This window comes from Excalfactoria chinensis, chromosome 3 (assembly GCF_039878825.1).
Source record: "Excalfactoria chinensis isolate bCotChi1 chromosome 3, bCotChi1.hap2, whole genome shotgun sequence".
NCBI classification, from domain to species: domain Eukaryota; kingdom Metazoa; phylum Chordata; class Aves; order Galliformes; family Phasianidae; genus Excalfactoria; species Excalfactoria chinensis.
The window spans coordinates 15146407-15290585 of NC_092827.1; positions in this window are offsets into that span (position 1 = coordinate 15146407).

Genomic DNA, 144179 nt, shown 5'->3' on the forward strand with positions numbered 1-144179 from the left:
TTGTGAAATGTCTGTGAAACGATTCTGCATGTCCCCATGCTTCACTGTCTTCTACATATAAAAGCTGGAAATAAAGTTGAACTGATTTTTAGAATTAGAACCGCCACATAGGGGCTGCTTATTTACATATTTTTTCTTTTTAAAGACTTTGTAGTAATGACAGAGAGTTGCTCACAATGATCCTACAGGAGCCTGACAGAAAGCCAATTTATTTTTTCCATGTGACCTGCCCTGTCTCTGCATGTCAACCATGTGATCTGACAGCGAAAAAGAGCAGCTGGAGGCTTAGCAACATCTGAGGGATGGGGAAAAACACATTTAACAAACAACGCCTTTCAACGTGTCTCTAACTTCTGTAAAAGATCACTTATTCCAGAAATGCAATTGCTCTCTGGTATTTGCCAGCAAATCTTCTGTGTAAAAAGAAGCTAATTTATAATCCCATCAGACACAGAGACCTGTTAGCAAATTGTTTGCAGTGCAGGAAGATAGTTAGCAAGATTTCTGAAAGCCTGGCTTTCCTCCTGGGGGTTATGAGAGGAATAAGAAAGGGAAACATGTTCCTGATTGGGACAACCTCCTCATGTCAGTATATTAGAAATGAATGAGGACCAATGGAGAAGCTACTGGGTAGTAAAGTGCCAGTAGTTACAGTCAGTCCATACTGCCTTCTGTCGCTGACATCCTGCCAAGCTAATGGTGACACTGTGGGTGCTCTTTACCGTAAAGAATGAATCTGTTGCAAAAAGGTGTACTTTTCGCCAAGGAAAATGCACAGGACACTTGATACACTATAAATGTTCTTTATTTCTTTGTGTTCTACATACCTTTTTTAGTTGATTTTGTTTGTTTGTTTGTTTGTTTGTTGGTTTCTTTTTTTTTACACTGGTAAGTTGTGCCATATTTATCTCAAAGTTTGCTTTCCTTTGGCAAATCATGTTGGGAAGGAAAAGCAAAACTCACTGAGTTGGTACATCTTTGGCACAAGAACTCCTGATGCACTTTTATTCCCAATACCTTGTCCTACCCTCTCTACGTTTAATGAGAATATTGCCCTTTCTTTTCCCCATCGAGCTCCTACATTTTTGAAGGCTATTTGTACTTACTTCCACAGTATCGTTAAGCTTGTTTATTCTTGAGTTCTATAAGTTTCTCCAAGAAACAATTGTAGCTTTATAACAAGACTGAAACACAGGGAGAGAGGTGAAGAAGAAAATCAAAAGATGCAGTGAGACTGAATTAATCAGGAAGGCAAATGATATGGAGTCACATTTTGTTTTCCTTTTCATCTGATACCATCAAAGACAGTAAATGAGAATATGCTTTGCAAACACAGAAGATAAAACCAGAAAAAGACAAATTAAAACGTAAGAGTTGAAGAATGAAAAAAAATCAAACTATGAAAAATGAGAAATACTCAGTTTAGATTCTAATTTTTATTATTAATTAATTAATTAATTATTTTCAGGCAGGTAAAATAGAAGATAAGATAAAAAGTCTTGTTTCAGTGAGAGTCTATAGGAAGGGTTTAATTTTGCTCCCATAATTATTTCAGTCCATCATTTTCTTTTTCTTGCATCTACATCTACATTTGTTTACAATTATTTTTGATTTCTCATAATGTGTTGCTTTTTTTATCTTGATCTTGGAGAACAGTAATTTTCTTCCCTGATTTTCTCCATTTAACGAATGTACTTTTGTTATCTGTTTCCTAAGACAAAGTTCTCCATTCGCTTCAGTTGGGGCAAACAGACACACTGGTGAGTGGCAACAGGGATTGATCTATGATGGAAGCTTGAAGCTGTGTGAATGGCTTGGACCTGTAAGATACATTTTGTATTTGTTGTCCTTTTAGGTTTGAAGAGAAGGAAGCCAGCCCCCATATCTTCTTCCTTTTCTTGTAGCTTGTTTAAAAAAAAAAAAAAAAAAAAAAAAAAAAAAAAAGTGTTTAACTTGGCATAGTAGAAGCATAGATAGAAGAGCCTGGTTATCAGAGGAGGGAAAAGAAACAGAACTAGTGAAGAGATTAAGGCCAGGGCAGCTTTCAAGGCTGGTGCAGTCATGTTGGTGAGCAATAGTGGTGTGGGTTATATCCTTCATTAAAGGAAATCAAGTAAACCTGAAACACGATTCTAGATTGAGGTGGTGAAATGAGCTGGGTTGGATTTTGCTGGGTAGCCAACCAGCTCCGTCTGGCTGCACCGCCTCTTTGTAGCACTGAGTAACAGATGGTGCAGAACGCTGCAAGAAGAAAAGAGCCTTCCCCCAGCAGTGTGCTTGCTGCTGAAGGATCGATTCCTTGGCGTGAGCACTGGGGGGGCTAATAAAGACTCCAGCCCTGGGAACAGGAGTGATTTACAATTGAACTTAATCTATCTGAAAAATTCTAGCAACCACATTAAAAAAAACCCAAATCTCATCACGCACCACCTGAATTTCCTCAGTGCCATCTGTCTGATGCATTAAACAAAGCCCCTGAGACCCTGAGAGAGAGAGGCAGAGCTTTAATGATTAACCTAACCTGGCTGTCAGAATGGATAGCTTGATATATAGGGCCTTGTCTGGCAGTTTCTGCATTCCCTATCGCTAATGTTGCAGAGATTTAAGCCAGCAGGAATTCCCTTTTGGTACGTAAAGCAGAGCGTGTTCTCTGAGGATGCAAAGCAGAATTGCCCTGGTGCTTGCTGGCTTCAGAAGAACTGGCCACAGCTTGTATCTGTGCTGCCATGCACAACTGCTGACCAGCTATCAGTGGTGCAGGGAATTCACCTGCACCCAGGAATGCCATTTCTTCATGCACCCAGCCCCCAGCGTGATTGCTGCGGAAGTATCTATATGGGTTTGCTGAGCAACGTGAAATTGCCAGCTTCAATCTCACATCTTGCGGTGAGATTTGTTTGAGATTTTTATGAAGATTTGGGATTAGACATGGCATTTTGATAATTTCTGTTTGATCAAGAGAAACAGTACTACTATCCTAGGCATCAGCCTCCAAATTGGATTTATAGGAGATGTCAGAAGTGAAATTTTGCAATTTGATGTGAGCAGTATTGTTTTAATTTCTCAATAAACATTCTTCTTCTGAATAGAAAAGGCTGTTTTACACAATCAAAATAATTCAAAATTATCTATGTTGCTTTTCACTCAACCAGACTTTTCATGTTGATGTAGTCGAATTATTTAAATTAAAATGTTCTGCTGCTGTGGATTTGTGGAGAGGATCTAAACAATGCATCTTTCCCATTAGAAACGATTTAAGAATCATCAAGAGATTTGTAGATATTATTTGGTGAATAATAGTACCTTCATTTATAGTAAAATTAATGGTTCCACTTTCCAGGTACAGAAAATGAAACCTAACTCATCATTTTACAATAGACTTTACCGAAGCTACTAATTTACATGTTTGCAAGGTGAATACAAATGGTATCAACATATTCATACATAACATATGCCTGAAGGCATAAGGGATGAAAAGCTGTTTGGAAGGGATAAATAACAAATAAACCAGTATACTAATTCATAATTAAAATAAGAGTTCCCCAAATCTAGGAAACTCTGATATTCATCTAGATGCTTGTATGCAATCACCATTACCTAAATGCTCACTGCTTGGCTCCTCCAGTCCTCCCTGGATAGAAAGAACCTTCTAGAAAAGAAATAATAAAATCCTTATATCTTTAAAAAGTATGTCAATTCTGTGTAGATAATGAAAAGAAATAATGTAGTTATCTCTTATTTCCGTTATTAGCAAGAATGATTTTCCTTAATTAAAACTCCACCCTGATGAGAATTAATTTTCTAAAATACAAAATTCTTTGGTGCCTCCTTGAAGCCAGAGCTTGACCTCTGTGCTCAGGGACGGGGGACCTGATCTCCCTGTAATTACCAGGTCCAGACATACAGCCAGAGCAGGGAGCAGAGCCCACATCTCTGATGTTAGTGCAATCTTTCATTATGCAGGTTATATACATTTCTCATAGTTGGCCCAGCTCTATCAATCCTTCTGAAATATGAGAATCCCGTTGAGGTCCGTTTAGTCTTTCTCCTTTCTGTGGTTAATGAATATGACAAAACAAGATAGATAGTAGCACCAGAAGATCCAGGCAGCCCATCAGCCCTCCTTCTTCCCATTCAATACATGACTATCATTAAGCAGTACACCTATGACTGCTCAAAGGTGTACTTCACATCCAAGTGGCAGGTTTCAATCCATGCTAATCTGAAATAATTCTGGATACAAATTTTCACGAGTGTTTGTTGCCAATAAAATATATATATATATATATATATATAATTTATATATATATATTTATTTATATAACATTTTATAAGTCTCTCTTTGCAGGTAACAACAATGAATAAAAATTAAAAACAAAACAAAACAAAACAAACAAACAAACAAACAAAAGCCCAAAACAGATTTCTGTCCTACTAACTCAAACATCTTCCTGCAATCAGTTCTCAAGTCCTTTGGCTGTTTCAAGAGGATGCCCACTGCACCCTGCTGAAACAAACAGCATGTTTCGTCTTGGTCATTGCTGTATCTGAAGGATGGGCAGCATAACGTTTGTGCATCTTTTGGAGTAGATCATCAGGCATGCTGAGAAAATACTATAGCAGCAGGAAAAGTAGATTTCTGACACTTTGTCACAACCTTGTCCTCAGGAAGTTTTAAAATTTGTTCTGCTGTGACAGTGCTGTTATGCTGAGGGAAGATGCAGGAGTAGCACATGCTCTGCGTCTATCGTCCATGTGTTGGTCATAATATGCTACAACAGAAGGGAAATTGAACTGCTGAAAAAAAATGGTTTTTATTTCTTAGTGTAGCTCATCGCTTGTTTTCTACTTCTGTTTAATTCAAGGAGTATTATAAATATGATAGTCTCTTCTAATGAAAGTAACCATTCAGTGGGTGGCAGCAGTGACAAGTAGGACTGACTGTCTCATTTTAAATTTTGAATTTTAAAAGTCAGAAAGCTGTGGAGGAGCTGATACCCAGCAATGAGGAAATGGTGACATGAACTCAGATCAACCTCTAGAAACTCCAGAGATGGGAAATTGCCCTGAGGACTCCTTTTGGCCTCTTCTTTTGATATCCAATCAGTCTATCTCAGTGGGATCCTTCATGTGCTCTCATCTCCCCTGCTCCCAGACCTCTCTGACAGTGGCAGCAAAGCTGGATCTGTACTGCTATGTGGTGCTCCAAGAGGTGCAAAGTTATTAAATCTAGTTGTGAAAAAAACACACACTTCAGATCATGCTAGTCAAAACTGAGATAAAGCCAGCCATAAAGCTACTTCTTTCTCTTCTCTTGCTTTGAAAAACCTCTCATTTACAAACTGCTCTCAGAGCTGCTCAGCTCAAATGATGGCTTATTGAACAATATAGATGAATGGTCTGCAAACTGAGTTGTTTATGAATTTTTCCTTACTACTAGATATTAGTCATGTAGATGTTTACCTACCACACAAGATAAATTGATATTGTCCTCTGAGCCAGATGACTAAAGAGCAAACTAAAAATAATGTAATTCCAGTAGGAATTTTTGGGACTTATCTTCATACCTGAAATGGATGAGATTCATAATACAGAATGCTTCCTGTGCAGAGGTTTGAATGCCAATGAGCAACAAAAAAATGGTGTTGTGTGTCCGAGCTTCTACAGTGTAGTATTGTTATTCACAAAATATATGTTCAGATGATTTTTTGGGTGTTCATCATCTAACTCCATCTCCAAATGCATCCTGTATCTCTTCTCTTTGGTGACTGTTTCTTTAATACACTTCTATGCTTGGAAATTCCTGATTTTAAATGTGTTTTGTTGTTGTTGTTGTTGTTTTCTTTCTATTGGTGTGATCATTACAGCTCTTGTTTGAAATAATTTGGAATGGACTAATTTTCATCTAATTTTCTGGCTTCACATAAAAGCCATATCTCTGTCCTTGTCACACAGCCTTATCTTAGTGAACTTATTCCTCCTTTTTTTGTGCCACTAAATTATTATTTTTTGTTTGTTTGTAGAGTTTTCAAAATTATATTTTTCCTCTTCACTTGTCAGAAGTTTTAATGTTTCATTTTGTATCTAATGGCTAAAAAATCCCATATTTTATTTTCCCTTAGTTCCATTTTCCTCTCTTTAACTGTATGCTAATAAAGAGCATACTGAGAAAAAAAGGGCTATGCCATTTAGAAGAAACGCTTCTCATTGACCTCTTCCTATCCTTGCATTTTCCATACACTCTTTGGGTTGCTCTTCTGTGTTAAAAGCTGCTTAAGGAGCTTTGAATGCTGACTCTACAGTATTAAGTCTTATCAGATGGATACTACTGGAAAAGGATATGTTCAGAGTAATGAATTATATTCTTATTTTTGCTCTCAGCTGAATAGCACTCTTCTTTGAAACCAACATTGACACAGTTTTAAATGAAAAATAACTACATTTAAACATCCTTGTACAAGGGATTGTTTTCAACATAGTGAATCTTTTGAACTTGCAACATCATCTTTTCTGGTCTTAAGTGTGTGTAATAGAATCACAGCATATCCTGAGTTGGAAGGAACCCACAAGGATCACAGATTTCACCTCCTGACTTCACACAAGACCACTCAAAATCCAGACACTATGTCTGAGTGTACCGTCCAAATGCTTCTTGAACTACATCAGGATCGACCACTGCCCTGGGGAGCCTGCTTCAGTGCAGGTCTTTGTTTTGGTTAAACAGAATGTTGCCACTGATCTAAGAGGTATAAGTTTGAGGTGTTTTATTTTTGATTCTGTTTGTTTGTTTGTTTGTTTGTTTTCTGCCCCCCAAAACAAGCTAGAGATTTAGAACCTGAACATAAACTTATTTATAAAATATGAGTGCAGTTCTTCTGAGTAGAAAAAATTATCTGTATTCCATGTCTGAGATGGCTATCTATATTCCCTTTGCAATCAGTGGAAAGAAAGAGGTACTCTTAGGGTGCAAGCCATCTCACCCTGAATCAGCTGACTGAAGTCAGATTGGTGACTCATTTCCTACCCTACCAGTGCTTATTTTTCTCCATTGACTACAAAGAGAACCTAAAGCATTTAGCTCACATACATGATCTACCTACAAACACATGGATTCAAGTGATATGAAGCCCATTCAGTATTCAGGATTCAGAGTATGGTAAGCCATACCTTCAGCTCTACTTCTTTCCTTTCCTTTTCCCTTTCCCTTTCCCCTTCTTTTTTCCCTTTCCTGGGTGATCAGACTCTCAGATCAGAATTGTGGCTTATGCATATTGCTCCAGCATTCCTCCTCCTCCTGCAGCTCTGGTCTCCAGTTGTCCTCTTCCCTGGTATTTGGGTACAAAAACAAAAGAGCAAAGGTTTGGAAAGAAAATGTCTTAATCGGGCAGAGTTCACTCAGAACAACGAAAGCTAAACTACAATACTGACCTTGATTTGATAGGTGTTGCTCAACCAAGCAAACTCCTGCTGCCTCTGCCTGGACAATCCTCATCCTCTTTATATTTTCCATGAAAAAACTGTTATGGAAAAAGCTATTCAAATGTTTTTATTATTATTATTATTATTATTTTTCACATTAAAAATAAGAAGCCTGTTTTTTCAGCTGGAAAATCCTTTCAATACTGACAACTTTTGATATTTTCTTTAATTCGCTAACAAAGCTGTATTCACCACCACTAAAATCTCTCCAGCAAACTAGTTAGAGATTCCCAAAGAATTCATCATTCATAGATCTACAGAGACAGGTGATTTGTCTAGGAGAGTGAGCAGTCTTTCAACGGAAGTAGTCACAAACAGTGTTTTAGGTAATTAACTGAGTCACCTCAGCCCAAATGTTATTGGCAGTTTCATGGAAAGCTACTTTGCCCTGTGAAGTTATTCTGTTCAGGAAGATTAAAGAACTCACCTAAGAAAAATGCTCATATCACAAAATTAACCGTGACATACTATTTCGTCCAACACAGAATGATGCTTACTGGGATACAGTTTGGCATGCATAGTGGTGATGGGTTGACAGTTGGACTAGATCTTTTCCAACCTTAATGATTCTGTGATTATACACTTAGGATCGATCTCCAAAGGGAAACTATTATTAAATAAGCCAACATATGAATTTAAAGTGCAATAGCTATTCACTGCTAATTTCCAGTGCTACTCTTCACTTAGAAATGTACTATATCTTGGCACCTGAGCTGAAGCTGTCCACCTCAGTGCTAGGTCACTGAGTACTCCCTAGACACCCTTAGAAGGCAAACCATGGCCTATGTTTGACCTTCAGTATCAGCACAGACATAGCCTTGTCATAAAACAGAATTATCCCTGCAGGGCCATTTTTCTTTTTTAATAACTGTTCTAGATTACTCTTTCATGTCAACAAGTCCTTGGAAAAAGAAGTTATGTAAAGCATATCAGAGTGACACCTGGTAACTCCAGTCAGAACTTTGTTCATCATTTCTTGCCAGAGAAGCTAATTTTATTAGTGAAGAGGTTGGAATTGTCACTCAGCAAGTTTATTAATTCTCAAATACCAAGAGTGAAAAACACTGGTTGTGTTGATAATCACTGAACATGTACAAACAAGTCTCATGCTTAGCTAATCTTAAGACTGATGTGAACTACATGTCTTGAGCTTTTAAAATACTATTCAGTAGACCAAATTGTTCCTGTATGTAACACGGGTATGAAAGTGCTTCAGGCGCCAAATCTGGTGTTATGCAGGTGAGCATCTTGCCTTTCCACAGACTAAGGAATTTTGGGCTCCTTATGTGACATTCAGATACATGACTAGATACAAAACTCCCACTATTTGTGTGTTTCTGAATAGGAGGACCTCTTGAGCATGGCGGTGTTTTGGGTTCAGGGGTAGGGGTATGCATCAGTGCTTATGCCAGGCAGCTCTGTGTCTCGCCTATATACAGTGAAAGGAGGCTTACCATGGCTGGAAAGTTGTCTTACTGCACAGTAGATATATTACTGCCTTGTATAGCTTCCAGTTAATTTTAATTCTGTAAGTTATCGGGATAGCACAGGAGCAGTAAGTCAGGGTAATCTGTGCTAGACATACAGTGAGCAGCAGCTCTAAGTGGCATTTTGAGCGTGGTTGTTGGCACTCAAACCAAGGATGGGACTGTTAATGGGAAAGTACCATTAACTGCAAGAAAAACATGCAAGAAAAACATGCACTGAATTGTTTTGCTGGAGCAAGGAAGCGCTTTTGTGACCAGCAGTGATACAAATGGTAACTTTTGCTTCGAATTCAGCCGGGACACACAACTATGTGCTATTTGCAGTGATCTCCTTCCAGTTGTCGTATGTAGCTAGACACATGGAGCTGCCTGCATGCACAGCCGTGTGCAGTGCAGTGTGTAATGCTATTAATAATTACTTGGCTCCTCCATGCTCAGTGATTTCCAGTAATCCCTCCTTTTTCTCCCTTGTTAGATTTAGCTGTATCAAAGGATCTTTGCCTGTAGCAAGGCCACAGTGAAAGAAGCATCTTTCTTTTCTCACCATTGCTCCACCATCAGTAGCTTTGCTCGGGTTTGTCAAACTTGCTGCTGGATAAAACCATCAGGATTTTTAGCATGCAAGCGTCCAGCAGCAGGACACCATCTCATTAACTCTTATAGCTCCATTTTCTGAATACTGCTGTGCACCTCATCTATATTCATGTTTTCTTCCTCCTGCTGTTCAGAGCATACAAGGAACGAGAGCCCTCACAAGGGATGTTTGCATTAAAGCAGCACATTAGTTTCCAATGCCCTGAGGATCCTTTATGTTTCAAGGTAGATACAGCATTTTGTCTTTTACAAAGGTTCTGCTTGAAAGGTTCAGGGTGGGAAAGCTGGCTTTGTCCAGGGTCTGACAGATGTACTAGCCAATTTAACAAAAATATTAGCTGCCAAAGGCTTAGCAAAATGCATGGAGTATCCCAGCTTGATTAAGAAAAAATAGGATATCCATTGCTCATCTGAGGAAAGCTTGTTAGTGAGGGCTGGTTGGAAGAGTTGAGACAAAATGTCATTTTGTCAAAACATTCCGCTCCACCAAAGCCAAAGTGTATTGCAGAGAACAGTTCTGATGAATTTTTCACCTGGAAGGTTTCTTTATGAATCCCTATTTTTCTGGCTACTTCTGAAAAGACAGACGTGTGAGGGTAAAGGGCAGAGGACAGTGGAATGATTTTAACAAATCTGAACACAGATTGTCTCAACACAAACCTGTTTTTTACATAACTGTCAAAAAAGCCTTATTTTGTGAAGCAGAAATTGAAACCTCACAAGTCCTTACCAAAAGGCACAACCATCATTTAGTGAGCTGTGATGCTAACAACACGCATTACTTTACCTGGAACACCACTCAGACAAAGAGACAGGTTTTCAAATATACGTCTGGAAGCTGTTCAGGATCTCCATGCATTTCAGTGGCACTAAAATCAATAACATAATAGGCAGAAGATTGGTAACTGGTGAACTCATCCCACCTGAGGTATGCAAGCGTGGCAGTTGAGGAAGAGAAAGACTTCACAGTCTGAGCAGTCAGCCGCAGCACCTGTTCCCCCTCCTTCTATTAGCACCATCTGAATTGCTCTGCTAGCAGTAGTTTTATGAGAAAATTTTATACTGATCTGCTTCTGTGTACTATTCTGTGCAGTGGATCTAATAGGAATGTACAGTTTGTATTCACTGTATTTCCATATATTGTCTCCTTAATATTTCATTAGAGTTCTTTTTATAAAACAAACTAGTATATACTGCAGTGCACCTGACACACAGAAAATAATAAACTTCAATATCAAGGCAGAATATAGTAACAATGAGAGAGGAAAAAAAAAAAAAAAGAAAAAAAGAATAAATGTTGTAAGAAAACACCTAAGAAGTGAACAGGAACATGAACTTGGCTTTGTCAGTGGTGCACATGGCCTAAATCCAGAGCCAGTTCATCATAATAACACATAAACATGTTCCAGATATTGTTACAAGTCAGAATGGTCTATAAAACCCTCTTCTCAAACATCAATCTTTTGCCTTCAAAACTGCTTGTTAACTGAGCTGAGAAATACATCAAATATGCTAATAACGTAGTAACCAGCAGCTAAGGAAAGAAAAAAAAAAAAATACACCAAATGTTCATTTACATTAGGATCACAACAGCAACAGCATACTGATAATTTAACCCCCTCTGCTCTGGATAACAACCTCAATGTGACATTAACCACAGACATTATAGGGAATGCTGTAATTGAATGACCTCATTGTCAGTTTTAAACAATTAATGATATTGAGATAATTCAAAAGGACAAGTGGAAGCCTGTTTGCTTCATCAAAGACTACTTAATAATCAGTTTTATGCACTGAGATAATGAGACATATTAGCCCCAGAGTCGAGGGGGGAGGGCCAGTGAAATATCTCAAACTCTCTTTGAGCATAAGGTCAGAAAGAACACATGGCTTTCCATGCTTACATGGAGCGATATCACACTGGAAGAAAATTAAAACAAATAAATAAATAAATAAATAAAAATAAAAAGCAAACAAAAGAAAACACAATAAAACAAATGAAGGCAATGATTTGAATGCCTGTAATCAAAGGAAATGACAGTGGATTTTTTTCCATTCGCAGTTGACATTTTCTAAAAGTCTGGTGGTCATTCATAAACAAATGCTTTGACATCTCGCTGCATACCAGGTTTGCCAACACCTACTGTGCACTGCTCTCTTCTAGATTTTTCTTCATTCACCGCATGAGCATGCATGCGTAATTTCAAAATCTTTATTATCAACACAAACAGCTGCTCATTACAACAAGATTATTGTTTTGAGATACATACTGCATTTGTGCTGAAGAAGCGAGTTAACCCCCTCTGTACATGAGGGTATGCGAATGTATCACTGGAGAGCAGCTCTGGGAAACAGGCTGTGCATGTGACTGCAGGTTTAGTTGTACAGCCTCAGCCCTGTGTAAACTTATTTTTAATCTTCAGTGCAGGATCACACCTCAGACAACCAGCCTCCTCTCCCAAACTTCCCAGTTTTTCATTGCTATAAAGAAAATATGAATGCCTTCTATCAATCTATGTATACCTGTTAGTGTTGGCTGAGTAACAAGAGAAGGACTTGTGGATTTAATCACTGTAGTCTCAGTTTATGTAAAATTGTAGCAAAACAATTGAATATTTATACAGAAAGCATACTGTTAAATTATCAAAATCTTAGACATTTCTGAACAGAAAACTTTCGTTTTTATCTATTCATCTATTTCATCTATTTTTGCATCTATTTTTACATATGTAAGAAATTTACAGAAAACTTATGTATAATATACAGCATTCAGAGCTCTGCAAGTAGCATGGGAGAGGTCCCTGCTACTTCCACATTTTCATTTGCACTGCAGGCATTTATGACATACTTAAGTCTTGGTAGCAGTGGGATGTACCTTAGTAGGTACAGATGTGCACAGCTAATTAAACTCAAGGTCGACCAAATTAAACTGTAGAGCTACTTTTCTTTTAAAAAGAAAACACATCATACCTATTTTGTTGTGCAGTTTGGGCCAAATTACTGTTCCCATCATGGGTTGATGGTTGGACTAGATGATCTTATTGATTCTATGATACTCTTTAAAAAAGCTTCTGTCTGCCACAGTGTAGGTGTCAAACCTCATCATCAGTGCTAAGCCAGCTGATTATATCCCTTGTTGAAGAGGAAAAGTATTATTTTGTCTACTTTAAATGCTTTAAATGACAGGCATTTTAGGGATCATTACTAGATAACTGTGAAATCTTCCTGACAACTCTGGGGAAGGAATAAACGTAATTATCATTGTTTTGGAGAAGAATGCAGGGAGACAGTCATTGCCAGAACTTACATGATGGTTGGACTAGATGTTTTTATTGGTTTTCCCTACCTTAATGATTCTGTGATTCCATGATGGATACATCAGGAGCAGAGTAGGGTCTGATTCATCACGCAAAGTGCCATGGGCTCTTCCTAAATGCTCTCTTCACACCCAGATTCTTCATACCAAACCAAAATGTATTAAATAAATGGGCTTCTACAGAGGGTTAATGAGAAACAAGTATTTCTGAAGAAGAGTGCTAGGATTTGAGCAGGAGTGAGGCTGAACACATGACAGAAATGAAGAAAGCAATACTCTCGAACTCCTGACACGTTACAGTGTGAAACCAGCTCCTCCAGGGTATTTGGCGTTGGCTTTAATTTTGAAAGTGCCTCACTGCTCTGAATTATGACAGATCGTTATGGAGTCCATATCTGCCTTCCTCTCACGCTTTCATCCAACCAAGCAAGATGTTACAGTGTGGCAGAGCTCCAGAACATTGACATCTATTTTTTTGGCAAATAATTAATTTCAAAGTATTTCCTCAAATACATGTAGGCTTTTCGTCAATGAAAATATGAGTTTGCCACTTATTCATACCATCTGTCTTTATTTTTTAAATGATAATTGTGCAATATGTCCATTTTCTAGGATTATTACTTCATTTTTTTATGAAGATTACTTTTAGGTAGCAAATGGTTTCATCTGAAATTAAAAATATATACATGGTTTATGCAAAAATACTTAATTCAAACTAAAAAGTAAAACTGCTTTCCCAACAGAGGAAAAAACAACACCCAGACACAACAACACTGCAGTACACAAATGGCATGGCTTACAAACTGTAGTTAAGCAATAAGTTAGGTTTACAATCTTGATTGTGTATTATGGCCTTGAAAGAAATCCATGAAAATATGTTAAAATTGAAAGATGCTCACAGTCAATACCTGATTTATATTAAAATATCCTTAAAATTTTCCTCTGGGATTATACATGGTGTTGATACACCTAGCGAGTGGCAGACGTCATACCTTCTATATTCAACTTATTAAAATGTATATTCTATATTAAATTTTAATAATTTATTGCTTTTTAAGGTAGAAGCTAATTTGAGAAAGGCATAAAATAATGAGCCCTAAGACCCCTGGAACAGATCTGGAAAAACACGTCTTTCAAATGATTTACCATTAATGCGATCTTTTCTTACTGAATACAAGACAAACTGACTTTTGAATGTGAGCTGGTGATTTCTGAATGCAAGGCTAAATGTTCAGCTTATGGTACAGCTGGGCCATTCTCACCATGATGCCAAAAAAAATCGGCTGAAAGACTTCTTTTCAGACATCAAAAAAAAAAAAAAAATGAAAATAGAATCATTATTTTTCCTCCCTAAGCTAAAACAAATACAGCAAACATACATTTTGAGTCAAGGTTTTTACTGAATACATTATCATCATTTTTTACACCAATGAAATGCAAAGTATTTAGATTTAAATTGAAATATTTAACTTTTCTTTTTTGTGATCATCCAATTTGTGCTTTTCAGACTACGATAGTTGGTTGTCAAGCTGAACTGGTAAAAAAATCTCAGCAAGAACAGTCAAATAGAAGAAGTGCACTGACAGGAGAAAATCCAAAGACTTGTTTCAGTATCTGCTTAATGACAGAACCAAACAAGCTACGAATAGTATGTTTTCTGGGAGAAACTGATGATTCACAGGAAAATGTGTTGGTTTTTTTTTGTTTTTTGTTGTTGTTGTTGTTTCTGTTTGGTTTTTTGTTTTGTTTTGTTTCAGTAGCATGTCAAATTCAGCAGTATATTTTTCATGCAATTATTGAATTATTTAATCTTGATAAGGTCTAATACAAAACATTTCATTCTTTCTTTACAGTTTAGACTTTTGCATTAGTAGTCAAAACAATCAAATCAAAGTGATCTGTTAACATGATGAAAATGAGACTTACTTCCTTAGCAAAAAAGAAGGGTTGTGGAATACTTATTTTAATTTCAGGAAAGAAAAATAAAATAAAATAAAATAAAATAAAATAAAATAAAAAATAAAATAAAATAAAAATAAAAACCACCAGACATCCTTATCAAAACCTTATTTTTTTTTACATACCATAAATTCAGCTTGAAGGATGGCTTGTCATGCACTGAGTTCCCTCTACTGACCCACAGATCATTCAGCCAAGACTTACATGACTGAAGAATCACAAATCTGCTGCCCAGCCTCAACAAACTGCATACAGGGTAGGTGGAACACCCTTGCTCAGCTCATGAGCCCCCTCGGCCCTTGTTCTTGGTTGATGGGCATGCTGAGGTGTGCCTGTGGTGATGTGCTGTGCTTGCACATGGGTTTAGACTTAAGGCCATTCCTTGGAACCACCAGAGAGAGGCAGCATGGAGAGCACAAATGGCAGCCGAGCCAAAGTATGATGAAGGAAACCAGTGCACTCTGGAAGAATGAGGCCTGGTTTCCAGGCCTTTCGCATCTTCACAATCAGAATTTCAAGTTTTTGCGTCTCTTTTGAATCAAGAAAACATTCAATTTAGTACATAGCAGAAGCCCTCAGATGTCAAGATTACCTGGCAAGCTTGTAGCACATAAAGTCCATTTAAAAGACTAAGGATCTGGATTTGTGAAGAACAAGTGGAAATGTGTGAAATAACAGATTCTTTTATATCTAGGAGCTTTGCCTGCTCTCCCACTCACCCAGCAAAGCAGCATGATGCACTCTGTACTCAGCACTGGTGAAGCCACACCTTGAGCACTATGCTCAGTTTTGGACCCCACACAACAAGAAAGCCATCAGGGGCACGTCCAGAGAAGAGCAAAAAAGCTGTGGAGTGTCTGGAACACAAGTCTTCTGAGGAATGGTTGAAAGATCTAGGATTATTTAGTCTGGAGAAGAGGAGGATACCTTATTGCCTTCTACAGCTTCCTGAAATGAGGTCATAGTGAGATTTGAGGCAGCCACTTCTCTCAGGTAACAAATATAAGAAGAGAGGAAATGCTCTTAAGCTGCACCAGCGGAATGTTCTGTTAGAATACTGGGAAAGATTTATTCTCAGAAAGAGTGGTGAGGCACTGGAATGGGCTTCCTGTAGAAATAATCGAGTCACCATCCCCTGAGGTATTCAAGAAAATGGTAGACGTTGAATTGAGGGGCATGGTCCAGAACTGCCACAGACATGGACTGACGGTTGGACTCAATAATCTTAATGGTGTTTCCAACCTTAATGATTCTATGATGCTACGTACTTGGCTCTGCATCTCGGGCCTAAGTGCTTTGTTGAGGTGGCTGCAGGGAGTTCTATCTGCTGTAAGTGCTGCAGAGAGAAAGCCTGGGATGGGACATCTTTTCTACTTGCTGGAGTTTATAAACTCATTTTTGGCTCTTAAAATACCAGCTTTTGTATACCATTTGCACCTCCAGGCAGTGAAAATCAGCTTAACTATGATGAAATTAATTTGCATAAGCTGTGTCCTGCTATAAAAATCAGATTCCCTTGGAGTTCAGCTTATCAGAAAGCAGTCTGTATTTGTACACATACCTGGCATTGATACGCATAAATCATCAAGTATTAAGTATTACATACGCATACAGCTGCATGCACAGATGCAGATTATTGTATAAGCAACTAATAATTAATCAAATTGCCAAAAAAACAGAAGGAAGGAGAAAAATCTCAAAAACCCAAGGTTTCAAATTGTTGAGAGACTTGGGATTTTCTGAAGTTTCTCTAGAGAGATGGGACTTAAGGCTGCTATGAGTCAGACAAAATAGCACAGAAGGAATAAAAGTCATCTCCTCCCCATGTGGGCTTCACTACCCTTTGTGAGGCTCTGTGCATAGGTCTGTAGTCCTTCCCTGGCATGTATTAGAGAAATGTGAGTGCACTAGCCTACAGCCAGGGTGTAGTAGGGGATCAGAGCTTGAGAGCATTATATTGTGCGTGGCACGTATTCTACATGGCAGATTGTCATGCAAGCAAATGCTGACAGATTCACTTTATACTCCCTCCCAGCTTCTTTATTCCCCTCTAGAGTCTGAGCCAGATGTGTTGGCAGTGCTTATGGGAGAGAGAAGCCTGAGATGCTTCATGCTGGTGCTGTCTGTGGGTTTGGGGCCTGCCTTTCCCATGAATCTTAATAAAAGCTCCAGAATGCTTCATTTGCAGGAGTGTGACGGGCTAGTGCCAGTCCAGAAGCAATGGGGGAGCTTGCTGTGCATACTCACATGCAGCAACCCTGCTGAGTTTTCACTCTTAATTGTCCTCTTATGTGCCTTCTTATTCTACAGGGGAAAACAATCATCTCTCTATACTTAAGAGAGACGCCTTGGATGAAGTTGAGTTGGCACTGTTCTCTGCAAAGATTTGATTCTGCAGTTTCTCTGCTTTGAGAAAATGAGAATATTAGACATATTCAGTATGCTGGAAATCACCTGGCAGACACCACTAATTTCTGCAGTTGCTGACTGACAGGAACTGGTCTGTCACCATCATCCATTTCTTATCTCTTTGATCATTTTGTGTATATGTTGCTTGTGCTGCAGCAGAAATGCTGTTTCCTTCTGTGCCATGCTCTGATCATTTGGACCATGATGCTCCCCTCACGTGTTCTGCTTTGGTGCATCACTGGCATTGTACTGGTGTTGATGGGATTTAAAGATGCTTCTTGCTTCCACTTAATTGACCTGTCAGCTCTGGCTGCACTCACAGCAGCTATTTGCAGAGTGATTTGTAGGAGATGTTGCTTCTGTAATTGCTGACTCAGCCTGGGCACAATAGAATACCAGAAAAAAAAAAAAAAAAAAAAGTCATTTGGTTTGATGGGTGTTAATAAAAGTAGCTTAAATACTGTTACACAAACAACCCCACCTTCCAAAGACAAAACGAGCAAACAAACAAAACCAAAAAAACAAGCAAACAAAAAACACAAAAAGAACATCAACCAAAATGCCTAATCAAACAGAGGACTGGCATACTGGTGCACCATTCTAACCTCTCTTTGGAGCTACCTCAGCTCTCCTGGACAGCACACTGAATCACTGTTCTAAGACCTTAAAAAACAGTCAGAAAATCAAAACCATCTCCTGTTTTACATGACTTAGCTCTTTTTCTTGTAGAAAAAAAAAATACTCATTAGAAAACACATTTCCAAATATCACATAACATGTTAGTTGCAAAAGCATAAATTTTTCGGTTCTTCTATACCAGAAATAGAGGCAACCAAAACATGTATTGACCTCAGTACTGGGATTTCAAATACTTTTTCACTAAGTAGAAGAATTTCAGTCTTTGAAGTCATATTATGAAAAATACTTGACAGTTTCAAGGTAGGAGCCTGATCTTCCCTTCTGCTACAGTCTGTGAAAAGGGAGACAATCCTGGCACATCTATTGGGAAAACTGTGGGTCCAGGCCATTCTTTCCTTTCAGTGTTCTTGTTAGAATAAAATTGACATGTTCATAAATGCTGCAAAGAAATGTAGAAAAATTATTATTTCCATGGCCATACGCTTCCTTTTCAAATAAAATATGGATTATGAAATCTGAGAAAAAAATAAATATCTTTTCTTGACCAATAAACCCCCTCAGGAAGCAATCTGGGCATGGGGCCCAATAAAAAGTTAGCTCTGAATGAACCAGACTGACAGTGGAAACAAGATGATTAGTTTGGCATCTGGCCTTTTAAAAAAATTAGTTATTGAAGGTAATTTGAGAATACGTAATGGAAATAAAACTGTATTTGTTGTGTTCTATAATAGTGGTTTGGATTTTGTCATTGCAAGTGGTAAAAAATCTGTGCTAGGCACTCGAAGTTAAAGTGTGCCTTCACTAGGTGTTTCTTTGTGGTAAGGATGGCAGTGTATTAGAAGTTGAGGCTGGTACTATAAATGGATTTACTTAGTGATATGTTGTGGACTACCTTGAGTGTCCTCATTGTGTTTGGATAGATAAACTGCACAGAACAGGATAGTCATGACTGAGTTTTGCAGTCAGTGAATAGTGTGGAGAATTACTTAGAGTGCAGAGTTCTTGTGTGGTTCCTTCCTGCCATGTTTGTTGCATAGGTTGTGGCAGTGGTTGCACAGGGATAAAGGTGTGCACTGAGTGCAAGAAGAGAAGGAGAGGCAGCAGTAGATCTTTGGGGAGCTAGGTAGAAATTTTGTATCTGTTGCCACTGGACGCTACAGACCTTTCCAAACAAATCACCACACAGTCTAATTGTGAAACAAGGCAGGTTTGCAGAGGCCAGAGATTCACTGAACTGTTGGTCACTATTAAACCTGTGGCGGCAATGATGCATTCATGAAGACTGTCATTTAAATGGTGTGTTGTATGGAGGATCTCTTTTAGGTGCACAGGCACAAAGAAGTAGAGGTATCTGAGAAGTGGCTATAAAAACACTTCATCACTGGATTTGTTCCCTTATTCTTTCAGACCATAATGAAGGTTTATATTGAGCTTGAATTACTAAATTAAGAAGTGCAAGAGCAGGTCGGTATCTACTGTGTTCCTGATTATATGATAGAAATGTGTTTCTCTAAATCACATTATATTGTTTCAGAGGTGGAGAGCAGGAAAGTGGAGAGTTGAACTTTGACAAAAGAGTCTCCACAGCTACTATAAATTTTAGGCTTGTTGCCAAAGCTAACTAAAAGGGTTACAAACAAGAAATGCCAAGGATTATATGTCTAGCTTCCCGTTACCCTGGTCTTGTTTGTATGAGAGAAGTAGCAATGCTGTATTGAAATAAATTTACAATACTTCTGCTTTACAACTTTGATCACATTTTTGTTGAAATCATGGGCTTTTGCCATTACAGAAATTTAAGAATTGTTGTAATAAAATTGATACAGCATCCTTTAACTCTTTTCTTTTTTCTTTAAAGATCATATAAGAACATCAGAAGTGCTATACTAAATAAAACCCATGTTATGATGTTACCAGGTTACTAGAGCTGCACGCTTCAGAGCAGGAGAAAATCACGTCACTGGTCAGTTATGATAGAATCTGCTCACAGGGTCTCAGTCTGTCTTCATGATTTGTTGCAAGGTCATTTAGGGATCCATGGTGACCTAAAATTGGAAAAAAAATATAGGTACTTATAGCCACAAACAGATGTTTTAATCCTGGCCCTCCTTTTTGATATTCTAGCAAAGACATAGTTTAAAAAGTGAAGTGTTCACATAACTGGTTGCAGGTTGTGATGAGCTGAGACCAGGTTGGACACACCTTGAGCTGGCTTGGTGTGTCTGTACCCCAGCTTTGAACTGCACACACAAAAACATCACCGGGCCTTTTTATAACCTTACTGAAACAACTGTGAAATAGGCAAAACTTCTTAAATCTTGTTTGGACAAATTCACATAATGGCTTAAAAATATATTTGCTCGTGCTCTGTACTCCCTGCAGAATGACTACTTTTCTCCAGGTTTGCTTTAGGTCAAGCAGCTCTCAAGGACTTTCTGGTTTGAAACAAATTCCACACCATCTCTCCTGCATCCCAGGAGAGTCCTTCTGTCCATTCTTTGAAGTCTGGCCATTTGTGCCTGCTTTAAATTCTCCTAGGGTGCACAGCTTATTAAGGGGACTGAGCCAATCTGACAAATGCCCCTCTTTGTCCTCCCAGTTTTCTTTGTTTTGGCGCTTACCACAGCCAATGGTAAGAAGTCGATCCAATGAGATAAAACAGCAAAAAATTGACCCAACAGCAGGAAAGGCTTTTTTTTTTTTTTTTTTCTCCAGCAAGTTTAGCTTGCTGATTGAAGCCCGCTGAAGGTCAGGCAGATGCCATTGCCATCTGAAAAGATATCTGGAGCACTTGTGGAGGAGGAATGCCCATCCTCCAGGATTTCACCAGCTGGAGACTGGCTGGCCACTGCCTGTCCTTGCCTATACATCAGAGCATCCCTCACACAGGATCCTGAGGTCTTCAGCCTTGCCCTCAGCCCAGCAGCCAGATGTGCCTAAATAGCAGCTATCCTCCTGGTTCCTGAGCACAAAAAAACAGGTTTGTCATCCATCAGAGGAGCATCTCTCCACTATGCTATAACCTCTCCCATACATCAGCACCATTCACTGCAGGCAGCAAACAGCATGATAGCACTGTGTGTATGGGAGTGCTACATTAGAAGTCATAACAACAAAATGCAATCTACAGTCAACTCTAGCCGTGGTCTGTGCATTCCCAATGTCCTTTCTTCCCTATCTTTGTTTTTGAATGTTTAACCACAATCCTTAGCAATTAATGCAAAATTCTGCTAAGGAAAAAAGCTGTTTCATGTAAAAGTCTTCTTTCAGTGAATTACTATTATGTTGCAGACAGCAGTAATAGCAAGTAAACGATTCTGTATTGTAATGCTGATGATTACTGCTCATTTTAGCTCACCAAAACAAAGGAAATCAAAAAATTGCCTGCTGTCTTCAATCCCTCCTCAGATCAAATCCCCTGGGCTTAGCTCCCAACCTGCACCTGCCTTACATCAGTGCAGGCCATTGATTTCACTGAGGCAATATTCCATTTACACCAGTGCTTGGGACTGGAGAAGCAGGTTCTGGCTTTAGATGAGGTTCGGCATACTGTCTTGAAACCAGACAAAATTAGCCAGAATTTGTGAATTGGTTATTCTTTGCCTGCTGAAACGAGGCAACGTCTGTATGCACTGCTTTGAGAATCTGTTCTTTTTGTTTTGGAACAGATGTCTGGGAGGGATTTTGGCAGGGCCCACTCTGTCAAACAGTCCGGCTTTGACAGTTACTTGCTTGAGGGATGGCTGAAATGCAAAGCATTTCTGATCAGAATATCATATTCATCTGGAAGTTAATTACTGTGTCTGCCTTGGTATAAATAATTAATTATGCAAAACCCACACAGCTGTGGCTGGACAGAGTTAAGTGACTTGCTGTCAGTGTCTCATGGTTCTAGAAAGGATGAAGGGATTTAGAAAATAAGCTCTTTAACTCTTGGGCCACATTGTTGAGGTAGCCCTTCACAGTCAGATGAGAATATGATTTCCACTGTGCATTTTTTTTATTTTTTTTTTTTTTCACAAAAGGACATTTCCTAATTTAGCTTCGTTGGGCCTCCAATAGTAATCTCTTCTCAATGCTGTTGCCATGTCAAGCTAAGAACCCAAACACACCAGGTTGTTTTAGGGAAATGCATTTGCAAAGCCACTTTGACTGCACAGTCACGTTCAGAGCAATCGTCAACCAAAACACAATGTCTGCATTCGAGTGTGTGCATGCATGAGAGTGAGCAAAGAGTGAAGTCACATGGGTGTAATTATCAACCTGTCTCATTTTATTTCCAACAGAGGTAAGAAAAAGGCCAAATTTATAGGAATTTTGAATATTATTGACAGCAGTAGCTCATATTCTGATCTGACAGACAATGGATTGGCTCATGGGTTCAGTCATTGTCAAATAAAGAACATGTCAGGAAGGCGAAGGGAGGGAGATGCGAAATGTTAACTGTCCCCAACCTACTGGGTTGTCTCCAGTAGATTATGGATTTTAAAAGTACAACTAGAAGCACCACCTCAGGCTCATTTGTGATAAGTGGTTTCCTGCATGTAAGTCTAATTTTCCAAAATATTTTTGCCTGTAGCATTAGAAAAAAAAGAAAACTTGGTAAATTTGTCTAATATCTCAGTGTAGGCAAACACTGCTGAGCTTACTGCAGTGAAATAAACTGCTACAACATAGAGAACATATTTTTTACCTACAAATGATCAAATGACATTGTAATTCATCAGGATGAGTATAGATCTCAATTCATATCTATCGTTTCTGTTAAGTAATGGAAAGCTCTGTAAGCATCTATCTACCCAAATGAGCAGGGAGAAAAAGTCTGTGAAAGCATTAGTGTAGAAAATACTTACCTTTAAATCCTTCCTGGCCTTTGACTGTGAATCACCTGCACTGAACCTTGGTCTCCTTGTTTTCTAATCGCATTGTAAAAATGAATTGAGTTTTCTATAGAATCTTTCATATTCTGAAGTGGTGAATAGAAGAGTTGAGAGTGTAAGCAAATGCGGAAGCAATTATGTACCTAGCCATATTTCACATTTAACCTTGGACACTGTAACATATGCAAAGAAACAGATAGTAGAAGAATGTCTTATGCTTTTAACTGTGAGTGTTCCAGACCTACTACCTACCACTTGCCAGGACAGACAGGACTAGATGTTGGCTCCAATGAAGAAAACTACTTTTTTAAGTTTGTTGTTTGCCTTTAGGTTGAATACAGTATAATTCATAAACATTCAGTCCATAGTGAACTGTGAACAAGGATAATATCAAATGAATGGCAGTAATATTTGGACTGTTCTTCCAGCAGGAAGCCAGGCTCCTGCTGACAATCCACACATTGGCTTGTGATCAGTCCCCTTACCTTGTTATTGTTAACATGCACCCTGGTGCAGCCTTGTCGCTGCCAAATGATGCTCTTCCAGTTCAGTTAATTACACAGGGCAAAGGCTTTTCATAACAGGGAGTACTCATGAAGTCACCTACACTTTTTATAAAGATGGCTGTCTAGTTGTGTGGTATTTATTTTCAGGGCAGAGGATGAGCTAGGCTTGGGACCCACCAGTGGAAGTTCAGACACTGACTTTTAACGTAAGATTGGGCATCTATCAATAAGTTCAATCACTTAACCCAAATGCTTTTATATACATTGCCTTCAGCTCAAAAACTCAAATACAGGAAATATCAAAAACTGTGATAGAGCTCAGCAGAGACATGTCACTTCTGCCAAAGGTCACAAGCCTGAAGAAAAAGAGTTAGTATTACTTCAATGTTGCCAAAAGTGGCACTTTAAAAACACACACTATTTTACATTGAAGATCCCTCTTTCTGAGCAAACTTGATGTGTCTGTTTGCTGTCATTTCTGACAATGGCAACACTTCATATCCCTGGAAGTATTGTTCAGTAGTCATCTCCTAATTTATTTTGAACATCACTGGAAATTACTAGTAAGAGGACAGGAAAACAACAAAAAGATGAAGTTTTAGGATCCTAAAATACAGTTATGTAAAGTTTCTTCTGGTTTCCAGAATTCCTGGGGGAGAAGAAAGGAAAAACAAAAGAAAAAAAAAGAAGGGGTAGACTGGAGGGAATCCTTTAATTATCCAAAAAAATATGACAAGAAACCTTGTTGGTCTCAGTATGGCACTGAAGATGAGCACTGCTAACAAGGGATCTCAGTGCAAGGTTATCTTAGAAAGGAATTTTTACCTACAAATGTATTGAATCCCAGTATCCTCATTCTTACTGGCACGTTTGAGATTAGTATCATAGTATCATAGTATCATAGTATTGTGCGAGTTGGAAGGGACCTTAGAGATCATCGAGTCCAACTCCCAGGATTCGAGCCCTCTGTGTAGCAGAGCGGCACTTCTACCCCCTGCTCCACAGGGGGGATTCGAACCCGGGCCCCCTGGTGTTGCAAACGGGAATTCTACCGCTGCGCCACATTCTCATCCTCTAGGCAGATTCTGCTAAGTTTTGTCACCCTAAACTGCAGTATATTACCAGGACATCCAACTTTGCTGGCACCACTCAGCCCACTCATCCTTCTTCCTCTTACCCATGCAGTCTGTTCACATCTTTCTTAGCCTGTGTGCTAGTACTCATTTATCTTCCATCATCCATCTGTATTCAGAGCTCTCCCATCATTCTTTCATCTTGGGGCAGCTCCTTAGCACAGTTTTCGTGTCCTGTCATCCTCCAGCTCAGCTCTTCCTCTTTGGCAGGCCAGTCTTAAACACATAACATCACCCATCATCCATGTGCATTCTGCAATGTTAGAACTTCCTTGATATTTAAATCACAGCATCCTGATATCTTCCTAAATGGGTCATCACTTGACCCCTGCTCCCAGATCTCATCCAGCTGTATTTGTGACAAAGACTACATATTACAAATACAGATATAAAGACTGTGGAATTGTGGAATAATATAAAGGATTATGGCTGTAGGTACTGCTGTGGGCTTTATTTGTTCTCAGATGACATTGTTTGAGTAAACATAAAGTATATTTTCATATTCAATTTATCTACCTATAAATTCATATATGTAAGTAGGGAGATGTCTATACACATATCAAATAAATATATATACATAGATTTATATGTAGGTTTTCAGGGCATTTATGTAGTCTACAATGGGTCTTTCTGTTTTAGTTATTTAAAGAATGTTAAAAAATACATTGAGAAATTAGACTGTTGGGAGTCTTATGTTTCTGATGAGTTGGCATTTCAGCAGTTTTCAGCTTCAGCACTTAAATCCTCCCCATCTCATAAAGCAGATATCTTAGGTGTTTTGTGGAACTGAGCTTTAATTTCACATTTTCCATTTAGACATGATTTAAATAATGTGGTTGTGAGGCCAAACTAATTCTTGTAACTAACTGAAGTGCAATGGAAACAAGCCCATGTAAACACTTAGCTAAATGAACAGGCAATAGACAGGCAATGCAGTTTTTATATCTTCTCCAGAATGGGGTATGATTTTAGCAGCTTATCTAGAACAATTTATTCATTTCTCAAGCCACATCCCATTTTAATCCTTCCTTTCTGCTGTGCATCTTGGTGTAAGGTCAAATTGTGTTATCATTGTCTAGGAACAAAGCTCAATAGGCTCTCAGGGCATAACTGAAAGCTTTACTGAAGCAACAGATTTGTCTTACTGCTTAGTGTGGTCTCCATTTGCTTATGTAACTGCATGAAAACATTGCTAGTTTCCTACAGGACTTGGGTTGAGGATGGATTCTCCCTATGCATTTTAAACGCATACATGTTTCCTAGGGTACTCTTGTGTCCTTTGGGATAAGAAAGTATAACAATTTCTCCATTATGTTCCTGTTCTTCCCTCAGGCCTTAGCTGGTTGAGAATTTTACTTCACCTACCTCTGGCTCTAAGTGAGGTGTTCTTAAATTCACAGCCATTCTCTGTCATAGTTCAATAAATCAGTAGGGTCACTGGAATTGCATTTGCTATTTGTGCAGGCAGATGTACACTAGAGACAAGTATATTCCCTAAAAAGGCATGAGGGATGAGTCTGCCTCAGTGTCCTCAAAAATGATCCCTTCCATATCCTTTGGGCCTGGCCACCTTACCCTAACAGAGTACCTAAACCTCACATGTAGCATTGCAAAATCTCACCAAGAACTACCTATTTCATTGATATTACCAGGAGCATCTGATAAAATGACTTCAGCATGTAATACATTATTAACAGGAAAGAAACACTGTGCCTTCCCATTATAAACCTCTACTCCCAGCTCTCAGCAGGAGCAAAGCAGGTCACTAAGCTACTATTAACCAATAGCTGACAGCTAATTGATTTTACACGTGTGTATCAGTGCTTGCAAACCATAATTTAAAAGCTAATTTGCTTCGTACTTTTAATATCATGGCAGTCTTGTATCCTATCTTACAAAGTGTGAGCTCATCACAGTCCATCATTTTTACTGCTGCTGGCCCCAAAACTGGTCTTTTGTGAATCTGTACTCTATAACACTCTTATCTCATAACCCAAATGCAAGAAAGAGCCCTCCAGCACCAGTTGTCCCACGGAGACATCAATGGAGAGTTTTCGAAACTGAAGCCACTTTAGGGTAGTTTTAATGAGGTAGCATTTGCTAAAGCATGACTGACAGAAATAATAAGTTAGCACTTACAAGGGAACCCTCAGAAATTGAACTACAGCAGGCAAAGAGCCAGTAGAAATTGTTGTGCTGTTGAAAAATCTCCTAAAATATCTCTCGTAGCTCTGTCTAATGCAATTAAAGTTACTGATGTACATAATAGGAAAACTGGGAGCTCTTCCTGTTAATAACCACTATGTAACTGAGGTAATCCATTTCATTAATTTAATATACACTTTCATATCCCTTGATAATAGATGTATAATTAAAGCGATAGGGTTTGCATTCCAAAATGAAAGTTTGCAAAGGATAGTTTGATAAAAACAAGACAATTTGCTTAATTATTTCTCATGTTTATTTTGGTTTGCACTTTAATTTTAACAAAATAACAGTAGTGAAATTCAGAACAAATTGATATTTGTGTTGATAAGTTGTATCAGTAAATAATCATGTCACCCATTTTCAAGAAAAGAGCAACTGATTGTGGGAGGAGTTACTGCTGTTGATAAAGATGCACACTGCAGTTGGAAAAGGTCCATATGTGATGTGTCATTTAAAACTATGTTGATTTGAATTCCCTAATAAGACTGAAACACCTTTGTTTCAGAATTATAAAATTGTGGTGAGATATCTAAGATCATAAAATAAAATGAAAGCCAAGAAGGCAGAATTCAGGTAGAGATATGAAAAATATCTAAAGAAACACTGAAGCTGAAGGGATTATAGATAAGATTTCAGGGGATAGAAGCTGATGAGAAAAATGAAAAGAGTGAGAGTATGGTTGAGGTTTGGGAAAAGAGGAAAGCTACAACAGTGGCTACATGTTTTTATGTATGTTCATATGTAATTTACAGAGGGATACAGAACTTGCAAAATAGCATGGAAAAGGCAAAGAAAAATATGAAGATGCTGACAGATGAATACGACCACAGAACATCACATTTGTAATTGTCATGAAAATAAAAGGGAAAAAAATGACTTTTAACAAAGCTAAATATTTATCAAACCAAATGAGTCAGTTAATTGCTAGAAAAGAAGTAGATATGCCACCAGTTCAGAAACTGTGGTAATGCTGGACTGTCTGGTTTTTGTCTTGTGGTGATATGACATAGTAATATGAAGTGATATGAAGTGTCAACATCTTATGTTGCTCGTGAAGTAATACTCCTTTCTAAACACAAGTGTGTCTGAAAGTTGAGCTCTTTCCTTCACCATTTTTACAAATGAATGAAAACTCCTATATATATAAACATGCAAACATACACACAAATGGAGTTTTGAAAACTGTATTATAAAATAAAAATACATTTAATTCTCTGTGGTTGTACACTAGCAATGAATCTTATCAGAAACTTCTGAATAGTTTTGTGGAAAGACCATTGGGAAATACAGGCATTAGTGAAAATATTAAGGTGTGTAAAATGTTAAAAGGTAAACTGATATGAATTTTCTAGTAGTACCAATCATTTAACGATCCAGAAGGGTGAAAATCCCTCAGTGTTTATAGCCTTCTTTTTTTGTGTTCATTGTACTGGCAAAGAAACCTCTACAACCTGAGGCCAACTCTGATTACTCTGTACTTACATATATCACCTCACCTGAGGGCTAAATTAGATGCTTTTTCACCCCTTCTTCCTCCTTCATGGAATCATAGAATCATAGAATCATAGAATCATAGAATCATAGAATCATAGAATCATAGAATCATAGAATCATAGAATGGCCTGGGTTGAAAAGGACCACAGGATCATCTAGTATCAACTCTTCCTGCTATGTCCAGGGTCACCAACACTAGACCAGGCTGCCCAGAGCCACATCCAGCCTGGCCTTGGATGCCTCCAGGGATGGGGCATCCACAACCTCCTTGGGCAACCTGTTCCAGTGCGTCACCACACTGAGTAAATAAGTTCTTCTTAATATCTAACCTAAACCTCTCTGAAGAAGGAATGTGTGATGCCCTAAGGAAAGGGGAGCTGCAGTGTGGCTGGTGTTGGCAGGCGTAGGGAAGCACCCCATGGGAGAGTGATCTTACTCAGTCTCCCAGCTTCTCATTTCAAGTGTTTTGACATCTTCAAAATCAAGATTCAATTTGGGTTCTTAGAAAAACTTTTTACCTTTGCCAATTAGTGCACAGCAAAGTAAAAAAAAAAAAAAAAATCTATGAGGTGGAGCTAGATCTGTACTCAGTCAGCTCATTATCTAAGATCATTGTTTAATTAATACAGGAATCATTAAAAATATATTGGATGTAAATATCTTACAATCTGTATTCAGTTGGCTAATATATACTTTAAGCCATCAGTTCCTTCAATGACTGCTAATAATTTTATGCACAATTGTTACTTTCATGGACACAGATTTGGCACAATAATTAAAGATATGTAAAGTACATAAAGGCAGAAGTGTAGAAATGAGAAGCTAAGGCACTAGATAAGAATATATATTTATATATATATATAAGAATAGCTGTCTCTTAGAGAAGCAACAAGTCCTCCTGGTCCCCAGGGTTGCTCAGAGGATGGCAAATTGCTCGTTGAATTGAACTTCTAGAAGAGAGTGACTTTGTTCCAGGCTCCTTTATGTTCATAGCACAATCTAAAGGGATATCGCCTCCTTATTATTTTAGTCTGTATTAAAAATAAGATAAAATAAAATAAAAATTAAAAATTAAAATAGGTTTAAAAAGTAAGAAAATATTAAAAAAACAAAAGTGGAAAATCTGAAAAAGCAAAGGAGAGAACCTTCACATATGGTGAAAAAAAGAAACATCTGGAATGACCCCAAGCACAAGCACTCAGAATTTGACCTACTTATTTAAATACAGGTTGTATTTCATATTTTATATGGGTAAAATAGATCATTGCATTATTTTATGCAGCTGGCCATCTTTCACTTCTGCTGGCAGAGAGCAGTCCCAACTTGCCCATGTGTAGATCTCTTTGCAACTCCTGAACAGTGTTGTTACTGTGAATCCAAATTATTATGTTTCATTTGAATGAAAATAATTCACTTCCGCAAGATTTTTCCATTATGGTTGCTGTAAAGGACACGTGCTGTTTGACTGTCAGGTGTTGTTTTTCCACACAGTGGTGCTTTCTGTGTAGCATGAAGCAGATGCAGTCTTCAGGGTGGACAAACTGACAGTACACATGGGAACTTACTCATGTGGTAATTAAAAGTACAAAGAGCTGTATTTTGCATGTCCAAGTAAGGAAACAATAAAACGACTGCTTGAGCGCTCTGCAGTTACAACAGATGGAGATAAAGATCAGAAAAAGTTTCTGAAAACTGTATTTTAGTTATTTTAGCAAAGTTAAAGCCTGATTTTCCAACCTTGTGTTGCTCAGATGTGAACTTTTCCTATAGTGACGTGAGATGATACATCAGTTAGCTGCACCTAGGATATTGCTAGATTTAACAGTATTAAAAGAAATATTGCTACTTTAACTGTAAGAGCTGTCGTAGGTTAAGATATGGCTTTTAACTGCCAGTTGCTCTGTGCATAGGAACAACATTTTGGGTCAGACCTTGAAGTGATCAGTGATAAACAGCAGAGGAATCCTGCAGCTCCAAAATATAAAGCAATTCTCTTTTAGCTTTTCCTCCTTCCTCCTGAATAACTACATAATGACTCAAATTTTGAATCAGGAATTTTTTTCTTTTGGAAGACGTATATACGAATCTCCTATTTCATTTCTCTGTTGTCCTAGGTTCTTTATTTCAATAATTTCCTTGAGTTCAAATTGTTTAATTACCTGATGATAATTAGAGATGATTTCTGATATGAAGTTATGGAAATGCAATAAAAAGTACACACAAGTAGATATAGAAAAAAAAAAAAAAAAAAGCCAGAAATTCCCTACAATTTATCAAAGAGAATAATAGATCAGGCCTGATTCATTGCATTTATTATCAAACTATGAAAAGTAAATCCCAGTCCCAAGCAATGATGAGTTCACTTATTTTTAAGTCTGTCCAAAATGGCTTTAGGTATTACGTGTCACAGATATTCCATACATGGAAAACATGGTTATCTGATCAGCTGAGTTGTTGTGCTGGAGTCAAACATTAATTAGAGCCTCTGCAGCCATAGCTCAGAAGCAAGTCCAGTCACTGCAAGAAGATCAACCTGAAGCAACCTGGTCTAGTGGGAAGTGTCCCTGCCTATGGCAGGAGGAGTTGGAACTGGATGATCTAAAAGATCCCCTCCAACTCAAATCTTTCTATATTTTTGTGATTCTATGATCAAGGATTTATTCTCAGAAGAGCTTCTGAGTAAGAAGGGGCAAGGCCATCCACACCAAAAACAGGGCAATGCTGGCTAACAAAAGAATTACACAGAATTTCTGTGGAGGTAGGCAGATGTACCTGACTTATTTGAGCAATACAGAACCAAGTCTAATTGGCAGCATCTGTCTCTTTATTTCAGTAAATTCATGGACAGTGTTATAAGAGGCAGTCAGATTCGGAATAATCACCATGAAGTCTCATAGAATAGAAACAGCAAGTCCATTCCTACAATATTCTCTGTTAGCTCCTGCTCTGCATAATTAAGCAAGGTTCTCTCATTACCTAATTAGACAGTCTGGAAGTGGTGAAGAACCTCTTTTCCCCACCTTATGTCAAGCGACTGTTCCTAACTCTGATGGGGTTCTGCAAATCAGGGCTTTAAGATGGATTTGTCCTATCTTCCTTGAAGTCCACGCAGAAGGGACTTGAGTTTATATCTGAACAAAAACTAGGATAAAATGAGAAAACTTAAAGCTTGTCAGAATAGACAAGAATGAATTTGTGAACTAAGCATCCCCTCCCTCACTGTGTCCTGAGCAGAGTAGTGTAAGAACAAGCACATCCCTCTAGACAAGCCTGAAGAGTCTGACCCATAGTCCTGCAACCTCCCTAAGATTCTATGAGTTGTAACAAATCTGAGTGGTCCCTGCAGCCCTAAGAGGCTCCATCAGCCATCTCCTCTGGGGTCTGCATGTATGTCTGACCTCATCTACCTCACCTCTGTCAATCTGTCAGCTTCCTGATTATTGCCACCTCCCACTCCATTTCACCCAGGAAAATGCTCCCTGTTGTGCATGTTGGGTTATCTTCAGGGAAGGCACAAAGTACCCTCCTTCAGGATGGTTTCTTCTATCTCAGGGAGTGAAAAAGGGACAAGTCACAGCCCAGTCACAGCCTTTAGAAACAGAGAAAGAGTATGAACTGGACAGACCTGATGGTCTGCCACACAAATGGGCTTTTTGTGACAAATTGCCACTTTGATATCATGCTCTAGTGAGCCACCTGGCATGAGCACGGAGCTTCAATCCATTTCCGAACATTAGCACTACTTTATTTACAGAGACAGAGGTAGACAGAGTGATCACTGATACAGAAGAGTGGAAGAAGAGGAGAATAAATTAGTTATGTGGACTGGTGTCAGAGCTTGCTTTTGGGATCCGTGGCAAGTACGTAAAAGGAGAAAGGAAATGGGGGAACTAGTGTCTTAAGGAGGTCTGGTGTACGGTTTAGATCTCCTCTTTATCTAAGTAGAATAAATAGGAGAAGGCAGGAGAGCTACAGCACTCAGATGAGGAGTGGAGTTAGCTCCTGAGTGTCAGGACAGTTCAAATTGTCTGTCTTATTTTGTCTTTTCCTGTCTAGGTTTGCTTTGTTTCTAATAAAAGCATTTCATCTAAATCATGCATGGCTCAACAGTCAGAATTTGTGATCAGAACTTATACCTGGAAACTCTTTCAACTTTTGAAACGGATATGAGAGTCTCTAGCATTTCAGAGAAATCATCAGCTCAGCTGCTGCCAAAAAAGGCAATGCTATGAAGGTAACATCAGGTTGGGTATTGAGAATAAGTTTTGAGCTATTACCTCACACTGAATAGCATGTAACAAAGGAAGATTAAGTTATACACTGATATTTTGTATACAAAGTCCTGTACCAGGGGAGAAATAATTTCATTTACCAGTAAGCACTAAGTTCTGACTAGATGGAAGGAAGTTCTACGGGGAACAACTACAGCTGCCTTGGGGCCCTGGTGAACAAAAAACTAACCATGAGCCAGCAATGTGCCCTCACAGCAGAGGAAGCCAATAGTGTTCTGAGCTGCACTGAGTAGAGCATTTTCAGGAGGTCGGAGAAGACAGTGACAGAATAAGGGGAAATGGCTTTAAACTAAAAGAGGAAAGATTTAAATTAGATATTAAGAGGATATTTTTCACTCAGAGGGCTATGAGACCTTGGTATAGGCTGCCCACAGAAGCTGTGGATGCCCCATCCCTGGTAGTATCCAAGACCAGATTGGATGGGCCCTGGGCAACCTGGTGGGGTGGGTGGCAACCAGCCAGCAGCAGGGTTTTGGACCTAAAAGGGATTTAAGGTCCGAGCTATTATATGATTCCCCTCTACTTAGCACTGGTGAGGCTACACCTGGAATGTTGTTTCCATTTCTGGACTCACCTGTACCAAAGTGACATGAAGGCACTGGAAGGCTACCAAGATAATCAGGGAATAGAAGGCACCTTTCCTATGAGGAAAGGCTGAGAGAGGTGGGACTGCTTTGCCTGGAAAAGGGGAGGCCCAGTGGAGGTTGTGTGTAAATATCAAGTGGGAGGGAATTAACGTGAGGAAGCCAGACTTTTCTCAGCAGTTCCCGCTGACAGGACAAGAGGCAATGAACACAAACCAAAACACAAGATATTCTACGTGAACACAAGAAAACATTTATTTTTGTGTTTTTGTTGCTGTTGTTGTTTGTTTGTTTTTTGTTTGTTTGCTGTGAGGTTGGTAAAATACTGGAACAAGCTATCTAGAGAAGTTTCAGAGTCTCCATCCATGGATATATCTCAAAATCTGACTGGACATAGTCCTGGGCAGCCAGCTCCAGGTGGCTCAGCTTGAGTACATAAAGTTAGACGCATCTCCAGACATTGCTTCCAACCTCAGTCATTTTGTGTTTATATGACTGTATTTCAATTATGTCTTTTCTTCAGCCTATTCTGTATTTACTCATTTTGGATTTTATTTATTTCCTTTGTAAGTGTAAGAGAAACTTCAAGACTTAAGTGAAAACTAGACAGGAATGTGCTTATGGAAAAGAGTGGGACTGCAACTACCCTATCAGTAAGAAATAGTAAACTTCATAAAGTAGCCTTGGTCCTGTAACTGGGTAAGTGGTTGATCTGTTCACTTCATAATTCATGGCAAAAAAGTTCATAGTCAGATGATACTCAAATGTTGTTCTCTCTGCTTTTCCAGGTGGTGCTTGTGGTAAGCCTATCTATCTTCGCACACACCCTGATGCATATAGAAAAGGATGGATGACAGAAAAATGAAGTTCAAATGACTCTTGTTGCAGAACTGTAGCAGTATTCTAATTCAATATGAAAAAGAATTATGGATTCCCAGCAGATGGATTGTTCTAGTCACATCTGATCACTAGGGAATCAATTGCATAATCAAAGGCCCTATTCATTTTCTCTGGCTCTTAACCAAAGCCATCCACTGGACTCACCCTAAGAAAATCATCAGGAAATACACAGGAAATATATTACTGATATATGTGCCCATATATCTCCAATGTTTCAGCCTCTTCTAAGAGCAAGTTTCTCAAATACATTTTAATTAAAAATGTAAGAATCAATATCTGGAGTTTTACACATTATGATATCTTATTCTGGTTTTCAAAGGGTTCTGGTTCATAAGGGGAAAAAACTCAGAATTAGCTATAGTTAATCCTCTCCTCAGCTGTCTGCCCTACTTCTCTCCTGGAGGTCTGTGCTCACATGCCAAACAGTTAGTTCCTGAATCATCAATTCTGAATTTCCATTGTTTTCAGACTGGAATATTAAATTAAATGGGCAACACAGTTTTTTGTTTTTTGTTTTTGTTTTTTTTTTAAATTATTCAGCTTGTTGAAATTACAATTTCATGGCTGTTATGCAGGCAGCCAAGCTATAGGGGAAATGTGGTGGGCAGCTGGAAATAGGATATGCTAGGTTCTTCCCAAGGTATTACAATCACTGCTTATAAATCAGAGAGGGAAGTCAATGCTGAACGAAAGCTAGAAGGAGGGCAGAATGAACAGCATGTCAAAAAATGTCAAGCTTTACTCTGAATAAATAGATATATTTGTAGTTGGGCTGCAGTAGGAGACATCATGTTTTGGGAAAGTTAGGTGCCTGTTTGTTAGAAATAGGTGTTGTGTCAAAACACACTCTATAATGAGCCAAAAGGATGAGCAGAGTGAAAACAAAAGCTTTATCATACTTCTGTTAATTGGAGGAGATGAACTTGGAAGAATTTGCTGATTCTTTTTCTACCTAGGCAAAGCTTATTACTGTTTGCAGTCACTTAATAATGGATTCTGCTTTCCGTTGTCATTTCAAGAAATGTTTTGATATGATGCATGCTTGCATGATTTAAACCCTGGACTGTGTCAGGCTATGATAAAAGCTGCCATCACCTCACCAGGAATTTCCTGCAATGTATAAACACTTGACTTCATGCTAACCTTCCCTTCTGCCTCTCCCACATCCTTGCATGCATATCAATGACTGCTGAAAAGGGCACTGCTGTGTACCAAGGCCTAGTCAACAGCCTGAATTGATCAGGGCCCAAGGATTACTGCAGCACTGACTGCTAATCAATAGATATCGAATGCAATCCCCTACTCTAAATTCAACAGGGTTAATAAGTGTCTACAGAAAACAATGGTCTGAAACACAATCTCCCATTCAGTGAGGGAGGGGAGGTAGAAATGTTTGCTTCAGCAGCTGTAGATAAAACCTGTGGGAGGTAAAGCTTTAGCTTTTACCCAAATTTGGCCTGAAGCATTCTTGATTTGCTAAGTGTGCTGTGCATTAGAGACAGCTTTGCTGCTGACAAGAGAAATACCACATACGATGACATGTTTCTGAGCTCCTGAAAATCTTTGTTTGATCTCTTTTGCTCAGAGATGGCATGTTAAGTTCGTTATGGTCCCACCTATTAGACCTTTGGTTTTGTCTTTTATGTTTCGCATGCAAGACTAAGCACATGCAGGATGGAGGAAAGGAATTCAATTTAATAGCTGGCCAAATGCCCTTTCTCTTTAAATAGGGAATGATGCTATCTTGGGATGAAAGGTGAGACTCAAACAGAGAGGCAACACTGCTTGTAAAAGGTCTGAATTTCTAATAACTTTGCTTGATGGCAAAAAGCAAAACCAATCCCATCCCCCAGTTTTACATGATTTACAAAGGGAACTTTTAGTGCAATTTGAAAGTGAAAAACCTAGTGCTGAGAGATAGTTTGCCAAACTCTCTGACTAAGCCAGGATAGTCAGCCAAGTGCAGTATCTTCTAGCTGATGATGAATGGTGACGTCTCAGTGCTTGCTCAACATCTGTCTGCCTACTTCATTTCTAATTGCACACCCATGAATAACTGGTAAGAGGGGCACACTAGATTCCACTGGAATAACATAACATAGCCTACATATGAGTGTGAAGGATTAGGTACGTGTGCCTGTGCAATGTATTTTAAAAAATCTTCAACAGATGTCTGCTTTACTGCAGGTGGGCATCCCTTTTTCAGGATCATTGTCTGTCTAAACTTCTTTGAGGTAATACAGGAGGATATGCTTTGCTCATCACTGTGGTTTCACTGAGATGGTGGGAGGAGTCCACAGAAATGCTGCTTCTTATCAAACAGAAGAGCTGCACTTGCTAAAGATTATGGAATATGAAGATAGGAGCACTATGACATGCCTTCCATAGCCAACTCTCTTCCATGAATTAAGACAAATATATCATGCTATCTGCTGTGAGTAACTGTCACCCAACACTTGAAAGCAGGGAAACAACTTTTTTGTCTGTCATTTTCCTTTTTTGTTATTTTGCCTTTCCCTTGTAATTTTTACAGGAATTCAATTACTGCACTATTTAAATGATAACTTCCATATTACCTACCTCACTTCAAAAGTAATCCCTCCTGTTTTTACCTCATTCCCTTCTATCGGCCTAAAAGGGGAGCACTCAGTACCTGTTTCCTTATTTCTGCTGAGCCACACTGTGCCATATAGTAGCATCAACAGACTCAAAATAAGCAAGCAAAATATGTAATATGACATGCTTTTGCTAAAACAAGATCCTCTGTTATTTCTTACAGAATCATAGGAGATGGTAAAGGGGCTTGAAGAGGTCATTTAATCCCCTCTCTGCCTCTTCTGCCCTTCATCGTGTCCCTTTCCTTCAGCCTTCTAACTCTTCCATTGTTAACCTCTTCCTTTCTTTTCTTTGCATGTTCTTCTGTGTGTCTTACTTAAATGTAGGGCTGTGTGTATTAAAATAAGCACACAAGAAATTCTGACTCACAATGATAGCTCCTCTTACTGCAGGGTAGCAGGCAAGCATGTCTCCAGCTTGTGAATTAACAGGGAGACAGACTCCATCTATGTTTTCTTCCATATGCATAATTGCTAGCTGTGGAGTAATAGCAACATGGAATAACAATAATAGAATTATAACTGATAATAGCAGTTTTAAGACTTTTAGTTTGCCATTGTAACTCTGAGTCTCCAAGAAAGCTGTTTTGAGCTACAGGGAATCTGTGCCTTTGTATCCCAAGACAAATGACTTCCAAATTGGAATACAGCTATGGACTCAGGCTCCATTGTGAGGGTTAATTTTGTTTCACTCAGAAATAATTATTGCTGGCTTATCTAGAGTAGCAGAAGCTTGGAAGAGGAGAGTACTTCACTCCTCCTGGCACAAAGACAGTTGTGATAGTGTAAGTTATATGAAAGGTGCCAAGCTAAAGAAGGGAGGGAAATAAAACCATCAACAGAACAGTGACTTCAGCCACCTTTCCACTGTCCAGATTACTTTTTCTAATTTATTACATTTACATCTTGCTATTCTTACCAGTAGCTTGCAGGAAGTCTTACCCGACAGCTTCCCACCATAGAGGGAACCAGTGATCCAAAAACATGGTATGTTTTTTATGACACCTATTAAAACTGTTTGTATTGTGTTAGTCCTTGAACAGCAGAAATGGCCTACAGCAAAGAATCCTCTTTCAGGGAACTCTGCCCAAAAGCTAACATCCAGCATTAACAGAGATTCTTCCCTCTTGCCCTAGAAAGTCCCTGCTTAAAGTCACATGAAAATACCACAGCTCAGAAAGGCAAATGGTTGTCAATGTGCTGAGGAATGAATGAGTGAGTTCCAGACAGACAATATTGAACAGTATGGCAAACCAGCCAGGAGATGAAAGATAATAACATTGTCTTTCCTAACCAGCTTTACCTCAGTCACTTCACAAAACACCTGCTACCAAATCAATTAATCAATGGCTACTCCTCAAAACAAACAAACAAGCAAATTAAAAAAAAAAAAAAAACAACCCAAGCCAACTCAATCTCTTGAGGTTTGGTCTATCTTTTCACTTTGGGTGGACTAGAAGCTATTGTGTGGATCATCAGATTTCTGTTCTGCACTGAAGCATTGGGTTTGAATAGTTATCTCTAGTATTTGTTTTTCTTTGTTTAGCCCCTTTACTACCTTTCTGATACACCTGTGCTGACAAATCTTGGGTTTTGTAGTTCTACCAGGTGGTGGCAGTGATGAACTGATGTTACCCAGCTCTACAAACCATGTTAATATAACAATAATAATCAAGAATGTAGGCAAACAGGTTAGTCCTTAAGGGCTCAATTTTTAAAGCTCCATCTAGGAATTTAGTATGATATTAATTGGAGCTGCTCGGTCAAATCCTTCAGCAATGCTTTGACAATTTATCCTGGACTAGTGACTCTAGTCCTGAACTTTGCATAATTTTTTATAGGGTTTAGAAAAAGAAGATTGGAATATACTCTGAATTTATTATGACTATTTAGTAGTCACAGTGAAAGCTGCCCTTGTGCATTCCTCAGTCATTTCCCTCATGATGTGAAAACAGTTTCAAAAGAAGGAAACATTATACCAACTGTGTAAATGAACAATTTGGTGTATGTTCTGCATATACAATGCTGATATTGTAATTACTTATATAATATTTTGCCATTATTTTCATTCCAGAAATTAATTTCTCTACTCAGCTGGAGAATAATAGCTCTATTTAAATAATGGGTTTCTGTAATTGCAACCAAGGTACAAAATTTGTATAACAGTAGTATAAGTGTAGAAGATGAGGTTCACGTCTACTTAGTATATTATACTCTTCTGAATTTACAGATAATTTTAAACCTTTGGTTTTATTTTTAATTATCAATAAGGGTGTTTCATTAACCACAGAAGTTCTCACTTCATGAAATGCTGGTGACACGCTACTGTGACTGTCTCACCTTGACAAATCACTCACAGAGTTGTGTGAAGCAAATGAGAATCATCCTACTCATATAAAACCAAGATTACTGTCTTGCAGAGACAGATATTAGATGTTTAGTGGGGCGAGATCAGCACACAACCCTCAGTAGGGCAGCTTGTTTGGCTGCCAGCATCCCTCCTTCCAGCTGCCAGAGTCCTGTCCCTCAGCAGGTCTGCCAGTGTAGAGAACTGCAGTGCTGAAGGCTTTTTTGTATAATTTAATGGGAAAGATGTGAAAAATAATTTCAGTCTTCAACTGTGAGAGGGAAGTTGCAAGGTGTTCTTGTTACTGCTACCTCCAATCCAACCTAGATGTCCTTCTCAGCGCAGCAACTTATGCTGTGGGCTAAAATCCTGCTTGCAGTTCTCTTAAAGCTGCACTAGTAAATGTGAAAAGGCCTAACTCTCCCATATCAGCATGTGGGTGACTACCAGAGAGACACTTCCCTTAGAGTACAGAAGGAAGATGTGTCCAAGCCACTAGAAAACCACAGAGTCTTTGGACAGGCCTTGACAAATAGAGCTTGGAGCACAAATGAATTTCCCCCTGAAAAATATCAATTATTTTCAGTCTTTTTTTACTCATTTGATTTTAACTGGGTATTTTTCCTAAAATAAAATGAAACAAATCCAAACCCCTCACTAAACACCAGCAAGATTTAAGGAGGTGTAGATCCACACCACATTGTTCGGCATAGACTTGTAGCTTTTATCTTTCTGACACCCAGGCAGAGCAACATTTCCCTTTTTATTTATTTCCAGCAGAGCAAATCACTGACAGAAACAAAGTGCAAGGTGACTTAAAAGATTAAATGCTTGTCTTCCTCTCCACCCCCTCATTTTGGTAGTAGTTGACTAACTGGTAGTATAACCACTATAATCACACTGTCGTTTGCACAGTTCTGTTCAGATAGAATATTGCTGGACTTTGAGCAAAGCATTGATTTTAACATCTCCAGAGATCTCAAGTATTTAATACAAACTCTGCTGACACCAAGACCAGAACTCTTTCTTGGGGGTTAGATAACAGAAGTGAAAGTTGTTTCAAGCCCTGTGTGGTTACAGAGTAGAAGAGGCAGGGTATCCATCCAGCAAGGCTGGCAGGGATGATGAGTTCTTTGAAGAAAACAAGGTTCTAAGGGGAAAAGGAAAGGAAAGGAAAGGAAAGGAAAGGAAAGGAAAGGAAAGGAAAGGAAAGGAAAGGAAAGGAAAGGAAAGGAAAGGAAAGGAAAGGAAAGGAAAGGAAAGGAAAGGAAAGGAAAGGAAAGGAAAGGAAAGGAAAGGAAAGGAAAGGAAAGGAAAGGAAAGAAGGAAAGGAAAGGATAAAGTTTTTGGGCATGGATGCTCAAAATTACATCACTTAGCATGAAACTTAGAACTTAGAAAAGAACTTCCTTTTCTAAATCCTATCTGCTCCTCTGTCAGCTACCCAAGATGCACCCATAGTAGGTAGCTTTGTGATAGGACCCAGCCCAGTCTCTGTGTCACAAGTGCCTGCCTCCTAAAGCCAACAGGAGGAGATCTGTGACTTTAACTGCTGCAGAGAAAGTGCTGTCATCTGCCCCTTCCCAGGGATGTGGTATAAAGTCACAACAGGCTGACTGGATCCACCTGTCTGTTCTGCACTTTACTCATTTCTCCATAGTGCTGTAGACTGATTCACTTAAATGATTTTTCACACAAACATGGCTGTAAACAATTTCAAAAAGAGTAAATCATTGCATCTCTCTGTCTTGGTCAAGTTGATATGTGTCACTCACGTGACAATCCAAGGCAGATACAATAAGGTGTGTTTGTATATTTGCCCACTTAATGCCTTTCAAGCTGCCATTTAGTACTTATCTGGTTCAAATATCTGGATGAATGTAAACAAAACACTAAACCAAGTCAAAAGTACAGAATTATTAATCAAGTTGGGCAAACAAATAAATCTCAACCTGGTGGCTGCTCACAGACTTTTTTTCTGGCCCTTGTGCAAATGGAGTCAAGGAGATATACAGGCTGTGCTCTTTATCAGCCCAGTGTATATCAGCTTCTTGTTTACTCATCATTACCTCTCAGCAGAAGATGAAATTGGATTGTAAAAAATCTACTAGTTCTATCGTGTGCTTTGCTTTTAATTGCTAACATAATTCATTAATCAATCAAAGAGATCAAGGCTTGGAGGTAAAGCTGGGGAGCTAGAAGGTTTAGGCCTATCTAGCTGAGCGTGCTAGCATCAATGGATTTTCTTAGTATGCCAGCCAAAACCACTTGCTTTGCCCTATGTGGTAAGCTGTTGTGCCAGTCTAGTCCAAGGTTAGCACACTGTTGAAAAATATCCCCTTCACAAGGTCTTTCTTGGGCAGGACATTGCTCTTCTGGTACACTTGCAGTGCTATGAGAGCATGGTGCACTACCAGTGCATCCCAGACCAGACTACAACATGACTAAGGTAGCCTGGTCCACTTTGGTTGCTGATGGGAGCCAGGGCCAGAAATTTATTGCAGCCTCATGACATGACAGCCATTAGCTTACATTAGGGATAGTGTTGAAACTCAGCATCTGCAGGCTTTTGACTGTCTCCAAACAGAACAGGAACATTTTAAACAAGTTCTGTGAACATTCCTACTCTAAAAGCTTTGCAAATATATGACTTAATGTATTTGAACATTAACTGATGAGCTGTGTGGTTTTCTGCATTCTGACTGCCTGAACTGCCATCTTAGAAACAGTCTCAGCCTATGAATTGTTAGGAAAGGTCATTTATTAACAATTCTTTTGCTGAAAACAGATCAGTTATTTGAGGAGGGGTAGGGTCAGTGTAAAGCTAAGAGTTGTAGAGTTGTCTTATGTCTGTTTTGTTCTTTTTGTTATCCCTACCCACCTTGAAGAAAAATAATAATAATCATAAAGTTATTACTTTACTCCTGAAAAACAAAGAATAAATGATAGAAATTACTATGTATTATCAAATCTGAGCTCTGTTATATGATTCACAGTAGAAAAACTAAATAGCTTTTTAAGACAGGATGGAAGGAACAAAGGCTTTCCTCATTCTTTTCCTATGCAGTCTGATTTTCAGAAAACTTCCATCCCTAAAGGAAATGGGCTCAACCTGTATGAAAAATAATAATAATAATAATAATAATAATAAAAAAGGAAATAAAAGTTTGTCATCATCTAACACCGACATGCTGACTGCATGCTCATCTATCTCGCTGACTCCATTGTAAATTAGGCTTAATACGGGAAAAGTCTCCTATGAATTTAAGTCACAATAGATGACTAGCAAATCACTTCTTTCTCTTGCTTTTTCTAATGGGAGAAATTTGATGATTGCTGCTGTTACCAGGCACTGATGTAATCAGCAAGCCGTATGTATTTCATCTCTTCTCCGACGTACACTATCGGTATTGACCTGACAACGAGGCAGAACCTGCGTAGTTAATATAATTCTCCTTTGCTGTGACACTATTTTTCAGTCTCCAAGACTGATCTGAAATAAGAGAAAAGTTAGAAAGCAAAATCAGCTTTATTTTTAGCTCACCATTTGGAGGGACAGAGTCAGACTTAGTACTTCAAAAGTTTTTCACCTGAACAGTCAGAATCTTAATCTGTTTACAGAGCCTCTCATGTTCTTTTGAGGTCTAGACTCATTTCTAAATAGCAGCATTCCTACGCAACGCCTGGGAGCACTGGCTTTTCAAAGGGTAGCTGGAGGTCATTTGTTAGGTGCCAGAGTAATAGCTGGCCTAGCCTGGAAACCTGGCTTGCTTCCTCTTCCAGGAGATGTCTGTCACCTGTCCTATCCTGATGTAAGCTGTCTTTTCTTTCTTCCTTCCACTGTGAGCTCTTAGCTAGAAACCTAGACTGGAAAAGACAGATCTGATCTGACCATCCAATGCCCTCACATTATCTGATTACCCTCCTGTGGTATCTTCTGCCCGAAAGCAAAGTCCTACTGTGCAGGATATCCATCCCTCCTCTGTTTCCCCAGGGTAGACATGTGGGCATTGGAGTGACAGGGAGGGCATCTTATGAAGCCCCTGAGTCACAGTCAAGTGGTGGCCAATTCCAAAAGAGGGGACTATTCAAGGGTGCCCTGTGTGGCCCCACAATATACCTCAGGGATCGGGTATCCTCCAAGAAGGGAACAGGCAGCTCTTTGCCCAGATGCACAAAGCTGGAAGCTTTCAAACTCCTGTCCTGTCACTGTGTTGGGTCTGTATAATTTCTTTCTTGCTTTTGTCTGCCAACCTATCTCCTGCTGTCTTGGTGGTGCCTGTTGCCTTGTTACTGCTATTGGCACTGGTGCTTTATTTCTTATCAGTGCTAGGAGCTGCCTGTTTTCTTTCTGGTTTAATACAGGTCTAAATCCTGCATTTATCTTCCTTTTATCAGAAGCAAAACTTTTGGATACTTCTGCCATCAACCTATACTGCATTTGGCTCCACATTCACTTGTCCTCCATTTTTAACCCCTGTTTAACTAACTCTAGTATTTTATAGCAATGCCACTGAAAACATTCAGTGTGGAAGCTCTTTATATTTTTTTTAATTACAAATTTCCCACTTTTTCTTTTTTTTTTCCCCTTTTGGAGAAAAAATACCGTTATTGTTGTGGTAACAAAAAAAACTTAATTTTCCAAAGTTATGTGGTAAAAGTGAAATACTGTGATAATCAATTACTGCTGAAAACATTTTATTGTATTTTATAAAAATAGCCCAGATATGGAAAAGAGAATATGAAGAGACCATTATACAAATGTGCAATCACTTCTTTAGAAAAAAATGATTCATAAAAAACATGTTTATAGCTGTAATGTTTTTACATTTCTATAAAAATTCTTTCTTTGTCATTTTTCACTCTGAATCTTTGACATGAACAAAGAACTTGGAAGATTGTCTCTCAGTATCAGGGGAGGTTCTTTTTGCTGAACAGTTTGCAGAACAAGAAACTCACCCTTCTTGGCAGCTGCCTGAAGACAGATTGAATGTTGAGCGAAGCTTACATAAAGGGAAAGCAAGCACTGGCACAGTGACTGATAAATCCACTCCTGCCTCCTAAAAACTGCTGAGCTGAGGGAAAAACCCCCATCAGAACTGCAGTCCTTGAAAAGAAAAGACAAGCCCCTAATACATTCAGGTTTTGTTCCCTATCTTTGGAGTGTAGGATTTTTATGACACCAGATATTAGTGACTTCTGTAGCTCATTTAATTTCACTTTTCATAAACATTTGCCAGGCCTCACTATCTTTTCTAGGAAAGGAAAATAATAATAATAAATAGATAAATAGATAAGCCACCTCTTACCTAACTGCTTTCTGCATTCCCTGCCACATTGCAATGCCTACATTAGTTTCAACCACAGGTGTGATTCTAGTATGAAAACAAATTCTCTTGCCCATATTTTAGGATCAGTGCTTCATCACTGTCCATGCAACTTCATGTACGTATTTTCTGGTTATAATCTGGTTATATGTCAGCTAAGAAAAATGTTTTAAAGTGATTGCATGGCTCAAAACTGAATCCTTTCTTACCGAGCCATTACTCACCTACTGCCTGAATACTGGATGAAGGCCCCCATCTACCTCATTATAAATGGAGAAATCTCTCTCTACTGGCAGATTCTTCATCGAGACGGTGTCCAACTATTTATTTTTTGTTCAAAGCCTGTTAGTTGTTAGTAAAGCATCCCAGAAACATCCCAGTCTTCCATTGTGAGCCAAGGAGCTGAGTTTGATGGAGAATTCCTTAAGGATGTGTACCTTCTTGTCTTGTAAGAACTGTAGAAGTGATCTTTAAAATCCTGACTTTGTAAAAGAGATGCTTTACTTAGTTTCAACTGTTTGTTGGCTAAAGACTGTTTATTTCTCTCAGATGAATTTAATCTGAATTCCAGCTTTAATCTTTCAGGCAACTTGTAGGCTTTCTTTTTTAAAATGATCTGATCTTTTCTAGTTAATGCGGTCATCGGAGTATCTTTCATATTGCTTTATTTATTTTTTCTTGAGCTTATCTAGAAAAAGAGTTGGGGTTTCAGCCTCCCCAGGAGATCTAAGATTAAATGATTAACCGATAACATCAGTAATGGAACTTTGAATCCAGCCAGAGGCAATCCAGCCAGGAAAATTTTGATAGTTTTTATTTGGTCTTATTTTATCTTTGGTTTTGCTTTCTTCCTTCTTTTTAAGAAGGTTATCAACGAAGTGGTAACTGGCAAGAAGAGCTCATTCAAAGCACCAGTGATGTGATTAAAGAAGCACAATATTCTCAATAAATTTTCCATGTAAGGGAACAAGTGTCTGGAGTTCATCAGCATATGGGTGTTCAGTGTTACTGCCAAGATTAGCACCCACACACATACAGGCTATGTCTACTCTTGTCAAGATATGTCTATTCAAAGAGGCAGGATATAGAAACTGCAGGAAAATTTCATGAGGAGGTGTCAAAACAGCTTCTGTATTGATTTACCTCTTGTTGACTTAGAGCAGAGACAGCATGAACTCATACTGCTCAGGACCTAAACAGGTAGATGTGTTTATAGCCAGTCTGCTCATCAGCAGGGAGTGAATGCAGCTCTGTCATCATGAGACATATGAACTTTTAAATGTGTTTTAACACACTGTTAGTAATCTGGACAGTAACATAATGAATAGAGAGACAGAATTATAGGAGTAGTCAATAGATAGTCACTTTATCAGTATTTCCATAATATCCATTTTACTTTAAAGGGATTTCCAATTCAGGAAAGCACGTGAATATACTATGCTTAAAAACAGGTCCATTTCAAGATTACTTTTGTTGAAGCACTAACCTAAATGGGGTAGAGCAGCCTCAGTTTAATTGTCACATATCATCTACTGCATTTTAATCCCATACTTAGTTCAGAATGCTATTCTGCTTGACACAGTGGGGCAAAATAGTGAGAAATCAGTCCACCATATAACTACTTTGCTCTGTGCAACAGAGGAATAGAATATGGCTTACAGTTTTGTTTGTTTGTTTGTTTGTTTGTTTGTTTTCTTTTCTCCCAGGTTACCACAAATCATCAGTCATACATTGGTAAGGAGATCAGGAAGGACCCACTCAAAATATGAACTTCCTGCTATGTTAAATTTTCTCCTTCATACCTCAGCTTTGATGGAAAAAAAACAAAAAAAAAAACCATGTAAAATCATGTTACACAGAATATAGTGATATAAAGACACTGGTTGGAGGTGCTTTTGTAAAATCAAAAGAATATGTTTCTAATCTAAGTCTCCAGTTTTGTTGTTGTTGGATTTGAAATGAGATTCGGGTTCAGGCTTCTCTCCTTTTCATTAGCCCAACATTGCAAAGCAAGAAGGCTGCCTTCAGTGCATCACTAGCACAATCTTCAGTCACATGGACCATAACACTTGTATGGGGAGTGCAGTGTTCATTTCACCTGGGCAGAGAAAGGCCATGAAAAGAAGGGAAGGCATGATGCCAGAGTCCAAATCTGCCTTCCTGGAGGACTGACTTAGTCAGTAGCATATAAAGGAGGTCTCAAATAAACAGAGAGATGTTTTTTCAAAGACTGAAGATATCAATATTTCTACTGTTAAATTAAACAGCAACATCTAAATCTTCAAAGTGTCTTGGGAGGCTTGGGAAGTTGATCCTGTTAAAGGTCATATGAATTGCACAGTTAGAATTCTGGACCTGACTTGGAAAATGTGATTGGGTCGAGGGAGAATGGTGCTGATAAGGGGAGCATTTATACAGAGCTGTTCCTTTTAAATGTCAATAGAAGTGCTTTTTTTACACCCCCATCTCTTGTCTTTCTTCTTTGTTACACTCCCTCATATACCTCTCCCTTTCAAATAGTAAACATCTTGAAAGTCCTGGCAAGAAAACTTGAGACAGATAAACTATCCATTAAAATTATGTGGAATGCTTTGATTTTTGCCTAAAGGGGAGGAGAAATCAAGCTCTCTGCTGTGTTGGAAAAATGGCTTACAGGTAAAAAAGAAAATTAAGAAGGATGCCTCTGGCTACATGGCCTATCATTTAGGTACTTTTCTACACCCACACATTTTGGTCCTTGCAAGCAAGGCAGACAGAAGCCTGTACTTTTCTAGTGCAATGCTGTCTGGTTGAAGTTGTATAGAGCAGCAAAATTATCCCTTCTCCTGGGCCCCAGCTCTATTTTACAGGCATGCACTTAGGCTAGAAAGAGTCCAGCAGGCCCATGGGATATCAGTGTTGGTCACTGTGTTCCCATTGTAACTGTGAAAACCAATTACTCATAAGCAAAAATGAAATGAAATCTGAAATCCCAGGGTTTAGAGAGAAGAATAAAATAGGCTTTAAAAAAAAAAAAAAAAAAAAAAAAAAAAAGAGAGAGAGAGAGAGGGAGAGAAAGAAAAAGAAAAAAAAAAAAAAGAAAAAAAAAAGAAAAAAAAAAAAAGAAAAAAAAAAAGAAAGAAAAAATAAAAGAATGTTTTCTATATTCTAGGACAGGCGGCTCCAGTAAACCTTTTTTCAGTCTCTGACTAAACACTGCACCAGAACTGTGGTTTTCTTTACTTGAATACTGTAACAGTCCTTGGTCTGGTGCTTTCTATTCACTGTTGATTTGATTAATCTGTGCTATTGATCAAGAAAGTGGGTGCTGCTGATGTAATATATCATAAATCATTTTACATGTTATTTTTAAATTACTTTGTATATATTCACATCCATGTATGTGTGTAAGTGAATATACAGAATCATAGAATTTCTCAGGTTGGAAAAGACCTACAACTTCCTGAAGAGAGGTTGTGATGAGGAGGGTCTTGGCCCCTTCCCCCAGGCAATAAACGATGAAATGGCCACAAGATGTACCAGAAGAGGTTTAGATTAGACATACATAAGAAAGAACTTTTTCTCTCAGAGTGGTTGGGAGCTGGAATGGCTGCCCAGGGAGGTGGTGGAGTCGCCATCCCTGGCAGTGTTGAAGAGGAGTCTAGATAAGGAGCTATGAAATATGGTTTAGTGTCAGGTGGTAGCAATGGTAATGGGAAGACAGTTGGACTAGATGGTCTTGTAGGTCCTTTCCAACCTTGTGATTATATGGTTCTATGGTTCTAAAAATCATCAAGTCCAACCAAAACCTAATCATACTCGAACAACCCTCTGCTAAATCTTGTCCCTGAGCACCATATCCAAACAATTTTCAAACACATCCAGGGATGGTGACTCTACAACCTCCCTGGGGAGTCTATTCCAGTGCTTTACCACCCTTTCTGTCAGGAAGGTTTTCCTGATACCCAATCTAAAACTCCCCTGGTGAAACTTCAGGCCATTTTTCCTCATCCTGTCACCAGTGACAAGAGACGAACCCCACTCTCATTGCAATCATTTTTCAGGTCTTTGAAGAGAGCAATAACGTCTTCCCTCAGCCTCCTCTTCCCCACACTAAATAGCCCCAGTTCCTTCAGTGTATCCTCATAGGGCATATTCTCCAGGCCCTTCACAGGACTTGTTGCCATACTTTGGACCTGCTCCAGCACTTCAATGTTCTTTCTGTACTGAGGTGCGCAAAACTGAACACAGTACTTGAGGTACCAGCATGAGGACAGAGGCAGGATTACTTCCCTAGTCCTGCTCACCACACCATTCCTGATACAAACCAGGATGCCACTGGCCTTCTTGGTCACCTGGGCACACTGCTGTCTCATATTCAGTTGAATGTCCATCAGCACACTAAGGTCCCTTTCCATCAGGCAGCTGGGGGTACTGATTGATGCACGGCTGAACATGAGCCGACAGTGTGCCCGGGTGGCCAAGAAGGCCAACGGCATCCTGGCTTGTATCAAGAATGGTGTGGTGAGCAGGACTAAGGAAGTCATCCTGCCCCTGTACTCGGCATTGGTGAGGCCTCACCTCGAGTACTGTGTCCAGTTTTGGGCACCTCAGCACAAGAAAGATATGGAGGTACTGGAGCAGGTCCAGAGAAGGGCAACGAGGCTCGTGAAGGGCTTGGAGAATCAGCCCTATGAGGAGAGGCTAAGGAAGCTGGGGCTGTTTAGCCTGAGGAAGAGGAGACTGAGGGGAGACCTTATTGCCGTCTTCCAGTACCTGAAAGGTTCTTACAGTGAGAGTGGGGCAGGTCTCTTCTCACTAGTGACAAGTGACAGGACGAGGGGAAATGGCCTCAAGTTGCGCCAGGGCAAGTTCAGGTTGGATATTAGGAAGAACTTCTTTACAGAAAGGGTGGTTAGGTACTGGAATAGGCTCCCCAGGGAGGTGGTTGAATCGCCATCCCTGGATGTGTTTAAGAGCCGTTTGGATGTGGTACTCAGGGATATGATTTAGCAGAGGTTGGTTTTTTTTTGTTTGGTTTTTTTTTTTTTTTTTTTTTTTTTTAGAGATGGGGTACTGGTTAGGCTGCGGTTGGACTTGATGATCTTCAAGGTCTTTTCCAACCTGGATAATTCTATGATTCTATGATTCTATGTATGTGTGTGTGTGTATACAAACACTGAAAATGTTTTTAGGGGACAAATGAAGCCTACACTATAAAGTCATCTTCTGATAACACCATCTTTCCAGAACTGGCCTCACTTACAATTTTCTGAATATAGCTCACATGTATAAGAACAGCAAACAGAAATCATCTGATCATTCTCAGGTGTTCCTTAGGGATTATATTTGGATTTCTTAGGACTATTGCCAGTGGATATATGCCATATTCAGAAGCGTAAAAAAATAGAAGCTACAGAAATAGTTTGTTGGTTCACTGGTTGACCCAGGGGCAAACTCAAGGGAAAATTAAGATGTATTTAGTTAACTGTTTGATCACAAGACTGTAGATGCTTCTGATTTGAAGCCCATTGATATCAAAAATGAAGCAGAGAGGCTTTGGATAACTAAGTAGTGACACACCCTGAGCAGCCAGAATTAATGGGGTTAATTCTTTTCTTAGAACAGGAAAAAGGGGCTCTCAAGGATCTGCTGACAGCACTGAGCCAAGTGTGAATTGCACCTGGAATGGCTGAAGTCTGAAGTCAGGTGCTGTTTATTAGTGTTGCCTCATCAAAAAGAACTTACAGGAGAGCCATTTATTTTGTTTATATTAAACAGTCAACAAGGAAAAGAAGAAAACGTGCTGTTCTGCAGGTCAAAATATTACTTATTACTCTAATAAGCACTTAACTCCTTTAGAGAGAGCAGCATGAGCAGACATGGAATTTTTTTCTGTGGTGCTAAAGTCATTCTCTTGATTTGTTGCCATTTACTGCAGTTGTGTAATGGCTATAAAACTGGAAAAAACATAAAACATAAAAGAAAGGTGTTGAAGTCAGCCTTAAGGTACTAAATTCCTGACAGCAGCTTGTAAAGCAGTGGAGATTTAGGTGCAGTAAGATGATGCAGGAGGTTGTAGAAGGTGCTGAAGTGATGAGGCCATGACAAACTGGAGTTATGCAACTCTGACAAAAAAGGATATGGACACTTTCTCACCCCTCCTCATTCCTGGGGCACCAATACTATGCAGAATTTTTTCATATGGTAGGCATGTTCTTCAAGCACCTAAAACTCCTGGTTTGCTATACCAAGCATTTCACCTAAATTCATTGTGGGGCTTGGCTTGGTAAGAATTTACAGAGCACTTCTATCAGACTGGAATCACTCAATGCCACACAAAAATAAAGATTGCCTCTTTAAAAGCAATAACTTTAAAAAAAATGGGCTGAATTTCAGATCTGTTGTGTACAGAGCAAGGAGCTAAGCAGTGCATCAGGAAATAATAAGAAAGGACTCTGCATCACATATGTTTTAAAACGCCTCATACTTCTTATGTTTGGTAGTTGCATTTTATTTACAGAAGCATATGTGGAAGAAGGAGACCTTGGTTCAGTTGTTCTCTCTCAGACTAAAGAGATTCAGAGTTTTCACGTCAGTTAGGAAGAAGGTTTCCCACCCACTTGGCTGAAGACCACCGAGCAACAAAATGTTCTCACTATTGGATCTAATCCACCACAAACATCCAATTTAAAATGCATGAATCCAAAGAATGGGAGTCACTCTCAGTTCCGGCGTGTGTATTCAAATGTATTCTGAGTGATGCTCCCAAGGGTCAGGTTGAAAAACTTGAACCTTGTGCACCAGGACACAATCTAGCATACAGGTCACATGAGCTGAAGCCCCTGAATTCCTGTATTCCAGCAGTTTAAAGTATGTTTTTTTGCCACTGTGAGAGGCTGGATGCTAACCTAGGTAGGCCTGCAATTATAATGCAGGGTGGTCGAGCCTTCACTCCATTAAAATTCCATCTGTTGGTATTATTATAATGCACTTGTGAGCTATATATTTACATATATTTATATATTTTTTTATTTATAAATATAAATGGAATAGATTAGTTTAATTGTGTCTTGATACTTGAATTCATTAAAAGCACAAGGTAGGCTGTGGTCAGATGCCAGGAATGAGGGGAGAGGGAATTATAACAAGTAAATGGAGTGGGCTAAGAAGAATATAAATATTCCCCTTCCCCCATTAGAATACTTGAATGGAGTTTGTGATTTCTGTCCCACTACCATGAACTGCTATGCAAGGAACTACTGTGCAACCTTAGTTTTAACTCCTTCTGTCAAACTCCTTCAACAAGATACTCTCCTTCCCACTGCATCAGAGCTTGAGGCAATGCTATGCTGTGTTTGATCCTGAATGCCTAGTTAAGTAAAAAAAAGGACAGACATATAGATATAACTGTAACCCCTTGTGGATAGGGGTCAGTGTATATGCTACAGCTTTTGTAAATATAATTAGATGCATCTTGCACTGTTTTAGCACTACCTCCAACCTCCCCCTCCCCAAGTGCTATGTTCTGTAGCTAGAGGTGAGATTCAGAAGCTTTTGCATTATGCATTCTCTCACATTGGTCACTGACAATAAAATGAATTTCCTTCAGTCCCAATTACCAGTTGCCTCTTATATTTCTTATCTGTGCCAGTTTTCTACATTTATTTACAACGTCAGTGTTTTATTCTGCTGATAAGTGATAATTCATTGCTAGTAATTCCTCTTAATGGACTTGTTCAGATCAAAAGGCATGATGTAGTTTACCTGACTGGAATCAACAACTTTTTGTAGAACCTGATCCATCTACATTGAATTCAATCCTATAGCTGATGCATACAATCATGAATAAGGAACATAACACTGGCTAAAATTCTACTCTAGAGCCTACCAAAGCCAGTGACAGTCTCTTCTGTAGTTTTTATGGGCTATAGATTGGGTTTGAATACCAGCAGTTTCTCATGTTACATGTTAGTGCTGGAGCAGGATCTCAGTAGTATGAATGTTGTTTATTGAGGCCAGCATTAAGTCTCAGGCTGTCTCCAGGATAATTGAAGCAGAAGAGTGAACTGAGGTTAAGGAGTAAATTTCTGCTTAAAAAACTTTACAGTGGGAGAAAAGCAGAAGTCTGCACTGTATTTTGTCACAAACTGACATTTGACTGTCCATATTGTTTTCTGGTAGTATGTCATGCAGTATCTCACCACCTCTTCACTCTCTATAGCTTCCTGAGGAGGTAAAATGAAGATGGAGGTGCTGTTCTCTTCTCCCTGGGAACCAATGATAGGACACATGGGAATGGCACAAAGCTGCTCCAGGAGAGGTTCAGACTTGACATTAAGAAAAATGTGAGGGTGGTCAAACAATGGAACAGGCTTTCCTAGAGAGGTGGTTGATGGCCTACGCATGCCAGTGTTCAAGAGTCATTTGGATAATGCCTCTATTATAACCCTTTCAGGCTAGACCTGGAAAGGTCAGGCAGTTGGACTTGATCTTTGTAGGTTCCTTCCAAATGAATTATTCTATCTAAAAACAAATTTCCTTTCCATAGACTAAGCAAAATGACATCATTAGCAATGCATTGAATTCATTAGTGCTACTCACTGCATTCAGTTTACTAAATCTAAGAAAGCTTGCACAAAAACATCTAGACTGTAGCAGACACCCTTTTGAAGTACTATTTTTAATGTATAACAATATCAGGGGAAAAAATTAATTAGAAAATATACTGAGAATTACGGTCAGTATTATTTCATATCTCTAAAGCCAAGGACATTTTATCATCGTTTTAATTTATGATTGTGGAGTGGCTTAATAAACTAAACCTAATACATGGTCTGGGTGAAATGAATTACTACAAATATATTCCATTACCCTCTATCACCTATGGTCATACTGGTGTTCATAATATGTCATTTAAAAAAAAAAAAAAAGAAACACACAAAATCCTTTCCATCCTGAAGTACAGTAGTGGTTCAGCTCAAAGCCAGAATACTCTAGAAAGGCAGAATTAAGATAAACATAACAGGATGACCTCAGTGGCTATGGCTATTCCGACAATTCAGCATTATAGTGAAGATAAGAAAAAAATATTTGGTAAAATAACATAACATGGAGCAAAACAGTGAATCATTCCTTGAGTAGATGAACTCGCACACAAGAGAGGGTCTTTGTAACTAATTTTTCTTGTAAATTAATGTCTGCTTCCTTTGGATTTTGCAGTGATGTGTACAGGACTTAAAAAACTGTATCTGCCTACATTAACAATCTCTTTAGGCTCGGTCAGTTGAAGCAATATAGGAGGGAGGGAATGGGAAGGATCAATTCCAAAGTCAGTAAGACTTGGAGAGTAGAGATGAGTGCAACTAAGTTACTTTTCCTGGCTAAAACAAATTAGTCCAGCTGAAGAGATTCATTCTTCATTGAAGAGGACAGCATGCCTCTTGCTGAAATTGTATGATGGTAGAACCAGCAGGGAGCAATTTTAAGCCTCCATCTTGCCAGCTGCTATACATGGGTGGTCCCTAAGCACGCCTGGTATGTAATTAACCTGAATCCCTGAGCAGCATCTGTGGCATACACACTGGTATTGCGTGCTACCATTTCACCCGAGTTTCCCTGAGGGTCTGACAAATGCTGTGTTAAAATTACGGTACAAAAGGTAGCAGCCTGAAGTCAGCCCTACATTTTTCTACCTCTCTTTAAATACAGAGAACATGTTACTCTATTAGCTGCCAATTAAAATGAAATATTCTTCAGAACTAAAAGAAATAAAAAAAGCACCAGCTGTAAAACACTTGCTTCTATCCTTGAAAATCAGTGCCTACTGTGGAAAGAACACAGATTTGCACCCTACCATGCTTGTTATGTAGAATATATTTTCATCACATTCTTCAAAATCTATTTATAAGGTCTTTGATCTGGAAGATTTCTAAACTGATGATCAGTTTTTGCTATATGACTAGTGTTACTCTACACAGGTGCTTCTAATTAAGTGCTTAACTCGACCATGATGTTAAGTCTTACCACACATGGTGCCAAAAGATACTTGCTCTCACATAAAGTTTCAATGCTGGCCATCAGTAGGAAGACTGAGAAGATCATAACATGGCACACAGACAATTATTTGAAAAAATATAACAAAAATTCCCAAGCCTTTACCTTTCAAGATGAAATGGATTTCCCAAGTCAGAAGGGTGATTTTACTGTCATTAGTTTCATAAGACTCTCTCCAGAAGAAAGTACACTGAATATACTGTACAATGTTGACTTTGTTATATCCTGGCTCCGCTAGTTATGTTCCTATTTTAACTACTTTTACCATCTTTTTTTAATTTAAGAAGAATCTGTTCTTCATAATGATGCTGACAGATTGGTTGGCATCACGCTAATGTTTGATACGTTATCATAAAAATCCCGTGACTTGTGAAATGATGTGATTTAACCTTTAGTTACGTATGCCAGTTCCAGTGGGGTCTGACTGACAACAGACAAGTGTGCAAAAAAGTAAGATGCTTCTCCTTATTAGAATCTTTGCAAAAGCAGCAAAACAGAGACAGCAGACACTGTACTATCACCTTCACTGTTTTGGCTTGGTCCTCCTAACATCTAGGTTAGTAGAGAGTTACTCCTTTTTCAGGGAAAACTCATGAGGCATATCATATCAGTAAACGTCTCTTTTTCCAAAACATACCTTGCAATGGAATTAATGTGTTTTGGCTGTGCAGTATGGGATAATGGGATTTTCTTGCTGGAAATTCAGGAGTGCTCCTGGAGGATTCAAGTCTACACAGGGAAGAGTTCAGCTCTGCAGACTGAGGCTTGTTGTCTAGTAACATGGTGTCTAATGTTGGCTTGAATCTTGCTGGCTGGAACCAGACTCACAAAGACAATTTCCAGATGCTGAGCCAAAATCTATTTTTACTATTCCAAAGACAGGAGAAGGGAGAATCCACCTATCTGCCTCACATCCCACTGACTGCTTAAGCCAAACACTGAGATGGAAAGATCAGCCCTCTGCATCTTCCCAAGTTTCCTCAGGGACTGAAGCATGTGCTTTGGCACAAGAAGAACAAGAAGAACAGAGATTGCTTGTCCATGGTCGTTATTTCTGACTGAAAATGAAGTGATTTGGCATATTGCAGCTGCACAGGAGAGAATCAAATCCCATTTGAAAGCATGAACTTGCTAACACTGCTTTTAGTCACCCTTCCCAATTGGGAGGGTATACTAGATATTGTGCACAAGTTTCTGTAGTTCTCCTGTCAGTGTGTGGGTTTACATGCTGCAGTGTGTGTCCTGAATGATGTTACCTAGCACTGGCTAAGATCACAGCCTTGCCACCAGAGGCACAGACCATGCTGCAGAACATAGATGCTTGTCTGTGCAGTTTGTTGGCCCCAGTGATGGCACACCACGGTGATAGAACAGCATACAGCTTTTCCCATGATTGACTTTTCTTCTGAGAGATGATAGTGTGATGTGTCTACAACTTGGCAGAGCAGTGTCAGGGTGCTGGGCTTGCTTCAGCTGAGTTCACTTGAGTTCTGACAATAGCTCCGCGTGACACTTCTCTCCTGGGTAAATTATGCAGCTGTCTGCAGTATATACATTCTCTATAGAACTGGGGCTGTCTGCTTGCATTGTCTTTTCTTATTAATATTCCTCCTGCAATAATTGCTTTTTTATCTCTGTTCTTGTAAGTTACATTTTCTTTTTCCTTTTCCTTCCTTCCTTCCTTCCTTCCTTCCTTCCTTCCTTCCTTCCTTCCTTCCTTCCTTCCTTCCTTCCTTCCTTCCTTCCTTCCTTCCTTCCTTCCTTCCTTCCTTCCTTCCTTCCTTCCTTCCTTCCTTCCTTCCTTCCTTCCTTCCTTCCTTCCTTCCTTCCTTCCTTTCCTTCTTTTTCTCTCTCTCTCTTTCTCACTCTTTTCCTTTTTCTTTTTCTTTTTCCTGAAGGATGGAACATTTTGTCAGACTTTCTGCAGTCAGAGAGTTGAGCAGGCTTCATTGTGCAAAACCTCTTCTTTTCCTCTCAGGATTTTCAGTGCACACCCTCAGAACAATTCATGTCTCCTGAGAAAGAAATGACTGCAGTTTGAGATTTTCTCCTGCACTTTTTCTTTTCATTTTTCAACTGGAGGAATGATTGGTTCTATAAAATAAGTATATCTGATTGTAGCTGGCATGTATCTTTGTTTTCTAGTAGTTTTAGAAGCTCAGATAAAGCACTAAGAATCCTTGTTTGGATTCTATTGCAATATATTTTTCTTAAGAAATACTTTAAATCATGTCTCTCAAGGAAAAGACGATACAAAAAAAAGTCCTTATGTACTTTTGTAGAATCTGCACATCAAAATAAATACTGCATTGGTTCTTCTTTATAACAAGCTTTTCTTCCCTGGCATGTTTTTCCCCTTCCTCCTGCAATAGCTAGTTGCTGTTATGGTGTGACAATTTCCATGTCTGTTTTGCATGTTGATTTAGTTGAGAATGACTGTTGCTCTCTTGGATGCTGTCTGCATAATTAATGCCTCCTATCAGTCTCTAGCAGAAGGAAGAAAATCTTTTCTATCTCTGATGGAAATGGTTGAATGGCCCTCTGGGGCCAATTAGATCACCAAATGGCAGTGACATCCTGGAAGAAACCTCCATGATGCATTTTCATCATTCTTTTCAGCAGAGCAGGTTGTAGGATAGGAGGGAGGGAGAGGGAAGGAAAATGTCAGGGTCCCCGATCAGAGCAATAAACTGGCATATAGACCACATCTTATTTCCCAGTTGGAGGTGCTGACATGACATCTCTCACTTTTTCAACCTCATTTCTTTCTGGCTAAGTAAATACATTTCACCACTGTTTTGAAAGCGCAGTGTCTCTGATGACAGTCAGAATCTATACCATTTAATTTTAGTGTTTCCTGTGTCTCTTGACAGCAAGCAGATAGAAAATTCAGCTTGGGCTAAATGATATTTCTGGCCAATTCCAGGTGCAGTGCTTTTTAATCAGAATATTTCAGGCAGAATCCAGGGATGTATTCAAATTGTTTGGGGTTTTCTTTTCTCATTCTATAATTTAATATGGTGTAAGAGTGTGGTACTTACAGCATTACTGTTATTCCTGGCTTTAGTGATAAGGCAGTTAGTAGAATTATCAGTTGTTTCAACAAAGCCCTAAAATTCAAAACCATTTAAAATTTTAAGTTGGATCCTGAAACCATCTGTACAGTACAGTGGTAATAATCCTTAAATGCAATAAGTTTATAAGCGATATGCATGTCATGCTGTTACAATGAATGTCTCTGTTGCCTTGACATTTATAAATGCTAAAACCTTTACTTTACCTTGCTATTCAGTTCACAGCTGGAGATGTTATTTAAAACTGTAACCTTCTCATGCTTATAGATTATTGCTTAATTTTATTAGTCTTCTTTTTATAAAAAGAACCTTGCAGTCTTAAGCATTTCTCCAGTGTCAAGGAGCACAATTGTAAGCTGGTATCTGATTGCAACTTCAAAGGAAAGTGAGAGTGGAGAGTTGAAGCTTAACAACACATATTTCTGATGCAGTCCTTAAACATTATCTTAAGAAGTGTATCAGCAGAAAAGAGAGATGACATTTTATTAAATTGGTTAATTTCATATGAATACATCCTTATAGCACAAATTAACTAACTATGATTTTCAAGTGCTTCTTGAATATTTTTGGCTTTCCCGAAACTGACTCTGCACATGGCCATTCCATACAGTGAATGTTGGACTATCTTTGTATATAAAGTGTTAGTACTTTTGCATGTTGCTCTTGTATGTTCATCAGACAAGGAAACTTTATAATGAATGTTAACAGTAACTAATGGGAAATAGCTTATACTTCACCTCAGAAATCTTGGATACAGTATAAGTCTGCAAAAGTCCTTGTGGATGTGTCAGTACTGAAGTCAGATGTGCAGCTTGAATTCCAAGTCACAAACAATTGATATATGACAGAGCTCGTATGGTCAGGAGGTAAGAGGCTACAAGGACCTTAGCATCATACTGAGATGCCTTGTTTCTGTCACTCCATCCTAGCTCCATTTTGCTACCAGCGAAGCTCTCAGGTGTCTGCCTGCCAGGTTTTATAGACTTTGCAAATCTGGATTGATTTGCTGGGGAAAGAGTAAAAATGTGGCCATATATTCATGTGACAGGAATGTGCTACAGCTTGTGGAAGGAAAAAGTTACTATGATCTGCAGGCAAGACTATCTTAAATACTGAACTGAAAGATCTGTTGTGTGGTGACTGCACCTCAGTGTGTGTGAGCTACTCATGCTCTCTGTTCCCAGCTGCCGAGACTGAAAAATCAATACAGGTGCACCTGCTCTGTTTCAACAAGTGCCCTCAGAAGGATCTATGTGAGTCCAACTCCAATCCCTGTGTAAAGCACACTGGCCAAGATGAAAGTGAAAGGATCAGGGCTGCAGAATGCACAGCAATAAGTACTTTAATCTTGGCTAGGACTCCAAATAAGACAATCTCTTCAAAGTTAGGACAGTCTCTGGAACTTGCATCATTTGCAGTTTTCTGTCGACAGGAATTAAAAAGTTGAGAGAACTGCAAGAACAATGAGAAATCTTAAAAGGATTCTTGGATGCAGATGCAGTTCTTATGAGCCATGGGGTCTTGATGACCTTCGGTCAAATCTTTCCTGGTTTCCTCCTGGAAACATGAACAGTGTACATGCTAGCTACTCACCCAGCAGCACAGTACACCAGAACAAAAAGTGTCCTGCACCTTTACCATTGCCCATAGCTGGGATCTATGTGACCATCCCCAAAACTGAAGAAACGTGCAAAAAGCAGCACAAAAGAGAAAATTAGATAGTCCTGAAACAGTTTTCCATGTCACAGTAAGTTTTTCTGGCTGTCTCCAAGCTCACAGCCTAGTGTCTAGGAACTTGGGATGCATGTAAATTGGACAGAGTGAAGAAAATTCCATGATCAGTTAAGGCAATGGCTATTTCATCCTTTCAGTACCCAAAATGTGGCTATAAGAAAGAAGGGAACTCTGAACTCTTTAGCAGTGTCTGTCATGATAGGACAAGAGGAAATGGCTTATCTGAAAGAAAAAGTCATTTCTTCCTCTAAGAGAGAGATTTAGATTGGATATAAGAAAAAAGCCCTTTACTGTAAAGGTGGTGAGGTACTGGCACAGGTTACCCATGAGATGGTGGATGCCCCATCCCGGGAGACACACAAGGTCAGGCTGGACAGGGCTCTGAGTAACCTGATCTAGCTGTAGTGTACCTGTTCATTGCAGGGGAGTTGGACTAAACAACTTTTATAAGTACCTTCCAACTCAAATGATGATTCTATCATTTTCCCTGTTTTCTAACAGACCACAGCTGCATATTCTCACCTTATTATTATTATCTATATAATGAATAAACAATACTGCTCTTGCCTTGCAAAATATTATTCTTTCAAACATCTGTTGTGTTACACATGTATGCACAAAACCACACTCCCACAACAGAATTTTCATTATGGTTCTCCCCAAAGACAAAATGCATTAGATTCCCCATTGCTTGGATAATTTGCTATGGATATAAACCTTAAGAATAATCAACCTCAACTTTGAAATCTGTTTCATTAAAAATCTTTCTTCCATGTTGACTGCATGTTAAGCTGATAGAAATATCACTGAAATAGTTAATCCTTGTATGATTTTTTCCCAGCGTAGTAGTTTTTGGGTCACTTAAAAATCAGTGGAAATGTAACCCTTTGCACTTCCTGTAAAACACTGAACTCCGGATGGTAATCAAGACCTCTAGAAAATTGTGGGCTGCATAAAAATTGCAGATTTTGCAATTTTCTGACTGCTGTGTAATTTTCTGGCACACTTAAATATGTGTTTGGTTCAGTGCCAGGTTTCCTCCTCCCCCAGACACCCTAAAATTAACTAGGAGCTTTGGGAATTTCATCCGTCAAACAGAGACAGAAGTGTCCAATCAGCCTGGAGGAAGCATGGCTGACCAGCACTGACCCAAATCCCTTTTGAAAGAAGTAAGGAAAGAGACAGAGACAGATGAGGAAAAGAGTCCAGCAAAGAAAGGAGAGGGAGAACAAGATTAGAAGGAGACCAAGAAAAATGGAAAAAGGCTGAAAAAGTAACCTAGTAGGAGAGACTGAACTGCAGAGACAGTTGGAAAAATAACTTGTTTGGTTCAACATCAACTTGGGATTGAGAAACAGGATATTTGTATGCTAAAAAAAGAAAAACACACAAAAAAACAAAACAAAACCCTAGAGTTTCTTCTCAGAAAGCTACAGCATTGTCCACACTTTTTGTGGCTGTGTTAAGGTAGTGCTGAGATGATTCAGAAATGTATTAAGATCTGAATTTGCACAGGAAATTTTAAGGCTACAGTGAATTTTCATCTGCACTCAGCAAAACCGATGGAGGACGGGAGGAGCTACCTGGATATGAGCACTGCCCTGAGACCACAGCACTTAATGAGAAGAGCGGCCTGGGCATCCCATGGCAATGCAGCACTTTGATCACTCAGCCATCTGCACTTCACAGCTTATTGTCTTTCTGTTCTAGTTTTTTCTTGCCGTTCTCTAAGACCTTCAGTAATTGTGAACCAACATGAAATAGCTTATACAGCTTACATTTGTCCTATGCATCAACTTAACTTCTTCCCATTTGAAATGTCATTATTCTTAGCAACTGTACTTCAGTGAAAAACAAAAAAAACATCACTTACCAAAGATCAGGCAGACTGGTCTAGTGGTTGGCAACCCTGCATCCAGCAGGGAGACTGAAACTAAATAATCATTATGGTCCTTTTCAACCCAGGCTGATCAGTACCAGTGGTACAAGGCTTTTGGTCTTCAGAAGCAGCTTTCTGAATGGCCCAAGGAACACAGGAATATTTTAAATGGCAAAGCAAAAGAGTTAAAAGGCATGAGCAGGCATTTATCTGAAGCAATCAAGGAATTACAGATTCCAGATATATTGCCTGACTCTGTATGTAGCCTGTGGTCTTGGGATTGGATTCTCTGACCAGAAACACTGTCAGGAGTGTTCACTGCTATATCAGTACAGTAGCTTTGTATTCAGTATTTTGTCTTAAGAATTTAATATCCCACCAGTAGAAATACTATGTATAGCAATGGATATCATGGAAAACAGGAGGCTTCATCTTAACATCAGAAAGCAATTCTGTTCTGTGCAAGTGACTGAGCACTGGAACAGCTTGCTGTGTCCTCCTGAAGACCTTTACAAGCTGCTTGGATGTGGTCATGACCTGGAGAAGAGACATTAGACCAGATGCCCTCCAGAACTCCTTTCCAGCCTTTACCATTTTGTCGGTCTGTGAAATCCTTTGAGTCTTGAACACCCCTGATTTCATATACTTACCTTAACACTTTCTCAAATTTGTAAATCTTGCAGGGACAAAATCTCATGAGATATTTTGCCTTTATGTTTTTCAGTTTGGTTAGACATATGGCACCACATGAACAGCTTTCCTTTCAGCATTTGATTTCTGTTACTCAACTATGAAATACACAGTAAAATGACACTTTCTTCAAACAGCAAGGCTTAAAAAAGGGCTTTGTACTAATTGCAGTTGTGCTCTGGGTTCAGTGTGGTAGTATTTTCAAGACAGGAAGACTAATGAATTCTAGCATGTGATGTACATAATCCAAGATACTTTGAAAAATTTCTGTTATTGAAAGCCAACAATACTATTCATATCCAGAAGATGCCCCTGTGAAAAGATAAATACATGACTATTATTATTATTATTATTATTATTATTTATTATTTTATCTTCCTTGGAAAGGTTTTACTGCTAAATCTGTTGTTTTTAACCTAACAGTTAAAGCTCAACAGTGTGCTTCAGGCTCCTCACTTCCTTTTTTCAGTCTCAAATGGCTGAGAGGTTTCCAAGAATGAAGTTAGAAAAAGAATGCTTGACCTGTTCTTTCAGATTGGGCACTTGATTCACTGAGGTCAGTGAAGATGAAATAATATTCTGGCTATTGCTTGCTCCTATCACAGTAGCAGAGAAAGAAAACTGCCAAACTGATGTCTGTACCTTTAACTAGCCCCTTGTCACTTTCTCCAAATACAGGATACTCACTTAGTCTGAAGGTCTAAGCTGTAAATTCACATTTAGTTCATATAAGTATATTGAATTTTGCTGCAAACTTCAGCAAGTCTGTGCATATTTTTTTCATAGAAAAAAAGATCCATTTTTGACATCTACAAAACACACACATGTAATGTTAATTTTTGCAACTGTGCTCCAAAGCTCTGTTTTGATAGATCTTCTCAATAAAATGGTTGTAAGAATTTCTTAGCATGGACATAACTATATGTATTTCCTTAATTTTGGTTGCAAAAAGACCTATAGCATTCTGTCAAAATTAAAAAATAAATTAAATAAGCCTAAGGCAGACCTCTAATATGTGAATTCTCATCTTGTATGATTAAAATTTAACAAAATTATGAATATTTGAAACAGTTCTCTAATTGACAGTATTGAACAAATATGACTGCGGTTAAAGATATTGTTATGGTTATTAATGCCAGCATATGTATGCAAAAAACCTACATCGCATTTAAATTTAATGTTTTTCTAGCAAAAAGCATCAAACATTCCTGAGCTAATAGTGATTTTCTTATGCAAATCAAGTAAGGTTAAGGCAAAACACACCAGACAGAAAGCCTTTCTCAGATGCATCTCATTAACGTAAGTTTTCTATGTAGAAGGTTCTAAACAAGGAGTTTCTCCTTCTAAAATTATCATTATAAAAATGGTAGGAGATGAAAAGTAAAGGTTCCTTTAAGTACTTTCTTTCATCCAAACCTGTGGTTCATTTTTACCAATAGTTTCCTAGGAGTGCTGCTTATTCTTGGCCTCACCTTGAAAACTTGTCAAATTCTCACTTGCTAAATGCTTGTGGAGGTCTCTCAGCTTGTTAGTAGTTTGTGCAACATCCCAGATCTAACTTTGCATTGACTACAGACATCACAGTGTCTGTAAATGCCATTTCGTGCTGAAATACTTCTGAATTTGTGTTTACAGCTTTCTCCTTCATCCATATGCAGTCTAGTAGAAAGCTCATATTTGGTATTCCCATGCTAAAATAGTGGGATACTATACTCAAAAAGCTCTGCTTCAAAGATCCTTCTAAAGAGAGGAATCTTCCTTTCTCTTGTATGACATCTCCAAGTATGTTTTCCTGGAGACAGTTTAAACTCTACCACAAAGAGTTCATGCTCTCATGGAAAATGCGTGCCTACACTTGCACTGAATATATGTTTGTATGGTACTTACATCTCAAATGGAGAAGCCTAGAGTGAACAGAGGAACTGCATTCAGTCATATGAAAGAGAAAAAGGGACATACTTGCAAAGCTTAACATAAAAAGTATATAAATATAAAACACAGAGAATAATAGATTTCTACTATCTCTATGGATCTATCTTTAGGGATCATAATTCATCTTCAAAAGATTCACATAATCCATAACTATCATAATTAGATTAAATGCAGTTTGGGTGCACTCCTATAAGATTTCACATGAATATATACAAAGATATGAGGCTCTCAGCCTCTTCTGTTGCACTTAGTTTTACTGCTGTTTCCTTCTTTGAAAACACAATCTACCTTTCCAGAGGTTCATAAAGGTCTAAAAACTGTGCATAATTAATGCTCAACTTCTGCAACGTTTAAATAAAATAAGATTTAAAAACCAAAGAGGATATAGTTTCAAATGTAGGCATATTCCCCCCTACTCTCATATGAACAAAGGTTCACAGAATCATGTGTATTAATTTTATACCTATTACCAAAACTAAATATCTTATATTTTCAGCGTACTTTCAAGATCATCTCTGCATTGATTTGTATGTGTTTAACAAGGGTATTATTATCGTAGACAGAAAATCTAAACACAGGAGGGGAAAAAAAAAAACAAAAAACCCTAAAGCAGATAAAACACAGGCATAACTCTTTTTTTGGACTTATATCTGTCCATGTTTCTGAAAAACTTGAATATTCTCTGCTTTAAATACCTCTTTTTTTTTTTTTTTTTTTTTTTTTTTCCCCTCTTTATCCTGGCTCCCAATATTTCTTTTCCCAAAAGAGCCTTATACTAAATTCCTTAAAACTTTTCCCATTGTTAAATTTGTTAAATGAACTGTACGCCAGCAAGGTACTGAGCTGGAGGCAACTTTTTCCTGGCAGAGCAGACAGTATACTGTTCAGCACACAATTAGCATGCATTCTTTGATTAAATAACTATATAAGGCTAAATTCTAGGTCTGCAACTTTCTTTCAGCCTATTAAAACTTGAAATGAGCTGAAATGACCAATCTCTGAAGTAATATCTTCCAGCAATGAGAATAAGTAGTGAAAAAAGAATATCCAGAGGTAATAGTGGCTTTTTTTCTTTTTTCTTTTTTTCACAGTGTTACAATCATATTTTGGTCACTGCTGTGGTTAATATCAGCAGTTTTGATGGGGACATTCAAACCAAACTCAAGGAAAAACTAAACACATATAAAAACGCTATACATTACTTTATGATACAGAGCCATATATCATTCATGATATCTTTATAATGTAATACTATTTGGATGTTGCAGTCTGGAAAGAAGCCCAAGTGTTTCCAGGCACTCTAAAAGCATATGAAATTATGATCGGGGACCATATTTAAACCACCTACTCTAAATGCCTAATTTAGTCATTGCTACTAATACACTGTTTAAATTTAAGAGTGAGATGAGTGATCCAGGCTATGCAGGCCTGCCAGATCTTGCCTCCACTACAGCTGGTGGGAAAGAAATAGCTGTGACTCCTAATTCAAGCACTGGAGGTGGGATTCATCACACCTCACTTCTTGAAAATAAAAAAAGAAGAGGTTTAAATCTGCTCTGGCAGTCTTTCCTTAAATGGAGAGAGGATGACACCTCCACAGTGTCTTTCCTGTAGCCACCTGTTTTAGAAGGGGCTCATTTTTCCTCTAGTCGTCCCTGTTTCTATTTGATAAGTTTAGACCTAGGCAGGTGACTTTCAGATACATGACATGTTTACAGCTCTGCCCACAGTAATCTCACCCCAGGCTGAGTGCAGTCTCTGATACTGACATGCCACACCATGTTGTCAGTACTTTATTCAACAAAATTGCTTTAATAGTTAGGATAATTTGGGTCCATCTGGCTGAGCTTGCATAAGACACGTTACAGATGGAGATACCATAAGTTCCCTACTGTAGGGAACCTGCTTTAGTAGGGGGTTTGGACTTGATGATGACCAGAGGTCCCTTCCAATGCCTACAATTCTGAGATTCTGTGAAATCTTTTGTTAACATTTGTGTTTAAGCTGTTTTTGTACTTTTAGTTGGATATTTCCACTATAAGTCCTGCCACTTTCACCAATATTGGGAAAAAAATTGCCTCTGAGAATCATTTATGACCTTACCATCAACTTACAGATAACAGTGAAGGAAAGTGAGAAGTGTGTCAAAGCTAGAAAACTTTCTTTAGCAATGCTATGACCAACTTAATTAAGATGCACTCAAAATGAATAACATCATTTATTTGTTACCAGCTCAGCCTAAGACTAGCATCTGTTCTTGTCCAGCCCTGTCTCTACTCACAGACAGTGCTGCTTGGCTGTGAACAAGGAGGGACACAAAGCCAGCTTCCGTTTTCCAGCAGATCCAGCTATGGTCATAAATCTGTGGTGAGCATACCAGTCAAGCAATATCCCTATGTTACCAAGAACTTATTTTTGTCCCTGTTGAAATGATGGGTTCTGTCTCCATTTCTGATTCCTTTATAGTTTGTTGACCTATCATTTTCTAACATTATTTTATAATATACACTTGTATATTTAAAAAACAGTAACACTGACTTAAGCATCTTAATGTGTTGTACTCTTCTGTACCTTTAATACTTCATTAAAATTAAGTACGCCAATCTAAAAGTAATGTCTCCTATTTATTGCCAGGGAAACAACAACAGATGTGAAGAGCATAACACTATTTGATAGAGCAAATTCTCAGCTAAAAAATACAATTTTAAAACATATTCACCACCATTAGATCTGCATTTTTGTCAGCAATGAACAAGAGCCTGAGTGCTGCTCTCATAAAATTCTGCATGGTCATCTGGAACGTGAGTTGTCTTTCACGTCACTGTTGCCACGGCTGAAATGTTTCACCCACAGCCTCAGTGTACTCACATTAGCTGTTTTTGGTCTCCATAAACATTCAGAAAATGTCAATGAATGTCAATGGGAGCCACTTTTTCCACATGGAGGAATTCAGTTTCACACCATACGCACTTCCATGTCAGACACCATTCTGTCAGAGTGCCCCTCTGCTGCCATCTGTCACATGGCAACAACATGTCACTGAATATTGGTGGGAAGGCCCAACCACTCCTGTCACAAATCCAACATCTGCTTCTGGCATCATGAGTCATCAATGTAAAACAGGGGGCATTGCCTTCAGAGCAGCCCTCGTACAACTGAAAAGGCTAACTCTATAAATTTGCAAGTTAATTGAATTCAGTTGACCCGCTTTGCTCATATGGCACCAACAAGTGTACTGCTCATGAAGAGCCCAAATATATCAACCCTGACAGTTACTTTAAAAAAAAAAAAAAGCAACTAGATCTTCCATCAGCAGATTTTGAGAAAAATCCATATTTTGTTCTTCGTGATGTCACGAATAGCATTTTGTGCTAAGAAGCGGCTTTTGAAAACATATTTTGGATTAGACACAGCTGGCATTTTGTCCTGTTACAAATGTATGGGTGACAGTGATTTAAGTGAATTCCAAAGGCTCAGTCTGCTCGTTTCTTATCATTGAACCTGCCATTCACTTGTGCAATGGAGAAACAACATGCTGCAGAAGCAGAATTATTGTGAGTTGCTGTGATTCTCCTTGTTTGGCTGGAGGTAAAATAATTTATTCCAGCTGCAGTTCCTTGATTCCACAGTCTCTGCCTGAAAGGTAGCAACTTTAACCTCAGTGTTACAATGGAGTCTTTTAAGCTATAAAACTACCTGGAGCCTCATTAAAGTTTAGGAAGCACAATACCAGTGCAGCTGCCAGCTCTAATGTCCATACCTTTGGAAGACAGTCTTAAGAAAGTCCCTTTTCAGAAACTGAATCTGTTGTAAAGCAGAAAAACTAGGGGGGGGGGGGGGAGGGGGGGGAAATACATATATATAACTTAGCTCGTGCAGAATGGCAGTGAACATCCTTTCTCAGAAGCCATAGCTAGTTGAGATAGTCAGAGGATGCAACAGTTCCTGGTTTCTCCTAGATTTTCTGAGAAATCCTCTTAGAAACTTTGGAGAAACATAGGGGTGACTACTGCCATTGGTAATGGATGGCTTTTTTGTAGCCAAAAAAGGCAATGGCATACTGGGGTGCATTAAAAAGAGCGTGACCAGCAGGTCGAGGGAGGTGATCCTCCCCCTCTACTCTGCCCTGGTGAGGCCTCATCTGGAATACTGTGTCCAGTTCTGGGCTCCCCAGTACAAGAAAGACAGGGATCTCTTGGAAAGAGTCCAGCGGAGGGCCACAAAGATGGTGAAGGGCCTGGAGCATCTCCCCTATGAGGAGAGACTTAGGGAACTGGGTCTGTTTAGCCTTGAGAAAAGAAGGCTGAGAGGGGACTTGATCCAGGTTTATAAATACCTGAAGAGTGGGACCAATAGTAGCGAGTCTGGTCTGTTTTCAGTAGTGCGTGGGGACAGGACTAGGGGCAATGGGCTGAAACTTCAGCATAGGAAGTTCTGCACGAATGTGCACAAGAACTACTTTATAGTGAGGGTGACGGAGCACTGGAACAGGCTGCCCAAGGAGGTGGTGGAGTCTCCTTCTCTGGAGATATTCAAGACCCGCCTGGACGCCTACCTGTGCGACGTGGTGTAGGGAGCCTGCTTTGTCAGGGGGGTTGGACTCGATGATCTTTAGAGGTCCCTTCCAACCCCTACAATTCTGTGATTCTGTGTGATTCAGTGAAGGTCAAACACTTTACAAAGAGGTGCTAGGGAGAGGCCTATATGAGTCTTCAGGCTCTGCTGAGAACAGTGAACATATACTTGATGATAATGTGCTAGCACACACAGGAGCAGCTCTCTCTCTAGTGTGCTAAAGAACTTGATTCAAACCAAGCTGCTGAGGGAGGATGCAGCTTTAGGGACAAAGGAATAAGTAAATTCTTTGCCTGGGGCTGAGGCAGATGGGCTCCTTGTGTGTGCTCTGGGGGACTGTCTGTAGACAAATAAGCAGCTATAGGAGGAGGTCCACAAACTGTGCCATGTTGGAGATAATGAGAAAGAGAGTGACTGAAATTTCTCCAAGAGTTTGCAGTTTCAAGAGCTTAAACCCTTAGCTGCACTGAATGAGGAGAATGCCACATCTGTGTTTACCAGAGACTCCTATGTTGTTGGAAGCTAGAAAACTGTGACTCCTGCTACCAAGATGATGACTTCATACACAAGCCTGCAACTATACAGTAGGTTCAGTGCCCTGGTAGCAGATGAAGGGCTGGGAGATGTATCCAAAGAAGCATCTGAGCTGGATGAACTTGAACTTTGCAGCAGCATCAAGAGAAAGAAGCAGTATTAGCTGTGGGAGACTCTCTACTGCCAGGGATGGAGGCCACCATCTGCTGATCTGACCTGTTGTCTAGGCAGGTTTGCTGCTTGCCATGTATTTGGATTCAGGATGTTGTGGAGAGGTTGCCAAGGTTTGTCTGGTCATCAGACTATTATCTCCTGCTGTTCTTCCATGTGGGCACCAATGATACCAGCAGGGGACACCTAGAGTATAGCAAGCATGGCAGTATCTGACTGTAGTAAGGGGCCAAGGGTGTGGGAGCCCAGATGGCATCTCCTTGATCCTGCCAGTGAGGGAAAAGTACCTGATGAAGCCAGGACAAATCCTTTGGGTCAACAGACATTTGCACAACCAATACTGAGAATAAGCTTTTAAAACTAGGGGACCTTCTGAGCACTGAGGAAAAGATGGAATACACCTGACCAAGTGGAACAAGTACCAAGTCACGAAGAACCTTCACCAGCAGGCTAACCCGGGAAGGACAGTCACAGGATCACAAAATTATAGAATAGCTTGGATTGGAAATGGCCATTAAAAGTCATTCACCCTGTCATGTGAGGTCCACTGGATTAGACTGTTCAAAGCTCTGTTCAGTCTGATCTTGAACACTTCCAGGAAAGGGGCATCCATAACTTCTCTAAGCAACCTGTTCCAGTGTCTGAGCAACCTCATAGTAAAAAATGTCTTCCTTATGTCAAATTTAACTCTATTCTCTTTTAGCTTAAAACCATTACTTCTTGTTCCATCACTATGAGCCCTAATAAAAAACATCTATCCAGCTTTCTTAATCACCGTTTAACTATGCAAGGGTCATAATAAAGTCTCTTCAGAGCCTCTTCTTCTCCAGGCTGAATAACTCCAACTTAGTGATAGGACAAGGAGAAATGGTTTTAAACTAAGACAGGGGATATTTAGGTTAGATATTAGAAGGAAGTTCTTCACACAGAGGGTTTTGACACACTGGGACAGGTTGCCCAAGGAGGTTGTGTATGCCCCATCCCTGGAGGCATCCAAAGTCAGGCTGGATGTGGCTCTGGGCAGCTTGGGCTGCCCTGAGGGTCACAGATCTGGTTGCAGTACTGCAAGTGGACAATGGGGTGGTTTGAGAACTGACTGAACTTTCAGGCTTAAAGTGTTGTAGGGAGTGGTGTGAAGTCCCCTTGGTGGCCATATGCTAATACTGAGATCAGTACAGGGGCTGCTGCTCTTTATCTCTTTGTTAATGACCTGCTAATGACAATGAGGCAGTGTGCATCCTCAGCAAGTTTTCAGTTTGTCCTGATAGTGCCCTGGTGGCCAAGAAGGCCAATGGTATCCTGGGGAGCATTACATAGCCAGAAGGGTGAGGGAGGTGGTTCTCCCCTTTGAACTCTGCCCCTGTGAGGCCACATCTGGAATACTGCTTCCATTTCTGACCTACTAGAACAGGCATGCAGCTCATATAAAAACACCTGAAAAGTGAAAAATCTAAAGGAAATCCTTCTCAGGGGTGCTCACCAGCAGGGCAAGAGGCAATTGTTGTAAAACAAGACACACATGGCATTTAAACCAATCATGATCAATAAGGATAAATTACTGTTTTCTAAGCTGTTAAGCTGTTACAAGACTTATGATCTTTGAATATATTAAGTAACTTGCAGCAACTTTCGCAGAGGGATTTAGAAGCCAGAGGCAGTATTTCAGTATTTTCATGCTGCCTTAGCTCTCTGATGAGTGTTTACTCTTGTTAAGGTGTGCATGCTTAATGCCTACCTTTGCTAGGCACTAGAACGTATAGGCAGAGAAAAAAAGATGTTCTCCCTGGTCACACACTGTATAGAGGCCCAGATTCTTTGGACATGAAGCCATCTCAAACACCCCAGATTCATTTAGGTTAGGGGTTGCCTTATGTTTGCAGCATGCATTATTAGGTAGCTATCTTCAGAAAAGGGTTCACATTCTGCATAGTCTGGATGGCCATTTTGCCCACTGACAATTGTCAGAGCCAAGAATGTCTAAGCTCCTGTCCCAGTGCTTCTGTTGAATTACAAAAATTAGAGTTTGTGGCTGAATGTGGTCCTGACTGTAATTCTTTAACAAAGAAAGAATAATAGTATTAGTATTCTCCTGGTGTTTTCAGAGTAATGTGTAGGGATGTGTTCACCCTTCACCCATAGAAGGATATGCTCAGAAAAATGAAAGTCCAGCAGTAAAACTGCATACAAAAGAGATTCCATGTGGACAAAGTGTAGTTCTATGCAGATGCAGCCAGTGGGAATATAAAATAGGGTTTCTATGGCCTCAGTCACCTGGAGAGGCATAACTCCATCTAAACCACCTTCCATTTAAATCTTCCACAGGGAAATAAAGGCACTTGCCTCCCTCAGAGAAGATTATCTTCTATAAAGATGGCAAAGGTGGTAATTTTTTCTGTTTTCCTCAGCAAGTTAAATCCTGGATTGCACAGATATTGTCACATACCTATGCAGGCTTATGGAAAATATGGTTTTGTCTGTTTTGTGCATATCATCGTGTCAGAGAAATTCTGAAATAGCCATGAGACCTCAAAATGTAGGACTCCCAATGTGAGCAGAAGGCTTGGCATGTTGAAAAGTCTAAGAACAAAGCAGCCAGAATCCTTTCTCCAGAGACAAAACACATTTTTGTCTGTGACATGCTTACTCTCCATCTGCTCAGGAGAGGGAAAGTTTCCCATATGGCACTGCAGTGGGCTAGTGAGTCACTCTATTGACTCACTCCACAAAATGCACAATTGAATGTTAAGTAACTTAAGTCAGCTTTAATGGGTACAACATATGTATACTTCACAAATGCAAAATATATAAACTATTATTATGCCACCCCTTATTTTGCTAATGATGGTACTGCATTGATTACTAATTGATTCCTAACTGTTTATTAATTGGAGTTAGTATTCTCTGAGTAAATTGGACTCTGAATTATCAATTTAAAATCAAAGTTAGAAGTGCATCCATTTTTCCCATATCACACTGAATTTTACATATTTTTCTGTCAAATATGTATGTAATATCTTGAGCCAGACACGTTAGGCAAATGAGATATTTATTACTGGTTTAGATCTAATCTGAAAGGTTTCTTTTCAGTTTCAGAGAAAAAGATTACTGACTTCTTGCTCATATATCAAAAGTGACCTGTGTGTTTTAAGAGAACACTGATTTTTAAATAATCTATCAAGCTGGGGATGGTTCATGAGACAGGACAATTATGGGATGATCTGCTTCTGTAGACTGCAATTTGGGCCATTTTTCTTATTCTGTTTGTTATCAGGAATGGATCCTCGGTTTTAACTGCTCCTATAATACTCTGCTTACAGTGTGAAGGGGTCCAAGGAGCCATGACCTCTCCTGATATCTGTGGTTGCTAAGTTATTGTCAATCTTGTGATGCCATCATGATCCCAGCTAAGGAAACTGCAAGTCAAGAGAAGTCATTGTGAGACCTCAGCCGGAGTCCTGTATCCAGTACTGAGCTCCACTACATGGCAGACATAATGTTCCTGGAGTAAGTGTGGTGAAAAAATACTAAAATGATGAGAGACCTTCAAGGAAAGTAGGAGGAATCCATCAAGCTCTGCCTAGGAATGAATGATAAATGAGTCAAGAACTTATGAGTGACAATGAAGTGGCAAGCTAATTTGGGTGACACTGTTGTGTGTGTTTACTACAGACCATCTAATTGGGAGGAGGAAGTTGATGTGGCCTTTTGCAGACAAATAAAAGTAGCTTTGTGATTCCTGGAACTGGAGAAAGATTGTCTTCTCTGGCCTGACTCAGGAAATTTGAGCGTTTAGCTTTGTCAGAATCATGATCATAGAATCATAGAATTGCTTAGGTTGGAAGAGACCATCGAGTCCAACCACAATCTAACCATACTACCCTAACTCAAATAACCTACTGCTAAATCATGTCCCTGAGCACCATAACCAAATGATTTTTAAACGTATCCAGGGTTGCTGACTCAACAACCTCCCTGGGATGCCTATTCCAGTGTTTTACCACCCTTTCTGTCAAGGTTTTCCTGATACCCAACATAAACTTACCCTGGCACAACTTGAGGCCATTTTCCCTTGTCCTGTCACCTGTCACCAGTGAAAAGAGACCAACTCCACTCTCTCTGTAAGCATCTTTCAGATATTGGAAGAGAGCAAAAAAGGTCTCCCCTCAGCCTCCTATTCCCCACACTAAATAGCCCCGTTCCTTCAGTCTCTCCTCATAGGGCATATTTTACAAGACTTGTCTCCATACTTGGGGCCTCCTCCAGAACCTCTACATCCTCTCTGTACTAAGGTGCCCAAAACTGAACACAGTACTCAAGGTGAGGCCTCACCAATGCCAAGTATGGGGGCAGGATGACTTCCCTAGTCCTGCTCATCACACCATTCCTGACACAAGCCAGGATGCCACTGGCCTTCTTGGCCATCTCGGCACACTGCTGGCTCATATTCAGTCGAATGTCCATCAGCACACTAAGGTCCCTTTCCATCAGGCAGCTTTCCAGCCACTCCTCCCCAAGCCTGTAGGGTTGACTGGGATTGCTGTGACCAAAATGCAGGGCCCAACATTTGGCCCTGTTGAAACTCATACAGTTAACCTTGGCCCATCGATCCAGTCTATCCCGGTCCCTCTGGAGTTATTTCTCCCCTCAGGCAGATCAGCACTCTTGCTCAACTTGGTGTTGTCTGCAGACTAATTGAGGGTAAACTCAACCCCCTCATCAAGTTTGTTAATAAAGATCTTGAATAGAAGCAGCCCCAGTACTGAGCCCTGGGGATACCACTCATGACCCACTGCCAACTGGATTCAACTCAATTGACCAGAACTCTTTGGGCCTGACCATCTAGCCAGTGTTTTACCCAGCAGAGCGTACACCCATCCAAACTGGGCAGCCAGCTTCTCCACGAGAATGCTGTGGGAGACATCGAGAGCCTTACCTTCATCCACTAAGTGGGTCACCTTGCTATAGAATGAAATCAGGTTTGTCAAACAGGATCTACAGTTTGTAGAGAATTCTGCTAGAGAATTCATGGGAATCACCTGGCAAAAACTTTACCATATTCTAATATTGTCTCCACTGTTTCCAATACATCAAAGCTAATATTCAGCTTTGTACACAGTACCCTGGTAGTAATCTGCCAATTTGTGTGGATGAGCTGATCAAGACTTTCATTTTGTGGTGTGGCAGCTGTGCATGGCTGTCTGGAATGTGGCTTGTCTTTCATTTCAGTGCCAGTGTTGAAATGCATCACCCACCACCTCACTGTCCTCACATCTACTGATTTTCATCCATGAATGTTCAGCAAGCATCAATGAATGTCAGTAGGTGCCGTTTTATTCTTCATGGAGGAAATGAATTCTACACCTTTGCTTCATATGTGCTTCCAAGTCAGACACCATTTTGTCAGACTGCCCCTCTACTGCCATCTGTCACACAGCAACAAAATGTAATAGGATATTGGTGGGAAGGTTCAATCTCTACAGCCACATCAACACTATCTGCCCCTGACATTGTCAGCCAACATAATAAAATAGGAGGCATTAATTTTGGAGCAACCCTTTGTTGTTCTCCAATAAATTTAATTTTGCTGAAAAAAAAAAAATTACAAAACATTAGACAGTTTTAGAAGAAGGAACAGGAGATACAATAATGTTATTTTTCCCTCATGCTTTTTCTTTTTAAAGGGGTAATGGAAGAAAATGATAGAATCCTGTGGATAAGGTATCTAGATTTCCCTCAGCCCTTGCCTGTGTGACTCAATACTGTTTTATTTGTTTCTCCTGAAAAGGCAAATATTTTTCATAGTTTAAGATCCAACTACAAATTTTATTGCTGCCAGTGATGGATTCCTGTCTATATGTATATAAAGTATTTGTTCAGCATATGTGACATTCATTCTCCCACCCTTCTCACTGGAGTCAGAAAGCTTTTTTTGGACACAATAAAATGCTTATAATTTTATATCAATTTATATATGTTTATGGTGAGAAAAATGAAATGCAACATTGAAATAGTGAAAGCTGTTTAATTCACACAATCCCTCATGCTCTAGAAAACAAGTTGTAAGAGTTCTATATTCCATGTTCATTTGTATTCTTATAAAATCATGCTATAGAAAAAATAAAGTACACTGACCTTTCCCCCTAACAATTCTGATCCTCTCTAAAGCCACCAGCCCATCTGTTTTAACCTACTTTTTCTCTCTAATTACAAATGGCAGAGATAAAAGGGGATCGTGTTCCTCCGGTATCACTCAGGCTAATGTTTTGGTGACATTTAAGCTATGCAAACTTGTGAGCAGAGCTTTAGATAATTAAATGGAAATTTGTGTTAGAAATTTCTCTTTAAAACAGCATAACCCTTGGTTGTATTCTGATGTTTTTTGGCATCTTTCATACTGTCATATTGGATGTGGACTGTTTGCGCGTATCATTTTGCTCCAGTGTTTTTTAAGTGTTTTTGTTGTTTTTTTTAATGTTCTTTTCTTCTTTACCTTCCCCCTTCCCCGTGTCGGCTTCAGATTTCTTATGAAACAACCTTTGCTCTCTGCTTAAAAAAATAAATAAATAAATAAAAATCCAAGCACCTGACCCTGGCTACAGTTTAGGAGGCCTGTTTGGTAGGAAGTGAGTGCTGGAATGTTTCAGCTTTCAGAACCGTAAAGATTCAGATTTATAGTCAGTCTGTTTATACTCTATCATATCACGTGTGGTAGCATAGGATATCAAAGCAAGAAAGTCTACGGGACTACCACCATTTCAAATGAAAAATAGTTCTTATGTATGGCATAATGCAGCACAGATGGAAAGTTGTGCTTTTCTGTTTTACTGTTTCTGTATATTACTCAGACAATAAATACTGGACAAATCATGCAGTCATTTCTAGGGCTCCATATAACCTGTTTTACCAGTATCAGCTGCTATAGTTTTATATTCCCTACAGAAAAGTTGCCGAGGTTCTGAAGTTTTATAAGTCACTTCAAGGAGACCTCACAAATAAAAATGGATGGAAAATATGGTCTGGTTTTAATAATCATACAGTTAGCTCTGCATTTTCACATGACAGTCAAAGTTCTTGCTAGTGTTCTGTACAATTTTCACTCTTTGAGGCAGTATTTATTTAATGACTATTTCTTGCTCATTTCATCTGCTGTATTCTAGTGTATTTTGCATCTTTACTTGAGAGGCAGTACAAAAAAAAGGGATAGTCAGTAATAATGTCACTTCTGGTCTGCTTTATGAATGGAAAAGCCAGGAAGTGCATTGCAGCATCTAGAGTACCAGATGAGCTCTAATCACTTGATTGCTCAATCCTTCATATTCCCAAAGCAAGGATTTATAAAGTCAAGTACCTTAATAAAGCAGTGTCTGGGAAACATGGTTTTGAGGGACATTGTCAGCCTTACCCAAAGTACCTAAAACTTTATAGGATGGGAACTCTTCCTCTCTCTCTCCATTAACTTCTTTTTCAGTTAGAGACCACAGACAAGGGACCAAATTCCCTAAATGATGAGCACCTACTTGGACCCCTGCAGGTTGTGCTGGCAACATGCAGATTGTAGTTTTGGTGGGTATATTACAGAATCACAGAATAGCCCGAGTTGGAAGGGATCTCAAGGATTTTGTGTTCAAGAAACGTTTGGATGTTGTATTGAGGAATATTATTTAGCTGGCAAGTATTGGTAATGATTGGACTAGATGATCTTCTAGGTCTTTTCCAACCTTGATAATTCTGTGATTCTGTGATTCTGTGAATCTCCAACTCCCCCTCCACAGGCAAAGACACCAACTTCCAAATTTAACCCCAGGGCCCAAGGCCCTATCCGAGGCTATTGCTGAACTGAAAATGAGCTGGAGATGAAAGATAACTGTTTCTTTCTCTAGAGCAGGCACATCTGAATATAGTAAAGCATTTAAAGTTAACAGCAAAGATATCGGTCAGGAAAAGCTGACATCCTCATAAAAAATGCTGAGCAAGATGCCACTCTATAGAATGAGACAACTCACTGCTTTGCATAACAGGGGGAAATAGCAGTACCTGCAGCTCATCTGCCTCTTCTACAGTAACCTGCCAAACAAACAATGGGTCCACAATTTGGAAAATCACCTTTCTCCAAGATTTTTATTTCAAACTACATCACTGATGTCCAGCAAGGTCCAATTACTAAACTTCTTGAAAAATCAGAGATGGACTTGTAATAAAAAGAGAATAAAAGTGAAAAGACTAAAGAAATATTTGTTTAAACATGGGAATGAATTACTTATGGGACTACTCTGCAAGACTATGTAGGTAGCTTGGAGGAAAAGAGATACAGGTATCCATAAAGAAAAAGCCACAGCATTTTTTAAAAGGATTTCCATCTGCCTCCTTCATGACACAGTCTGGCCTCTGTCCACCTGGGGTTAGGAAGAAAACACTCATTTAGCAGTTGTCATACCACTGCTGCAGTCAGTTCTGTCAGGGAAGATGAAAGAATTTTTTCAGCATCTGATAATAATCAGTTCTCTAAAATAGTTTTTGGTGAGACAACGTTGTTTTTATGCCATTGCTATATTCAGCTGTAATAATGAAAATGTTTTCTTAACCAACAGAACTTACGGTGTCTCAGTTTGGAGAGGTCAAAGGATAGTAAGCTTCTGAATATGTCTTTACATTTGTTTGCTTGTTAACAAATAATAGATTTTAATTGTTTTTCACTATGTTCCAAATTGTGCATTTCTTGTACAATACTTGTTGTCCATTTTTCTTTCACTTATGGATTTTTTTAGAATGGTTGGATTCTTCTTTTCAATTGATTTCCATTATCTCAATTCTGAACTTTTAAAAACTCAGGACAAAAAGTAGTTCAGGGGAAAACAAAACAACAACAAAAAACCAAAACAAAAAAAACAAAAACACACACACATCCAAGAAAGTGTATTTTGTAAGTGGTGTTGGTAGATTGGTTTGATGATTGTTTGTTTTGTTTTGTTTTGTTTTAAGATAGACTGCAGATAACTTCATATCCAAGGCTGGATGTAGAGAACATTGGCTTATTGAAAGTCGATGAACAGCCCATGGAGAAGTGGATGTGGCCACAATGGTTACAGCTAAAGTAATAAACTGAACAAGGTCAGCACATGGACTTAAGCACTGTGTGAATACAGCAGTCCATACTGTGAAATTTTTGACACAGTTTTGGTCTCAGACTGTTAGTGTTATCATGGGCATGATCTGTGAGCTGGCTCAGGCCAGGCAGTGCTCTCAGTGGGCAGTTTGATCCCAGCCATTCTTTTTCAGGGCAGAAGGGTGGCAAGAGAGCTCATTCAGCTAATGTGAACAAAGACATTTTCAACCTTAGCTTTAAATTTCACTTAGTTCCAAGTTTGAATCTGAGCATTGGTTGATTTTAATTAAGGTAGAAGAGTGGTTTTATTGTTGTGGTCTGCTATTTTTATTACAATAGCAGAAAATAAATAAATAAATAAAATGAAATAAATATGTTGTTGTTTCCAAGCTCCTGTATTTTTTACAAGTGAAGAAAAATAACAAAAACCTATAAATGGTGTCTGACTTAAATACTTCATGTGAATAAGGGAATCTGAGGCCCTACCCAGTGAGGTACTGAGCAGCCTTGTGAAAGTTGGGCCAGATGGCTTTGCTAGGGATAAACAAAAAAGAGTGGAGAGAGAGCAAGCATTGAGAACCATTTAAGGACTACAGAGACGGGAGAGACTTTGACCCCTGGACCACCTCAGACAGAGGGAAAAATATTTTAGTTCACGGGAATCATTCTGAGACTCAGGAGAAGTGATCATGAGATGTACTCTTACCTTAGGGCCTTATTATGCCTTTGAGACTTTCAAAGAGTCCCCATAATAAGAAATCCTTATCTTTTTATTATTATTATTATTTTATTTTAATTTTTTATTTTAATTTTTTTTTTCCTTTCTCTGTTTCAACTCCTTCTTTGGGAAAAAAATCTGTTTCAGTCTCATCCTTACATCATCCTACCCTAATACATCCCAGCTGGAGGGACTTCCCCTTCATAACCATCATTTTCCCCTGTGTGAGGCAGATCTCTACCCCTTTCTTGACCTGCTTTTCTATGGCTTTGGCTGAGATTGAAGCCAGCATAGCAATTGGGCATCCCTGGTTTTCCCTCCACATGCACGTACATACACACACACAATCTTGATGCTACATTGCCTACCTCTTAAGCACCCTGAGGCCTTGGGACAATGACCAGATCTAGAGAATAAATCCCCCCACTGTATTTCTGTGAAGGATGACATACAAGTGCAGCTAAAGGGAAAAGGTGAGGATGCATCTAACTTGGGGACAGAACAATATCAGGGCATCATCTCAGCTAGGTATGCATATGAGCAAGATACTTCAACATGAGTGTGGACATTGCCAAATATTTCTCTGTAGCCTGTGCATGATGTTTAAAGATCCATTTGTGTCTAACTTCTAGTAGGAAGATCCCTTGCTTGGCTAGAACAAAGAGAACTACTCCATAGAGAGAAATGTTACACTTCCTAGTACCCACTTCTGTCGTACTATACAAAGCAGCATCTCCCTTACTCCTTGTGGTGTTTTCTTGTTCAGAGGAAGCAATTTTTATTTTCCTGTTACTAAGATTGCAGTAAACTAATTGAACACAGACATAGGTTGGGTGAAGAATGGCTTGACAGCAGCCTAGAGAAGGATTTGGGAATGTCAGTTGATGAAAGGCATGAGCTGGCAATGTACATTTGCAGCTCAGTATCCTGGGGTGCATAAAGAGAAGCATTACCAGCAGGTCGAGGGAGGTGATTCTACCCCTCTGCTCTGCTCTTGTGAAACTCCATCTGTAGTACTGCATCCAGTTCTGGGGACCCGAACACAAGAAGGATATGGAGCTGTTGGAATGGGTCCAGAGGAGGGCCAGAAAGATGATCAGAGTGCTGGAGCACCTCCAATACAAGGACAGGCTGAGAGTGTTGGGGCCCCTTAGCCTGGAGAAGAGAAGGATCCAAGAAGACCTTATAGCAGCCTACCAGTACCTAAAGGGGGTCTACTGGAAAGATGGGGAGGAACATCTATTAGTACAGATAGCAATAGGGGGATAGATTTAGACTAGATATTAGGAAGAAATTCTTTACTGTGGGGGAGGTGAGACACTGGAACAGATTGCCAAGTGAGGTTGTGAATGCCCCTCCCTGGAGGCATTCAAGGCCAGGCTAGATGGAGCTTTGAGCAACCTGTTCTAGTGAGAGCTATCACTGCTATAGAAGAGGGTTTGGAATTAGATGATTTTAAAGGTCCTTTCCAACCCAAACTATTCTATGATACTACAATTCTAAAAAACTGAGGTGAAATAGCAGAAGGGATCCAACATAAAGATTTGGCTAAGTTTTAGACAACAAAAATGGCTTAGCTCTGCATAAGGCATGGTTCCTTCCCCACGGGAGGGCTTGTGCCAACGTTATTTATGCACTGCCCTGTGGAAAATACTGAAGAAAACCAAACCAAACCAAACCAAACCAAACCAAACCAAAACAAAACAAACAAACAAACAAACAAACAAAAAAACCAAACAAACAAAAAAAAAAAACAACAGAGCCTTTGAAATTTGATCCAGCAAAACCTGATGAGGCAGAATAACAAAAGATCTTGATATAGACTGTTGTGATAGATAGGGATAGGCCAATGCTTGCTGACTGCCTGCAGGTCATTCCCAAATCAGTTGGAATAACTGTGGGGTGTTGGGGAAATAAAAAAAATAGGAAAAAAAAATAGGAAAAAAAAAAAAAAAGCAGGTTAAAACAAAACAAAACAAAACAGATTATCACCCACTGTGATCATCATATCATATCATATCATAGTATTGTGCGAGTTGGAAGGGACCTTAGAGATCATCGAGTCCAACTCCCGGGATTCGAGCCTTCTGTGTAGCAGAGCGGCACTTCTACCCCCTGCGCCACAGGGGGGATTCGAACCCGGGCCCCCTGGTGTTGCAAACGGGAATTCTACCACTGCGCCACCGGGTGATCATCACCTTTGCCAGGCTTAGCACTGAAGGATGGCTTTTGGATTGAAAGAAGAAAGACTGCAGATTGCACAAAGGAATATTAATAGGAGTAATAGATGAACTTTAGAAAGAAAAAGAACAAGGATGAATATAACTTCCTTCTGGTGAGAGCAGGTGGATCATGGAATAGTCCAAGAAGTAACTAATGGGACACTGATGCTAAATTGAACAAAAGAGAGAATTAGAAGCTGAAGTAAAATCTAGCGAACAGCATATAATTGTAAGAGCAGGGCAGTCCTACAAAGTGAGCTGATGTTCATTATAAATAGTACTTGAGCAACTGATATTTTAATATATTCAAATACAAGAAAATGGGTCACATTTGTAGAATGAGATTCCATTTTAGCAGTCTCTAACTATAACAATGCAGGGTCACAACAGTCACCAAACTGAACACTTGTTTCCAGTTCTATTAAGTGTGGAAAAAACTCATGGGAACATTTGAAGTGGAAACAAGAGAAAATATAAAGCAGTAGTAGTGTGGCTCTCCTTGGCATTAATGAGAACATTACTGTCCGTTCTGGTGTCTGTGTTAAAGGATATTTAGAAAAGTCTGACAAGAGTTCTGTGAATCAGTCATATTCAGGGAAAAAAACAAACAAACAAAAACAAACAAACAAACAAACAACAACAACAACAACAAAAAACAGCAACAACAACTACAAAAACCCACAGTTTCATCCAGAGGATAAAGAAGTTTGATTTTGTTAGTATATCCAAGGGAGGACTAAGAGCTGATTTGCTCACTGCATATTAGCACCAGCTTTGAGAGACCATTTTCAAGTGAAGAAGGCTCCTCACTCGAGCTGGTAATCTAAAATTTATTGGCTGGAATTACCATCAACTTTTATATTAAAATAGCTTTTCACAGTGGTTAGTTATTGAGGCATTTAATGAATTCTTCATCACTTACGGTCTTCAAATAAAGCCTAGATGGCTTTCTAAAGGACAGCTGCTCTATCTCAACCAAGGCTTATACACTTGATTCAGATATTACCAAGAAATGTTACCCAATCTGTATTGTGTTGAAAGTCAGAGATTACAGGGATATTTCTGGCCTTAAAGCGTAGATCAGAATCTGCTTTAGGAAAGTTCCAAGTGCATTGCAAGTACAAAAGTGGAAATAATTTCGAAGAATTCTCATACAGGTAGAATAGTAAGCAACAGACTTCACTGGGTTTTACAAACTTTGGAGGGCTTATTTTCATTGTTTTGAACCTCAGAATTGCAGAGTGGAAATCCAGATTCATCTGGAATAGTTTTCTGTTAAATGGGAAGTGACACATGCTTTACCTATACAGGATGATGGAAGATTTGGATCAAATGCACTTCTCATGTTATTACACAAAATTCCTGGACTAGGCTTTTCAGGTTCAGGAAAATAATAATAATAATAATAATAATAATAATAAATCTTAACAAAAAGGAATCATGGATGTTCATCTTTGTATTTCATTAGAAGGAAAAAGCATTCTCTTGTCAATCCATCAAGGACCATGATTACAAGTAACAAGATGATCTGAGGTTATTGTAACGCTTGCAGATAGCAAATGCTCATTGCTATCTATTAGGACGTACTTAAGGAGTTGTGTAATCTAAACAGCACCAAGTTGTGATAACCATCCACCCGCCCAATTTCTTTCACATATGATTTTTTTTTTTTTTAATAAAGCAGATGCCAGAGGTGCTACTTAAGAAGCTCTGAAAGAGCCATCCATTCTATCAGCTTTATAATAAATGGGTGTGTAAGAGGAGACTAGCCATAGGGCAAGCATTTGGAGGTGAGATATTGAGAACACCTGCTCCTCCCTCTGCGCACTCATGATTAAACACTTCACTTAGTGCATGAACTCAAATGTGTTATGTTAAACTGGGGTCAGAAGGCACAATGTAATTACGGGTGTTATTAATATTACAGAGGCCACAGCGGATAGAAATTATGTTGGGCATGACTATGCGTGAGTGTGAGAGGGAGTAAATCTCCTTGGGGAAGGAATTACATTTTGGGTGGAGATGATGAAGAATGTTTTACTGGAATTCTCCAGATCCATAATAGCTGCATTTCTCTTCAGAAAAACACATTAATCTTTACATCGTTCTTCTAACTTCTGTCAGTATAGCACTGAAAATATATAAATATATTTTAAAAAGGAAACACTTTAATTAAATAACTTTATTTATTTATTTACTTCAGTGTACCCTGAATTCTTGTCACAGTCTGAGGAATTTCTTGAGATGACTTTTTCACCATGTCTCCTTGAGAAGTACCTATGTATATTTTTCACCGTGAGGCTGAATTGCTGGTGGCTATTTCTGCCCAAAAAGAGTCATGAAAAACATACAGACTCCAAGCCTTGGAACTAGCTTATACTTAAACACTGTTAATAACTCTCAGTCATTTCATGATGCAAAGTTAAAGCTTCAGGTCATTACGTTTTAAGCATTTTTTTTGAAATTCAGGGAGCAAGGTTTAAAAATGGAATTTCATGCATTTTTTTTCACTCCAACAGTTGTGCAAGTTGGAGCCAGTGATTCTCACAACACTGATTGGGAATACATTTTGGGCTGTAGAAATCCAGATGTGGAGCAATGTTTAGATATGGAACCAAGAGCAATCAAGTAAATATTGATCCATATACAGGGAGTGTTGCTTCTCATTCCTTTTTTTACAATATAATTAGAACTGGGAATCTTCACATACGGTTATATGTGTGTATGCTTAAACAAGACTTCTTGAGTCCAGTGAGTAAAATCAAAGAACGTTAATTTTAAGAATATCTTATATTTTTTTCATTTAACAAATAAAATAGCAAAGTACATTAATTTGCTCTCAGTGCTGATATGTCTGTCCGTATACTTTTGAACCTGTGGAAATAATCCCACATTACACTTGTGGCCTTTATTCAAGACAGAAAACAAGTGCTGAATTTGCAGTCTTTCATCAACTGTAAAATTCTCTTTTTAGTTTGATGTTGATTCCTACAGATAAATAATAGCTGCTGTGAGCCACCTTCCACCATCTTTATGAGAATGGTACCAAAGTGTTAGAACCATCCTCCAAGAAGTTTAAAACAAAGAAATGCATCACTTGGAATTTTCTTATACAAAATGAGTATTATGTAGGAACTGTTAGTATTTACGGCATACTGAACTCTCAAAATAAATAAAAATGTAGCAAGAGGGTCTCCAAGTTCAGGTAGAGATATTGAATATATTTGTATTCTGCTGCCCTTATTTATCTTGAGAAGCCCTTAACATTACTTTTTTTTTTTTTTTTTAATACAAGACAATTACAGTAAAGGGTGAGATGCCACATGTCCCTTGTAACATGCAATCTGTTTCTGACTTCAGTAGCAATTACTATATGGAAAGGGAAGTATAAAATGTGGCTTATAGTACACCCCATCCTGAAAGGCTGAAGTCCTGAATCTTTCTATCCCTTACTTAAAAAGAAATTAATTAATGTTGAAGGGTTAAGTAATGCTTTTATTGGAATTAGAAAAAGAAATTTCTTTACTGAATCTTACCTAGGTTTGATTTAAACAACTCAATCTGGCAATATGCTATCCAGGCAATTTTATAATTCACATACATTTTTTAAATCTTTGTTGGTTTTGAAGCTAAGCCTTTTTAGATTAATTGAAAGGTCACTTGTTCGTGTACTATAAGATAGCTAGTTCTGGCTGCAATCAGTGCCATATCCTGCTGATTGAAAGGCTTGATTTAAATTGCTTAAAATTGTGTTTGTCAGAAAAAAATAAAAAATAAAAATAAAAAAAATCATCGTTAAATGCCAGCCAGATTTTAATTTTCTAACAGAAATTTTTAGTTAAAATAGTGACATTGTTTCCTTCAGTGCCAACAGAGAAAAATATCCTATTTTTTAATATTAAGTTCTCTTTAAATTGAAAAGCTTGCATGTTACTTGGACAGGAGCTGGAAAACTCAGAGATTGTTGTCCTGTCCTGATTATCCCAGGTATGGATGGGTTTTGAATTTCAAATTTTAAACCAGCAACTCTTAGATAACTCAAGTTCTATAGAGCATAGTGGATGAATTCTTAACATTCCATCCAGAAGTTGTATAATAATAAAGTATAATAATAATAAAGTATGAATAAAGTATAAAACACTACAATACAAAGTCATAGTTGCAGAAGAGGGTAGTGACGCACTGGAACAGGTTGCCCAAGGAGGTTGTGGATGCCCCATCCCTGGAGGCATTCAAGGCAAGGCTGTATGTGGCTCTGGGCAGCCTGGTCTGGTGGATGGTGAGCCTGCACATAGCAGGGAGTTTGAAACTGGATGATAATTGTGGTCCTTTCCAACCCAGGCCATTCTATGATTCTATGATTAGGCAGTGCTAGAATGGAAATTACACATACAGTTAACAAGCTCCTTGTGTTTATGTAATAGTGTTCAATTCTATAACACTCCCTTTTTCTTTCAGTCAACATTTAAAATATGTAGGAAAAATAAATTAAAACAGAGTAACAGTTTGTCTTTTCATTCTGCTTGCTAACCTTGGAAAAGCCTTTCTGTATGAATACTTCCCTTCAACATTCTCCCACACACCCACCATATGAACTTTTCCCCTGCTTTTCATACTTAACAATTGTGCAAAAAATCATGAGAATTCATATTGACAAATTTCCTCACATTTCACAAGACTCAAGGAATTTATCAAATAAGCACCCATATTTTCACCTGAACCAGAGAAAACTATTAGCACCAGTACACTTTTACCTATTTGTTATGTAACTCAGCTGTCTTTTTAGATAACCTCTTAACAGTGCTGTTCCTATGACACATCTGAAATTCGTTGTAGAGTTTTATAGTTAATTTTGTCAAGCATTTAGTTGATGCCACCAACATTCCACCAACATTAGAGTGCTAGCCTCTGCAATAAATACAGAAATGATAAATTATTGGGTTCAATTAACTTGTTCAAAAACTTCACAGATTAACACACCTACAAAGCTGGCAATCCTCTAAATCAAACAATATTTGCTGACATTTAGTTGAGCTTTCAGATAATGCTGCATCTGTTTTTGAAGCAGTTACAACACCCCCCAAAAAATGAAAACCACCTCCCAGCAGAAAGACTCTCTTCTGGAGGAATACATTTTAATTTACTATTTTAATTTAGAATAAGATGTTCACATCAACATATGAACTTACTGCTAGGAAAGGAAAAACAACAGTATGAATCTGTGCATAATATACCAGTACATAATATTGCAATCTCTACAGAAAATAATCAAGCAATTTTAATTTGTTCTGGTAGATTATATATTCAAAGCAATACAACCACAATTTTCCTTTCTACTTTTAAATACATACCCTCTTCATCTTAAATCTATAAAACCAACATCACCAGAACTTCCAGTACAAATACCAAGAAGAGCTAAATCTTGATCAAAATGCTGTCACCTTACATGACTGAAAAGTGAACAGGTATTCCCATGACCTCTGGAGTGAGTTCTCACAGAGGATGAATAAAGGGCATCAACCTGCCACAGAAAGATCTACTGTAACCATGACCTCTCCATCATAGTATTCCAGGGGAACACACAGAACGTATGTGCAAGACAACCTTGGGAGCTCAAATTTGTAGCTCAAAAGTCTATAAAATGCCCTGGACTCAATAGGTGCATTGTTCTTTTGACCCACTATAACTAAGTATACAGTTTCATGACCTGTTTAAGTCAATCTGTAACTGTGCCATTTGAAAGAAGCAGGGCTATCTCCAGCTCCTATCCAAGGCATATGCTCCTGCTTCTCTTTTGCCATCAGTCATGGGGACTGCACAGCTGTAGATCAGTCTTTGGCAGAATTAATTCTCACCGTGGCCATGAGGAGATTTGGAAATATGAGTTCATATATTTCTAGGTACTGTTGTCATGCTTTAGGCTAAACTAGTCTAAATTGTTTTACCAGAAGTAAAACTGCAATGCTACTTTTGTGTCAGTACTATTGACTTCCCTCATCTCTGTAGGCTGTAGGTGCTAACAGTCACTGGGTTTGTGGTGGGTTTTTGTTGTTGTTCTTGTTGTTTTATTATTTATTTATTTATTTATTTATTTATTTAATGCATTAGATATTAAAAGAAATTAAATAACCTGTGCACTACAGGTTTTAATTCTTTTTTCCTGAAGTGCAACCAAATGACAACAACCGAGGTAATCTAGCGGTTTTTCACTGTTTCACATTTACGGTACCTTAGTGCGTACTTGCTGCACTGGTATAGTTTAGGGATTGTTAATCTAGTGTAGCCTGTGTAGGGATGAGCTATCAGTCTGAGGGCCAGAAGGCATAGGTGCAACCAGCAGCCAGAGTTCAGCTTGTTACAGACCTGCATTGTTTCCAACATCATCATCTCTAATGTGGAATTTGCTGTTTCTTCTTCAGAGGTGGGGAAGGGAACATATGCCCTTCAGCACATCTGCTGTTGCCAGCAGCATCGCTTGGAAATCCTCTGTTCCTGCAGAACAGCCAATATTGTACACAGCAGCACAAATGAAACCATGCTGTTTGCCTCTCCAAAGGTATTAGTTTGATTCAGTCCTCTATTCCTGTTCAATTCTTATGTGGCTGTTTTTGTGCTGCTTTTGCATCTGGGTGCTTAGCTAAGCCCATAAGTACATGAAAGATGCCTAACTTGGATTTCTGTTACATCAGAATATCATGTAGGACTTAAAATGTTTAAATTAATCATATATTTTTGAGAAGAAAACAAAGTTGAACCATAGTTTCAATTATGAGTAACTTTTTCTATTGTTCAGCAAATAAAATAAATACTTCTTTTTCATTATTCATTCAATGTAATTACAGTTTCTAGTATATTTCATTTTCAGAGCTGTCTCACAAATTGTAAGGCTGAAAGACTGTCCCCACTGGAGCCTAAGAGAAATTTGTTTTTGACTTAGTGGCACTCAGATCTAACTCTCACATTCTTCTAATGTGTCTAGTAATGGCTAGTGCTGAGCAAATTGTAGATGCTTATCAATTACATAGATAACAGTAGCTCACAGTAATTACAGTTAGGGATCCTGAATGTATGGCTCTGTCATGCTTATTTTTATAGCTACAGAACTATTCTTCTCAGATGAATAATCTCATTGAAACTAGCAAGACTCAGAGGGGATTAAATTTAGCATATCACACATGTCTCTATAGAGCTGGAGCCACAGCTTGTATAACAGAACATTCCTCATATTCTCCAGGACCAGCATGGAAAAGTGACAAACCATTAGATGGCCACAGAAAAAAATGACTTGAGGATGTGACCCTCACAGACCTGATTTCCTGTAGCCTGCAGATGAACAGCAGTGCAAGCACTTAGAATAAAAGCTGTCTGTTTCTCTGGCCTTTGGAAAAAAACATTTGGGACCTTTTTATTTATTTATTTATTTGTTTTCCTTTTCCAATTGAAAGAGGTAATACCAAAAGGATAATTCTCACAAAGATATCCATAGGCTTGAGCAAGTAGAGCACGCTATTTTAGTGGTTATTTAGAAGGTCTAGACAATAGCGTACAGTATGGATAGAGAAAAAAATAGTCTTGCAGTTTGTTTTGTTTAGTCCTATTAACAGTTTGAAGAGAGTGCTGTATAAAATAATACACTAGTGATAAGTCAGTGTCCTTGTAATATTCATGAAGGTGCTGGCTAGGTTCAGCTGCAGTCTGGTATTTGTAGCCAGGAGCTATTTTTTCCTCCTTGCTGTTATTTTTGCAACTCTAATGCATGAATCATGAAGTGAGTCTTTTTGCAGAAGCACATTATTATCCACCAACAGCAGCTCCTTACATTTGCCACAACATTCCCTCAAACCACCTATTGTTATGAGGGTGCTGCTGTTGGTTAAATGCTATTATACAAATAACATTAATCATCTGTGCCTGCAGTTAATGCTAATTATCATGCTCTCTGCTTCTCTTCTCCTTCCCCTTCTTTCCTCCAGTAACGCTCAAGAGAGGAGCTGAAGTCCTGCTATTTCTCTGTCCTTCCTGAAGACCAAAGGAGAATCAGAGCAATCCCACTGCAAGGAGTGAGACTTGTTTAAAAATAATAATAATAAACATTTTTAAAAATGTTGTTTTCAACTTGTTGAAATGAGAAGCCCTGATAAAAATGCTGGGCTGGACTTAGAGCAATATTTGGAGCAGTCTTAATTCATTAAAGCACCTACGCTAACTGTACAGCAGCTCCTGATAGTAGTAATGCATTACCACAATTGACAAACTGATGAGTTCAGAGGTTAATGCTGGTGATGGAGAAGGGAGTGCTGATAAACTATATCATGACATGAAGGACCGTTTTGGAAAAGGATGTCATAGATCATACATCCAGGAAGAAAGTGGAAGATACATGTTCCCCAGATAACAGTGGAGTCATTCGCTCCAGAAACAAGTCTAGAACTCATTTTATCGCATACAGTTCTCAGTGGTGATCAAAAGTTGCAGCTCTACAGCTTGTAATGCTGCTTTGAGGAAAAGGGAAAAAAGTTGATAAAAAGGCAAGTTGCAACTCAACATACAACATAACATGAGGCAACTGTCTATGTGGAATTAAACTCCACTGTTACCTGAGGTTTATACACCTTCCACTTCCTTCCTGGGTGAATGATCTGCTATACACTTTCACAAAATTAGACACTCTTGCATCCTTTGGCCTATGTTTTACTGAAAGTGTAAACATGAACCAGAGTTCATGTTCCTTGTGGCCAGTTGAGTGCCCTCCACATGGGGCAGGGGTTAGATGTAGGTGTATTTGCAGCAGAAGTACTGGATCTGACATTTGCAGGAAGCCCAGACACGTGCTCATTAATCTTTGGTTATAAAGTGAGCCTCAGTTGACTACCCTGTGACACTGATATGCTGTTGCATGGATGTCCATAGCATGCCTTTGCCTTGCCTGTGACTCTCAGACGTATCTGTGAGACTGGAAGACTACGACACTTGTATTATCAAGGTGCTCTAGGAAAGGCAAATAGGAGGTGCCTTGACACATTTTCTGCTTCATTCCCCTAAAATATTGAAGGTATATTTTAAAAGCTTGAATGTTTTTGGTTTGCTGGTTGTTTGCATGCTTGCTTAATAAGATGCATTTCTAGCTGTCAGATGCTAAGATATGGTTAGACAACAATTGTGTCTGCTGGAACCAAACTGATTAGATTTTGATTTTTCAGCCATAGAGGAAAATATTTATCAGTAGGAAATAGCTGGATTGACATAACTGTGAATAAATTAAAGGAGCAGAAGAAACAGAGCTGCTTTTTCTTGAAGGTCATCTATCCTCACATTCATTTTTCCCACTTCTTAATTAGTGTGAGGACCTGCTGTGTGAGGACCCCATCCCAATTTCCTTTACTAACTGCACTTAGCAGATCTGTCCCTCTCCTAGTTTACCTACATCCAGTTCTTCAAGGGACTGTGCAATCGGAAATAGGCATTCTTCCAGCCAAATACTGTCTGAAATCATTGTGGTCCTGCCAAGAAAATGTTTGGCATGGAATCCTCACAGTGCTTTTTCAGACAAGAAAATGTGGATAATTTCTTCAGATGATCTAGTTTATCAATAACTGAGGTTGATATTTATATCTGAAAGGGGAGTACAGCCTGTCTGTATCTAAGTAATGCTCTCTCTAGATAAAGACAAGGCAGCCAGCTCTCTTCTCCCCAAAATTTCCTGATTTCAAGCAATCTCTTAGAATCATTTATTTTAGAACTTCTCTTTCTTAACCTCCAATTCAAAGCCTTTTTTTTTTTTAACTGAATTTTAACAAGAATAGATCTGTCAATTAGATGTTATTCTCCCATACAACAGATTGCAGGAACCAAAGTTGTACACTAAAAACACACCAGGAAAAGAAAACTTCTGTCACTATTTGTAGTGGAAGTGCTAAGTCACAGCTCGAGACAGTGATTAAGCACCTGGTAGGAAGGTAGGGCCAACCTAGGGATACTAAGCTGTATGACCAGTGCAGGTGTAGACAGAATCCACCCCTTTTCAGACCTCATTTTAGGGTTAGCAATGGAGGTCAGGGTATCTCTTTGGAAATGTTGGTGTACCTGAGGTCTTCTGAAGGTTAGCAGCTGTTTTCCTTTATTTCTGTGCCTACCGCTGTCATGTTTGAGTGAATCCTCACTTGCTTCAGTCTGGGATCTTGCTTCTCTGCTGTCATTGTTGCACTTTCCATTACGTAACACTATTACATTTCTGATGTTGCTCAATTTTATGTAGGTACACAACTGTCATAGGTTACCCTAAAATCTACCAAAAGGAAAAGAAAACAGAGAAAGAGAAAATAAATACAGCGGCAACGATCTAAGGAGGCACACTATTTTACTAAATGCTATATCGGAATACAGAATAACACAATATAATGCAATATAATTGGAATTAAGGCTAACGAATCAAGTAAAATAAGAGAGAGTGAGTCCCGAAACCGAGAGGCCTACTGTAACTCTAGGCGAAACGGCTGGAACGCTTCCACACACTCCCCCATGGCTGGCAGGATCCAAGAGAGCGAGTCCAGCACTGAAGTGAGATTATATAGTCCTGGTCATATGACTGACCGTGGTGCTCCCTGGGACATGTAGTCTTCTTTCTGTGAGCAGCAGATTCGTCAAAATTATCTATGCTTAACATGATGTTATGATGTGGAATACTGATAGCAAAATTACAACATTGCAAAACCATGACATTCCACCCCTTATTCTACATCATTACATTATGCTTATTATACACACACACACATATATATAGTCGTGAGCAATCAGCAACCTTATTTTCTTAACAATTTATATCTATTTTCATGCAAATCTTTAGGCTGAAAATAAAACTCCGTAACTTAACACACTATTATTTGCTAAGTCGAGGAAATGGCAAAACTGCCAGAAAGAGGAACATGATAACGGTGGAGGGAAGAAAGGGAGAAAGGCAGCACTAGCAGGGCGTCCCCCACGTCAAGGTGCACTCATCCTTTCCCTAAGCTACAGGGCCACTGCACAGAGGACTTCTTGGGACTGTCCTCCTCTGTCTCCATCACTGGATGTCAGGGCAGGAGCCCAGAGCATAAGCAGAGGGGAGAAGCAGACCAGCATCACTGCTGGTGGTATGGCCATCCTCCAAGTCATCCATTCCCTTCAGTGGAACAGAAGCATCAAGGAGAGGCTCAGCAAGAAACTCCCCAGCAGGTGATCACAGTATCACAGTATTGTGCGAGTTGGAAGGGACCTTAGAGGTCATCGAGTCCAACTCCTGGGATTCGAGCCCTCTGTGTAGCAGAGCGGCACTTCTACCACTTGTGCCACAGCAGGGATTCGAACCCAGGCCTCCGGTGTTGCAAGCGGCACTTCTATCACCACGCCACCGGGGCACACGATTGTGCCAGCAGCCTCACATCCTGGCCTGGAGAGTTCAGCTCCAAACCCTCATAGGGGAACAGTGAACCCAGGCCTCGTGGCTGCGGGATGACCCCCCTCACTGCGGGGTGGCTCACTTGGCACATCCACACCATCCTCACCATGAGCTCCTGCTTCTTGCCCAGGTGACAGGGATAGGAGTGGAACTGCTGGGGCAGTGTCTGGAGTACCATTCCTCCATAGAACTTGCTTCTCCAGCCCTAATATGGTATTTTGGGCGATAGCATGGGGTACTGGTACTGCGTATGTTTCAAGCCACCCAGTGGTTGCCTCCACCATGGTGAGCACATAACGCTTACCATTGCGAGATCATGGCAAGGTGATATAATCAATCTACCATGCCTCCCCATATTTATACTTTTGCCATCGCCCTTCCCCCCAAAAAGGTTTAATCCTCTTGGCTTGTTTAATTATGGCGCATATTTCACAGTCATGAATGACCTGAGCAATAGCATGCATAATTAAGTCCACCCCTCGGTCTCTGGACCACTTGTATGTTGCATCTGTTGCTTGATGGCCTGAGGTCTCATGGGCCCATCGAGCTAGGAATAATTCGGCCTTGTTCTGCCAGTCCAAGTCTATTTGAGCCACCTCAATTTTGGCAGCTCGATCAACCTGATGGTTATTTTGATGTTCTTCAGTAGCCTTACTCTTAGGCACGTGAGCATCTACATGGTGCACCTTTACAACAATGTTTCTTATTTGGGCAGCAATGTCTTTCCACAGTTCAGCAGCCCAAATAGGTTTACCTCTTTGTCGTTGCCAGTTGTTTTGTTCCCACTGCTGCAACCACCCCCATAAGACATTTGCCACCGTCCATGAATCAGTATAAAGATGAAGCATTGGCCACCTCTCCTGTTCAGCCACATCTAAGGCCACCCCTCATGCCGGACAGCCAGGCCTCCAGCGGGCTGGATGGGGGGGCAGCACGACCTCCTGCCCCGTGGCCATAGCAGCGGGCGCCTGCTCAGCCCGGAAGCGCACCAACCCCTTCCAGATATGGAACAGACCCACCGGGGGAGCCGAGACTGGTGTTGTCCGCTTGGGGTTGCGCTGCTCCGCTACAGGCTGCCTTGTCTGGGCTCGGGAAGGAGCCTTGCTCTGACCGGAGGTTGTTACACTCAGACTGGAGGGCGTCATGCTCAGACTGGAGGGCGTTGCGCTCGGACTGGAGAGTGTCGTGTCCAGACTGGAGGGTGTCACACTCGGACTGGAGAGTGTCACGCTCGGACTGGAGAGTGTCACGCTCAGACTGAAGGGCGTCTCGCTCTGACTGGGGTGCATCTTGCCTGGACCAGAGGGCATCAAGTTCGGACCGGAGGGTGTCACGCTGATATAGGAGGTCATATCTCTCAGCTCTGAGACTCTCCATCTCAGCTCTGAGACTCTCTCAGCTTCAAAAACTTTTTCCCTCTCTGCCTTTTCAGCTCTGAGACTCTCTCTCTCAGCTTCAAAATTGAATAAGGCCCAATAGGCATTAGCCAGGCCCCAAATCATTTGTGCCTCCTGAGATCTGCCTGTGCCGCAACATTCCTGCCTCAAATATGCGATCAAGCTCTCAGGATTCTTCAAGTGTTCAGGAGTAAAGCTCCATGACACTGAAGATGTCTGCCTTTTTAAAGTCTCCTCAAAGCCTCTCCACACTCCCTGCCACTCAGTATTCTCTGGTTCTGGGGAAGACTTCCTCAGAATGTTATAAATCCAGATACTGAGTGAGATTAATAAAATAACCAACAGTATGTTCAGGGAAATTAACAGTGTGGTCAAATGGGCATTCAAAAACTGCATAATGGATTCAGGGAAGGGACAAGGAGCATGCAGTCCCCTGAAAAGCAGTTTTACTAGCAGTTTTAACAGAGCACACATTTTTTTTTCCTCTCTTCAATAACGAGATAGCAGAGCTAAAAGTTTACAAAATATTCTGGGGTATTGGCCGTCCACCTGGACTTTCAAGGTCAAGCTCCCAGGTGCAGAAACGTAAACTTTAGATAGCTCCTTAACGAAAAAAAAACTCGTAGCTCTGTAAAAGCTAAAAGAACAGCAGGAAAAACAGCAGCTTTTGCAGTTTTTGCCCACTTTTGCCCATTTTATGCCCACTTTTGCTGGCAATCTGCCCGCATTCTCCACCAATTATGAAATAGGTTACCCTAAAATCTACCGGTACCCATGACAGGGGTATAGACGGCCTGCAGGGCCACTATCCCAAAAGGAAAAGAAAACAGAGAAAGAGAAAATAAATACAGCGGCAACGATCTAAGGAGGCACACTATTTTACTAAATGCTATATCGGAATACAGAATAACACAATATAATGCAATATAATTGGAATTAAGGCTAACGAATCAAGTAAAATAAGAGAGAGTGAGTCCCGAAACCGAGAGGCCTACTGTAACTCTAGGCGAAACGGCTGGAACGCTTCCACACACTCCCCCATGGCTGGCAGGATCCAAGAGAGCGAGTCCAGCACTGAAGTGAGATTATATAGTCCTGGTCATATGACTGACCGTGGTGCTCCCTGGGACATGTAGTCTTCTTTCTGTGAGCAGCAGATTCGTCAAAATTATCTATGCTTAACATGATGTTATGATGTGGAATACTGATAGCAAAATTACAACATTGCAAAACCATGACAACAACACTTTTTGAAATTATCTAAATATACATTATTTAAAATATACAGTAAAATGACTTAAATATCCCATAAGTTTCAAAGGAGCTGGAGTGGTTGGATGTGATCCATTTCTATTCTTCTCAGAATGGCTTCTCAGAAGGGTATTCAGCCCAACCTACTCTTCCTTTAAGAAGGAAATATGTGAGATGACTTAACACATATAAACCTTCAGCTGGGTATGTTAAAAGCATGCGACATTGTCAAACCATTGTTCAGTGAAACAGGTAACTTTGTCAACAAGACAGGTGATCTTCCTGTGGTTGGCAGTCCTGTGTTCTGAACATTACTAATTTCTTGTAAGAGGTTCTTGTAAGAATCCTCTGTCATAGCCACTTTGTCTTATTGGCCCAGAAAGCAGCATGGTAGGCCGAGAGTACTAAAGGACAAGTCTCTAAAGAGAAAAAAGGATGCTTGGATGGATGGATGGATGGATGGATGGATGGATGGATGGATGGATGGATGGATGGATGGATGGATGGGTTTTCTGCATGGCACTGATGGCTGTTTTCTAAAAAATGAAAACAAATCCTGAAATATGGACACTTGGGGCAAAGTACAATAATTGTTTCTGAGTCAGGAATAAACAGGAGTCTGAATTACCTTTACAGTTTCTACCTTGTGCCTTGAAATTTAGTCTATATATCTTCTAACTCATAACTAATAATTAAGAAATAATACTTGGAAATATGTTTCTACTTTGTGAAGAGCCACGTATTCTGCTTGACATGGCATAAGATATATATATATATTTTTCAATTGAAACAACACAAAAATTAAGTAAACTCTGTCTAAAAACAAACAAACAAACAAATAAAAAAACAAGAAAAAATCAAAAAACACCAAAACAAAAACCAAAAATTACATTCAGCTTAATATTTATATTATACTTAATTTACAAACCAAAAGGGAAAAGTTTTCTATTAGAACATGTTGCTATGAAGGTTGAAATTCTCCCTCTTATTTTTTCCACTCAGCATAGAATAGGTTTGTAAACAGGTGGTGACATCATCAGTCTTTCAGTTATTGCAACACTAATGTGAAACATTTCACTGAGCCTTCCTCATGATATTTTTACTGGTACAAAAAAGTAGTTAACTGTCCTGAAATGTTGCAATCTTTATGTGCAATCTGAAATATAATTTACCTGCCTGGATTTACATAACTATAGTCTTTATGTATCTAAATCAAAACAAAGGCTGATTTTTCATGAGTAAAGATGATCATTTCTGATTTTGGAGCATGTTGATTCATTGTTGTCTAGAACTGACAGCTCTGTTTCCCCAGTTATATTTAAGTACTAATAAAATATCCAAAGTAAATGTTATGTATTTGTCATATTTCAATGCTAATTTTTCTGGCCAGTGTAGAATCCTGATTCATTAATTCATCACTAGAAACTTACATTTGTAATGCTCATGCTGCTAGTCTGCTAGTCTAGCACATCCAATGATAGATGAAGGGAAGAATACATATATATATATATGTGTGTGTGTGTGTGTGTGTTGGAAAATACTAAATAAGTATTAAATATTTGTATTTTGTTTACACCCTTAGAACAGAATATTGACAAGAAAATTCCAGTATTAACTCCTATTCTCTTTTTCTAATGACTAGATGTCATCTATTACTGACTTAAAGAATGTGGATTCTGTGTTCATCAAGAAGTTACAAGATTTCATATGCATTGTGCTTGGATTTCAACAATCATCTTCCTTCAAAAACATCCTGTCAACTCAAATGGTGAGTTATTAAGTCTGGGTAACAAGGACAACACTCACTTTGTACTGCTCTAGCTAGAGTAGAAGACTATTAATTATCAGACCAGAAATGGGCTAGGATTTGCTTTGTACACTGCTAAGCAGTTTAAATCGAAGAGATGGGTTATATATGGCACTAAATGACCTTTGTAAAAGCTTGTTTTTCCACCAACTGCTTGTGTTGAAACCAATTGCAGAAGTCATTCAAAATGAGCTGTTTATTGCTTCCTAAATGCATTTACTGCATGCCAGATGTCCATTTCAAAACATTCTGCTGTGTGCCTTTTAACTGACCCTACACTGCGATGCAACTGCCCTTATCCATTACTCTGGAAATGCTGCTCACTTAGCAGTGGGCTGCCCTCAGCCAGCACTGGGAAAACTGTCTTTAGTACCAGAGATTGGAGTAGAAAGAGCAGCTCCTCAGAGGAGGTGGGCCCATGTCCCACTTGGAATGTCAATGGCAGCTGAGAGCAAAGCTAAATGTCAGCGTTATCTAGTGAGTTTGGGTGACAAGAACAAGGACCACATGGCAATGCATACTCACAGCATGGACTGCTAGCAGAGTCCCTGCAGTCGCCTCCACAGTCAGACTGTAGGGCTTTGTTTTAGTGGTGCTGTTGGAAGCCAATTTTCTAGTGAGTGTGTTGCCCTGCACCCTTTTCTTATGGCTCCTTAAACCATGTTTGTCCCTGGCATTTTCCCTTGTGCATCACCCATCAGTTGCAAGGCTTAAACATGCTTGCACCCATTTGGTGTGTGTCCTTAGGCTGACATCACTTTTCCAGACATAATGCCTGCTAGACTCAGACCAGAAGAGATTCTTGAATGTCATGAACATTGTTGGACCCAGCTGGCACCAGTAGACCATAAGCATGGCAATGGTAGCAGGAGGATGGAAATTTCTGCCTATAGTGTTTCTCGGCATTTCTGTAAGTTTACCATACCTTCACATCCTTAAAACTTTCCTTAAATCTTACCTTAATGCTTCTACTTGGTCCTACAAAAGATACAATTCACAAATGGAAGTTAGGTGGTCACTTTGGGCAGATCACCCAAAAAAAAGTAAATATTCTTGTTGTTGATCACAGTAGGCTGCAAATGAGACCTCATTGGAAATGAAAAAAAAGATGATTTGAAAATAAGATTTAAATCCAAATTAGACTTATTTAAATTTAATAAATAAATAAATAAATAAAATTCCACAACATATTAGCAAGGAATTTAAAGTCATACCAATCAAACCTTTTTCAGAGTCATTTCTTCAGCATATAGCATTTAGGAAGAGAACAAACCTTTTATATAACTGATTTCAATTACATGTCAGAATTAGGATTTTTATTCACTAAGTGAATACTTTAAAAATGTAAAAAAAAAAAAAAAAAAAAAAAAAAAAAGAGGGAACATCGTTATCAAATGAGCAGAACTTGAATAAATGTGGGAAAAAAAAAAAAAAAAACCTACAATTTTTCATTATGGCTGAAAAACCTTAAGTTCAAACCCTACAGAAACAGTCTGGATTTTGATGAGCAGGAATTTTCAATGTAGCTTTCAGTTCGACCCCACAGTGTGGTTGCTAGTTTCAGATCAGGCATTCAACAAATTAAGGATGCCTTCTTGTGCTTAGGAATGCAGAGCTTGGGTTTGACATAGGAAAGCCACAGAGAACAGCACTGCAAACCTACAAGGTACTTAATGTAGCCTTTGTTTACACAAATCAAAATATCCCTATATTCTTTGCCATAGCTTCTTTGCTCCTGATAAAAACCAAAGTAAATAAAACAAAGCATATGAAAGTAATTAACTACCTCTGCATTCCTCCTGTTTTTCTTCAACATAATTTCAGTTAAATCTTGAATATGAAATGAAACCTGGACTGACTGCAAATATTTTGGTTTGAATTCAGTTTTGTTTGTGGTTGGATAGAATGAAGAAGACTTAGCAAAGCTCTTTTACTGATTTTTCCGTAAATATTAGTTATATGACTGTTATTTATTTATTTAAATAGAAATAAAAGTGCAAAACATATCTCTATCAATTATGCCTTAGTTAGTGATAGCACATAAAGTCTAGTTTTGCAATGAAAAACTCTTAAGTGAAAATATTCAGAATAAGTTTGTAACTGACTTACATAATTTTAACTTCCAATTTCTGTTAATCTCAGTAAATGTACAAGAGCACAATTCTTTTGGTAAATTAGCAATGTCAGAAAGAAAGCAGTTACACCCACGGTGGTAAATCAGTTGTTCCAGACTGCTAAAAGGAACTAAAATTGTCAATCACTCAAATCAGGCTGAAAGGGCTTAACATTGTGCTGGCATGCAAATAAGAGGAGCCGTCTGCTGTGAGCAGATCTGCACTGAAAGATTAAGCAAAGTACAGGAAACGGTTTGGAGCTATCATTAAAGTAAAAGCCTTGGAAAGTATTTCAAAGGAACAGGAAAAAAAAAAAAAAAAAAAAGGCATATAGAGAAAAAGCAGTGTTTGCACATGCTTTGTGTTGCTGGTTTCATCATGATGGGTGAGAAGAGACAAATCACAGAAGCACAAAGTCGTAGACGTTGGAAGGGACCTTTGGAGGTCATATATCCCAACCACTGTGCTCAAGTGGGGACACCAGAGGGAATATGGTGGGTAGAGTGACAAGGAAAAGTCTCATATAGAAGAGAAAAAGCAACTGGAAAAGTCCTTCTAGATAGTGACTATCAGCCAGCCCTTTGGCAGCCTGAGATCTCAAAAGAGTGATTTCTTGATGAACACTAAAGATATCTAAACACAGTCCTGTGACAATCAATGATTCTGATCATCTTTAAACTTGCTGAAGATTTCACAAAATGAATAATCCTACCAAAGTGAGCAAAAAGCCCTTTGCAACTCTAGAACTAAACTCTTTCCATGTTCAAATTACCAAGGTTACAGCTGGGACTGGAGGGTTTTATCACTTGATAGTCATTTTGTTCTCATTCATTGTAACCTATTCTGAGTTCTGATCGTCATTTCAGCTGCACATGGTTCTCCCATTTTCAGGACAGACCTGGAGTTTGAAATCCTATGTACTCTGACATGAATTACCCTAGCACCTCTGGCATATCCATCATCTAGATGTCTCCTCATGCTGGGAGCAATAACAATTATAGTCAGAGATGAAACAATCTCCCTAAAGCAACATATTTGGAACAGGAACATTTTGGAAAGAGTGAGCATTTAAAAAAAAAAAAAAAAAAAAAAAAAAAAAAAGTGCTAAAATAATAAAAATCCAGCTTGTCAGATACCTAAGTATATTCCAAGGAGATGCTCGCAGTGACAAGGTTTAAAAGACCCTTGAAATCCATTGGGTGTATGATGTCCTTTCAATTCATTAACCAGTTCTCACTTAGAGGATACAAGGGTGAGTCTTCTGAGGGTCATATAGTCCTTTTTTCATCACGCTCCTACTGTCTTTGCTAAGATAAAGTTACTGCTTTATATCTTGACTGCTTCTAACCCCCAGTCATAGCAATGAGGCTTGTCGTCCATTGGAAATGGAAGGTAAGAGCCTAACAGAAGTTATTTTTCAAGCATTTTTCGTAGCACATCTATGTTAAACTATTTTCTTCCCATCTTTAGAACAGTCCCCCCACAGTCTACTGTATGCTGATTTTATTCCACAAGCTTGATCATGTAATGTGGGATTTTCCTCAACTAGTCTTACATGCCTAAAAGTGAATTATGCAGCTTAGGTACACAAGGCTTCCTTCTGTTGTGGATGGAAAGAAGGAAGTGCCAGGAGAGGATTACATTTCTCCTACCTTTGGGATTTATCCAAGACATGGACAACTGGCTTTTAAGTACCTAATGTCATTGTGGTCCATCCTACCTGTAATATTAATTAATCTGTTCCATTTTCATAACTTTTTTACTTATTAGTTATATCTTTAGATCCAACAGTAATAGTAAAGCATAAAATAATTAAAAAAAAAAAAAAAAAAAAAAGGTGAATCAGATTCAAGATGAACCCTACAAATCAGCTGAAAAGTTAATTAGTAGTGAATTATTAACTTACCTGTTCGCTGGTTTCACATAAACTAACATTGATACTTTGTACTGTCGTAGGTGCCACACTTGCTAGGTGCCGTGCACTTGGATCTTATTCATTCATCTTTCGTTGGTCACAAATGTCTTATAAACTGGATGATTAATTTTAAGATGGTCCTTTGTGAATCAGCTCTGATGTGTGAAACTCTCAACTGTTCAGACGCATATTTTCATTCAAGGTGTCCCCTAGGTTCTTGCCCTTGTAGATGTATGCCTTCTGACACCAGCTGGCACATTTTATAATTTCTCCTTTAGATAACAGGTCAGTGGTCTGCTGCTCCTTTTGTTGTAAATCTGGAAAACTGGCAAATGCTGGCAGTTTGGCACTCTGGGATATGATTAAAGCATCTGAGAAACTGAGACTGCGGGAGTCAAGGATAATACCGTAAAAAGGATATTACACTCCAGTGTGGAACTTATATCCATTACAGAAGCTGTGTGTCTTCATCATGAATCTGAAATCTTCCTAAAAATTGGTAAGATTATCTAAAAAGAGCTTTATCTTCTTTCTTTCTTTTTTTTTTTTTCTTTGTCAACTACTTAAAGGAGATGAGCATGTATGTGGATGTATTAGAGTAATCCATCAAGTAGAAATACCAGACAAAACAGCTACATTACCATTATTAAAGAACAAGGAGATGCATGCTGGAATTATAGTTCCATATTCAATTTTCCCGAAAACTGAAATATGTTTCAAAGTGCTTAATTATAAGCCATCCATTGAAACTAAGTTGTACTAACTGCTGGAGTTTTAGTTGAATACACAGGCTTGTAGGTGACTGGGATTTCCAGTATTGCTGTCAAGCCTGCAGCATTTCTTTTCTTTAGCTTAGAGAGCTCTCTTTCACTTTCTCTGTAGTTCTAGTTAATTAAATGTTCTGAACTTAAACCTCCTGCAACAATTCTCTCTTTAACCCTCTGCTGGTCTACGTACTCTAGTGTACACATGTAAGGTGAGAATACACACATACACTACACCCCAAACAACTATTGCAAATACTTGGGTAAAAGTCTTAGTCACATAGTGGATCCTTTAATTGCTTCTTTGCAATATAACCAGGAAATTATGGCAGTAATCTGGGAATCCAAAGCGTCTTTTGAATATGTATCTGTTGGAGCTGTGAATCCTCATATCTATCAGCAAACTGCTGGGAGATTGTGGGATTGCTTAGGAGGAAAAAATCTGTTTTCTGATGCAAATTATCCAGGCATGTGTTTCCTTAGAGCACTGGAAACTAATGAAGTACTGCTGTTCTGAAATATTCCCGACTACAGTTCTTACTTTTGCAGAACCTCATTATTTAGTTGAAGAAGTGAGAGGGAACAATAGAAAAAGCAAATATTGTAGGCAGTGAGAGACTGAAACACAGATTTTTTTTTAATTATTTTTTTTTTCTAGTAAAGTAAGTGCAAATGGCTAAAAATGTATTGGTTGTTAGTCATATTGTAGTGATGATCTAACACTTTAATAAAACTAGGGAAAAAGACAACCAAAAGAAGCCCCAGAAAGCATAAACTCTGGCAAGGTGCTGAACAGCACAAGAGAAAATAATCAGCAAAAAAAACCAATCAAATTCATCTCCATTTGGAAGCACAGAAAATGCCATTTGGTAGGACAGGGGGCAGAAAAACCCTAGTTTACTCAGCCCAACTTATTTCAGATGGCAGCCAGCACCAGATGCTTTGGAAAAACATGTAGGAAATTCCACAGCATGCACATGGGGGATAATCTGTCCCTATCACCCTGCCAGGAAGATCTCATGCTAATCCTTAAAATGTAAGAATATTTTTAAATCCTGAAATATCAGGTTTTATATTGCTCCCAGTGTCCCATTTACGTGTTAACCAGCATAACTGGATAGTCAAGTTTTTCTTTGAAACCTGATGAACCTAAATTTCTCTTGGAGTTTTGTGAGATGTACTAAATGTCTACTTAGGTTTAAAGAATACTGCAGATGTCTAAGCAGCATCTAAGTCCATGCCGGAGATGGGCCTACTGCGTAGCGTCCAGTTAAACTCAGCTGCACTTGGCTCTTGGAGCCAAAGTCTACATCTAGGATGGAAAGTCTGGAAGTCTGGGACTGGAACTAAGCACTAGGACATAAATATTTATAGAATTCAATTGCTAGAGTGTTCCTAAAGACATCTTCCTCCAAGGTTAAATAGCATTCTACCAAATGTCTCCCAGGAAGAGCTTGTGTGATAGCTCTATGGGCCTCAGTGGGACTAACATTTGTGGTTAATGTTCTAGAGGAAGCTACCCTACTTTGGGGAGCTGACTGCAGCATGTCTCCAGACTGCGCTATCCAGCCACATTGAGGAACAGATTGTCCCAAACAACTCAGATGAATTGGTACAGATTGGTACAGCCATGAGAGCCCATTCTCCATGGATCAGTACCCCCCACAGTGTCAATGGAGGCAAGTGATGTTGGGCTCCCTCAGAGAGACAGCCAGGCCTAAGTTACTCCAACATGTCCTTTTCTTGGGTTTATCTACTGAGTAGGTTCAAAGCTTTATCTGCTTTAGCACCAGTGATATTTTTGCATCTAAAATTGTAATACAAGTCAAAAGGTCCATTTAGGCAGCATGGATCTTGTATGTTATTCATTCCAGCAAACTGTGTGTCTTCTTCAGTATCACTACTTCCCAGGGTAAAGTTTCTTCACAAAGTGCTGGTTTGTATGTACCACATTACTGACAACCAACAAATGGAAGTGCTTCAAGCACGAGATGGAGGCCCAGCTCAGTAATATGGGTACTCATATGAAGCTGGGCTAGCTTTTGTCTGTCCTTTTTTTTCACAGAGAAATTGTCCATTCATGGCCCAGGAGTTCAGCATCTTGATGAGAGACGTTGAGTGCCAAGATCTAGATCTATACATGCTACATGGACAGGAAAATATAGCAGGTGATGAAATTCCCTCGATTTATAAATATTCTATCTGTTCCCAAATGTCAGCTAGGTAAAACAAAAACATATCACAGTTTGATTTAAATTAAATGAGTTGTCTGAAGAGCACCAATATACATTGTATAGATTCCAGGTTATTTTATAGAAAAAAAAAAAAAAAAAAAAAGAAAAAGAAAAAGAAAAAGAAAAAAAGCAAAACATCTATAAGAAAAATAGGTTATGTCAATCTAGATATTAACTTGGGAATTGGATAGTGCTACTGCCATCCAAAACCCTGAGATAACCTCTGACACACAGGTTTGATGGTTAGAAGTATCTAGAACAAGCCCACAAAGCTTGTTATTTTCAGCTTGCAATTACCCTTCCTATAAGCAATCTCCAGTTCTATCAAGCATCAAGTAAATTAACAGTTTTAGACCAATTTCTGAAGCTGATGCACCAACCTTGGTTGTACTGTAATTGCCTTTGCTCCTTAATACTTATTTATACATTGCAGGAGAATGTTGCTTATCTACTGATAACGGATTGTCATGATTTACAAAGGCAAATATTATATCAGCAAAAGTTTTGAAAAAGAATGAATGTAGTAGAGGTCAATTCTCAAACATTCTGAATGCATCAATTAAAAATGGTGACATTGATTTTTGCTGTGTGTATGCCATTAAGAGTAAATGGTTCAGGAAGACATTTATGCATCTAATATATTTGTATGACTTTCAGTGATGAAACTGGGAGTTCAGTTCAGACTAGAGTGTTATTGGAAGTGCCTCTCCACCAATTCAGCGTCTAAAACAGCAAACAGCAGAATAAACGTGGCCTAACGCTTTTCAGTAAACCTCATGACATTTTTTTATTGACTCTAAAATTCTAATGATATCTAGGAAATGAACACTTGCAAAAAATGCTGTTATGTAACAAAACCTCCTTCTATAAGCCTTAATATCATACAGAAGACATGAACATCAGTCTTTACAAAGCTTTTGTTATAACAAAGATGTTGAAATTTTTGCATTCTCTAAGCAGAGTTTTAATGGACTTTTGAAATTCATTAGAGTGTTTTAGTCATCTAGCCTAACTACAATTAATATCTTCTGCCTAAGGAACCAAATCCTGGTGGTGGATCATGTTGCAGCAAGAGTGTGGTAGGTCTTTCAGCTATGTAAGCCATCTGTGCCCTGAGTTCAATGATACAAGAGGCTATTGACCAGGTGCACAAAGGAGAGAGACATATTGCTTGACCATGGTAGCCTTGGTTTCCAATTTCCAAAATGGTGTCATGTCAAAAATGCTATGAACAAAAGGTGAAAGCAAGGAGGCTTTTAGGGGGAAGTGAGACATGGTGAAAGGAGTTCTCTGTCTTTTTCCAGACAGTCCTATGCTGATCATGATATTATCTTGTTCTACAGATGAAGCAATTCTCTGAGAGTTAAGCCCCCACCAAAACTCCCATTCATCTGGGTTTGCCTGAGAGCAGGATAAAATGTTTTCAAAAGTAGTAAACTCAGAAAACAAAACAAACAGACAAAAAACAACAACAAAAAAGTCAGTTTCAGAGTGATTAGCAATTTCTCACCAACAGCTGGCAATCAGATCTTCAAAACTTTCTGATTTTGTAAATATTAAAAAAATAAATAAAAATTGAAAATGTTGAAATGTTTTGTATAAATGCTTTCAAAAGAAAGAGCTTTCATTTGAGTGAGATATTCTGTTTCAGCTTTTTACAAGTATTCAAAACAGTGTTTTCATTTTGAAACTGAAGAGCTTTAAAAATAGAACTCAGAACCTTAAAAAAATCCATTTTATTTTTTTTTTTAAATCAGACACTGAATATGGATATACCTATTATAACTATAAAACTATTACCACTATTACTACTACTATATTAATTAAAATTGCTTTTAATTTCCTTGGTTCTTAAACCGTAGGACCACAGAAAAAAAGTTCACGTCTACTCAATTCCTACACTAGAAGGCCTTCTAAGAGCACAGCTTCAGCTCATTCCCAAACACTTTCAAGATATATTTTATGTGTTTCTGCTCTTCCAAGTGAAGCAGATAATAGGATGTGTTGGCCCAAAACTTACGTTCCACACATGGCTTGTTAATATTTGCTTCAACTATTCCATCTAGTGGAATTTTACCTCTATTGTCTTCTCCAAGCTGAAATGCCATTAAATCAGTGAGCATTACTTGCTGTTCATGTGCCAGTGCTTCTAGGTATGATTTCTTCCCTACATCTTGCTCTCATATATTCTACTTAGTTTCCAAAAGTTGTTTCACTGCTCCTAAACTGGACCCTTCTAGTTTTTTTGTAAGAACAAATAAAGAAAATACAGATTTATTCACCTGTTATTTTGATCCTGAAACTAACCTGCCATATTTTGTTATTTCTATCTCCAAATTCACAGAACAACTGAATGGCAGCAGATTCCATTATAGCCAGGAAGTGCCCTCCTTCTCATGGCACTTCTCTTACTGTAAAACACAAATGTGCCACCTGAGGCCACCAACTTCCATAATCTCTCTTACCTTTGTCTTTAAAACTTCTCTCAATTAGTTGATATCTCAATTCCTTTTGTCAGTCTTTCTTCCTCTTATTTCAGTGTTCTTATTCAAATAGTATCCATGCCTTGGAGCCTTTTTCTATTTTGCTTTACATCACCCACTCTTTTTTCACCTATTTTAGGAGAGTCAGTTGCATTTTTTATGCAATAAACACGTGCAGTCTCCAACAATGAGAAAACCTGGGTTTGTGATCAGGCCACAACCTGCAGCCTCAGTACGATTGCAACCCTCTGAAGGGATTAATGATAATAAATTCCCAATATCAACTAATTTCTATTGAAAAGAAGGATGATTTTCCTATTCTGGAAAGGTGTTAGAATATTATTGTTGTTAACATGTAGAAGACAACTTGTTTATTGCTAATTAACCACCTACAGAGCAGATGCTTAACCTGAACTTCATCTTTCAAGGGAATATCCAAGGGCTGAATATACCCAGCATCTTTATAGGTATTAAGTACCTACATATACTACTGAGCAATAGCAAATTCTTTTAGAACTGCCAAGGGTGAAGGAAAATAGTTTGGGGAAACAGAATGTTAATTAGAATTAGGAAGTTCAAGGCCACATGTTTCATGGCAGGAAATTGTGCATTACTTTGTGAATTTCTTTGCATAAATGGGAAGATCCTGAGGCCCCTAGAATGATCATATGTCCTGTGAGCAACCGTGAGTTCAGCATCTGTAGTTGAGGAAGGTGCATAGAGTTTGGGTTGTCTTTCAGGTGGAGTGACCCTACATAATGGACGTTGACAAAGGCATTACTTCTTTTTTTGTAATCTCCTGGGCTTTTAGTGCTGAATACGTTTAACCTGTAATCTGTATTTTAAAACCTCAGTGCAAAAATAGACCAATACTAATTCTCAGGAATGTAACTCAGTGTGAGGAACCAATATTCAGTTTTTCTCTAGCTAGAGAAGATTAAGATCCTCACAATTAGGAAGAACTCTCATAATCAAAGAATGTATTGTTCTGTGTAGTCCTACAAAACTGAGGTACAACATCTGTGTACCTACAGAAAACTTTCTTACATCTACTCCCCTGGTCTACTAGGGTCATAATTTAGAAGGCAGAATGCAAAATAACCCTGCAAGCAGCACTGCTCTTTTCTGCTATTCTACAAGAGAAGAATCCTTTTCTGATAAAAAGACTCAGTGTCTTGAGTTATACTTGCATGTGTAATTTTGTGCTTCATTGCCCTTAATGTGCGCTTACAAAGTATTATTTTTGAACACAGCCATAACTAATTGGAACACCAACTACTGGGTTTATCACCTGCTGGACATGGATTTCTGTCTTATCCTTCTTAGACAAATGCATATGGAAAGCTTTGCTCACTGCATTGCATATTGCAGCTTATTCCCCAAATGTACAATACATAATTCATCAGAGTCTGGTGTAGTTGTCAGCTTTTCCTCAGAAAGAAAGAAGCTGTTTAGAAGGCTTAGGCAATAAAGCAATTTTGGGAAACCTCTCCTTCATGGATTTGCACAGCTCCTCTCTGTTCATATTACTAACACAGGTAAAATAAGAAATTTAAAGAAAAGGGATGAAATCTGGACTTAAAGCCACAGAGGATGGCAAAATTTCCTTTGATTTCATTAGAGACAAGATTTCACTCAAGGTCTGTGGAAGGTCTGTGTTTCTGATGGTGGAGTCACTGCCTATGGTTAAAAGGGATACATGATACTGAGCTCTGAGGGTTTCTGACTCTGCTGGTTTCTTCTGCTAACTGGCATGTTTATAATTGTAAAACAGAGGAGAAAGACGACAGCCTAGTTCTTAGGTTACATTTTTGTGCCTAGGACAATTCCTGTGTTCTCACGGACCTCTTTGTGATATTGAATGAGTCACTCAGATACAGACTTATCAGAAGCATTTCATACATCCACAAGATCTATACTCAGGAGTCATTTAGGGTACATCTGCACTGCCTTACCACCAAGGAAGCCCTGATCTCCTGGCCCATCAGAATGTCTTGTGTCTGTACAGCTCCATGACCTCAAGTTATGGAAAGGACATGAGGTATGAATTATAAAAATATGGCATGATAATGACAAATTTTTCTTTGGTGGCTGTAGCCTTTTGTGTCTTTTTGCACATAAGCTTTCCCAGCTCACATAATCTTCTGCATTTTTGTCATGCTTTAACATGGTATGGTGCAGGGGCCCACAAGTGCAGTGTGCACTGGGACTTCCTGTGTTAGGGCACTACATGTCACATAGACTGAAAGTCTTCCTTTAGTACCACCTTTGTGCTTTTGGACAAATGCTCTCTGCTGCTGCTTCTCTGTGTTCATTGATGAAGCCTCCATGTATGGGAGCAAGTAAGATTGGACAATTAGGATGAGTATTGCCATCCTGGAGCATTTAGTGCACACAGAGATGTAGGAGTGGATAAATATTTTTCTGGGACGTTCTCCCACATTTTCCATACAACACTAGCAAAGCACAGCCATGAGAACACTGCTTTAATTCTCATGGCCATGAAATCAGCTGTGGAACACAATAAACACAAACATGACAAATTAGATATAAACAAGCCCTTCTGAAATCACCCTCACATAGGTGAGCACTAAAATATTGACAGACTTATCTAAAATTCCTGTTCCATAAAATGTACAGAAATATTAATAGCCATCTCCTGAGTCCTGCTCTCACAACTCCCTATTATAAAGTAACACACAGATAAAGTGTAAATTAGTTCTCCCAATCCTCACAGCTATTAAAAAACAAATACATGAATTCACATCTCTCTCTCCTCACACACCTATGCAAGTAAACCATGATAACTCTCTAAAGTTATATACTCTTGTATACCCAGTCTTTTCCATCCATAACATCTGTGGAGTTACAATGGGGTCAAGCATGAAAAATGAAAAGCCTCTGTAAGGCCAAAAAGTTAAAATCCCTAAACAGGCAGACAGTGCCTTTCAGCAATGGTTCCCCTCCCCTATCTTTGTAACCTATATATGAGAAAAACTGTGACCTTTTCTCCATGCCTTATGGTATAAATTGTGTGAGAGAAAAACATGTGAAAACCCCAACCTCTTAAATTTATTCCAGTGGACCAAGTACGGATTCCTGGGGAACAGCACTAGTTACAGGCCTCCAACTAGAATCTGCACTGCTCATCACAGCCCTCTGAACTCTGCCAGCCAGACAGTTCTCAATCCATCTTACTGTCCACTTGTTCATCCCACACTTCCTAAGCTTCATTACAAGGATACTGTGGGAGACAGTGTCAAAAGTCTTACAACGCACTGGCACAACATCCACCACTTGCACCCCATCCACCCAGCTGGTGATGACACCATAGAAGGCTACCAGGTTAGTTGAGCATGATTTCCCCTTGGTGTATCCATGTTGATTGTCCTGACAATTATCTCTTCTACTTGCTTTGTGATGGCATGCAGAATAAGTGATTCTATCACCTTCCCAGGAACAGAGGCGAGACTGACTGGCCTGTAGTAGCCCAGATCCTCTTTCTTGCCTTTTCTGAAGACACAAATGACATCATCGACTATCTTTCAGTCTTCAGGCACCTCTCCTGTTCTCCATCACCTTTCAAAGAGGATAGAGAGCAGTTTGACGATCACTTCTGCCAACTTCCTGAGCACTCCTGGGGCTCATCGAGGCCCATGGATTTGTGCATGCCAAGTTTGCCTAGAAAATCTCTGACCAGATCCCCCTCTATCACAGGGATGTCATCTCTTCCCAAGGCTCTCCCTTATCTCTAGGATCTTGCAAAGGGATGGTCTTAGAAGTAAAGACTGAAGCAAATAAGGTGTTCATCGCATCTACCTTCTCAGTGTCCCTAGTTACCTGGGTATCCACTTCATTTAGCAGCAGACCCACATTTTCCCTAAGTCTTCCTTTCACATGTGACATACTTAAAAAATTCCTACATGCTGTCTTTGACCTCCTTCGCTAGATTTAATTCCATGTGGCCCTTAGCTTTCCTTGTTGCATCCCTGCGGGCTCTGACAGGATTCCTGTATTCCTCCAAAGTAGCCATGCCCTTTTCCACATTTGATAGACTTTCTTCTTCCATTTGAGTATTTCCATGACTCCTTGCTAATCCATTCATGTTCCTGCCCTTTTTGCCTGATTTCTTACTCTTACGGATGCACTGATCTTGAGGATGGAGAAAGAATTCTTGAAGAATTTACTTGGATGATCGTGGCCATGAGATCAGAGACTGGTGGCAGCCACCACTGGTGGGAAATAGCAGACAGGATCGGGATCTCACCTTCAGAGATATCTGCCAAATTACTAACAGTGAGTGGATCAGAGCCTAAAGACACACAGGATGCTGCACTGTTGTCTGTACACTGTATTCCTGCAGAGTTTTCTGCTCTGGATCCTTCAGAGCTTTATGTGTGGGTGCCTGAATTACATTATTTATTTGACACTTCCAGGGAAGGCCACTGCAATTTGTCAGTGGTACTAGATATATTAATGATAAAAATGTTACCTGATTGATTGACAGACCCTCTGGCCATCTCTGGATAGCAGATCTAAGGAAAAGAGCTCATGGAGAGGATCTGAAGGAGATCTTGACTGTATCTATCTTCCCTCACCTGAGCGCTGAGTAACCTGAGACAGTGAAAAGTTGCCAGGTTCTGTGAGCCTGGAAAGAAGCAATGGCTTCCAGTCAGTGGGATAAGGAGCACAGGGGCTCCACTGTTATTCAGAAATCAAGCATCTATTGCAAGATGGCATAATGCAGGCATGTGCTGAAGTGTTCCAGCTCAACAATTAATAGTGTTTGTCACAGATGCTGCCTTTCTTTTCTTAAATTTATAATCAATGAGTCACAAAATTACAAAATTGCAGAGGTTGGAAGGGACTCCATAGGAACTTGAAACAAAACCATCCTTAGAACGCTTGTGGCACAAGGGTGAATGATATGAAGTCCTTTAATCTAGAAACAGTGGAAATCTTAGGAAAAAGAATGCCAAGCTTAATGCATTATTTGCTTGTGTATTGTTTTTCTCAGTTACAAAGAGACAACTACAGTAGAAAAGTAAAAACAAAGTACTTACAAAGGTGTAGAATTCCTTCAGTGGTTAATTAGTTAATGTTTGTTCCATGCTTTGTCTGGAGATGCAAAATATCAAACATTAGTGCTGTTAAGATACACTGAGATTCCTGTTGTTCTGACCTTTACCCACAGCCACTTACAGTGATTAGATTTTATTGGTCTTCAGTAAAAGATAACCCATTCTGAGATATTGCTGCCAGTTTTAATAGATCAGTAGTCAGACAGAATCATTAATTACCTGAAAATTAAACAGCTTAACAGAAAATAAATAAATAAATAAATAGAAGCTGCAAGATCTAATTAGAATCCATCCTATCAAACTTTACCTGGAAGAGAAATACAACTTTAACCTCCACCAGGAGAATAGTTTCCTGTCTGTTACTACTTAGGTTGCTTCTAGAGGGACCTATCAGGACAACTTTTGCTTTTAGTTGCTCAATGCAGTTCTATTGACTTCAATGGCATTGGAAAGATTACTTAAGAATAGAATGTGATTTGCAACTTTACCTTGCTTCCACTAGTAAGCTATATAACTTCAATAAAATATAGGGTGAAAACTCTTTGAAAATGACTGAGTACCTGGACATTCTCACAGTTTTTTTGTTTGATTGTTTGTTTTTCTGCCAGGCTGATTTGTTAGCCTATCTCTTCATACAAATAATAGAAATACAAATGATGGTGAGTATGGTACAGTCCATGCTCTCATGATCTGCCATGTCTACTGCTAATGTGCCCATGTCAGAATTACCAATTATGTTAAAGTAATAATTTAATGGTGGTTTTTCGTCATCTCTCTTTTATATTCATCAACACAATACTGCAAATTTCACCTCCCGAATTCACTTTTTGAAATTGGTGACACGTTCCTTCTCATTCAAATTCATGACTTGCATACCTGTGATATGTGCACACAGATTTTTGGTCTCTCCTGTATTGTGCATGAGGCATGAAACACTCTCCACAGCTCTGGAGAATTGCTTGTACATCTTACCATCCACTTACTACTGTTTCTTTTTCATTAAGGCCAGATTAACCATGGATTTTGTGAAGTAAAATTTAGTGTTAGAGCATAGCTTACATCCAAATCTATTCTAAATCAAATCTGCAGCAAGGATACAATGTTCATACAGATTCACTGAGGAATTATTAATACTGTACACTGAAACATGCATTTGCTGTTTTTATTAATTTCCCATTCCCTCTGCTCTGCTTTAAAGAAAAGTGCCAGAGAAGCCTTTCAGCATTCAGTTTGTAGAATCTCAAAAAGTGATGTGATTGAAATTCTCTGAACACAGTTTGGCTTAATTATGTAAATAATGTTCTGATACTGATTTCCAGAAGTCCACTAAAAACATTAGAATCATAGAATCATAGAACGGCTGAGCCACATCCAGCCTGGCATTGAATGCCTCCAGGGATGGGGCATCCACAACCTCCTTGTGCAACCTGTTCCAGTGCATCGCCAACCTCTGTGTGAAAAAATTCCTCCTAATATCTAACCTAAACCTTCCCTTCCTCAGTTTAAGACCATTTCCCCTTGTCCTATCACTGTCCACCCTTATAAACAGCTGTTCCCCATCCAGTTTATATGCTCCCTTCAAGTACTGGAAGGACACAATTAGGTCTTCCTGGTGCCTTCTCCAAGCTAAACAAGCCCAGTTCCCTCAACCTTTCCTCATCGGAGAGGTGCTCCAGCCCTCTGATCATTTTAGTGGCCCTTCTCTGGACCTGCTAAGAGCTCTACATCCTTCTTGTGCTGGGGGCCCCAGGCCTGGACGCAGTACTGCAGATGGGGCCTCACAAGAGCTCAGTAGAGGGGGACAATCACCTCCCTCTTGCTGCTTGCTGCCTTTTATTTTAATGCAGCCCAGAGAACAGTTGGCTTTCCGGGCTGTAAGTGCACACTGCTGGCTCATGTCCAGCTTCTCATCCACCAGGACCCCCAAGTCCTTTTCCATAGGGCTGCTCTCAAGGAGATCTTCCCCAAGGTTGTATAATTACCTGGGATTGCCCTGACCCAAGTGCACCACCCTGCACTTGGCCTTATTGAACCTCATTAGATTTTCATGGGGCCACTTCACCAGGCCCCTCTGGATGACTCCCCTTCCTTCCATTAAAATTGCAACTTAACTATTCTCTGAAAAAAAAAAAAAAAAAAAGGGTTGAAATATAATTCAAGAAAGGATGAGCATTATTACTGCCAGCAAGTTCAGTCTTGTAAAGGCTCTTCCCTGCAAGACAAGCTTAAGCTTGCTTTAGCATTTCCCCAACAGTGATTTACGTTTGAATTTACTACATGTTGGCAAGATTTTGCAGTCCATTCAACCCCAGCTCAGACTCAGCTACCACTGAAAGCAAAATAAATACTGCAGGGTATGACCTATATTTACCAGAGGTCAAAATACTGTAAAGAATACGATAATATTTCTATGTGATTATTCATTATATAATTGTTATTTTTACTCATATCAGCTGACCTTTTAGATACAAAAAAACAGCAACTTGTACAGCTGTTCCACACAAAAGCAGGTTGCACAGCTTCAAATACCTGACAGTTCTGTGGGTTAAAAGAACAATTTGGTTTATGATGACTGTCTGGTTTGCTTGGCCTGTCTAAGATGATAAGTATGTGTTAGGTATTTTATTTTATATTCCTATATCTGTACAGTGAGTACACATATTTTATGTAGACATTCCCAGAGTCAGGAGCAACTTCTAAACCTGGAAAAGAGGTAAAAGTTTAAAATGACTGTTAACTACCAAAGTAGTTAACAATTATTGCCAAATTATATTCAAACCACTTAGGGAAAAAAAGAAAAGAAAAAGAAAAAAAAAGAATCTGTTCTGAAAGCATCCATAAACAGCACGAGAAATGGACACTACCACAGGTTTGTTTTGTACTGAAAATCTTCCCCATCTGTAAAGAAACCTCCACTTACAAAAAAACCAGACAAACTGTAAATGGAGTTGAGGAAGCTTACTTTGCCAGGAAATCGCTATGTTTATGAGTTTCATGGCTGCAAGTTGTACCATGTAATGTTGATTAGACATAAGAAAAGCTTTTTCTCTCAGAGAGTGGTCAGGCACTGGAATGGCTGCCCAGGGAGGTGGTGGAGTCGCCGTCCCTGCCAGTGTTCAAGAGGCGTCTGGATGAGAAGCTCTGAGATCTGGTTTAGTGGCTTGTGGTAGCAACAGTGATGGGAAGACGGTTAGACTAGAAGGTCTTGTAGGTTCTTTCCAAATTTGTGGTTCTGTGACTCTATGATTCCATGACTCTCTGAACTCCTGGAGGATGTAGAAGATCCATTAGGATCTTGTCTGTTTTCTCTGGTCTTTCCCGCCATTCGCTGTCTCTAAAGAAGGAGCAGGTCCACATCAGCTAAAAAGGCTTTCTGTACAGGTTAAGAATTACCACTGCTTAGCTTTCCCAGCTGCCCCTCAGCCGAAATATAGAAGCTGCTGATGTGACTGCTAACAGGCCTTCCTTTGTGAAAGAAGACAGGTTTTGTTCAACCACTGCTGCAAGACAGGTTATGGACATCTATGGCGACCCTTTCCAACTCCTGGTACTTGTTTTACAGGCAAATTGACTGGGTTTTTCATACTCTGTCACTCCCGAGCAGTAGAAACCTTCAGTCATTTTCTCCTTTTTAACTCCCTTTCACACTTCTGGCTATTCTGTCTAACTCAAATGAGCCGGAAGGGAAAGCTGAGCTCTGTGTAATGACATATTAAATCTGTTTTCAAATGTGGGGTATTCTGACAGACAGTGGGATGCACTGAGCTTGGTGCCTGACTCTGAGGTCCTAATTTTCTGTCACATGTGATCTTGTATTATTACTTTCACCAGTAAAGTTGAACATCAGCTACTAGCTCTCCTGCCTGGAAGCATTCTGGATCCTTGTTCTGTAATGACTAACATCACTGATGGGATAACAATCTGCTATGCACAGAGATAATTCACTACTAGACCTCTCCTAGTCTGTGTTTCTACATCTGCTGCTAAAACTGGAATGGAAATCCCTGATACTGGCTGTCTACACATGCATTCAATTAAGTCATGTATCCTGGGTTCTTCCTGGAGCTCTGCTTTTGGTTAGGATTAATCTTACAAATGATAAAAATCTACAGTGTTGGTATTGATGTCTGTTCAAACCTCATTGTGTTCCCAATCACCTCATCTTAAACGAGACATCTAGTTTGGGTGATTCAGTGCTCTACAGCTGGCTATTTCTCCCCACTGCTCCATGTCCACTGCTCTCCACTGTCATTAACTCATCTCCTTTGCAAGCTGTTAAAGTAAGACTGATACAAACCCTGCTGGATATGTTTGCATAGGAAGAATTAACGAACATTTCCAGATGTTTCATCTGTCCTTTGGTAGGCAACTGGGACCTTTCTAAGGTAGAATTCAGACCAACCTTCACATAAGAAGTTGGTAGAGCTATGATCAGACGTCATACAGAATAGCAAGGTATGCTAACAGGAAGAGTGGACATCACTGCTTAAAATACCTTGCGGGGCACAGACTGCATCTGAACTTTTCCTGTAGGACAGTGAATTACTGTTTATGATCAGTTTCAGGATTGTCTTAGCAAGTAGGTACTGCAAAGAGGCTCCAGTTGCTCTTTGCTCAGCAGTGAGGACCAGGGCACTGCTTTGCTCTTGGGTAGGTTCTCCTATGCAAGTGTATTGAGGACATTTAAGACAGCTGACATTACTAGGGATAAGGTGTTAATACAGATTTTCTTATCTCTTCAGAAAGCTGTTTTTCCTATGAAAGTAATGAGTTAAGCAGAAGATAATAAACAAATATAATACTATACAAAATTTTTTATTATTATTACTCCAAAACCTGGGTGGAATTTTATGGTTTTTTTTGTGTTTTGTTTTTTCTAAGTTAGAGAGAGAAGAGGGCTAGTATTAACAGCATGGAAACTTTAATTCACAGCAGAAATTTGAAGCAGGTATGCTTCTCACTTGTTCCTGAAAGTGAGTATTGCTAAAATGGAAGAAAAGGAAAGATATAAAATATTGCTTGGCTTACTGGGGAAAGAAAGGTGAAGGGGGGGGGGGGGGGGGGGAGGAGGAAGTGAATTAAAAAAAAATTAAAAAAAAAAAAAAAAGGAGGAATTTCAGTATTCTTCAGTTCTATCAATGATATTTTTCTGCTGGTCACTGCTTTAATATTCATGTGTTCATTACTTGCTAATATCATATCAACACAAAATCAGCAGCCTTTACCACAGACCTGTGGTGTTTCAGTCTCTCATAGAACTAAAAGCAAATAAACCATGGAAACTTACTACAATGTGAGATAAAGTCTGCATATTAGATGAATGTGCTTATGTGCTTACTATGGGCATATTAATTTTTACCAGTTGGTATTTGTAGTTTCTGCACCGGACCATCAGAATATTTCCTCTCTGTTATACTTAAGCTTTTTTTCCCCTTCCAGTGGTCCCAAACATACTTCTTTTCAAGAATCTTCAAGCGCCATTCTTCTGCAGTCTGAGTTTAAGTATCTGAGATATATCCTGGGGATTGCAGTGGTATTATATTGTCAACAGGACTGCAGCTGTTACTATCATATTTAACACATGTTTAAAGTCCTGTCAGTGTCAGGGATTTTTTGGTGTGTTTTGGCTTGGTTTTCATCTTCACCAATTCTTTTCTGTCTTCTAATCACCAAGTTATCATCCAGTTCTTTTCTATTTTTAAATGGCTTAATGGCTTCTTTGTAGAAGGGAAAAATGAAAAAGGAGAAATTAAGTAGGTCTCCAAAACAGTGAAAACTGAGATATAGGGCTTTCAGCTGAATATAGAAACATAGAATCATATAATGGCCTGCGTTGAAACATGAACTCTTATTCTGTCCAGCTGTCAGTGGTTAAAGATCCACACAAAAGAAGCCCCATCATCATCACAGTCACCCTGCTGGGCAAATGTAGGAATGTCTGAATGAGCCTGGAGATGAACTATGGATGTATCATTGAGGAGTCCAGCCAATATACTTGAGATGAAAACATGTTACTGAACTTGCATGTTGATACTTCAGCATATCAGTTCTGTGATACACCTCTGGTGTGTTAAGCGACAAATAGTTTCATCACCACTTGCTTCTAAGTCCAATGCAGTGAGCAGGAAATCTGTCTATGATGTGTTGCAAATCAGTGCTCCTGTGACACAGTTGTTCCTGGGAAACTGCTCATCTTCCAAAGAGAAAGATTACAAGTGGATGTGTCCATGAAGCCAAGACAAGCCTCCATTAAAATTCCCAACACGTGAAACAGGGATCATAGAATTGTAAAATTAGATAAAAACAGTGAAAATCTTGATCTCAGCTTTATCTTATCAGCTTTATCTTTCTATACAGTTTTCCAAGTGTGGAGCATTAGCAAGTGATTCCTTGGGAGATTTGAAAGATCACAGAAAAAAATAAGAAATTATAAGAAATCCTTACATTTGCCTTTCAGAGATTCATTGCTTAGAAAAATAAATTATAAAAAAGTTGCAAAAGGCAGAAACTGAATGCTATCCAGAAAAACAAAACAAAACAAAACAATAGAGTGAGCAAAGTACTTCTATTGTGATGCACTAGAACAAAGTCTGTGCTCAAATTTCCCTTTATTTTCTTACATGGTTAGTTCTGGTAGCAAGAATTTTCATGCTGGTGTGGAGGATGTTCCAGCAGAAGTGATCTGCAACAGATGTTAGAAATAGTGAAAGAAGCAAGAAATACCTGTGATGACAAACTTCATTCAAATAATTAACATTAATGGGGATGTGACTGGAACTCATGGCAGCTTGTAACAAACAAACACACAGTAAAAAAAAAAAACCTACTCTTTCAAATTTTGTTTCTGGTTAAACTAAGGTATGCAGAATAAAAGCAGAGTCTTCTTCCTGTATCAGAAGAAATACAGGCCAGGACAAAAAACACTGGAACATCTGATCTTCTATATATTTTCTTTCTAACTGCTAGTTAAAATACCTGGAATTACACTGAAGTCAATACATGAGTTCTAAAATGATCCCCAAACCAGACAAGCAGCATCATTTCACTAAGTAGGTGATCAGGAGAAAGGTTTTAATGAACATTACATTCGTTTCTAAAGGTCTTAAAATGGAGCAGCAGTTCCAAGGCACTTTAGATTTTTAACAAGACTCTTAGAAAAAGGACTTATTTGCAAGCTATCCAAATGGTTGAGTAAAAATGCACAAATGTGGTTTTATTTTAAAGAAATGAACTAACCTCAGGTCTAATCCAGAGGGCCACTGCTCTGATCAGATCCCCACTAAAACACAGTTCACCTGTGGGATGCTGACAAGAAATGAATTCAACAATACACCACCAAAGTAAAACAACAACAAAAACAGCCAAGGATAGCAGGCATTTATTATTTCTTAAAATTAAATAAAGCAAAAAAGACTAACATTATGTGAATCACCAAGGTTCATACAAAATTAGCATGTCTTTTTGCTGCTCTCTTTCTTCATCTCCTCATCATGCTTAGGAACAATGAAACAGTGTAATAACATATATATTGCCAAAAGCTATAGAAGAAAATGGACATGTACTAATCAGTCACTAATTGCTATGCATTTTTTTTTTTTTTTTTAATCTGAAGTATTGGTGATGGCAAAATTGGACAAGGGAGGTTTTTCAGACAGTAGACTGTTTTTTCTTATGGCTCCTAAGTTGGAGTCAGAAAAACTGAAGTTCATGGTTCAGCAGCCTGAAGTGTCTTTGTCTACTTCCACTTCTCAGCTTATCCTGCCAAATAGGTAATATAAAACTAGTATTTCTAAAGCCACTAACAAGTACCATTTTAATGTAAGCGTGATAACATACTCAAACACTTTATTATTTTTTTCTTTCATATTTCACTCTGCATGCAAAGTAGTTCACCAGGAGAAACATTTGAAACAATGGAAAATGAACATCAAGGAGCAACCCTACACTAGCTTGCCTTTAGGCCAAAAACATAATTGGTCTTTTCCATCTCTAATTCTTTGAAACTTGGCACTGTCTCGGTGCAATCTGTGTTTTTTTTCTTGCAATTAACATTAATATAATTTCTGCTGTCATGGCAATAGAAGAGGCATGTCTTTTCTCCAAAATATAAGGCCTCAAAGTATTATTTGTACCTTTACTGATAAACCTGCAAGTAAACTTTCCCATAAACTCAGGCTCAGCTTGCACGTAAAAATTTCAGAGGATAGACTGTAATCTAACTGATGAATATGAACTAATGTATTGTAATAAAACTGAGACACACTACATGTGAGATGTCTTCATCATGGGTCTAAGCCCACTAGAGTTCATCATATTTCATCAAATACTTAATAGAGATGAGAAAATAAGACTGGCCACACTAAGTCAGAACAAGAATAAATCCATTCCAGAAAGCTGCTTTTGACTGCCACCAGAAGTACTCAAGGAAGGCTCAGATGTGAACCTTGTATTTAATAGACACCAGTGAATTTATTTTCCATAATTTTGCTTAGTTCTTTTTTGAAAATATTTATTGATTGGGCTTGCACATTTTCCTCTAGCAATGAGTTCCTCAATTTAATTATACGCTGTGTGAAAAAGTACTTCCTTTGGTTTGTTTTCAGCCTGCTACCTGATAATTTCATTGACTGTACCTGTTTTTTGACAATGCCAAAAGTATTTGCTGTGGTATTTTTTTCACTAATGCCAGCTGTTCTCAAAATGAGTTCAGAGCTGAATAGGAAAAGTATTTCAATGCAGAACCAAAACCCAGGCAGCACTGGGGGAAAAGAAAAAACCAACAACAAAAAAAAGCTTTTTCAGATAGATAGCAATTTGGGGAGGAAGGAAGAGGAGATCCAGAGGTACCAAGATTAACAGTCATCACAGGATGGGATTTAGCAAGATATAAGTGCATTCCAATTGCATTTTTTAATTCCTCATCCTGTATTTTGCTTTAAGAAGTTAATTCTTGTTCACGGACAAGAAAAATACCTTAGTTTCAAGGATGCTGCCTTATCACAGTGTGCTGTTGCCATAGCCCTGGTACCAGAGAACATGACTGAACTCTGTGGTTTCACATCCAGTATGGGTCAAGACTAAAACACAAAATTCACATTTTGACTGCAGTAGCAATGTTGTGCCATTTGACAAGACTTATAAAGAGGAACCCAAGTAGAGAGAGAGGGTAGCAAGGCTTGTTAGCACAGCAGCAACATGAATAAAGAATAAGAACTTATGTTTGTACTGAAGTAGAGGAGATTGATTCAACTCTGTGTGGCTTATTGTGAACCTCAATGCAGTTAGATTTTCAAATGATTCTTGTTTTTTTAAATACAAAAAGTACCATCATCTAATGAATCTGCTGCCTGACACATGTTGAAATATAACATATGATTTTTCATACTTACTCTTTCTTTTTATAGTTCCAAAGAGCATGTGTATTGAAATGAACTGCTGAGGACAGCAAATGCTGCTCAAAAAGAGTTGTTCTATTTGAAATGAAGCTTTTGGATTTTGCTCAGTCTGCTTTTTGAAATAATTTTGAAAATAATTTCTTGGAGCATTTGACAATTTTTTTCTTTTCTTTTTGGTGTACATTTCAAAAGACATCACAGATGTTCACTGAGATTTTTATGTATATTATTTGCACATAAATATATAAATGTCAGTGTTTTGAGTACATATTATTGAGTACAGACAGGACAGCTACATTTCAACACCGATTCTCACTTGGTTATAAATTAAAGGCTCAGCACACGTAAAATTACCTGCTGAAAAGTTAAGTATGTAATCTGTGCTTCTTATTCAAGATGTACACAGTAATGCTTGGAGAAAGATAAGCATCATTAGAAGCAAATTCAGTCATCTGTTAGGTAGGGATGAACTGCTCTTTGAAAGGATTTTTTTTTTTTTTTTTTTTTTTTTTTTTCTTTTCTTCTGGCAGTGTGGGGAATTCAGACCATTAGTTGCCATAAAATCACAGAATCATAGAATGGCTTAGGTTGGAAGGAACTTTAAAGATCATCTAGCTACAATCCCCTGCTACCCACCATATCAGATTGCCCATGGCCCACCTAACCTGGACTTGAATTGCAACTTGTGCCAGGGCCTCACAACCCTCTGAGTAAAGAATTTCCTCCTAACATCTAACATATATCTCCCTTCTTCTATATTAAAGTCACTCCCTTGTCATGTTCTGCCTATATAAAAAGTCAGTCTCCCTCCTGCAATTTTTTTTTCAGTACTGGAAATTCTCCTCAGAACCTTCTCTTCTTAAGGCTGAACAAGCCCAACTTCCTCAGGTTTTCTTCATAACAGAGGTGCTCCTGCTCCTGATATCTTTCTGGCCCTTCTCTGGAACTCACTCCAACAAATCCATGTCTTTTTCATGCTGCAGGCCCCATGCTTGGATGCAGTACTCCAGATGGGGTCTCAGGAGGGCAGAATAGAAGGGGAAAATCTCCTTCTTCATCTTGCTGGCCACTCCTCTTTGGATGCAGCCCAGGATACCGCTGGCCTTCTGGGCTCCAAGAACACACTGCTGGCTCATGTCCAGCATCAGAACCACTACATTCCTCACTGTAGGGCTACTCTCGGTGAGTCTTCTTCCAGTCTGTACATATGTCTGGGATTGACTCAACTCAAACACAGAACCTTGAACTTGGTCTTTTTGAACCTCTTTAGATTCATGTGGGCCCATCTGTGTCCCTCTGGATGGTATGTTTTCCTTTTGTGGTATCATCTGTACCACACAGATTTGTCATCTCAAACTCGTTGAGGGTGTACTCAATCCCACAGTCTACGTCATTGATAAAGATGTTGAAGAGCACCATAGTGTTCCAAGATCAACCCCTGGGGGATACCACTTATGACCAGCCTCCTCCTGGACATAGAGCCCTTGACAACAATCCTCTGGCTGTAACTATCCAACCAACTGCCAACCATCTGCCAAATAGCCAACTCTTCAAATGCATATTTCTCTAATTCAGAGATAATGAGGTTGTGTGGGAACATGTCAAAGACCTTGTAGAAGTCCAGATGGATGATATCAGTTTCCCCTCCTCTGTCTACCGATGATGTTACTCCATCATAGAAGGCCATCAGAGTGGTCAATCTGCCCTTGGTGAAGCTGTTCTGGCAGTCTCATATCATCATCATAGTATCATAGTATTGTGCGAGTTGGAAGGGACCTTAGAGATCATCGAGTCCAACTCCCGGGATTCGAGCCCTCTGTGTAGCAGAGCGGCACTTCTACCCCCTGCTCCACAGGGGGGATTCGAACCCGGGCCCCCTGGTGTTGCAAACGGGAATTCTACCGCTGCGCCACCGGGGTCTCAGATCACCTCCTCATCTTGCATGAGCCTAAAAATAGCTTTCGTGTGAATCCATTCTATGATCTTCTCTATCACAGATGTAGAACTCACTGACATGTACTTGCCCAGATCTTCCTTTCTCCCTTTCTTAGAAATGGGAGAGATGTTTCCCTTCTTCCAGTTCCTGTGGGCAACTACAATTTTTCAAATATGATGGAGAATGGCTTTGCAACCACATCATCCAGTTCCTTCAGGATCCTGGAATGCGTGTTGTCCAGATCCACGAACTTGTACACGTTTATCCTCATAAGGCTGTCTTGGACTTGCTCCACTCCTACTGTGGTAGGTTCAGGGACACAAGAGGCATGAAAAGACTGAATACCACTGAAGATTGAGGCAAAGAATTTGTTAAGTAACTCACCCTTCTCTGTTTCTGTTGAAGCCAGTTCTCCCTTCTTATTAATCAGAATGTATGCATGAGCTATGCCTACAGTAAAACAGGTAAAGGTAGTTGAAGTGATTATTGCCCGTTTCTCTGTTTTCTCTCAGCTTTGATTTTCTTCAATGAGGAATCTTAGAAGCTGAGATGTTAGAATGAATTAGATTACTATACAACTCCCGAGACTACTGCCTTTATGAAAGTCCTCTATATTAAGTGCCTTTTAAAATCAGCAGCTGAAAAGATTAGGAAGCAATCCTAAGGCAAAGAACTGGAAACTGATTTATTCTGTATTTTACACAAGGAGAAATTGAACAAGCAGAGGAGTTTTGGTTCTGTCCTTGTACTGTGCATCACAGCTTAAAATCAAGACATGTAGCACTTCAGAAGGTTTTGAAAAGCCTGAATGGTCTGTGAGTCGTTAAGCAGGTGACTTCTGCATATCATGGTGGAGGTTGCAGTAGAATGTTTCAAGAACACTGAAACAACAGCAACCTTCATCTTGTTGCTCCGTCACTGAAGGGCAGACTTTAGCCTAATAGGCTGAGAAAGGCTATGGAATAGGGAACAAGGAATTGGGAGTAGGAAAAGGCTAGATAGAGGTGCTGAGATACTTAAAAAACATATTTCTTTTGTGTTCTCCTTAGGTGCAATTTTCTTTTCAAAAAGAAGTCAGATAGAGATGTTACTAGTACAGTGATGGCAATGAGACCTCCCAATGTACCAACAGTACCTCTGCTAAAATACAGGGACCATTATCATGGACACATTGCATTTACATTTAGCTCTGCTCACAAGTCATAATTTCAGGAAACTAATATAGTATCCTGAAAGAAGCCTTTTATATCTAATGACAAGGCAATGTACCTTGAGGGTAGTGTTATTATATTTTTTTTCATCACAGATATGAAATGGTTCTTATTTCTGTAATTCCATCTCTCAGGTGGAAGGCACAGGCTCATTTTCAGGGAAAGCAGCGTAGCCATGTAATCTATGCAATTATTTACATTTGATTTCTTTCAGTTCAGGCACAGTCCTCTCCTGTTCCCAATCTCCCCAACAATACCCGGAGGAGGACTCCTGCTGATTCCCTTCTGGGGAGCAGGAGCTGCCACATGGACATCTTCTTTCCATTGCTTGTCCTTGGCAAATCCTGAAAAAAACTTCATGGTGGGTTTCTTTGGAAATATGCACTATGTACTGTTAAAAGCAGATCTTTTTTAATCATCTTAGCATTAAAAATGGATTCTGCAAAGCAATCCCGGAGGGAATTTATTGTATATATTTTGTTCATTGCTTTGAAGATGGGAATATCATTACTGTAACCAGTCCTTCACAAAGAGACGAGCACGAAAAGGGGGATGGGGACAGAGAGAAGCTGCATCAAGTGTAATGGTTACTGACTGGAGCAGACTATCAACAGCTGCAAGGTTAATTACAGATCTTACCAAAATATAAAAAAGAAAATGAAAAAGGGAAAAAAAAAAAAAAAAAAAAAAAAAGGGAAAGGAAAATGAAGAGAAAATCTCAGCTTCAGAAATAAAAGATAAATTCTTTAGAGTAATTATAGGCTGCTGAGGCCTTATGGTAATAATAAAGAAAAACATCTGACTGGATTGATGCTGGAAGAGACAGTGACAAGAGGAATACAGGTTGGAAAAATAATTAAAATCAGCTATCTTGGGTAAGCTGTCATTCAGTCTCAGGAAGAAAAGAAATGCTAATAAAATATTAATAGGGTCTTTTTAAGATTTTTTTTTTTTTTTTAATAATATTCTTTTATACATAGGTAGCACTCTAGTTTGTCAGTCAAGAACACCAGACACAGAGCTACCAGACAAACAAATGCAGTAAAAGGGAGAAAGGAAGAGCTTTTGGGCAACAGTGTTTGACCTCAGAAAGAAAGCAGCAAGGTGTGAAGGCAGGAGCTGTTTGGGGAGAGCTTTGTGAAAGATCACTGCGTCTGCTTTGCTTTTTAGAGGAAATTACAGCAAGGAGGAGAAGTTATTTCAGACTGACAGACACCAAATGTCAGCAATCATGCAATAATCAGTGTAGGTTTTATTCTATTTAAGTGGTTTGAAAGTCTGCAGATTTCAGACAGCTTCAAAATCTAGAGGAAGACTGCATCTCAGACAGTCTTATGAATATTACATACATGCTCTCTGTGTAACATTGCACATATTTTTATGTGCTAAATTCTCTAGCAGCTGTCTCCGCAGCTTCTTCTGCAGCACCCCTTTGCTCTGAACTCCTCCTTGAGCTGCCTTGCAAGCCTCTGCTCTTTTTCATTCAAGTCTTTACATAAAGCCCCCTCTTTGTTTCTGACATAGCCCCATTCTGTAATGAGCTCCAGAGAAAATACACTGTCAGTCCAAAAAGTCACTGAAGAGCTGTGCTTAGACATGTTCAAGGTGACTGTTAAATACTAACAAAATTCCTTGCATTGTAAACTAGACTTGCTAAGCTGTATTACCAGGGGGTGGTGCTCAGAGCTGCTGGGGCATCTCCATCAGCTGGACACATGACATGGGGTGACTGCACTGCAGGATGACATGCAGCACTGCAACTGTCACAGCCATCACGGCCACCGCACACCTCGGAGTAGGCATCATTAATGTCAATGCTACACCCACAGTGCACACCATCTTTGAAAAGACCCTTAACAAGCTCTTTCTTTCCAAAGCGGCATTCTCCCAGCTCAGCAATAGCTGGTGATACTGGCAGGTTTGCTAAGGGTATGTGAGGGCAAACTGAGGGAAGTAATTAGGGTCCTACCCACAGGAACACTTGGCACAGTTTGTGATAGTCACTAATGGCAGGTGTGTTTCTGTGGGTGGAAGGGGAATGGATGCTCATTTATTACTGGAGAGAGTTTCCTCGGATATAATGGATGTTGATAATAATGTCTATTTTAGTGTTGTTTGACAGTTCCCAGCAAGCACAGTAAACTCCAGTCATCTGGAAACTTTCTTCATACCTGTGGCTCATAACATCTCATGCAATCCCAAAATGCTATTCTCCTGAGCTCCATAGCACAGCCTCTCCCACAAAGCAGTGACCCCCTCAGTCTTTGAGGTAACCCAGAGAGGCTCCTGCTGACTCAGCATGGTGGATCCCATCCCAGACCTTGGGGTGAGGATCTCCTGGGACGGCCCTGGTAGCAGTCAGAAGCAGTTTTATATGGGTCCTCCACCTGCTGCTATTCCTCTGCACACCTCTGAGGATGCACAGATGAGTTTTTCAGTCACATCACCTAACCAGAATGAAGATAACAAGAACAAAAGTTGCCAGGGAAAGAATACCAATAAAGGCTAGGAAGCATTTATAGTGCAACAAGATTATGCAAAAGAAGATTGATTTTCCTTTAAAAACTTTAAAACAAAATTTAAACTCTATTTGATGCTGCCCAACCAAAGTGCAGATAGTGTAGGCAGAGCATTTTAGTGACCTCAGAAGTTTACATACACCTGCTCTACAATTTTAATATTTAAATATTTTCAATCACAGAATTTGACAAGAAATGTATATGGGAATTCTGTAAATGCTTATGAAATGGCCTCATTTGCTCTTATATCTGGAAAATTACTACTTGAAATGCAAAATGTAACAAAATTGTTGTAAGGCAGCTGCCTAAGGGCTGAATGATGGTGCACACCTTTGCCCCTTACAGCTGCTCTCCAGGGCTGGGCTCCAGCACAGGCAGCTCCTGGCATCTGGGCAGCTCAGTGCTCCTCGAGCTTTGGCCATGCCCCCTGCCATCTTATTCACTGATGGTGCACAGTTCTTCATAATACACTGAAGAAATGGAGAAGCCATCCATCTTCTGCAGAGGAACTGGTGGAGCCTCCATTTCTGTGTGTACCGGGAGCTACTTGTGCTCAACAGACCACCATCTACTGCCCAAAGGTAGCAAAGGTTATTCATGAAAGTCAGAGGGAACCAAATTTGAAAATGACTACTGGCAAACATATTTGTGTTCCTGGACTGTCACCTGCTGTGCAGATGGATGCTGATGGAAAACCCTTCCAAATGCATGTGGCTGTTTGGTCACATTAAGCAGGAGTCTGTGGCTGCTTTGATTTGAGAAGCCTATGATGTGCTGAAAGTTTCATGCAGTTTCCTGCCGCACTAAATCAAACTGGTTCAACATCTTAATTTAAGTCCTTCACTAACCCAGGCCATTTTATTTTGTGTCCTATACAGGTGTTCAGAAAACAAAACAAAACAAAACAAACAGCAAGGAAAAGATTTTCAGAGGAGCTGCTTCCATTGTCAGGAACTCACATGCCTCTTATTGGACATTATTTATCTTTTGAGGTGTAGGAGATTAAATTCTTTCTAGAATTAGTGGATTTTAAATAGCATTTACTGTAACAGTCAGTGATGATAAACAAACAACTGACACAATACTTAGCCTTAGATAGCATCTCTAAGATTATTAAAATGACAGTTGTAAAACAGTATTTATGCTGTTGCATAAGCTGACATCCAGGAATAACCTGTACTGTAGACAAAGCTCCAGAATATTCTTGTCATCTTTTTTCTAAATGTACCTCTATAATTTAGAATTCTGCTAGACTTAATTGCTATAGCTATGAAGAGCTCAGATATTGCTTCACAATAATTTACAGTGATGTTTAGAATGATCACAATAAAGCGTAACATTGCTATGATTATCTAAGCAATTAAGAAAGATGAAGTTTTGAAACCACCTTGTAAATTGTGAACATACATCATCCATGTATCTATATCTCACAGTGTTTTTTCTGTGAATTTGATTAACAAGAGGTGCTGCGCTCTGTGTAGAGGATTCATCTCTCTGTGTGTAGGCACTTGCGGGGCAGAGATCTGCATCTTAACTGTTCACCTTTGGCCATTGACACTGATGCAATGGAAAAAAATCAGCTCTTCTAAAAAATGACAGACCAGAACCTTAATCAGGCAACTATGATAGATCAAATGAATTGGTCCCTTAAATACTTATTTTCCTTCGGTGTATTTAAAGGGAACCTAGGAAATATGGCTCAGATATAGACACGTACATTACGAGTGTACATCAGACAGACCATCTTAAAACAGCCAATGTTTGCCCCAGCTCTGCTCCCCCAAAAACTTTTGCAGTGACGACATTCATAGCTGCAATCTCTGTGTAAGTTTGCAGTTGTTGGTGGGACTGAGTCCGTTAGATATCTATAAAAATACACTTAAAGGTGTGCAAATGAATGCAAAATGCAATATTTACTCAGTGAATCTCACAAAAGCAATACTTGGTAGACATTAAACCTGCAAAAATAATTGTGCTACAGTAGCTGAAAGTAGAAACCTGCTACAAGTCAGGAGAGGTTCTAATCAAAATGAAACATGTCAAAGCTCAGTGCTATCAGGTGAACGAAGATGTGCACAATGGCTTGAGGCTGCTTTAAAAGAGACTATGCGGTTTTGCCAGTTTTTTGATGTCTCGCCTTGCATAATATAAAATATGCCTGTAGGTTTTCTTACATAGGTGAACCTAAAATGTCAGCAATATAATTACTGAAAACATGAATGGATCAAGGACATTTTGTGCAGAAAGTCAGGAAGCGGGCAGCAATCTGTTTCTCTCAGCTACTGAAAGACCCCAGAATCCTTCATTTTCACCATGGAAATCTTAAATGTAAAGGATTTAGAGAGAGGTCTTGCAAATGCAGCTGCAGTGTTCAGTAGCCTCATGCTGAAACATGTGATGACCGCACAGGGCAAGCCTGCTGTGACTGTCATCCTGTCATCATCTACTGTAGATGTGTTTTATTACCTGGCATATTCTCTTTCAATTTAGCTAAGAAGAAAAAAAAAAAAAAAAAAAAAAAAAAAAAAAAAAAAAAAGAGAGAGAGAGAGAGAGAAGAAGAAGAAAAAAGTACAACACTGTTACAGGTTTTGAACACTTCTTTTACTTGGTGCCTTTATTTGTGAATAATGATCTAAGAGAAATAAGGCGGATATTAAAACCCTGAGACACATCATATTGTTCCTCGGATAAAAAACATTTCTCCATCAAACAAAACTGTAAATATATATGTATATCTTCTATCTATCTATCTATCTATCTATCTATCTATCTATCTATCTATCTATCTATCTATCATCTTTTTATCCAGCAGTGCCTCAGTCTTCATAATTGTAGATCTGTGTTGTTTACTTCCACACTAATGGGAAGTTGCCTCAAACTCTTGTCATCTAAGATCTGTGCATAATGTATAGATACAGAATATGTATATGTACAGTACAGAACTCTGTAGAGGAAGTTTACAAAAAAAGATTGTGAGTACCACTCAAATGAATACTTTTCACCAAAGCGTTTCACTTTGTTTGACAACAGGACTCTGCTATGGAAATCACTCTGTAGGACATGCGCAAACTGCCATACTATGGAACTGAGCTTTCCACCTTGCTAATACACTGCAGTGAACAGCACACCTCTCATCTCGCCACACCAGAGTGAGGAATTCAAAGTCTTTCTTTAATTGCTGTAGGTGATAAAGAATATTCCTCCCTCTATGGCTCCATTATGGAAATATCACTAGCAGGAGATGCGTTCGCCTCAGAAATCAATGCCATTACTTTGCTGATAGCATATATTTTAAATTTCTCTCTCAGAGATTGGTAAGAAAGATGCCTGTTTCTTTCCTATGTTGTAATCGGGTTATCTAGATTTGCCTGTGATAGAGGCTGCTGCCCCTGAAAGGAGGGGAATGGACAAAAACAGTGGCAGCAATCTAAGGAGAAAACTTATTTTACTAAATACGATATTGGAATACAAGATAACACAATATGATACAATATAATTGCGACTACTAAATCGAACTAGACAGAAAGAGAGATAGAAAGAGAGAAAAAGAGTCCCCGAGAACCGGGAGGCCTACTGTGATCTCTAGGCAACGGGCTGGAATGTTGCTGATAGAGAGACGACAGGGCCAGAGTGCTCCGAGAGATAGATAGAGCGAAAGAAGAAACGTTCCAGCCTGGAAGCGAGATTATATATGTGTCCTCCTCCGGTGATTCGTCTCTGGCCGCGTCGTCCCCTGGGATATGTAGTTCTCCTCCAAGAGCTGAGTACTCGGGATGCTGCCATTCCACGGAACTGGAGCATGAACCTTCTACATTTCCACATACCCTCTGTTACATTTCCACATACCCTCTGTTACACTTCCACATACCCTCTGCTACACTTCCACATACCCCCTGTTATACTTCTGTATGCCATTAACAACTACACTTTCTTATACCACCAAAACAGTTTGCCACTATTTGTATCCTCAGTTAATGATTCATACTGCACATGATGTCATGATGTAGAATATTGACAGCAACAGCACAAAACCATGACATATGTGAATGAGAGTGTAAGAGGATTTCTGGATATTTGCGTCCAAGCCAAGTCACTTACTTACCCTCATGGCAGCTCCAATGACTAGCTAATATCTGATCTCAAAAGAAAACTTTGTCATAGACTGGCACATGTGTGTGCATGAGTAAAAGAATGTGTGCACACTTTCCTGTGGGGATTGTTTTTGAATACCAGAACATGTAAAACAACATGTTTAAGAGAACAGCATTATATAACACAAGAACAGCACAAGTTATTCATTATCAAGGGAACATTAAAATGTAAATATAGTTCTCCTAGAACAGAAAACACATACAGACACAGAAACCTTCCAATGGCTTCTACACAGCCTTTCACTTTCATTTATGAACCATTTTTAATACTTTACTAAGTCAGTCCTCCCCTGTAGCTGCACTCTTAGGTCAGCTAGCACAGTTTCTGCAGAGTTCTACTTTCCTGTTACATTTCCTTCCTATGACCCTATAGGTTGCCTTTCTTCTGTTATACTATTACTGTATGTCACAATTAAGAGAGATGGTGAAGAAAGATTTTAGCAAGTTTTGTAAAGTTCTGCAACAAAAGACCCTGTTACAAAATATGGGTTACCCCTGCTTATATACAATCACACTGGTAATATATTTTCACTTCTCTTGTGCTTGCAGAAGTGTTCAGGTACAAAAAAAGGGATTTTTGTATATTTGTGCTCTTTGTGCCTGCTCTGATTAGCTCCAACATCTGCACATTTTCTTCACTAGCAGACCTCTTGGTGCATGAGGTCTTTGTGATGGAGCTCCTGCAGTCTGAAATCTCCAGCCCTTTCGGGATTTCAGCTGACATTATGTCAGAATGGACAGCAAAGAGCAAAAATATTTTGCTGAGAATTCCATCAGAAACACCCCAAACACAGCTGAATTTAAAGTGCATTTAATTTGCAAGCTCTGTAGAAAGGAATTGGAAAACCACCCATAGTGATGCCAGCAGGAGCAGCTGGGGCCTTTCTGCCTTCCCAGCAGTCATATGGAAACGATGTCAAGCAGAGATGAAATGCTGGCACTTCTCCTTGCCCCTCCCAGTGCACCCACAAGAGAAGGTGGCACTGAGAACAGAGAGATACAACAGATGAACTAATCTTGAGGCACGGATCCTACAGCTCCTTGGGATCCAATCTGGTGCAAAGGATGCTCCTACCCATGGCAGTCCCATGTGGAAGAGGAAGCACACAAGCTGCCTCCTTTCAGTTCTTCCAGCTATCACCACACACGCATCCTATCTCCACTTTCTTTTTTGCCAGCATTGTGTGGCACAAGCTTGTCTGCAGAAATCATTAAACAGGACATCCTTGCAGTCCCTGTGGGGAACACAGATTTTTGATCTGCTCTATCAAACAATGAAACACATAAGCCATTTCCTGCTTGTTTCACCAATGGAAGGCTCTGCAAGGACCTATGAGATAACACATTAGTACTTGGAAGGGGAACAGTGATAGAAAGGTGCCTGCTTTTAAGATGGTGAAGTGACAAGGTCTGCTCAGATCATGTGATTTTTTCTCCTGAAATCTACAGGCATGTAAGTTCCTGCAGATAAAACAAACGAAAGCAGGATCTCTTCATTGTTTTCTTAATGATGGAACTATTTAATTCTATCAATGAATTCTTAATGGTGCGATTTTATTACTAGCTGAAGTAGTCCCTCTCACTGTCCCCAAATCCAAAACACAATCCTGTCCAAAAGATGTCAAGGGAATCAGAGGAGTTGCCTTTCTCAGAAGTGCTCCAAGACATGGAGCTTCAGGTTCGTTCTCATTTTAATAAGATTGCTATTTTCTTTTAAAATAACACTTCTTATTTTTGAAACTCCTCAAAGTGCCAGTCTTGTCTATCACTTGTCTGTCCCGTCTCAGAGCTTAATGCAAAAGTCTAGAAACTCTTTGTATGAAAATTTCATGCCTCCAGGTGCTCCATTGATTATTCATGAAGCTTTTGGAGCTGTCACCATGGGAGCCAATTGGCTACAACTTATTTAGCATATTAATGACCTCTATGAGTTAGTGCAAGAGGAGACATATCACGCCACCTGGAATGCGAGTGGCAATCTGCTGCTGACTCAATCATCTCTGCAATAGAAAATAAGAAATTGGAAACATTTTACACAGAAACAGCAAAGCTCTTACACGTCCAAATGCATTCACTCAAATTAGCATGCAGGCCTTCAATGGCTTGTTTTCATAATATGTTCCTTTTATCCTCTGTGCATTTGGCCTCATTACTAGCTCTTTCCCACTGCCAGAGCACATGCCCCTGACGAGGTTTAATAGGTGAGCCATGTGATGTGTTAGACATTACATCAGAATGTTTTAATACACCAAGGGCACGGCTGTGTGTCAGGTCCAGCTGCTGTTACTGCTGCTGCAGTTTGTGTAGCAGGTAAGCTGATGGTCTCCAGAAAGCAGCCAGATAATGACAACAATTAATTTTACAGTGGTGAGAGAGGGAGTTGAGCTGAGCTAAGCACCTTTTTTATTTCTCCCCATTCACTGCTGTGCTGTTACGCCGGGTCAGCAGGTGAAGCGCTTGCTTTCCCCTCTTGGCAAAATGACAGTGTTAAAACCAAGCAAGGAAATCAGTGACAGGAATGCAGCAGCCATCACCCTGCACCAGCAGGAGGACTGCAGGGTCCAGGGCCTCAACAGAGCTGCAGGTCAGGGTCAGTCTCAATAGCACTGTCTGACCTTTATATATTTGAGATACAGAAGCAACAATTGCTGAGATTTATTAAGATTGTTTGAGGTCGCCTTTAGGGATGTAAAAAATTGGTTATATGGTGCACAGCTCTGGCTGGCTGATGGAGATTTAGGGCTCTTATTCTCGTTCTGGAGGACCCTGAGTCCTCGGGTGAGAGCTGGGTGATGGATGAGAGTGATATACATACAGTGGAAAAACAGTTTCAGCAAAAGCAGCAAAACACTTAAGCACACACTCAACTTACTTTCACTTCCTTCATACCTTCTGAATACTTTCTGTGATTGCTTGAAGATGTTGGTTTATTTTTGCAGTTAATTCATTCAGTAATTAAAACAAGTAGGAAGCAAGGCTGCCACTTAGGGGATGTGTTACATTCCCACTTAACAAGTGTAACTTGCTAAGAAAATAGATGACCTCATAGCCGTGTAGGCTTTTCCTTTTGATTGCAGTTTAGTTGTAATTATCATTTGGCCATGAAAGACCAGTATGGGGAACCACAAACAAAAAAAAAAACACAGCTGGGAGACAATCATGAGGCCACATTATGGAGACAGTATGGAGCTATTCAGATAAACATCACTGTGTCAAAAAAATAGCTGTAGTGAACAGGGACCTCTGAGTCCATGTGGCGCAACTCTGCTCCAGCAGGGACACCCAGAGAAGTATACCCAACACCACATCCAGGTTCATGTGGGAGAAAAGTCAGCCATCCTCTGAGCTCCTTCCCTGTGAACTGGTAACTACGGCTTTATTGACAGACACTATGGAGAAATGGCACACCCAGAAATCTGCATGTAGCTGCAGATCTGTCTCCTAAATTTGGCAAATACCACTTTTTCCACAATGTCTTAAGTGACCTCTGTGTAATTAGTTCACAATTAGATACCTGTGTTTTAGATGGCTACATCTGGTGTATGAATAGATCTTTGCTATAGACCTATTTATTTATTTATTTATTTATTTATTTTTTAATTTAAAATTGTGTGTTTTACTTATCTAAAACTAGGCCTTTACAGACAAACTCACTGTTTGGCTCAGCACAGGTGACCCCTTGTTGTTTAATACTGTTGTCCATGACTCTGGATACAAGGCTGCCTACAGACACAGTAGAAAATGCGCACTGGACTCTGCAGTTGCTCACATTTTTTCAAAGCCACTGGGAAAACCACCATTATCTTAAACCAATGGCCCATCCACATGGAATTGGCCATAGTTTCTTCATTTGGTATGATATTATAGAATGATAGAATCATTAAAGTTGGAAAAGGTCACTAAGGTCATCTAGTCCAACCATCAACCTGTAATTTTCAGAGACAATGAACAGGCACAGCAACAACAAAACCCCACAAGTCATCATCCTCAGCATTTTGTTTTAGAAACATCAGCAGCGCCCTGCCAGGTTGGAAACACTTGCTGGGCATCCTGGAATGACATCCCAAGGCATAAGCCTCTGCAGCCCAGGCTCTTGGGTCAGTTCAAGCTGAGTTCGTGTCAACTGTTATTCTTTGTGCAATAAGCTTTTGGTGACCCACTTCAAGATCAACTAATGGAAGGAAAGCACAATATTTTTTGGATGTTAAGAAGGTATATGGATTAGGAGTCTGAACCAATGTAGCTATGCACATTTGGTAGTTATTCTAAATTAACCAGTGCTGAATGATTTCGTGTTTTTAATAGTTGTTGTCTGAACTTATGTAAAGCCTGCATGTAATCATATTGCTGAATACCGAGAACTGATTTTGTTGCAAGAGAATAAAAGCTTATTCAGACATGAAGGGAGATGAGTTTGTTATATATTATCTGAATGTGAAGCTTTTTTTTTATTTTATTTTTCTGGTGGTCTTTCAAGGAAGTAAAAATTACAGGTACTGTATAGAATCAAGCTGAGGAAATGTAATGAACTTAAAATAAATGTAAAGATTTAAAATACATGCTTAAAATACTCTGTGATGGTACTGATAGAAGCATGCATTTCAATATTGAAATATTAGACTGGCAAATAACCCCTTATGTCCAAATAAATTCTGATTGCCTATTCAAAGCCTAGATTTTCATAAGGTCTTCTTCATTATAAAATGAATAGCTGCTAATTTGTTGCATCTCCAAGTAAAGTTCCAGTAAATTATATTTAAAAGAGGGAGAAAAGGGCCTTGTTATAAAACAATCACCAGCTGGCCGTACTATTGCAAGTGCTATTTTCTTCTCTTTTTTGAATTTCTAATTTTTGTTTGTAAGTATTCAACCCTGGGCTTGTAGTGATTCATATAAAGAAATATGGACAGTGCCTGGATTTGCATATTCCAGGTTGAAACTATCTTCAACAGAAATATTCATATACATCACATAACGGGATCTTGATTGTGAACACTGTTACATTATCACTATGAAAGTAATAATTGAGATGACAGTGTTTAGATGCAACACACCTTAAAATCAAGTCCTGTCCTGTGGAGAGGCCTTTTGGCCTCCTGGATGTTTTGCTTTTGAAATTTCTCTAGCTTTTCACATCAAACCAGAATACCTCAGGACGTGATTTGACAGTACAGGGACTGCCTGCTCCCCATCGCTCCTACCTGCAGCCCTGGTTGTCCTGCTCTTGTGCTGGGAGGGGGGCTCCCATGCCTCTTTGTGTCAGCACTGCCATTTGAAAGACCTTTTACTGAGCTCATTCAATTCATTAATTTACCAGAAATCAGCTCAACACACAGAGCCAAGTGAAAATTTATTTTCCTGTGGCACTGAGCCATCCTCCTCTCACTGAACAGCACACTTACCTTGGCACTGAAAAAAAAAATCACCACGATATTAACTCCTTAATCCTTTTGTCATGTTCCAAGTGATAGATTTGTCAAATAGAGTATCCTTGCTATCAAAGGGGGTGGTTTGTTTACTTGTCTAAGTATCTTATTTCTGTTAGAGACAAAGCCATAATACATGCTTCAACCTGCAGCTGTTAACATGGCTTGCATCTCAGTTGACAGCAGGATTTCCTCAAGATTCAAACGATACATTACAGTGCATATCTGGGCTGAACTTATGGAGATGGAGAGCAGTGAAGAATGTGGGCCTAAGATGAGCAAAGACACTGAGAACTGAATATGGACTTGTGTTCTGTTGAGGATTCCAGCCACAAATGCTTAACAACCAAGGTGGCTATTTGACTACAGTCTGCAGTAAGTGCCTTGTATAACAAGGTCTCTTTCTCAAAGAAGTTGCCCAGGGCCCCATCCAGCCTTGCCTTCAACACCACCAGGGATCGGCAGCCTGTGCCACAGGCTTCCACAACTCTTGGCAGCCTGTGCCAGTGCCTCACCATCATCTGAGTAAAAAAATTATGTCCTAACATCTAACAGAAATCTTCCCTCATTTAGTTTAAAGCCATTCCCCCTTGTCCTATCACATTCTGCACATACAAACAGTCAGTCTCACTCTTTATAAATTGCCCTCAAGTATCCAAATGCTGCAACAAGGTCTTGCCAGTCTTCTGAAAGCGGAAACAGCCCCTCAGCCTTTCTTCACAAGAGAACTTCTCCAGCTCCCTGATCACCTTCATGCTCCTCCTATAGACCCTCTACAAAAGTAGAAAATAAGTAAGATTTGTGAGTTGTGGGTTTGAAGGCAATAACTGCAACTATCCGAGTGCTGAAGATGAACCTTTGAAAGGGAGAGATGGAAGGGGAGTATGCCAAGACCATCATTTATGTTAGTGGACATTTTATAGTTTGCAATTTTGCTGACAGTGATAGAAAGCCTTGCATCAGCCTCACCATACTAGGCTTCTCCAGTAATGAGTTTATCCCCCATACCAGGTTTATCATTCTAATGAGTTTATCACCCATAATGAATTTATCACCTGCACTGTTTGGTCAAAGCATTCATAAAACCTTGTGAAGATACATCAAAAGGACATCAATTTAATCCTTTTAAAACAATCACACACATTCATCTTTAGAGGAAAATGCAAGCATGCTTAAATTCTTTTTTCTCTGAGGGATGTCTCCCAGCAAATATGGGAGGTGCCATATCAACTACTTGTGTTTCCTACCAATAGCACACAACACCTTCAGCAAGACAAATAAAATGTCCTTCAAGATAAATTATAACTGATGTTATAATAGGTTTTCCAACAACAACAACGAGAAAAAGAAAAATGCAGGAACTTCAGCTGTTCATTTCCTGCCTTTCTGATCCTGTTCTGTACTAGTCCCATTTCGTTTAACAATCTCACAGTCAAATAGCTTAACTTAATATTTTCTGTCTTTGGGACAATTTTGAGCAGAACCAGTCTGTCCAATGTAAACTCATGGCTTCAAACTAGGACCCTGACATTGAGTTGTCTGTGACAGCAGATGATGTTTGATGCCTCCTGGCTGGAGTGCACACCGCTGTCCCATGGCATTTGTCTATGCCCAACTGGGCATCACAGTACATTTGTACAGTCAAAGTGGCACATGAAGGAGACTTGCTATGGGCAGCAATGTAGCCTGGTACATCGAGTCTTGAGAACTTCTCCTAACACCGTTACTGCCTGTAGTACTCAATTTTTATTTTCTACCTTCTTGCATTTGTCAGTGTTTGGAAGCTTTATGAACACAGGTGGCCAAATTCATCTGTTGTGTAACTCCCTGGATCCCAATTTGGCCCACAGTCTTGTGAACATTAAAATTTCTGAGATGAACTTCCTTTGCTGAAGATATATTTAACCATAAATATTGAGCATAAAAATAGAGCTAATTCAACATTTTACCTCCTCTATCCTCCCCAGTGCCCCCAGTGCCTTTTTTTTTTTTTTTTTTTTTTTTTTTTTTTTTTTTTTTGTGCGTGTATGTGTGAAAACAAGGGTTTCAGCAATACACTTTCTTTATTAGATAAATAACATTTTAAAGGCAACACAATGTTCCTTAATGATTGCTATTGTCTAGCTAAACCCTAAACTGCACTGGCAAGTTATTTTTCTGTTTCAAAGAAATATATATTTAAAAATTATTATATAAAACCAACTTCATTCAGAATGTAAAACATAATTAAGCATGAATGCCCATGCCAGCCTTCTTGTTCTGCATTGTGGCTAAGTGTATGAAACCAATGGATCTGTCTTTGGCTAATTCAGGGCTGTATTTGATTCAGAAACTAAGCATCCAACTGTAATCCCACAATTCTTGGCTTTTATTGTAAGGTCTGCAGTGCCATACCAAATTGCTTGCTAGCTTTACAAGGACACTGCCTTTTTTCACATCTTTATATTCTATCATTTTTAATACAGAACAGTTCACTAGGTGTAATTTCATAGAGACAATTTTCACAAAACCTTTAAAATACTTGGGAATTGCTCAGCATGCAAGAATTCAGAGTAAATAGGTTACTCAAATAGCTATTTTGTAATTTTGGGTGCCCAATATGCAATCATTTAAATCACCACCAATCTATCACCCTTTTTCAGCTGAAATTTTCTCTGCAAGTAATAATCTGCAAGTGATGTTTGCAGCAGATAGAAACAGTTGAAAAGGATGTGAAAGAAAGAGCAAAAATGAAAATAATAGTTGGTAGAAATGAGAGAATAGTATAATTACTTGTATTTCCCCAGCATCATGTCTTTCCAGAATTCAAGCTGTGCATAATAGCTTTAGTACAAGGGCAAAACAGAGAAGCCCCTAGGAAAAAGGATGCAGATAGTATTTTTTTAACCTTCCTGAGGAGCCTTACTCCATGAAGATTTAAAGCTTTTTAATCTTCAGCAAGACATGTTGGCTGGAAAGCAGTACATTTCAAAATGAAAATGCATTAATTAATGTCTCTTGGAAGAGGACAATCTGAAATATCTTTCTCTGTGGGAGTAACTTGCATGCTGATGATGTGGGCTGATAGATATTCCATCGGAGAGTGTCGAAGGAATGTTAAGGTTGTACAGTTAAGCATACAGAAGCTAGGAAACACCATATTGTAGGATCCATGTGCACCCTTAACTCTGCCTCTGATGTGTATGCAGGAAAATATATTCATTACATATAATCTCTCAGACAGTGCTATAAATATATGCCTTCCCTGATCTCAGATTTTACACACATCATAGCATGCATTAAGTACCATGTACAACTCTCCACCGTAGCCTATTAAAACCTTGTATGAGTAAAGTACATAATAAAATCTGTCTTGAGCAACTAGTGCAGATTAAATATTGTATTTATGATACAGAAAATGGCAGCTATTTGTTTCAATAAATTATCCTGTAAGCTTGAAAGACTGCACTCTGCACGGGTGTGTGCAAATTGGCTATGCAGTTAGCATCTTCATTTTCTGCACAGATCAGGAAGGCTATCTATGCTTCTGCTTGAAAAGACATGGGGCAGGTACTGCAGCAGAGTAAGGCTTTGGTCATCCTTCTGTCAAACAGGAACACTCAGGAGAGGGGATTCCTATGTTCCTCCATGAGGACTTAGCCCACAGTTCTGCTCTTCCTGACCCACCACAGCCTCATTTACCTAATTAGCAGAAAGGAAAGTTTCTGGTTCATTGTGACCAAAGAGGGGAAGAGGATACCTTTAAGGACTCCAAAGAATGGGGTATTGGAATACACATGCTACATGGCATTGGAAATGAAGGAGTAAAGGCAGTCTGTGAAGTTTAAATGGTATTTGTAATGAAAACAAAGCACATAATTAGGAAGGTTAAGGATCAGAGGATCTAGAGAGAGTTGAGGTTTAAAGAAAACCTCAAAAATTATAAAAAGCATGCTTTTTCCATTTAATTGACTCAGAATGCAATGAAAGCATGTTTCTCTAATTAAATAAATGTCTTGTGGTATGCAGAAATAAATACCAATGATTCTTAAATCATGGCCTTTGAATCTGGACATAATAGTTTTTCTATTTGGATTTTAAGTGATTCTTTTCAACATTGCTTTTATTTTAGTGAGCCCTTCACTTTGTTCTGCTCCACGTCTCTCTCCATTCCAATTCATGTCTAAATGTTTCTACTTCCAAATCAATTCTGCTCCACCCATTTTCTTGATGGCAGAATGAAGGACGAGTTCTTTCTTCCATCTTTTTCTCAGAAAGCAGCCCTTCTCTGCAGCCACTGAGCCTGCTGGTGGCTCTGCCTGCTCTTCCTCTCTTCTCTAGGGGCAAGGAGGGAGGACTTGGGCTCACTCCCTCTCTTAGCCTGAGCACTGATTGGTGAAAGTGGTAATTCCTCTTCTGGTTGAGTCCTTGTTGCCAGCTTCTCACTCCGTACATGCTGAAGGTCGAGGGGACAGAGATCTGGCCTTTCTTGTGCCAAAGCAATCCTAGTCACTGCAAGATGTTTACCCTTCACCATAAAAAATAAAAATTAAAAAAAGGCTGAGTTTGCAAGAGATTTTTCATACTTATTCCTACAAACCCAACCTGATTGTTTCATAGGATTTTTCTTTTCAGATGTTTGGTTCTTCTGAGCACCAGAAATAAATATCTTCTTCAAAATACTCTCCTACATGGTGTCCTTCATCTGGTCCTTACAAATCCTCATCCTCAAAGTGATTTCTGGACAAGGACATGGTTTCTCTAGTGCAAACAGTGACCGCTTGCTTGGCATACCACTCTATGTGTGAAACTGCTATCATTTCAGCTTCTGGATGGTGCAGGAAAGTTTGACATATTGTTATATGCTTAGGAAAATATGGCTTTTGTCAACAGATACATTGTTTCATCCTAAATTTCAACAGTATTTTCATTAACAGAATTTGCCATTTCTGTGATGAATGCAATGAGATCGGAGCCACTGACTTCTCAGTGCATTTCTCCTATTTCCTGCAGAGGATCTAAAAAAAAACTGAATTCATTCTGGAGAGTATTTATTTATTTATTTATTTATTTATTTATTTATTTATTATTCAGATGAGTGTATAAATGCTATGCTGGAAGGGTCTGTCTTTTCCATTGAATAGGATCCGCAACAAACTCAGGCCAATGTGTAACATGTATGACACCCAAAAGCGTGCTCTAAAATTGTTCCACTTTGCACACCACTATCAAACCCCAGAACAGTTCACTTTGCCTGCACTTAAAAAAATAATAACAATAATTAAGAAAAATTTAGATTGATTTTGCCAAAGGAAGAAGTCTGGAAATGTTGGTAATGCCCTTTTCCTGCTCCTTTTTTTGTAGCATGTTGGATGTCATTTATTTATGCACCTGCAGTGGAGCTGTGTGAAGCCATACTTGTTCTTCTCCACTCTCTACAGTCAGTGGAGGGAGGGAAGTGCTTTTAAGGTGTGATTCATCTCCGTCTAGCAACTGTAAAGTAGAAAGGTTCACACCTGGTTGATCATCTTATACAGTTACACAGCACAGAAAAATCAGGTCATGTAACAGACACAAGTTTTCAGAAAATCTAAATGAGAGCTCCAGCAAGACCTAAACTAGACATAGTGAAAAAGGAAAGAAAAACACAAACTCTGTCACTTTAATCTTTGCTTTAAAATCTAGTTGACTTTGAGTCAGATGCTTTTCTTCATTTGTACACTCATATTCACAGCAGTTATAAGTGCTCTCTGCTTGATATTGTTCCAGTGTACATGAAAATATATTCGAGGACTAAGTATATTGCCATGCAGGATGGACAGATTTATTTTAACTTTTAACTTTACTGCAGCATATCGGGACAAAAAGTTACTATAGAAATATTGCTCTTTAAACATGTGTGAAAAGCAATTTCAATAAACAGATTCCATTTTTGTAAAGGAAATATGACAGTCCCAGATTTGGTATAAAAAATGGTAACATATTTATCTAATACTTTAATTATACTTTATCTTAGTGAAAAAAATGCTAAATAACAAGCTGTGCAATGGTTGCTGTTGCAAACCTTAACTAGTTTTTATTCCCAATCTGCTGAATTAAACCAAAATTGTAACTCCTTCAGTGCTTTTGGATTTACCCTAGTAAATACAGCCTGAGAAGACCTGGACCTGTGCAAGCCCCATATTTCGTGCATTTGTTATGAAATACAAAAGCACTATAGTAGGCTTACTGGCTTACTAACACTTATTTTACATCAGAGATCGTGGCCTCTGTTGTTATGCCTTTGTTGTTTTTTGATGACGAATATGGTGTATGTACAAAGATGCACATACAACAGACAGTAGGACAGACAAACACAATTAAATGTATTTAGCCCTGCCAGGAAAAAGGAAAAATAAAACAAAAACAGACAAATAATTAAAAAAAAAAAATCGCCTTCAATATCGTTATTGATGACCTGGATGAGGGCATTGAGTGCACCCTCACTAAGTTTGCAGATGACACTAGGTTGGCTGGAAGTGTGAATCTGCCTGGGGGTAGTGAGGCCCTACAGAGGGATCTGGACAGGCTGGATAGCTAGGTTGAAGCTGATGGGATGAGGTTCAAACAAGACCAAATGCCACATCCTGAACTTTGGTCACAACAACCCCAGACAGTGCTACAGGCTTGGGGAACAGTGTCTGGAAGACTGCGTAGAGGAAATGGACCTGGGTGTATTGATTGATGCTTGGCTGAGCATGGAGCCAGAAGTGTGCCCAGGAGGCCAAGAAGGCCAATGGCATCCTGGATTGCATCAGAAACAGTGTTGCCAGAAGGAACAGACTGTCCCCCTGTACTCAGCACTGGTAAGGCCACAGGCTGAGTACTGTGTCCAGTTTTGGGCCCTTCACTTCAAGAAAGACATTGAGGGCCTAGGGCGTGTTAAATGAAGGGCAAAAAGCTGGTGAGGGGTCTGGAGCACAGGTCATATGAGGAGAGGCTGAAGGAATGTTCAGTCTGGAGAAGGGGAGGCTCAGGGGAGACCTCATTGCTCTCTATAACTTCCTGAAGGGAGTTTGTAGTGAGCTGGGGGTTGGCCTCTTCTCTCATGTAACTGTTGATGCGACTAGAGGGAGTGGCTTCAGTCTGTGCCAGGGGAGATTCAGGCTGGACATTAGGAAATACTGCTTCTCTGAAAGAGTGGTCAGGCACTGGAATGGGCTACCCAGGAAGGTGGTGGAGTCACCGACCCTGGAGGTGTTCAAGGAACATTTGGACATTGTGTTGAGGGACATAGTTTAGTGAGAATTACTGATGATGGGTGGATGGTTGGACTGGATGGTCTTGTGGATCTTTTCCAACCTTGGTGATTCTGTGATTTTGTGAAAGAACAGCAACAAAAAGCACCAAAACTCATTTGATTTTCTGTATTATCCAGAAAACATTTTACAAGTTTTAAGAGTCTTCTCAGTGATCCCAGGATATTTGTCTGCAGCATGTTAGATTCGCTCTCAATCCCATGTTCTCTAGACATCTGTAAAGGAATCTTCCCTCTGATATAATCCACATAGATAGCCTTTATCATATATTTCTGCTTTATGGTTCAATTCCATTTTCAGGTATTCGATACCTAAGCTAAAAGTTTGAGTGAGTCCTCAGGCTGGAGGTAAGCTCTTGTACAGGCCTCTTGGTAAACATTCTCCTCTTGTTCCTCATCTTTCACTGTTTGGATTGGTGCAATCATCTGTGTAGCATAAGGCAATTTCTGGAAACTTGAATAAAATGGCAGCCAGGTAAAGACCCTACAGTACTACAGTGTAATCAAAATGATGTAATGATGTAATGTTTCTTCCAGTACCTGATAGGTTCTTACAGTGAGAGTGGGGCAGGTCTCTTCTCACTAGTGACATGTGACAGGATGAGGGGAAATGGCCTCAAGTTGTGCCAGGGCAAGTTTAGGTTGGATATTAGGAAGAACTTCTTTACAGAAAGGGTAGTTAAGTACTGGTATAGGCTCCCCAGGGAGGTGGTTGAATTGCCATCCCTGGATGTGTTTAAGAGCCGTTTGGATGTGGTGCTCAGGGATACAATTTAGCGGAGAGTTAGAGTTAGGGTATTGGTTAGGCTGCAGTTGGACTTGATCTTCAAGGTCTTTTCCAACCTGGGTAATTCTAAGATTCTGTGATTCTACAATTCTAATGAAAGAAAATGGTGGTTACAGTTTGATACAGATGCATATAGAAATAGATGTGTTTTCAGTTTGTTT